Source organism: Rissa tridactyla, chromosome 2 (genome assembly GCF_028500815.1).
Source record: "Rissa tridactyla isolate bRisTri1 chromosome 2, bRisTri1.patW.cur.20221130, whole genome shotgun sequence".
Lineage (NCBI taxonomy): Eukaryota > Metazoa > Chordata > Aves > Charadriiformes > Laridae > Rissa > Rissa tridactyla.
In genome coordinates, this window is record NC_071467.1 from 156,755,323 (window position 1) to 156,899,501 (window position 144,179).

General features: G+C 40.0%; 1 protein-coding gene across 3 annotated transcripts; it reads left to right on the forward strand.

Moving 5' to 3' along the window:
* Positions 1-34,583: 34,583 nt before the first annotated feature.
* On the forward strand, positions 34,584-100,539 carry VIPR2 (vasoactive intestinal peptide receptor 2). Of its 3 annotated transcripts, none has more exons than XM_054192328.1 (14): positions 34,584-34,680; positions 41,727-41,829; positions 52,926-53,033; positions 56,714-56,811; positions 74,921-75,018; positions 79,351-79,492; positions 81,035-81,052; positions 82,669-82,819; positions 83,742-83,802; positions 85,126-85,195; positions 90,543-90,634; positions 92,950-93,079; positions 93,166-93,207; positions 94,845-100,539. In XM_054192328.1, exons 2-14 carry the CDS (start codon positions 41,790-41,792, stop codon positions 95,016-95,018), a joined length of 1,224 nt encoding a protein of 407 aa, XP_054048303.1. In that variant the 5' UTR covers positions 34,584-34,680; positions 41,727-41,789; the 3' UTR covers positions 95,019-100,539. The 3 variants fall into 3 exon arrangements, with proteins under 3 accessions (XP_054048303.1, XP_054048301.1, XP_054048302.1); XM_054192326.1 differs by lacking the exon at positions 34,584-34,680 and adding an exon at positions 38,312-38,683; XM_054192327.1 differs by lacking the exons at positions 34,584-34,680; positions 81,035-81,052 and adding an exon at positions 38,313-38,683.
* The last annotated feature ends 43,640 nt before the right edge of the window (positions 100,540-144,179 follow it).

The window sequence follows — 144,179 nt, forward strand, 5'->3', positions numbered from 1 at the left end:
GCTGTGGTTTGGTGCATGGGCAAAAGACTAATTTGTATTACTGCCATTGTTGTAAATTGTTGTTGGAATCCCTTTGCTTCTCTGTCTTTTGTAGATGGGAAGTTCGCTCCCCTAAATGCAACAGAATGAGAAAACGAAAACATCCTCTGTCATGCAACAGAGAGTGAGGTCCCAGAACGTCGGTGCTGAGGTCTGTGTGTGGATATAGAGTCCAGTCCTCCTGCCATTGCAGAACTGCTCAGATTTACATCAGCATTCTCACTGGAGAAGATTTTGGAGCGGTTAGAAAATCTCTGACTTTTTTTTAACTAGTTTTGGTCAAATAGAGGGCAATATTTTCATTTTGCGTTGCCCTGAATGGAACTCTACTTCCTTTACTTGTCTGCTCCTCCTTGCTGTGTCTGACATTTGTGCTAATACTCCTCCTATGCAGACAAAAATTGTGTTGTTATCCAAAATACTGAGATTTCCGCACAGGCATTTTCATGTTTAAAAATAGAGGAATAGAGCACACTACTCTGCGAGCACTGTGAATGGGAATTGAGCACAATTAATGCCAGAACCCAAACCTACATAACAACTGCATAGACTTCTGGTATTCTTCTTATATGTTTGTGCAACTAAATTAAAGTCACTGGATGAACCCATTATTTTCATTAGCTCTGGAAGGGACTGTTTTTTTTTTCCTTATATTAAAATATTTTTGCTACAAAAATTGAGTTCTCAGATCCAAGATTTTCTGAATCATTTTCTGTTTTTCAGAAAAAAAGTAGGTTAAATCTTTGTAATCAGAAGTTATATGTGGTTTTGATATCAGTCGGAAAACTACCTAGAATGTGTGAAGTATTTTTGAAAATAAACAGTCTAGAATTCATCTCCCTTAGTTATCACCATTTGAAAGGCAGACATGATATCTACGCACTCTCCACCTCTGTGATGGGACAAAGGCACCTCTTGAAGGGAAACAGACATCCCAGGCAGTTGGGATGAATCGCTTCTTCCCAAGTGCCTGTTTTTATAAATTGCTGGTAGAAGGTGACCAGTAGTTTCACTCAAATACTCTGCTCTTAAGTGAAGTGAATCCCATTTAAGATTAATAAATTCAGAGAAATATTGGAGGGGAAATAAACCCAAACCAGACGTTCTGCAATGCAGGGCATTTGTGTGCCTTCCCACAAGTAAAATTACCCTTTGGATAATAAATGTGCCTATAAATATCAGGTAGCTATGGGAACTTTTAAAGATTGTATGTTGCTGGAAGGATAAATAGAGACTGGATGCCAGCAGCTAGCAGCTTTCTCTCAACAAAAACTTCTAAGTTGCTATTCACACATGAAACATTGTAGAGGACGACATTGAAGAATCAAATATAATAGAAACGGAAATTAACTGATATGCTTAACACACTGGATAAATTTCAGTAGTGAACAAAAAATAGAGCCCACCAGACCCTGGGAATTCCTGAAAGTTCTGTAATAAAGCTCATTTTCACCACATAGCAAATTATTGCAACCTTAAAAAGCAATTTAATTTTTACCTCAGGCTCAAATGGCCCTCTTCCCCCAGCCAGCCTGCTGGCTAGCCTTATTTTTTCACACCTTCTGGGATAAGTAAATATTCAGAAACTGAAGCTTTAGGGATACATCTAAAGATTTGGGAACTTTATAGTTAGATGCTTTAATGTTGAACTGCTAAAGCCTGGTCTCTGAACAGAGACCAACATGCTCATCCTCATAGTGCCCCTGAGGATGGATACCCAGCTCTTGCCACACTCACCGTACGGACCCCTCGAGCAAACCAAGAGTAAGCTCTGAGGTTATAGATGCCTTGCAGTGCTTCTCACAGGGCTGTACAGAGGCACTGATATATACCCAGGTTCTATAATCTGTAACCATTCTTTGAAGAGGTATGTATAGTTCTCTCTTCCTTTTTTTTTGCCCGAGTAAAACTTTTTTTTCCTCTCAAAACATAGGTACTTTCCCTACTTTTACACCTTTGTACCATAGAGCACACAGCCCCAAGTGAGACAAAGAAATTCAAGCATGAGGGGGGATCTTATCAACGCTTATAAATACTGCAAGGGTGGGTGTCAGGAGGATGGGGCCAGGCTCTTTTCAGTGGTGCCCGGGGACAGGACAAGAGGTAATGGGCACAAACTTGAACATAGGAGGTTCCACCTAAACATGAGGAGGAACTTCTTTACCCTGAGGGTGGCAGAGCCCTGGCACAGGCTGCCCAGGGAGGTGGTGGAGTCTCCGTCTCTGGAGACATTCAAAACCCGCCTGGACGCGTTCCTGTGCAACCTGCTCTGGGTGACCCTGCTCTGGCAGGGGGTTGGACCAGAGGATCTCCAGAGGTCCCTTCCAACCCTACCATTCTGTAATTCTGTGATTCAGCTGAACAGCTCTGCACCCATCTTTTAGGAAAATGCCCTCCCCACAAAGCTACGAACTGCTGGGGGGAGCAGGAGTTGCCACAAACTGCTCCAGCTGAATCTGTTCCAATGGGCAGAAAGGAGGTGATTAGGAAATCCTATATCCTTTTATTTGCTCAAATTATATACCTGGAAAAAACAAACTTTGGGGCTTAAGACAGCTTCGCCAAGGCTACCAAGACAGAAAAAAAAATAAAAGGGTAATCGCAGTAAGATTAAATTAAGCACACTTAGGTTTCACTTGTTTTGATACAGTTTAATAATCTTGGAACATCTTGCCTTTTTTGGTAACAAGAAACTTTTTTTCCCCAACTTGTCTCTTTTTCCACCTATATAACTTGTCTCATGGAAGACACCTACTTCTGCTTCCAAATCTTGTCTTCGATACTTCAATACGATCAAGGGAAAAGGAAGGCAAAGATATTTGAGCTACAAATTGCAGCTCCATAACCACAGGGGTGGTGTGTGTGGTCTGGCCCTGCCTGCAGGCGTGTGTAGGCATTAAAAGATACAGGCTGATAAGATATAGGTAGATAATATATTTTATATCAAAAGATATAGGCAAAAGATATCTGTATCTACACCTAAACTTGTATGTTACGTTACTATTTTGGAGTGCGGTGCACTTTGAATCCCATTAAACCAATCTTTAATAAATACTTTGTTAGTAGAAGACCGAGAAAATATCATCAGATGTCAATAAATACTTTGTTAGTAGAAGACTGAGAAAATATCATCAGATGTCAAGGAATTTCCTCAGTGATTACTTGTTGATATTGCTGTCACTGTCCTAACTTCGCCCAGTGTGTCTTAGAAGTCCTTATGCCAAGTGATCTTCTCTCTTTCCTTACCAGAAAACTTCTATATTTTTACAGAGGAAAGCAAAGATAACTAGCACTTTCCCTCCCTTTCCTTCGTGAGCATGAAGCTTATCAAGGGATCAGAGGAACTATTAAACGAAGACTATTGTCCCAGCGTTTGCGGTGTGTTACTGGCAGCTAAATGAGGGCAACAGGAATAACTGATAAACTCAGGAAAAAACCACTGCTTTGACACTCTACTCTCTCAAGGCATATATTCAAGACGATTACTTCTGTCCAAGAAGGATTACAATTTTCCCATCCACATTCCCCGATTCCTAAGAATTGCTCATTCTCTTGAGCAATAGTGAGAGCTATAGTGAGACATCTCAGGCCCTGAGGGCAAGCACTATGTTCAGTGAGACAATTTCTTTTTCCCCTCACTGTGATCTATGACATGAAAGCGCAATACCAAGTATACGGCTCTAAATTTTCAGTTACACAAAATCAATCTGCATACCTGCAGCCAAGAATCATCAAAGCAGCAGCACGAATGCACCATCGATTTCTGGTATCCAATATTTAACAGTTTTGCTGAGCAAGAGTGTAGTCTTCACTGACAGTTTAATAAAAGAAAAAAATATATACCAAATGTAAAACTCAAGTTGTTTTGGAGTAAAGTATGATTTTTTTACAGAGCGAATTGCCGTATCAAATTCATAAGCAACTTCAAAGCCTACCGAGGTAAATCCTCTTCAGGCACAAATGAAGAATGGGCAGCAGCAGCAAAAAAAGAAAATGTTCCCCTAAAAAGCCTGGGAAAACAAAGGTCCCTGATGATACCTTGAATATAAAGAATCCTAATAGGTACCTACTAAAATAAGCTTCCAATGTAATCTGGTCAATCACAACAATAATTTGTGCAAATGGGTTTGATTAATGGACAATTTATGCTCCATTTTCTTGAGCGAGTCCAGCAGGAGCTCATCCTCGACGGTCACTTGGTTCCTGTCACTCTTTTACCAACATGTTATCCCCACAAAATCATGAATATCAGTATGCCAATAACTATAAAGACTTTACAGTAAAGACGACTAGTTATATTTCTAGATAGTTACAGTCTACGCTTTGAACAGATGTTATTGGTGATCTTTGTCTTAGCTTACAGACTGAGGCTTTGGAGAGGTCTGCTCTCAAAGGTCTGCACAAATTAATTGTGTACAAGCACTGGAGTCTGCAATGAACTGCTGGTTTGTGGATTATGAGATTATGAGACCAAATATATGAATGGAGAAATTTTGTTTCAGTCCTGCCCCCTTTAAGTAATTCCTTATCCTAGATGTTTACTCCATGGTCTTCTGTGCCACAGATTGCTTCTGAGCCTGCCACTTCTGTCGGCAGGAACTCCCCTAACGCACAGCTGTGCCCTGTTCACGCAGTGTCACAAAATAAGAATATCCGTGACACCCAGAAAGGAGTGGGATAAATGCAACTGAAGATCAAAAGCGAGGGTGTTCTTTTTTTGATCACAATTTGTTAAAATGAGCTCTTGTCCACAAGTAGGAGGATGTGAGACTTCACCTGTTTTTCAAAACTCTGGAGTTGGTGATGAGTTTCCTTCCCAGCCTTTTGCTAGTTGTACACCCATAGCGACCATAGGTGTGACTATCCTGAGCTCTTCAGACTCTGCCTATGTCAGGCTTCAATGCAGTTTAAACTAATTTCTAATCGGAATACAACTGATGTATTTAAATATGAATCACTACATTTGGGCAGAACGAGCATGGAAATCAGTTCATTTACATTTTCCAGGCTGCGCAAAAGTCAGTTGACAAGAACACTATTTGTGCGGAGATTCTTGAATTAAATGAAAGTGTTAGTCAGCATGTTCCTTCACGTGGCATTCAAAAAGTTATTTCTTAGACTGTCTTCCAGCTGTTGTATAATATTCTGATTTCATTTATAATATGTGCAGTCACACAAATTCTGTTGACGTCAGTTGTAGTTCACTCCTTATAATTAGTGCATAATACTCCTCTTGTGTTTAACCCAGGGAAGTGGAGGAACCATTAATTTTTCTAAAATAATTAAGTTGTCATCAAAATATAATGAAGATAAGAAAATTAAACAAACTCTCTTATGAGTCTGAATGAAATTTAAACTCAAAAAAACAGACGACTATCTGCATCTGGGTTTTTTTCCAAAAGTAAATAACCTTATTTAACAAGCAGACAGTTCAGCTGCTGCCTTGACAAGTGTGTACATCTGTCACATTAAGAGCAACCCCCAAACACTTAAATAAATGAATAATTAAGGATATCATAAATCTCATGCCACCCATGCAATTATGTCACTTCAGTAACGTATCACTGCAGAAAACAATAGACGTGGAATGGATTCCTCTGGTGCAGAAGTAACAGAGTGCTGACATCCAGCTTAAAGCTACCTGTGTCCCCCATCAGCCCTTCTCCTGAGCCCGAGGTCCCTGAAATTCACATTGAAATTGATGGAAAAACTCCCAGTGATGCTAAAAAGCCTCAAAATAGTGCAGATCTCTTCACAGATGAAAGACATGATGTAGTTCATTATTCTTATTCATGCTTATTCTAAGCTTGAACTAGTAATTGTAGTGTCTCAAAACAAAAGTCTAGTGTGCTAGATTACTATTACCAGAAGAAATTAAATTAAGCCTGGAAAAAAGAAGGTTTGGAGGTAGTCAGTTAATTCTCAAGAAGGGCATCAGAAGCAGCATGGTCAATAGGTCCTTCATCATGCAAAAGCTTCCACTGGCCATTTGCAAAACTGCTTTGATAAAACTGTGCTTTAGGAAGAAATTTAGGTGCTAATGTCAAGATGAAACCACAGATGCGTCTTTTTATTCAAACGTGTTGGAGGACTGAAGAATATCTGTTTTGCCGATGAGAATTTGAAAAAGTTTTCTTCAAAATGTATTTCTTCCTCCAATTTAAAAAAGAGACTACTTTTCACTGTTGAAGACCAAATTTGTATCTTTTGGCATAACCAAAGGGATGGTCACATTTTGCAGATAACATCTCTGAGAGCTGCCAAACCTCGTAAGGACAGAAAATCCAATGACTAGAAGCATTATTTGTTTGACTGGCTTTGAAGAACTCAATGATCCATGAGCAGACAGAAACAAAAAACTCATTTGCGAGGCACAGCCTTGGGTATGTGGGGCTTTCCTGTGCACTTAGTTTCAGGCCCAGTTAGCCCAGCACATACAGCTGAGAAATGGCAGCCTATTTTCCAGCCTCTAAATAGGGAAAGACTTGGGACCTGATCCAAATCTCAGTGAAGTCAACAGGCATCTTTCCACAGACTCCAATGGACTTTGAACCGGGCTCTTTGTTCCGAAGACTGCTAGTAAGCAAAGCTGTGAGAAAGTATTACGAGCGGTTGCTCTACGGAGCCTCTTTAGGAAAAAAACTCGTCTGTGAGATGTGGCCATGCATATGTGAGCGTGCGGGTGTGTAAACAAATTACACACAAACAGGAAAAAAACATTTTCATAAGCAAATCGCTTTCCTTACATGACTCCCTCCTGTCCCAGCTATTTTTAACTGAAAGTACTATAAACAGAGCAGGACAGATATGTGTATCATTCAGACAAGGATTTCTCTTGGGTCAGCATAAGAGCAAACAGAATTAAGTCTCCTCTTGAGTGAGGTATGGGATATGTCTTTCTCTCCTCTTACACGCATGCAAAACTTTCCATGACCCCCTTGTTTTTGTTGCCATCTTTTCACAACTACTTGACATCACCCACCTTGGTCTTATATCCCCTCCCCACCTCCAAATGGCTGGTGACTTCAGGGCAATTATTAATGACTGAGAAGGAGAAAGAAAAAAAAAAAAAAGCAATGGGATTTTTCCATTAATTCTCAATGAATTTCCATTGAATCTGCCCATCTGTCCCTTCCAGGCTCCAACTTGCTCTCTTTGAGCTGTGTCTGCAATGGAAGAGCTTTGCAAATGATGCAGACTTAACCTTGTCCAGCCTATTTACTCTTTCTTTCCCTGTCAGGTTCCCTTAATTCTCATACAGTCTAATTAATTTTTGCTCAACATATTCATACTATGCAAAGGGACATTTTGAGGACTTTGCATTAACTTATCTCAGAAATTCATTTTACTATGCCATAAACAAAAAAATAAACATTATCCACACAAGCAATGTGTGAAGAGGGCAGGTTCCCAAATCTGCTGCTGAAAAAAACCAATGTCAACCTCCTTGTGTTTATCTTGCTGACCTAGTTGGTAGTTACAGTGTTAGCTGCAAATACATACGTTCTGAGTTGTAACCTAAATGAAGATTTTGTTTCAGCCTGCGTTTTGGCTGTAGGAAATAACACTCCACCAAGTATCTTGTAATTCGTCCTGAAATCCCCAATATTCATCAGCTTCACTGCTGTTTCCCATTCTACCCTTTGGTGGCAGAGCTACACACTGCTCCCGTAATGTTCATAGTCCATTCAGTTCTTCCTAATCACTTGTAGATACGTGATTGAAGGTGATGGGTATGACTACAATGCAGGCTCAATCTCAATGTGATAAATCAGTCTTTGTTAAGGTCTTCCATACCAGAGCTAATTCAGTCAAGGGTACCACACCACTATTGAATGGGCAGCAACGCCCTTGCTCAAAACTTGGGAGCAAAAGCTCATTTTTATATAATATTCAGGGATTTGGGTTGATTGTCTGGTTGGTGGGGGGCGGGGGGTTGGACTCTCCTTATACTCATGTCACTGCTCCAAATTTCTGTAACATAAGTTTTGTTTGTTCTTTAAGGGCACACCAGGGAAAAAGTTCTTTCTTCACAAAAAGAGAAACCTGGATCCAGCTAAAGTCAGTGGGGGTTCTGCCACTGAATTTACTGAGACCAGTGTTGCATCTCGAGGACTGCAGATATCTTAAAACCCTGCTGGATCTGTTCTTGTTCTGTCTGATCAGAAATTTCTTGTTAGGGAAAACATAGGAGCTGAAGCACTTATCCATACTGGATCCTCTTCAGTATCAATTCCCTTTTAGCTTCCAAGCAAGGCATGAAATATTTAAAATGAGCACTCTTCTCACCTTCTGGGGAGCCTCTCACCCATCTGTCTCAAAAGCCACTGTGCAGAAGATTGAAAAATGTCTTTCTTTTTTCACAGGTAGCTTTGCTTACAGCCTGAAAACCAAGGTTTACTTGTGTGGAACCGCAGTGCTGAGAATTTCCAAAGTGACTTCTGTTTTGGGGTAAGATTTTTGTTACATTGAGGCTGAAGAGATTATTCAACACTAAACCTTAGGTATGTAGCAGGTGTCTAAATCAGGAGCCCAAGTCCAATGTGTCATCGCTGATGGCTCTAGAAGAGGGTGCAATGCGCATACCCAAGCTAGAAATAAATCTTGATCTCCTAACAGCAATATTAAATACAGATTGTGTTCAGTAAACTACAAACTGTTGAAAAAGGTCAGGACTGAGAACCACCCAAAAGCCTGAATAGTTCTCGAAGCTATTCAAATCCCTTTTATCTGCTAAATTGGGTTGGACAGTCTTGTGAGAACTGTTTTTTTTTATGAGTTTTTTTTAGTTCTTTCTGCTTCTGGATAAGCTGTAAATAGCCTGAGAAAAGGCTTTCTCATAGTATTTCGGCTATTCCCATTCTAGTCCCAAGAGACCTGGGGCAGTGTGAAAACAAAGATGGAAAATAATATTTAGGATTGCCTAAAAGCTTGAAGTTGAAAGAGAGGCGCGTGATAAGAGGGTTGAGGAGAGAGGAGTAAGGTAGTTGATAAGGCCAATTTTTTGATCTGAGATGACTCTCCCAACACAAGAAGTTAGGATGACAGTTGACAAGACCATAAAAATGCAAGAACAGCTCTACTCAGACCAGATTTGTCTAACCTGGTATCTGACCAGCAGCAGATGCCAAGTTAAAAGTACGAGAACAGGACAAGCGTATATTCATTCTTCCCTGGGGCTGCTCCCAGCGGTTTGTGTTTTATGGCGTTCCTGAGCTGGCGGCGGCATTCCAGTGGCGAGCACTAATTATTCAGGAGACGGGCTACGCAGTCCCTTCCCACGGGCTGCAGGGAGATGGTAGTTCCTGCACATCTTCTTTCTACCTACAAATTCGCCACCCACCTACCAGCAGCTTTCCTCATAAAGCACAAAAACCCCCTGTTGCTCTGAGCTGATCTTTCCCTCTACAGCAGACAGTTCACAGGGTGTGAGCATCTTACCGGCAAAGAACATTGGGAGAAAATTTGTTTTATTTATACCAGCCTAGAAAACAATTCAAAACCACTGTGGGAAATGAGGGGAAGGGTAGAGGGAAAGATGGGACAAGAACCTCCCTCCCATTGACCGCTACTGTCAACAACAGCTAATTTCTCCCTCTATTCAGGTCCTCCCTTGTGTGAACAAAAGCAGAAGGAGAGCTCTGTCTCCCAGGAGACAGGCATCAACACAGAGAGGAAGCTATGGCAATTGGGAGGCAGAATTACCTGTCAGGAAAGTATTCAGTCAGGCACACGTGTGTGTGTGTTTCCTGCGAACACGCTGGCCCCATAGCATCCACCAGCACAGCTCGCCCCAGCCCTACAGCCATCGCTCGCCGCTCCCTGAGAGCAGAAGCACCAGCCTGAGGGCAGCAGAGCATCCCTAGGGCTGAGGGTGACGTGGAAAGTGGAAAATTGCATGGTGCATTGTGTTAACAGCAAAATCCCAAAGTCATAAAAAGCAATTACAGTCTTTTAAATCAGGATTAAGCCTCAAGAGGCAGAGAAGAAGGGAGGAGAGCGGTTGATCTTAATCCAAAGGTTTTATTAATGAAACGTGTTTATTAGTGTGTAATATATCTGCATATTATAACAGATTATTTTACAACTAAAACAGAAATCACAAAAAGTCCTGTCAGTAAAAACGAGGCAACATTTAACTCACTTGCGCTACAAGTGTACTTTCTATCCTGATATGTCAAGTGGTCCCCTTGTAGAGAATGGGGTGGGAAAGGACTCGCTTGGTTGCTGTGGATGAAAGAGAATATCTAGCCATAAGTGGTACGACTTCTATCCTTGCATAGCTGACTCAAGAAGGTAAGGTTAGCAGTATTAAGAAACAGAATAAACCCCATGGCATTTATAAAATCCCGCTCAGCAACACAGTGGGGTGTAGGAATATTCTCCTTACAGACAAATTGTCCTGCCTTTAACGGCTAGGCAGCCGGCCAGCAGGGATTACTAACCTCATTAATATCTCATCTTTAGTTCGAGCTTATAAATAGAGCTGCAATTATGCATGTACATGGTCTATGCAACTAAGTGTTCTTATCGCTGTTTCCCTCCTGTCCTCTTCTCCAGACTCTCCATTTATTTTATTTGTTTATTGTGTCTGAATTTAGACTGTTAGCTCTGCAGCTCAGAAACATTTGTTTGTACAGTTAGCATGATGAGGTGATCTTGTTCTGATGGGAGCTGTTGTTATACAAATATAATACAAATGCTGCTAATTTGTTAATGTAGTTAATCTCTCTGAAAAAAAATCCTTTTGCAGATATTTTCCTAACAAAGGAATAAGCACTTTGGTGAGCAGTATCTGGACTAGAGCACTGGAGATTCAGGCCAGAAGCTACAGCGGACCCTCACCTTTTCCTTCTGCCTTCTTAGATGATCGATGCTGAAATCTCATCTGTCCTTGTGACTGTCTCTCAGTTCCTTGTGATTGTGGACTAAAGGCAATTGCTCATTCCAGAAACAAGCTCTCTTTATGATCATTTCCCCTGCTGTTGTATGTTGGGGAACACAACAGTGATATAAATGTTTACTGTGAACACGATCCTTTTTGGTAGGTGTGCCAAAATTCAACAAACATTTGTGGAAAAATAATGCAGAAAGTTTTTTCCTTCTTTAATATGAAAAATTTAAACTAAATGTTTTCAGCTGACCATTAACAAAATGTTTCATTTGAATATCACAAATTGCCCTCAAGATGAGAGTGACTGTAAAACTGGGGGTAGGTCATTGCACTTGGGTAGAGCCCTTAGGTTGACTTCTTTGCTCTTATGTTCCCCAGCATGTTCTTGCCTGCTCTGTATTAAGTATAAAATACCAATAATGTCACTGAGACAAAGACTGACTTTATAGGATGGCTGTTCCCCTTCCTGAAGCAGTCATGCTTCAGTGACTTCATTTCTGCGATTAGTATTTCGTAGTTAGTGTCAGACTATCAACAAGGGAGTGATATGCTTGGAAAGTGGGAGTGGTGGATGCAGATCTCTTAGGGACAAAGGGGAATTTGATGTACGTTTGCCGTTCCTTGGGTAAAAGCCTAACTGCTGTATCAAAGGATACAACCTCTTCCAGCATTTTGTGGATCTAACTGATGACTTCTCTTTCACTGTTTTGATCAGGTTAGGTCTAAAATAAATAGAAAATATGTTATTAATAACTTTGTACAACATGCAATAAGTGTATAATAATGATAATTTTCACTAACAACTTTTCTCTGAATTCAGTCTGCAATTACAAGTGGTTTGGGGTTGTTCAAAATTATATTTTCTAGTTAATAAAAGGCTCATGGAAAAAGTCATCCAATGATAACGGTAGCTACAGACGAGCATAATTCTCCCTTAGCTAAGATGTTTTCACACTGTTGTTGGATTCTTCATGATTTCATGTTGTAGATGAAACATGATGATGACTGTGCCATAGAAAAGTAGTTATACAAACATCTTGTAGCTGTGATGTTACACAGGACAGTAAAACTCAGCTGCACTGATTTCTTTTATAGTATCACAGTGCAACCCTGAAATTTTGCAGAAGTTTCTTGATATAGTCCACATTAAAATTTCAGAGCATCTGAAAATGTTGTTTACTCTGTACCAAATGGCTGTCACAGTATGCAACTAATGAAAGAGCAACCAATAACCTCTAGCAGTCAGCAATCCTGCAAATCAGTTCTTTGGTTTTTTTAAAGAAGAATTACCATAGCCTGCAGTTGTGAAAATGAATCTTCAACAAAACCTTCTCATATTACTTCAGGATATCTATTTAATTGCCCTTTTGCCAGCCTTTCTTCTTCCTACGCCCCTTCTTTTGATTTCAGACAGGCTGCGTGAGCAAAATTTTAGGGCCAGCTAACAGATGTCTTCACATAAACCTTCACTTAGGGAAAAAAACCAAAACACACTGGCTGTGTCTGTACAAACAGCTTGGCCTGTTCTTGAACTCCAGAAAATGCTTTAAAATGATTTGCAGTCTTTCATAAAAGTCATTAGTTCATTCAAAACTTGAGTCCACCACTTGATCTCTCCTTTTTGGTATTACCAGGCCAATGATGAAGACCAAAGTCTTGGCTTGCTATTTGGACATAAAAAGCAGTCAGGATGCTGGCTCTCATGGGAAGAATCCACTTCTCACTGACATTGTGTACACATAGTCCTGCTCCTCTGTATCCTCCTCTTCTTTCATCCCTGATTGCACTCTCACTCCGAGACTCAGAACTTGGACAAGTAAGAGAAAGTGCTTGAAGTCCTGGTGGTTTGCACCTGGAGCTGGAGAAAGTGCTGCTCCATTGTGCTTATGAATAGCACAATTTCTTATTTGTTGCATCTGTGTTCTGCCACAACACTGCAGACACATTTTTTTTCTTCTGTATATGTTTACAAATATTCCATCAGCTTAAAAAAAAATAATCGAACCCATCCATCACACGTACATATGTTCTTGGGGTTAATGTAGATGTGGAAAGAGTAAAGGAAGTGGATTACTAACCATAGAATAACACTGGCCAGGCTGTTAGTCTTACAGTGAGTGGTGAGTTAGAAATGTATGGTTCCTTTATAACAACATGCCTGAAGTCAGTCATTTAAGGCTGTGGGTTTGTTGGCTTAACTACAGGTTAAAAAGCATTTTTACTTCCTCAAAGAAAATTTTAGGAATTAGCACAACAACCTTTATGGAAAAATTCCACGGTATTTAATTACAATTTTAAAAATGGAAGAGGAGGTTATATGAATTAAAAAGGTTTATAGAGCACATTTTAAATTATAGAATTTGAAAAGACTGAAATAGTTTGGCATAATTTCAATCTTTTACAAAATTAACTAGATAATCATATCTCTATTTAAGAGTTCTCTGGAAAGTTTAAAATAAGTTTAGAAAGATTATTATTCTCTGTTCATAAAGGATAGAAATACTCAGTATGGACTATTTTACTGACCAACAATGTTGTCTGTTTGGCAACCTCATTGAATTCATTGGCACTGGACACATTTAATGACACTCATTTGAAACTCAGAAATATCAGGTAGCGACTAAACCAGAACAGAGCGAAAACAAAGGAGAGCTCTCTGTGCAATAACTTTGAAACAGTAAAATTCCTGCTTTTTTAAAGACTTTAGTGATGTTTGTTTTCCAGATTTGATATAGAAAAACTTATTTTGCTGCCACTTAGAGTTGGGTTCACCTCTGTGGTCTTCAAAAGGCGTTGAACATGTTTAATCATTTATGAAATAAATTTATACATAACTGTAAAGTTCTTAACATCTAGAGTGCAATTTTTGTTTTGTTTTATTTTATTCTTCCTCAAAAAGCTACTTGCTGTTTCCAGTTCTCTGTAACTCACCAATTTCAAATTAAACAGAAGTATATAGAAAGTAGATAAAACTCACTCAATATTGTTTTGTGACACTCTAAGAAACAGTTCCAGAACTTTCTGTCATACACATCCTCATTATTAACTGATAATAAAAGGTGCAAATATACTGCAACTGAACTGGCTTGCTTGCTAAAAGCCCACCAGTGTCATGACGATAAGGCTAAAGTAGCATTAGAGCTCAGAGGGTGGTGATTAGGGGCACAGAGTCTAGTTGGAGGTCAGCGACAAGTGGTGTTCCCCAGGGGTCAGTACTGGGTCCAGTCCTCTTCAATATATTCATCAATGACCTGGCTGAGGGGGTAGAGTGCACCCTCAGCAAGTTCACCAATGACACGAAGCTGGGAGGCACAGCTGTGCCACACACACAGCTGTGTCACACCTGACACACCGGAAGGCTGTGCCATACAGAGAGACCTGGACAGGTCGGAGACCTGGGCAAAGAGGAACCTTATGAAATTCAATAAGGGCAAGTGTAGGGTGCAGCACCTGGGGAGGAGTAACCACATGCACCAGTACAGGTTGGGCGCTGACCTGCTGGAGAGCAGCTCAGCTGAAGGAGGCCTGGGAGTCCTGGTGGACAACAGGATGACCATGAGCCAGCAATGTGCCCTCGTGGCCAAAAAGGCCAATGGCATCCTGGGGTGCATCAAGAAGAGTGTGGCCAGCAGGTCGAGGGAGGTCATCCTCCCCCTCTACTCTGCCTTGGTGAGGCCACACCTGGAGTACTGTGTCCAGTTCTGGGCTCCCCGGCTCAAGAAGGACAGGGAACTGCTGGAGAGGGTGCAGCAAAGGGCTACAAGGATCATTAGGGGACTGGAACACCTCTCTTATGAGGAAAGGCTGAGGGATTTGGGTCTCTTTAGTCTGGAAAAAAGACGGCTGAGGGGGCACCTTATCAACACTTATAAATACTGCAAGGGTGGGTGTCAGGAGGATGGCGCCAGGCTCTTTTCAGTGGTGCCGGGGGACAGGACAAGAGGTAACGGGCACAAACTTGAGCACAGGAAGTTCCACCTAAACATGAGGAGGAACTTCTTTACCCTGAGGGTGGCAGAGCACTGGAACAGGCTGCCCAGGGAGGTAGTGGAGTCTCCAACTCTGGAGACATTCAAAACCTGCCTGGACGTGTTCCTGTGCAACCTGCTCTGGGTGACTCTGCTCTGGCAGGGGGTTGGACTAGATGATCTCCAGAGGTTCCTTCCAACCCTATGATTCTATGATTACCAAACATTTTTTCTATATAGCTATTCTGGCAGAAATTAATGTAGTCATAGTTGATTAATGTTGACCAACATTTTCCATTTAAGACTCTGTTTGAGGTTGCCTATAATGTTTATGGAATGGAACGGAATGGAACGGAATGGAATGGAATAGAATAGTTCAGCTCAAAGGGACCTACAATGATCATCCAGTCCGACTGCCTGACCACTTCAGGGCTGACCAAAAGTTAAAGCATGTTATTAAGGGTGTTAAACACTGACAGGCATGATGGGAGCCAGGGCAGGTGGCGGAGGGTGCTGCTTAGTAGCAGCTGCACTTTAAAAAATCATCCCGCTGAGAAATTAGGGGGCTCTGTGGTTTGGAGGAGTGTCCTGGCTTCATTCCTAAGTAAATCTTCCAAAATCAGGGTATATTACAACTTGCTAGTATTTAATCGCTAGGTAACTCTCCTGAGATTTTATTTGTAGGCAGTGTGCTGCAGTCCACGCCTGCACAGGCTGAGCTCCTCTTTCCTTGCAATTGCTCTTTTCTCTTGATGGTGCTAAAAACATTAAGAAGGTTTCGCTGTTCCCTCAATCTACCTATTGTACAGAAGAAAAAGTAATGGCATGGGAGAGAGGGGGAGAGAGAGTCTGCATGATGCACAGAATAAGGAAACAAAGGAAATGGAGGAAAACGTATTCAGGGCATAATACAAAAATAATGCATAGTTAGCAAAACCTGGAATCCTGAACACATGCCACAAGAGCATGCTGAAAGCCTTGACAAACACTTCAATGCTATTAAGAGGGTATCTACCTATAGGATTTATACTGATGGTATTTTGCCATTTTCACAAATTGAAATGGCGAACAAAATTAACTTAAGTAATATCATGGTTGAAAAATCAAGCTTTCAAAAGATGAGAAATACAAGATGGGCATAGGCAACGTGCACAGATGTTATGGTGAGGTCCAGGAGACTTACATCTCAGTGAAGAACCTCATAATGAACTCTAATTATTGCTGGACTAATGAATGGCCCCAACAGAGCTCACTCATCCTACCCAGAGTGACAGCTCACGGCAGCCACATGTACCCCTGTCCTCCCCTGGGGTTTTCACAAGCCCTTTTTGGCACTAGTGGCAGGGTGCTGTGGCTGGAGCCTCCAAGCAGGCAGAACCCACCCTGTAGTCAAGCACCTCCACGCTCAGGATGTGACTGTATGATCACCGTGCTGGCTATCCCCTCACCATTTTGTTCCTTATACTTATACGTTTCACTCCTTCTATTGTTTGCTTGATTTTCCCCCCTCCCTCTCCCACCCCTCCCTCCCTTCCTCTTCCCTCTCTCCTTCAGCTCCTCCTGTTCTCTATGCCTGCCTTCTGCCCTCCTGTTTCCATGGGTGTCTCTCCAGGTAACTGTGACGTGCAGGAAAATCATAATAGGAGCGATGTTTGCTTGGATACAAAATGCCTACATGCTCCTGTCATTCATGATGGTTTTCTTAAGCCCTCCTGTTTCCCAGAATTTACGTTACCAGTATGTGGCAAAGGGGCACAGCAATGCATGGCCTCCACTGCCCACCCAGAGCCATCTCCCTCCCACGCTGGTCGGGGAGCACGCTCCACACACTGTGGTGACTGCAGAGTGCTACAGACACAGACAAGAGGGGGTGGATCTCTGTCTTTTCTTTGAGTCTGGTCTCATCCCTTTTTTAACTCTCCACCTACAAACTTCTCTTACCGTGCTTCCCTTAAAATTATTATCACAGGTAGCTCTGTCATGAGACTTCTCAAGCTCACCATGCTACAGAGGGAAAGACACCCTCTTTATACGAAGTTTATGCTAGTTTCTTCTCCATTTCACTGCTTAAATTCTGATGAGACAACAAGGTCTATGACTCACTTAGGGACCCTTTGGTATATTTATCACAGGAACATTTTGGCTAAAAGACCTTCCCAGACTTTCCTTATGCCACCTCTGAAACCAGAGCCATGTGAGCTGAATGATGAGGACAATCAAGAATTTGAGTGTTTGCAAAAACCTGGTGGGCAAGGGTGCCAGCAGTGGAAAGGCTGATGCAGGCTGGAGGTGTGGGTGTGCTCTAGCTCGTTTGATATTTTTCTGTTTGGGAGTGGGTTGCCTTGTCTTTTTCTAGCTGGTCCAGTTTTACGGGAGGAAAGAATCCATTGTTTTGAGCGGAAGTCTGAACTACAAGGAAAGGGAGGCTTGAGCTAGGACTTCGTGGTTGTCCGTTTTATTGCCTTAGATAACAGAGGAAAGTGGCTTCCTGATAGCAACAAAACAACAATTAACATTTAAAGATGGTTATGAGGGCTTCTTTTCTACAGTCACCTGTGATTGAGGAGATTAGAAGTGTTCTGTCCTGGCTAGTGTAATAACGGTTTATCTCTCAGGTACCCCTCACATACATAAAAACCGATGGAAGGTTGCCTGACTGCTGTCACCAAGGGACCATGCGAGGTGCTGACATGTTTTGTTGGCTTTTGCCAACAAAGGCATGGAGGCTTCCTGCAAGAGGTGGCATCCAGTCCCTAGAGGATGATGCACATGGGTCATATCGGTAGGCCTGGCCTGAAGGCCTGGGATGTCAGAGGAATTCTCCCCGTGCTGTCCTTCGAAAGAGCTGAGGCCATGAATGAAAGGGCTTGTCACCCTCTTGCTAGTAGTCTGTAGGTGCAGGCAGGCCCTTGGAGGCACAGTGGAGATAAACAGTATCACAGAGGCTGAAGTTCCATCTGGCTTCCCTCTCTCTCTGCTACAAAATCCTGGTTGACCATGTCGAAGGCAGGAGGTGGCACCTGCTACGCCAGCCCACACGGCAGGTCACAGGGGGTGCAGTGAGAGAGGAGAGGGGTGAGTGCTGGAAAGCCCTTGCTGAGGAGTGCTGAAAGGTTGTGGGATAGACGCCTTTCTGGGAGCATCTGTCTGGTATTCAATATTCAATGTGGATTTAATTGGGCCTGTCTGAAGCACTCTCACCAAAGTTTCTTAAAATTGCAGTTTGTAAGCTGCTAGAAAGCACTGTATGAAGTCCTAAGCAATTAGGCTCCAGACGTTTCAGCTTGGAACACAAAATTAGGTAGTTAGCTTTTGACCTTCATCTCTAGGTCCCTACAAAGGGCTAATAATAATGTAGCACCTCATCTGGGTGCTGTGAGAATTAATCCATTACATCTGTGAAGTATCCAAATACTCTGAAACTGAGCACATCAGAACAGCTGTTGAGAAAACTGACAAATCTCTGTTCTGAGGAGGGTTTGGATAGCATGAATTAAGCAAGATCTCTAAGGTCACATACTGAATAAAAATAAAAGGAAATATTATATATCCATGCACTGGGGGGAATATATGATCATGTAATGAAGGTCTGAATTGTAACGCACACGTCAGAAGGCCGAAAGAAAATTACAGGCAACCTTAAGTCTTCCGTTCCGAAACTTTTGAATGCTTAGCTTTCTGGCTTTGGTGCGTCATTTCGTTTGACCTTTGTATCCTCTCCCCTCCTCTCCCCTCCTCTCCCCTCCCCTCCTCTCCCCTCCCCTCCCCTCCCCTCCCCTCCTCTCCTCTCCTCTCCTCTCCTCTCCTCTCCTCTCCTCTCCTCTCCTCTCCTCTCCTCTCTTTTCCTTTCTTTCTGTTGTGGGTTAACCCCAACAGGCAGCTCAGCCCCCCACAGCTGCTCACTCACTCGCCCACATGGGGGCTGGGGGGAGAGAATTAGAAGAGTAAAAGTGAGAAAACTCCCGGGTTCAGATAAAGACAGTTTAATAGGTAAAGCAAAGCTACACATACAAGCAAAGCAGAAGAAGGAATTCATTCCCTGCTTCCCATCGGCAGGCAGGTGTTCAGCCATCTCTAGGAAAGCAGGGCTCCATCACCAGTAACGTTGGCTTGGGAAGATGAACGCCCTAACTCCAAATGTCCTTCCTTCCTCCTCCTTCCCCCAGGTTTTATTGCTGAGCACGGCATCATATAGTACGGGATAGATATCCCTTTGGTCAGTTGGGGTCAGCTGTCCCGGCTGTGTCCTTCCCAATCCCTTGTGCCCCCCCAGCCTCCTCACTGGTGGGGCAGCGTGAGAAGCAGAGAAGGCCTTGACTCAGTGTAAGCACTGCGCAGCAATAGCTAAAACATCCCTGTGTTACCAACACTGTTTTGGTCACAATTCTAAAACACAGCACCATATGAGTTGCTATGAAGAAAATGAACTCTATCAGTACACTTTCTTTTTTCTTTCTTTCATTCTTTCTTTTCCTTTCTTTCTTTTTGATCTCCATCCTTCCTTTCTCCCATCTCTCTTTCCCTCTTTCTCATATAGTATTTTTGAATGTAGTACCTTTTGTGTTACCATGAAAGTGACTTCTACACATAAAACTAAGAACTTTTTAGAAGGTAAATACTTCCAAGCATCTCAAATTGACTGAATTTTTCCCAGCTTTTTAGAGCTTGGTAACATCCAGAAAAAAAATCAGGAGCCTCAGATGTTTTTGCTCTAACATGTGCTGAGCATGTGACTCATCTTTACCATGCACTGAGATCCAGCAGAACTTGGATCCAGGACTCAGAGAACAATAGACCAAAGTGACAGTTCAAGTTTATTCATTTATGTTTTGAAAAGGAATAAAATTCCTCAAACAACAAGAGAGATTTTGGGCCGCTGATCCCTATAGCTACACCAAGTGGCTTAGAAAATATTTAAAAACTATAGTTGCAACCAGCTGCACAGTGCTAATGGGCAGAGTGGTGAAAGAATTAGATAATACTGTAATACTGAGGTACAGGGTGGGATGGAAAATGAGCTTGTAGCTTGTTTCTGCTCTTTATAATGAATTCATTTGTGCAGTGTGATCTGTACGGTCACGTCTGCGTGGCCTGGGCAGCCAGGCAGGCACAGCGGGAGCTCCTCGTGCCCACTGGTGGGACAGGCCAGCAGGTACAGCCACAGGCTGCCTCTGGGCTCTGTGCCAGGTGGCCATGTGGGCAGCAGACTGAGCACACTTGGACATCGCCACTTCAGGAACTACTGCTTCTGAGCAGCCAAACTACAGCCCCAACCCCTGCCCTCAGTATTAACAGATATATGTAGAGAGTGTCTACTTGTTCTGTGATCTTGGAGAAGTCACTTCACTTCTTTTCGCCCGCAGTTTTTGAAAGTACGTGCTTGAATGGTGCCCAACAACATGGATCCTAGGGCTAGGGCTATCACAGGAGGTCTCTAGGTGCTATAGTAACACAACAACTTGCTATTAAGTGCAGAGCTCTGCTGAATCTTTCTGCAGATGTTTTGCAGCATTTGTAAAGAACTGCTAATGCTTACTAAATATTTAAGGCTTCCATGTCACAGCAAATGAATCACCTTACACCAAAAGAGCTGGTGAGAGCTCAGCAGTTCTGAAAATCTGATTGGTTTTATGTGGAAGACTAGCTCTTCTTGTCCTATCTTCTTCCCATGTATTTTTGTGAGCACTTTAAGAATATTAATGGTAGCACAATGATAACTAAAAACCAGGTTCATATGTTTTAAAACAAGACTGGACGGTTATTAATATAGACAGTCTGACTTCCTACACAGGTGACTAAAATGGTTAGTAGATGGTTATTAGCACTGGTCAGAAAATACTTTTTCCACTGACAAAGAAATTTGAGGGTGGGGGTAAGATTCCACTTGGAAAAGCCAACACAGAATTACTGGGGAAACGCACTTCACATACATTTTGCTTTCAGTCTTTTGCATAAGCCGGGTTACCTGGTTGAATTACAACTTCCAAGATGCACTGTGGTCTTTATTCTTCTCAAAAGAAGCATGGAATATCACTGGAGAAAAAACCAGAAATATCAATTGCAATGTAATACCTGTTTCTGGGTAGCAATATAACGATTATACCAAAGCCAAAATATTTTCCATGTGAATATTTATATTCAGAATTATGTGAAAAACAGAAGCATGGTAAAAATATAAAAGTGGATATAATAGATTATATTTTGCTAATACTACTTTTTCCTCAGTTAAAAACACCAAACAAATATCCTCTGTTTGAGGCCACAGAAGACCAACAGCCAGTTCTGCTTGAACATTGGAGCAATGTATTGTGTTCCAGGGAGTTCTTCTGCCTCTGAATAAGATATCAAGGAGAAAAGCTTGATGTTGATGCAGAATTTGGGAGATGGATGTTCGATCTCCTCCTTCAGCACAGACTTCCTATGTAACTGAACACGTTTGGGTCTCGGTTGCAGGAAAGACCCTGATAGTCTAATGCTGAGCCTTGCAGCGCCTAACTCCTCAGTTCCCCCTCTCCAAAGTAGAAGTCAATAACACAAAGATAAGTTCTAGATCTCTCCAGTGCACAAAGAGAGCACAAGCAGGATCATAACTGGCAACACATGAAGCAGGGGGATGCCTGGAATAGTTAACAGACTATAGTGAGCATATTTTGAATTCTACCTCATGCTAGGTCCTTGCTCAGGGCTGCAGAGAAGTGTTTCTCTTAAGATAAAAATAGTCCAGCTAGTTCTATCACCTGGTGTGCCAAAACTCTTTAATACAGCTGTTGTGCTCACTGCTATTGTTATCTCCAAGATCCAGATTTAGTTCCTTCCTCTGCTATATCTCTCGCATCTCTGGAAGTGCCCTAATTAGCAACTATCAGCTATTGTATGGCCTGGGAATTCTTTGTCGCCTTAGCGAAGCTCTACTGCTTTGCATAAAGGAGGGAGCCATGGGGTAAGAGACAAAGTCCCTAAATGTGAATCTGCCATGGCAGGCTAACAGCTGGGGGGAAGGAGCCCCACATTTCAGCCACTGCCCCAAGCACTCCTCATGCATCCCAGCTGAGAGCTGTTTAGGTAAAACACATAAGCAGCGTTCAGGCAAAATGCATTAAGCAGCATTTTGGGACTCAGGACTGTCTTTTGAAAATGCTAAGCTGCTGAATAAAAGAGGCAGCTTCCGCCTGTGCTTTAAAAGAAAGAGCAGCTGAAATGGATTCATTTATTGTTGGGTTTTTTTCAGGTTCCCAAACACAGAGACAACAGATGAAGGTATGTCTAATTCATGAATCTGGAATGGCTTTTGGGACAGTTAAGATGTGAGCTGCTAGGGGACCTTTGTGGAAGCAAAGCATTGTGCAGCAGGAAAGCTCATAATCAAGAAGGCAGAATCTGTGAGGTTTTGCAACAGTAAGTAATGGCCAAATCAGAGTTTTGGGGATCACAGTTTTTTACTTGCCCTCTATTTTCCACTCAACAGCTTTTTCCTTCTATTGTTTATTCTTTTGTCTTTTAACCTGGTTGTGTCTCAGTCTCTCCTCTATGAAAGCAGGGGGATGGGCCTATCTGAACTGTCAGCTGAGCTCTGAAAGCAAAGGTTATTCAGATTTTGAGTCATTATCATTAGGATCATACAGATAAGGTAGAAGCTTAAAATAAAGCTAAAGCTAAAGACGCGCTTTCTTAGAGCAGTATAAATCAATTCTCTCACTCAAAAAAGGTGATACCCAGAAAAGTATTTTTAGTTAATTCCATTTTTTCTTTATTTGCAGTGGACTTTTATATGTAGTATAGTATACTGAGGACAGAGTTTTTTGCATGCAAGTACAAACCCCCCAAAGCCATACCACCTTAGTTACATTGGAAAGATAGATGCTAAATTGCTAGAAATGTTATGTAAATATCTGAATCAAAAGGGGGAGAATTCCATCAGTCTATTAATCCCCGCATCGGAGAAGAATGCAGGCCTTGCTACAAAGAAGAGAATTCATGGAAGACAGAAATGTTATAAATGTTCTGACCATGGGAAAAATGTCAGTGGGAACTTTACCTTATTAGGCATTGATGAATGAGCTCCTCCCTCGAGATTCTTCTGCCATGTGAGTTCCTTGCACTAATGTTCTCACTAAAAGCTAAACACAAATCCTTAAAAAGTGTTCTCTTCCATTGGTCCTGCAATTACTTTCCTTCTGGTTGATCCCATTTAGATTTTAAAATTCTAGGAGCCTATACTTTTCTCTAGAATAAAAATTTTGTAGTTTGGAAAATCTGGTTGCCAGTTTCAGTAGCAAGTTTTTAAGCAATTGAATCAATTACATTAGATGCTTATGGAAAACTTCAGCTCTTCCTGTGGGATTTGCTCTGCTACGTAACACACCGTAAAAAACAATTTCTTCTCTCTATAGTATATGGTGTTTAATGAGGTTGCAACTAAGAAAAAAGCCATATCCCTTTTATTTTAATATGGGCAGACTAAAATCTATCTGGAAAGATTAGTAGAATAGTGACATATCCTAGATCAAAAGTGACATCCAAGACCAAATGCAGTGAAACTAGAGCTATTCGGAATAGAAGGGATTTTCTCTTGTGCTAACAAAAATGTTCTGGGTTTTCATGGCTCTTTATTATTTGCTACTTAACTGCAGGAACTGAACTAACCCTTTTAAAAAATATTCAGCATTCATCACATTTGAAAAAAGTTATTAACGGATAAGAATTGATATTTATGGGTCGGGTTTTTTTAAGTTACAGGAGGGAAAAAAAGAAAAAAGACAAACAAAACCCCCCAAACAATCTTCTACCCAAATCCCCATTTTTCACAAGTGGTAGGTAGCAGATACATACCAGCAGTGTGATCACAAAGGGCTCACAGCCATAAGAAACCAGATACATGTTTTTATAGACTACCTTTAAGAAAGGGCTTCAAATTTGCAGTCACGTATCTCCAGTAAACCCCTTCATCTTAAATCTTAGTACGGGAGTTCATGAGGGATGAGAAGCATCCTTACTTAAAAGGCTGAGACCTCAGTTGACACATGGGTACAGGCTATAACTGAACAGATGTTTCTCTCCATGTTCGGCAAATGAAAAGTATTATAAAGAAATGTGTGTATGACTATGAGTCTACAAGGAAAATTTCGGGGTAATACTCCAGAAATTGGAACTATGAAAACGATTTTTATTACTATTGTGAGGTCAGCTGATGTGAAATTGAAATAACCTTAATCAAAATTATGTTGACAAAGTATTTCAACAAGTTTATACCATCTTTTTCATCTAGCAATTTTAATCCAGCTTGTTTTCATACCTTTATGCATTTTGAGGCAGGAAGTGGTGGAAGATACTTTATTAACTGGGGTGGGAATTGGAGGATATCTTATATAGGGAGTTCATTCACATGTGCGCCTATACATTTACAATGAAGTAAAGAAATAAAAGGCAGTAAATGAGATATACTACAACCTCATTTTTGAAACTGCTAAAAGAAAGTTTACTTTTTGTTTAATTAGCAATTGGAATATACACAAAAGAGAAGAATTGCATATTTCCTGCCCTACTGGCTTGTTTGGGAATGCAGTAACTATATTTGTCCAGGCTTTCCTCAGTATTTTGAGCAGATGCCACAATTTAACCTTAAGGAAAATTTAAAAAGAGCATCTCTTCATTTTTTTGCAGCCTAGGAGACCAAATGATGCCTTCAGGCTCAGGAGGGAGGAATTCAGCCCCTGGCCCATGGACTAACCTCAGGAAAGCCATATCATCTCTCTGAGAAACCTCAGCTTTGCTGCTTGTTTGGGCTGGTTGGGGTCTTGGGAATGCCACGCACAGAGGTACGGCTTCAACATGAGAAATGACAAGTGCTCCCGCGCAGAACAAATTTTTTTCTGAGAGACAGGCTGAAGCCCAATTAGAGACTGTTATTACTTCATAATACTACAGATTAAAGGATATGGACAGGAAAAAGCAATGCACGAGTGTTTGAGAATCGACCAGAGAGACGTGGGACAAAGAGAACTGACGCAGCACGGTTTGAGTCAGGATGAGCAGGAACAACTAGAAGAACAAAGAGCTTTACAGAGCTCAGTACGTGGTATGAAAGCTTGCCTTTGATGTAATAGAAGAAGACGTTGCATTGGAGGTATTTAGAAATAAGAATGACTATCAAAACTTTGGCATTGCAGTAGTCAATGCATAGGTATATAGACTGTGGAGAGGTGAAGAAGAAAACCAAACAACTAAGAGGAGGATCACAGATCAAAGGAAAAGGCAATTGTCCAAGTACTGCTATCTTCTACTCTGGTAGGCACTCCCTACAGTGCTCAGTGTGTTCAGTACCAATTTGGAGGCACGTCTTAAACTTTCTTATGAGACATACTGCGCATAGAAGCCCAAAAGGGAACCTCAACTTTGTCATTTTATAGTCAAACTTATTTTTAGACAAATAAAATACTTTAAAGTTGTGCCGTTTTATATTAATTAAAGAGTTGAAGAACTATAGAGCAAATTGCTAAAATTAAACTTTTGCAAAATGCATTCTGTCATAACTTTATTGGAAGCAGGAGAGTGCAGATCAGGTAGAAAGGCATGAAAAACATCCAGTGGCTAATATTTCGTCCCATAATTAAGCATCGGTACCGAAGCCTTCAAACAGAGTATCTGGGCTATTTCACTTCATTTGGAATGAGGAATTGGGAACAAAGGCCTATGCTAGTATTCAGGAATGTATTTCATTTTCTTTGACCCGATACCTAATTATATGTTTTGAAATCTGGGGGATAAATTCTCCATCTTCTGTTTGTGGATGGAATTGGTTTATAGCTGTTTATCTGATTTGTTTGTAATTCAGTAGGAAGGATTTGGAAATTAGATTTATCTTTCAGAGAAAGTTATTATGAGGAATGAAGCAGTTTGGAACAGAAATAATAAACAAGGATATGTATTCATCTTAGCAATACTGACCTTGCAGGAAATTAATTTATATTTCTGTTTCTGGGTAATTCCAGAGAAAACTTTACTAAATAATACACAGCTTGTTACTGAAATACATTTTATAACCATAAATATTTGCAGTTAACTAAACAGTTTGAGCATTTGTATTGGGACCCAATCCAGCCTTGTGGTGTTAAGGCTGCTTAGTCTTCACCTAGCTGCACGTTTTTAGGATGGGATCCTAAAATCGTAGCCAAAGTCTAGAAAAACATTGACACATGCTTTTGGAAATAAGTCTTCCAGGACCATGAACAGAAGCTGGCAACTCTTCTCATCAGGACAGTCCACAAGTAGCAGGATTGAGCCCAGAGTTTTCTGAAATGCATTTTTCCTTTGTCCACTAGCAATTGGTGTTGGGGATTATAAAAATGTTTCCTTTTGAAATTTTCCTTTTAGCCATCCTTTGTCCAATATTTTTTAAACTTAGGCTCTGCCAGATTTTTCTTGATTAAAAAAAAAATAATTAACTGTGAGAAAGATCTGGACGGTCTTTAGAAATAATACAATCAAAGCTAGACATACTGTCATAATAAGGATTAAAAAAATTACTATTAAACAACATCCTATCACGTATCTTAACGTGGCCCTGACATACAGTGTTTCTACAGGAATTAGCACCATATCTGTACATGCCTAATAAGATTCAAGGAAGTAAATAGTCCTTTCTGTGTGCGCAGTTTTTTCCAAAACGCCCCATACCTACTTTGCTACAGTAGCCATACCAGCTCAAACTTATGAGCAACGTTAAAGTCTGTGAAGAAAAATGCCACATTTCCATACCAATATGGAAGGAATTGGTTCTTTCGATCAAGTTACTTACTGATCACTGTATAAAACTACATGTTCCCAAATAACCAATTGGTGTTGCAAAATCTGTTACTTCCCATTTATTGGGAACAACAACAAGCAGCTTTCCAAGGATGACATTCACAGACTATCCCAAATCATTGATGACATTCATGTGAGGATAGCTCCCCTTCAGGAGTCAATCTTTGTGGATGTGTATATGCACGCACCCTTGCTCTTGAGCCAGAGGCTTTTCAATCCTAACAGTATCTGCAAAAGACGTTCCTCTTTCGTGTGCTCTACACTTGAGCTGGGAGGAAACCTGTTTCTCCTAAGTATGTTTCCACCTGTAGCATTACGCCTCAAAGTATCATCCTTTTCTTCCTCATGTCCCTTTGCAAAACAGTACAGTGGTTTTCCTTTAGAGAGGTATATTGTCTTTTTTCTTTACATTCTGCCTACTTTTTGTTCCATCACTTCGTAATGTTCAGGCTATGTGAGGGGTTGTGTTAAATGGACATTCCTCGCTTTCGTTTGGCTTAGGAGAACATGATATACCACAGGAATATCTTTGGAACTAACTTTGTGCTTCCTCCTTCAGTTTGATTCTTCCCTTATGCATCCTTTCTGCAGCGTCATGTCTGCATCTCTCTTCCCATCAGCATTAACATAATCAATGCACTCAGCCCTTGGCAGAATGGCAAGACCTTTGTACTTCAGAGTAGCTACAAGAAAACAGAAAAACATACCATTCATTTTCAGAAACACAAAATTCTTTTCAGAAATAACAGAAAGGCTCTTAGTTTCAAATTCAGTTAGGTATGTAAGTGACCTCTATGAGCAATATATTCAACATGAAGCAGTAATGAAGTTGCGGTGGCTACTGCAGTCAAGATCACAGCTGCTGAGTGTTTTGAAACCCAGATATTGGTCAAATATCACACTCCCCAGGTAAGCTAGCATCATGGCTTGACAAGTGGGAGCTGGAAAATGACCTTAAGAAGCTGTTGAGGAAAAAAAAAAAAAAGAAATTACTACCATGTGCTACCCAGTGTCCAGCCAGTACAAGGTAGGTAGACAGCAGCACAGAAAGGACTGATGACAAAACAATAGACAGTGAGAACACAAGTAAATGCCACTTTGAATCTGAGCCCTGTAATTCATCACCATACTACAACCAAAATGCAAAGTTAGCAGCACAGGGTGATGACTAGCAGTTAAGAGACAGAACTGCAGCAAAGACTTACAGGATGTGTGAGTTGAGAGCTGTTTCAAGTAAATGAGTAACATCAACATGCAAGCTTAGTATTGCATGAAAGCTGGTGTTAGCATTTGATCTTACAATCTTTCATGTCTTCCTCTGCCACTATGGACTGAGATACTTCCAGTGAGTAGATGCAGTTAGTTCAAGCATAATGTAATTTGGAGCTCATTTACTTTAGAGCAGTCCATGCAATCAAAGCTCTGTGATGAAAGCTGTTTTTCAAGTAAAAAACATCAACGTTAAAGGTTTGTTACCAATTGGCATATGCAAATGCACTAAAAAAAAGGGGGAAAAAGTGGAATGACTAGGAAGAGAAAGTGTGCACTGTGTGTGCTCTTGCTATGCTTGATTTGGACAGAAGTTTAACATTTCGATCCACAGTAAAAAAAAAAAAAGAAAAAAGTAAACCTTAAAATCTCTGCAGACAGTTGCTCATAATCACCTTCTAGGACATTCTGAGCTTGTTCCTTTGTTTTGGGTTCTCATTTTAACTGCTTTGTGCCCTGTGTCATCGCTAACAACTGTGGAAGGAATATGTAAAATACCATCAAATTTGGAAAAATAGGACATTACATCCACTCCAGTCATTTTGCTCCAATGTAAATAAGGTGCAAGGCAATAAAGATGGAGCACCAGTGCATTTCCATAGCCTGACCTTAATATTAAATCCTATCACTGGTGAGTCAGTTTCTGTCTGGTATTTTGACATTTGCCTCTCACTAATCATTCTGCACAATTCCATTAAAAACAGTATATATTAAAGCAGGGAAATTACATCTCTTAGGATTAATTTCTAAGTTTCTAACCCAAAACAGCACCGTGACTAGGGAAAAGTTGATCTTGGCATCTCATTTCAGGACTCTTGGTTAGCTAATCACTGGTGTATTTAGTTAGTGCGTAGCATTCCTCAACATATGAGGTGCCCCAAACTTTGGCTGCTGTAAGATACTTAAAAAAGGAGACTGTGCCATCATTTCTCTGATGGTCATAAGCCCAGCCAGCTATCTGCTCACCTCCAAAAGAGCGGTGTGATTTACAGAAATTTTGAGCAGTATTTACATGGTGTCACAGCCAAGTGCTTGATTGTGTTCCCAGCTGAAGCCAATGGGACTGCTGTCATCAATCTCAAGGTGAACAGGGTTGGGACAGAAAAGCAGGACTAAGGCTAACAAGGCAATACTCAGTTTCTCTTGAGGATTCAATGATTCCGGTCTGATCTTCCTCAATATCCACTGCAGCTACACAATCCCAAGGACACTCAACACCTCTCTAGAATCGGAGCAAGAGATTTTGGAGTTAGATACTCAGGCCTTACTTAGCACTTGTTAAAGAATGATTCAGGAAATATGGGGCAAGATCCAACCCACAGACATACATTTTTCCAGCAAAATGTAAGCAGCTAGGGCCTACAAGCACTTCATTACATCTATTCAAAGCCATAGTTGGCAATCCCCATCTTTTGTGTAACACCACAGCAATAAATGCACTTTCCCAGGAAGTGGAAAATGTGGGTTTTGAGGGCTACGCAAGCCTGAGAGGGCTTGAACATACAACTCCTAGCTGTCCAGTCTACCAGGCTCTATGCTCAAAGATGTCCTTCACGTGTCCTCTTGAAGACAGGCCACTATGCAGCCACGAATCTGGCTGTCATTTTCTATCTATCTATTTCTAACAACTTTCAAAACAGTTAGCTCATCTCAACCAAAGAGAAAGTATCAAAGATGATATTTCCCTCCATACTTCATGAAAATGGATGAACAAACAGAAGAGACGCTTGTCTGCCACCACCACCAAGTGACAAAGAACAGCACATTCTCAGCCCTCCTCTGGTCCCAGAGTGCCTCTAGGTTGGTAATCGGAGCACACTCCTGCTCATTCACGATGATGGCCTTGATTCAGGTTGAACTAGGGAAGATGTGGAAATGATGTCCTCAGCAACCCTGAAGTTACGGTGCCACAAGTACTCATAGCTGCTTTCTCCTACTTTAATGCTGCTTTTTGGTTTTGGGGTGGGGTTTTTTTAGGGATTAATTCTTACCAACTGGGCCTTTGTTTTTCACAAAGCTTTCTGGATCCTGAACGGACAAAGGCATCTAATCTCTAGAGAAGGACAGAACACACATCTGCTCCTAATATTTCATTTTGCAGACAGATGCCTGCTCACCCAAATGCCCGTCTTTCTTCACCCACTAACATCGGCAGCCTGTGTCATGACTGCCCTGCTTTTCAGATTTTTTGTGTTTAACTTGGGCACCTGAAGTAGGTGGTATTGATTTTGTCTATGGAACATTCCTGTGGATTACAGGGGCTTGTTTTGTCAACATGTATTTCTTTTACCCTCCTGTTACGTGGGAAAATTCTTCATACAACGTTCACTAATCCATTCTTGATTAGAGTGTCATTCAGATCATATTACACTGGATGATTAGGTTTCACTTACTACCTTATGCTGTTGAATTTTTCTCTTAATGGAGACAGCCATTTTAGAGTGTTTAAGAGTGTGATTACAATAAAGATGAAGTTTCTCCTTTCATATCTCCTGGGTAAACTTGAGCTAAGCAATAGAAATCAAGACCCATATTGCTAACTACACTGAAATCTCATCTCTCTTCTTTCTAAAATTTTTGCTTGATGTATATCCCATCAGGCTGATGGTTATTCAGAGTTTTTGACAAAATGGTGTTCTGAATTTCTAAAGTATGCCAAGCTTCAGTCTTCTTTCTGAAGTGTCAAAAACAACAACCCTCCATGGTGTAAATAATATTCTATCCTAAAGATACAAGAACGTAACAATCAAAACAACCTCAAGCAGTAACTTACTCTGACTAAAAATTCACAGTATATTTACTTGGCTCTATGTCAAGATTTAAAATTATGCAAAATTAGCACTCAATCTTTTGACTATATTAATGCAATTTCTCCCCCTTTCCCTTTACCGAGACTAAGGGTGGCCTGGATTTGCCGTCTCTTTTTTAATCATCCTTTAGTACACGTCTATAATGTTTCATTTTGCCCTGTTTCTGGAGACGAGCTCAGTACAGGGTTGCTGATACAAATACTCCCAGGTTACCAAAAAATGAAGGTTCAGATCCAGCTTTTGCAAATTGGCCTAAAATCTGCTTTGTACCAAGAAAAGGTCCCACTGAGCAAAAAAATCTTCAGAAAGCAGATCCTGGTAGAGACTTTTTTTTCCCCTCTAGCAAAATTTATGGTTATTTTGAAAAGCCCCAAATGGAAAAATTTATCCAAATGCTAAATATTTGTATTTATGCCAAAAATAGTCATATTTTTGATGGAAAGTAGAAATTTTCCACAAAGGAAAATTTGTATAGAAAACTACTTTGTATAGAAAACTACTTTTTCTGTGTAAAAACAAAAAAAATCCAGCAATCAATTTTCTGTAGAACAGTGATTTTCATGGAAAAGTTTGGAGAGGGACTATTTACTACAAAGTAGGATGTGGGCTTGGAAAAGACCTCTAGAAAAGCCTGGTCTAATATTGGTGCACAGAGCTACATTATAGAATCCTAGAATGGTTCAGGTTGGAAGGGACCTTAAAGATCATCTAGTTCCAACCCCCTGCCATGGGCAAGGACACCTCCCACTAGACCAGGTTGCTCAAAGCCCCATCCAGCCTGGCCTTGGACACTTCCAAGGATGGGGCATCCACAACTTCTCTGGGCAGCCTGTTCCAGTGTCTCACCACCCTGACATTTAAGAATTTCTTCATAATATCCAACCTAAATCTCCCTTCTTTCAATTTAAAACTCTTACCTCTTGTTCTATCGCTACACTCCCTGATGAAGAGTCCCTCCCCAGCTTTCCTGTAAGACCCCTTTAGGTACTGGAAGGCTGCTGTAAGGTCTCCCCGGAGCCTTCTCTTCTCCAGGCTGAACATCCCCAGCTCACTCAGCCTGTCCTCACACACGAGGTGCTCCAGGCCCCTGGAGAGGGGGGCTCTACATGGCCCTGCTCTGAACCCACTTGAGCCATGTCTTTCTTATATTGGAGGCTCCAGAGCTGGACACAGAACTTCAGTCTCTTGAGAGTGGAGCAGAAGGAGAGAATCACTTCCCTTGACCTACCAGCCACGATTCTTTTGATGCAGCCCAGGATGAGATTGGCTTTGTGGGCTGCAAGCGCACATTGCTGGCTCATATTCAGTTCTTTATCTACCAATACCCCCAAGTCTTTCTCCTCAGGGCTACTCTCAGTCAACTCATTGGCTACCCTGTATCCATGTTTGGGATTGCCTTGACCCAGGTGCAGGACTATAAAATCCTCTTCACTGGCTGATCAAGTTCTATCTTGAAAAGCAATTCCTTTCTTTGCCCTCACTGTTAAAATATTTGTCCAGAACAGCCACCTGGAATCAGACTATGCAATTACTCTCACCTAGGTTAATTCACCTGTTATTCTGCCAGATTTTCTTTAGTTTACACAGTTCCTTTCCTGGTGACATATTTAATCTCAGCTTATATTTTATCAGGCTACCAAACCAAGCATTCTCTAATATCCTTAGGTCTTCATTTATTTGCCGTGCATCTTCTGGATTCATCTCTCTTGACTGCGGATTGCTAAATTTATATTCAACGCTCCAAATAAGACCTGACCAGCCCTTTGCGTGTTACCTAGCCTCATTACTTTTCTAACTCTACAGCAAGTATCTCTCCCATATGTCCTAAGATCACATTTATTTTTCACAGCCATGTCACATTAATACTCATATTTACCACACACTGACTTGTACACACAGGACTTCCTGCTATTGCCTTTTAGCTTATGGTGGAAACGTTTGTTGTTCGTTAGTACATGACCTTCCACTTCGCTTTATTAAATTTTCAACTTTTTTCTTGTGCTTGATTTTCAGTTGATCCAGTTCTCTAAGTTATCCAGATACTGCTTACTGTTGACAACACCTTGACTTCTTAGAAAATTTTGTTTTGTCAAAAATGAAAACAATTACTAAAAATAATAAAATAGGGCCCCAGCCTGATCTCTGAGGAACTTTACTGTTATTTCCCTTTATCCTCTTATTTACATATCAGCATTATTTGTCAGGTTCATTTAACCACCTTTTGGTCAAATAAAATATTCATTAAGCTCCACCATTTCAATTTTAACTAGCAAATTCTACAGCACTGTATCAAATACTTTACTGACAGCTGTCTAGAACAAATCTGATGTCTTTGTTGTGTAGGAAATATGTCTTAGTAAAGAAAAGTATTGGATTAAGCTGGTACTGACACCTCTTCATAAATACTACTTCTATTTTATTCTATTTTTCATTTGTCTACTCTTCTGCACTTACTCTTCTCTACCTTTCCACAGCCTTGCCTGTTAATTTTTCTTGTTCAGTTCATTTTTTCTGCAGTTTTTGAGTTTTGCCTCTAGAGTTTTGTGGCAAAGTCTATCCTTTACTTTAAATTGTACCAAGAAGAAATTATCATCATAATAACTAACCATTACAAAATCCCTAAAACTAATGGGGACAATTTTCCTCTCATTGTATCAGACTAAAAAAGACTACAAATTTTCAGAATAAAAAGATTTGATTTCTTCATGTCCAGTGAAAGACTCAAAAATCACTGATCAAACCTGGAGCTTTGTAGTAAATGATAGCTAAAATGACATTAGCCAAGTATTTTCCATTATGCCAGATACCCAAATTATTTATTTTATATTGATGCTGTAAATTTAAAAGATCAGATTCTACTTAATCTATACATGTGAATGTAACAGAATACCTATTAATTTAATGTCTTCAACAAGTATTAATGAAAGGACGTATCTAAAATGGAAATATGAAAAATTGGCCAAGAAATTGGAAAGGTTCATCACACTGAAGGCACTTCTCTCACTCTTTTGAAATTACAAGAGACCTGTGAGTCTTATAAATTTGAGGGAGAGAGGAAAAAATTGAATACTTTACACTAAGTATTACAGACTACACTCTGTGTCTTTGGTGAACGATGTCCCTGTGCCACATCCTGAGGGAAGACATCACAGTTACAGACATGTCCTTAATCAAGCCCTTTAAATGTCTGTGAATTCCGACCTTAACATACAAAAAAAAAAGTCTCTAAGTCTCTTTGTTTTTATAGAATTCCTTTGTGTTTCTAATCTGCAGAAACATATGTTTGAGTAGCCAAGCTACTTGCACATTGCAGAAAGACCACTCTGAAGAGTCCTTCACATCACTATGTTGTTGGTTAGGAATACGTGTTGTTCAGATGCATTTGGGATGATGATGTTGGTGAGCTGCGATGTTGCAGGCCACTGCAACAAAGCCATTTGTGGAGCAGTTTGAGCATCATCACTGGCAGATATGCTCTCCGCTACGGCATGAAGCTCCTCTTCATACCTAGAGATAGCAGGGCACTGTTGGGGATGCTGAAATGGAAGAGTGCAAAAGCTGAGGTGACACTTAAGGACAGCCTTTCCTTACAAAACTCCCTTTGCATGGTATTGCTTCTTTGTTTAAGAAAGAAGCACAGCGTTCAAGACATTATGTAAACAAAGATGACAGCAAAAGTTCGAAATAACTAGGACTTTTTGAACACCTGCTGGAGCTGCAGATAAAATACATTGATGAGTTTCTTTTGTGTATTCAGAGAATCTACATTTCACTTTCTCCTCTTACTGCAGCTACTACAACATTTGGTGCCGGAGGGTCAACTGCTGCAGAGTAGCAACACTGTGCTGCTTCTCACAGGATGGTGGTGTAGCCAGATGTCCCCTGGAGCCTGGCCAAGGTCTGAATTCCCATTGTCATGAGCAAGACACATGTCGTTTGCCCCACTCAGGCCTGGCACCTTCGTTGTTGTGCTTCCATCTGATCACTGAAAGAGGCTCAATAAATAAGATAATGTATGTCAGCAGTTACTGATGCTAAAATTTTGGGGACCTTTAATCTTGTCTGATATAAAAGGTCCAAATAGCACGTTCATTAAAGTCACAGTTCCTTTTTCTTGGAAACCCTCTCTAACATCTATTTCCATGGCTGATAAAACCTTCCTGTAAGTATTTGGATTGCAGAAAAAAAAAAGCCTAACAAAATGCAGGATGAAAGTAGAGAGTGCCTTGGGAGATTTAGGAATATCTGACGAACACCTACTGTCTTTGCTAAGTGTGAAGACTTAGGAAGAGCATCCCTTTTGTAATGAGACTTAGTACAGTGTTCTACATAAAGTGAAAGCAAAAAACCTCTCTGCAGTCTTGGAAGCAGGACTCAAAACGTGAAATAGCTTGAGTAGCTCAAGAGACAGTCACGCTTGAAAGAGACACGTTGTCCAAGATGGCCTGTACATGTCATTTGAGAGAAATCCGTATAAGTTTTTCATGCGGTTCAGGCATTTCTGGCAACTATACGCCATGCATTGTGTAAACAATAATTGTTTTATGACTGAACAAAAGAAAAACTCCTTTTAAACAATGAAAGCAATGTTTTTTTAGTCTTTATACATGACAAAAACATGACTTGTGGATAGAATACGAATTGTCAAAACATCTTGAATTCCACAAACAAATTAAATAAGGATCCAGCTCAACGGGGACTGATGTTATTGCTTCAGTATGGAAAGCTTCTTCCTCATGGGCCTGACCAAAATCACATCAGCTACTTATCGCTAACACTGTGTATCAGAGGACTCCGAAGAGACAGACGGCCAGACAGAAGGCACTTGTTACTTATACCTCTACTGGCATGTACCTTTCCTTGGTAGGCAGATTTTTCCAACAGCTGGAGTTGCAGCAAATGTTTTGGCTCCTGCACGTGCCATAGGAGCAGAGGACTAGCACTACCTTGGCACTGCTTGCCGCTAGGTCCATTACCTGGCCCTGAACTTTCCATTTCCACTTTTACTGCCCTCTCTGTAACACCCAGGCTCTGCTGATTCACAATATCTATTTCAATCAAACTGCATTTACTTTTCTACCACCTGTATTGTGAAGAAGGGATGAAATTTCCCCTCATGTTTGGACTCCATCCTTTTCCCCCATGTCTGTGCAGTCCTTCCTTCTGTACTCATGGATATCTCCCCAAAATCTCTCTCTTTGTTCTTTTCTTTGAATTTGACATTCATGGAAATGGCACCAAATCTACACTGACTGTCTAAATCTATATCACTCCTTTGTTCCTTCACATCCCTACGCATTCTTTGCTGCATAAGACTATCAGTCTCATTCATATCTATCTCTCTATATCAACTCTTTTAGTTCCATTCTCGTTCTTTTTTTTCCCTCTACGTCTGCTGTAACAGGGCACTGAACTGTACTGTGTTTTAGTGAAAAGAATTTGAACCATGTTTTCTGGGCTTCAACCATCAATAATTTGTATTCCCTTCAGGCAAAACAAAAGCACTTAGCTATATCTAAACAAAAATATTAGTATTTGATGCATTGATTTCATCTTGTATCTCTTTCATGTCAAAGAGTCACTGGGAACAGTGACAGAAGAAATGGTTGAGAAATAACTGTTGATTATTTATTTCTCCTTAAAATACTGATTCATTAAGGACAAAACATCACAAAAATCTGACTCTGGACAATCTTCTGATAGAACAAATACAAAACTTCTCTGCCAGTCGTGGGATATGTGGACTGCCTACTACCCAAGATACTAGTTTCTGTCATTCCACAGAAGGAAGAATGATGACAGTTCCCAAGACTGTTTCTACACAGAATGTTAACACTAATTTCTTAATTAGTTTCCCAGGCTACTCAGCTTCAACAGCCTAATGAATCATTTGCTCAAAGAATCAAACACTGGGTTTTGGTGTCTGGCAATTCTTGTGTCCTCGGCTGCTGGGGCAGTCTGGCTGTGGACAGTCTGCCTGGCAGCTCCTCTGCGAAGGGACCGCTGTTGGGTTTACTGCTGAAGCACCTAAAGAGCCTTGACAGGTCTCAGTTTCACTCATGAGAGCAACTGGATTTAAAGATTTCTTTCTTAGGGGGATGCAAGTCATCATAAAGTGCAAGAAATCACTTCTAAAGAGAGAGAAGAGAGAAAGAATTTTTCCAAAGCCTTGCAATAATGATAAGACATCAGATTCCTGTAGAATATAAGATTAGAGACATGGTTTTGAGATTGTTATTTTGCAAAGACCTAGAGCTCTCAGGAAATTGCTAAGAGCACCCCCAGCCTGCATGTGTGAATATCCAGGAGTCCGAAGAGGAACCCTGGACACTGGTCTCAGCAATCTAGGGGGGCTGCACTGTGCAATTCTCCATTTCCAAAAGGTTTGACAGGAGAGTCTGCCTGGGAATCTCAGAGCTAGTGGCGTAACCAGGTTCTTCCACAACCCAGCTCTTTTAGGAGTAGGTGCAATTTGGCATTTCGGTCCACCTGTCAGATAAAAATCAAAGTCAATCCAAAGGGGTACTATTTTCTGTTACAATGAAAATATGTTTTTCTTTCTACATTAATGTTTCCCTCTGCTCTCAGCATGCAGGTTATAATACTGCTCATTACAGTTTGTTGTATTTCTTTTTAATGATCTCACAGAGGTTATAATCGGGTCTTTCTTCTCAATATATTAGAAGAATTTTTGCAAATGCATTAAAAAATTTGAAAATTCTCTTCAGCTTTTTCCTAAAAGTGTCATTGTTTTTGCTTATAGCTTGTTATTTTGGGTGGCATAAGGCTATTTAGGGGAGTCTTATGTTGCCTGCTCAGTCCCTTTTAATGTATAGTACTTAAATTACCGCACAGTGTAAAGACAGTGTAAAGACAACGCTAGTTTATTCTCATTCTCAGCTAAAACCCAGCATATAAACTCTGCTTTTTCTATAACAAAGGTACGAGCTAACATAAATGTCACTTAATTACATATTTTATATGCCTTGTGAAGCAAAACCAAGATCCACGCCTGGTGTAAACTGCCAGGCAATAATATGGAGTTGCCTTAGACTGTTGGTCCTCCACTGAGACCTCAAAAAAACACCAGCTTGGGGGGAAGAAAGATTTTGTAATACTGTTGCTGATCTGCTCAGGGATAAGACTGACCTTGACAGGGATCCCTTCTCTTCCCCCACATCTGTGTGCGAGTTTTCGTGGCTTGAGGGGACCGTGCTCGGTTATCATCCTAATGGTTTCAGGGGCAAAAGGCATCCCAGTACTGACACCGGGACGCTGTCGGGACGGGCACCCGGACCCCTCTGCACGTGTGTGTGCGAGAACAGGGGACTCCCCCGCCACCCCGGGGCAGGCAGAGCAGGGTAAACGCCGTCCACAGCCCGGCAGGAGCCCGGGATGGCGGGGGAGCACCTGCGGGTGGCCGGGATGGGCGAGGGGGCGTCCCGGCTGAGGGGAACGACTCGCACCTCTTACGGGGGGGAGCGACGGCGGCAGGGAGAGGGAGGAGGAGAAAAGGCAGCCGAGGAGAGGGGCTGAGGAGAAACGGGAGGGAAGAGAGCCGGGGTCTAGAGGAGGAGCTGAGCGCAGAGAGGCGGCAGCGGGCCGGCTCTCAGTCGGGCCGGGAGCTGACGGCCGCCGGAGCGGGAGGCGGCCGGGGGCAGGTGCGGGAGGCGCCGAGAGCCGCAGGGCGGCGGCCGCCCGCGGGGCGGGGGGCTCGGCTGGGCGCCCCGGCAGCGGCCCCCGGGCCCTATGGTGCCGCGGCGGGACCCGGCTCCTCCTCGCCGCCTTCGGAAGGGGCCCGCGGAGCGGCGCGGGGCAGCGGAGCCCGCCGGCCCCCGCTCTCGGCGGGCATGAGGAACCTGCCGGTCCTCCTCCTCTCCCTCTGCTGGAGCCTGGGGCGGGTAAGTCACCCCGCGCTCACCCCCGGCCCCGGGGGGGGGGGGACCCCTCTGGCTTTTCCCGTTGCTGAGGTGACAGCGCGGGCCCCTCCACGGGCTGGCGGTTCCCTCACGGCTCCGCCGGAGCGGGCTCGGCGGTAGCCGTAGCAGGTGCGGAAACTCCGGGCCCGCGGCACTCACTTCGGGAGACAAGCGACTGCCGCCACTCGCCCTCACCGGGCATCCCCGGGCGGGGATCGGGCAGAGGAGGGGGCTCCTGCCCCCGCCGGGACCCCCAGCCCCTCTCCGCGCCGCCGCTGCTGGGCCGGGCTCCCCGGGGGGCGCCTCCCCGCATCCCCGGGCGCTCCTCGGGGGCCGGGACGGCTCCGCCCCGGCGGGGCAGCGCGGGCCCGGCCCGGTCCCAGACTCCGGCGGAGCCGGCGTCGGGCGAGTGAGTCCTTCCCCGCTATCTTGGCTTTCCCCAGCAGCCGGTGGCCACCGCTGGTTCGCCAAGAGTTTTCCGAGGGCACTGCCGTGGTACGGGCTGGAGGGTGGTTATCAGTCATCGTATGGGGAGAAACCCGCATGATTAATTCTCCTTTAATACGTGCAACCGGATAACAACGCACAAAGCATTCAGAATATTAAAGTCTTCAAATTTAAGGCGTCTGCTTTTAACATCTTTATATGTTTAAGTGTTTCTTCAGTTGTTTGTAAAAGTCTATAACGTTGCTGGAAACGTGATTTATGAAAAATAAAAAAGCTGCCCTCTAAATCTTTCCATTTTTTGTTACTGTAAATTTAAAATAACAGATCATTTCCACCAAAGGTCGGCAAACCGACTTGTGCTTGTCAGAAGAAATGTTTTTCCAAACTGCTGTTCTGGATGCCTTAAAGTTGTAAAGCCACTAAAACAGCAGAGAGACTCCTCAGCTGGATTTCCAGCTAACTGTCTGCCTTTACAATGCCCAGCACAGCGCACAGGGTTCTGTGGTCAGTGGTTACAAAGGATAACCCACCCTTGGTAAAGCGGAGGGAAAGATGGATGAACACCAGCCCTGAAAGGTGACGAGTGCCCTCAAAATCTGTTTTGGGGTTCTTGATGTGTTTTGGGACGTGGTCAGTGCCACACAGTCTTGAACCCTCTGTAGCTTGGCAAAGTACATCTGAATGAAACCAGGGTATTAGAACAAAGTATATTACAATTTGACATGTGTCCTGGGTTTGAAAAGTAATGTGTTACCTTTGGGTACTAACAAAGTTATGGTCTCAAAGTAACCTTGGCAATTAGATCACCGATACTGAGAAATCTGCACTTCTTTCCTAAGTATGAGAGAGAGAAGTCACTTACTCGGCAGGTTTCTTAATTCTTAATTGTAGTAGCTGCTTTCATTTACCCCTTTTTTAGTTAACATGTCCATTTATTGGAACCTACCTTTCCAAGACCCAGTAATTATAATACTTTTTGATGAGTAGGAGATCTACTCTCAGTTACCGAATGTTTGCAATTGGAAAAAAAAAATAATATTCAAAATCTGTTACATGAAATGAAAATGCAATTAAAAACATTATGTATACATGGGACTTTATTTTACATGGGAGTTATCTGGAAAGTAGATAATACATAACAAAGCACATACCTTCAATGTAAGGCTGAACTTTCTATTATAAGTTCTATAAATCCTAATTTATGTTAAGGATCTGTACAAATTCACTTTAAAAAGAAAAAAAAATCTTCCCTGGAAACCTATAATTTCAATAGTCAATATAGAGAAAAGATGGGGAAAAGGAATTAAGGTTCTGATGTTGTAGATGGTGAAATGAGACATTTGGAGAAGAGACAGATTTTCGTGAGTTTTCATAACGGCTCCTGCTGTCATGCTTATGGATATTATGCTGTGTCTGTAAAAGCCGCACAAATGGCTTTTCCCCAAGGAGACTGCAGAACAACCAGGTTCTCAGTCCTAACTCCGGGTCCTAGGTTCTGGGTCCATGATCACAGCTTAATTAATTAAGTATTGCCGTTTAAAGAAATAGCATCTCATGAATCAGATACTATTACCAGATTTCTGCTATTAAACATCTAGAAAAAGTAAGAGAGAGAAAAGGGGAGAGAAGCTTGGAGAGACCACCCTTTTCTTGATACTACGAGAGTTAGGATGACTGCAGTACAGCATAGTCACATTTTATTTCATTATGATGTTATTTTTTTTGAGCTAATCTCACTGTCCCTTCAGCTCTAGTGGTGTTTCCTAGTTTCTGTTGCTCACCTACTACAGTCGTTTTTCCCATGGAGTCTCGTATGGAATCTGCATGTTTTTCTATTAGGTTCTGTCTGCCTCTGTGAATCCAGCTGACTTCAGTACAACTTCCCGGTGTCTTGTCTCTCTCCCCAGTACTGCTAACTCCTTGTCTCTTCCCATGGACATAAATAACCGTTCCTGAAAACCAAGGAATTGGGGGCAGGGCTATAAATGGGTAAAGGCAACAGTGCTTTACTTTTTAAAGAAGTGGGTTTTTCTTCCTATGTAACGCTTGCATCAAATAATCATGCTCTGGGGCCTCCAGGAGGTAAAATATACATGGTGGAAAAGGGAAGAAAAGCAAAATTTACCATGTCAAAGAGAATGCACTTTGATTGGTTTTCATGTTCTGTGATTCGTATTAAACTTTCAGCTTCCTGACCTACTACGAAGGCAAAAAAAGCAAATGTGTTTGCTTTCCTGCTTCAGTTTAACTCAGTTTTTCTGGAGGAAAAAGTCTCATGAAACAATATTGGTGAATGCACTAGAAAGTTAAATATTTTCTTGTAGATGACAATTGGCCTTGAAATGCTACAAGAAGGAGCCAATGAATGCTCTAGTGGATTATTTTAACATTTTGTTTTGTAAAGTCAACGTGTGGGAAGCTAAAATGGGCAATGTCTGTGTCTGTAAAGCGCCTGCTGCATACTTGGGCAAAACCCGTGCCAGTTAAAGTTGTGCATTTCATTATTGGTAGTTGCATGCTTCATAAAGCCTTTTAATTTGTGTTTCAAGACCCTGTCCTGTTTTTTAATTCGACACAGGTGAATGGTGTGCATCCAGAATGCAGATTTCAGCTGGAGATTCACAAGGAGGAAACAAGGTGCATGGAACTTCTAAAGAATGTGAAGCCAGTGGACTACAAAGGTAAGAAAAGATAAGCTGTAACCTAGAGACAAATGGAGTACTCAAGATTTTTCTCCCTTTACCTTCTTTGCTCTTGTGGTTGCAGTTGCCCTATTTCTACTGTGCTTAACATTTTCAGGTATTTTAGAATTTATGCCGATTTTGTATTAAAGGTACAGCTGCAGCAAGCGTATTGTGAGAGGTGTGCCAGGCATTGGGTGGGACATTAGATGGGAGCAAATGCATTCTTGTGTTTCAAGCTGTTGCCTCGAGTATTTTCTGACTGTCAGAGAAGCTGCAGGCTGGCGATGACAGGACCAGCAGATAGAACAAGTCTGAGGAGAAGTTCAAAGCCTTGGATTCATGCACCTCTCTCTAGCTATGGCTGAAAGTAAAGAACTAGTGGCAGGAATGATCTCTGGGTTTCCCAGGCAGAAGATGTTCCAGATCTTCTGTTTTGGAAGACCAGATTCACCCCCAGAGTACCAGAGTCATGCAAAGGAAAAACTGGACAGTAGTGTTAGATTCAAAAAACAGATTCTCTCTGTTACTTTATTGTTTTTATTTTCTCTCTACGTAGAAAGATAAATATAGAGATATGGACAATTGTAATTTAATAGAAGAAAGAAGGAAGAGCAGATGTAGTTTATTATTTCTTTATTTTATTTTTTACTATATTTCCTTGCTACATTTTCACCTGAGTGAAAATTATGAATACGATTAAGACAAAATGACAAAATGACATTTTTCTTGTAAGTTGGAGCTGTTGATAAAGCCATTTGTTCAGCAAGCAAAATATGAAGGCAACAGATAAATCCACACAGCCAAAAGAAAAGCAAATCTGTAACATTAAAGTAGCTAGGGCAGAACTTGGTTAAAAGGTTTTGGCTTTTTAGGAAAGTTGGAAGTGTGTATTTATTAATTTTATTTTTTTAATGACAAAGGTATTAATGTTTTCTGATTAGTACCTTTTGTAAACCATATGCCAACACTTGTGAGTGGAAAGTGGTCTCAACTCACCTACTGGTGAGAAGGTAAAAGTGCTTCTTGGAGTGCTTTTTTTGCATATGTTACCTGCCCAGCACTCCTCTGGTAACATGTAAGTGTTGAAGGGAAGGATGGGCTTTCATTGAGACTTAGAAAAAAGGGAAAGAAATTTTAGATCTAAAGGCAATGGAACGTTTTTCAGTTCAAAACACAATTTTGATTTTTACAAAGTCATATCACATCTAAAACTAATCATTAAACTTCTGTTGTCAAATGATCTTTAAGTGGCTGGAAGTATTTAATTTCATATTAGTTCTACAAAGCCCTAAGCATCAGTGGTGTTCTGCCTTTTGATATGGTAGTCTAGGTATGTATCATCTCATCTAGGTATGCATCATCTCATCTCATCAAATATACCCCTTGGAATATTACAGCTCTTGCAGTGCAGTTGTTTTCCTTTGTCTGAACTAGGTGATACACAGTGTATTTGTTTTTTCATACTCAGTCTGCTTTGAATGCGCTCTGTAGATGATTATGGTACCTCAGGGACCTGCCATCTGCAGTGCCCTTTGAGCACAAACGTTGAGTCCCAGCTCATGATGCTTTCTCCACCTCTCTTATTGATTTAAATGTGTAACTCCCTCAGTGCTACTCTAATATAAATTTGTATACAACAAAATAATTAAAAGGTTCATCAACAGTTTGTATTTTACTATAATTTCTCCTTTTGATTAATCCAGATCAGTAATTAGAAAAACTATAATAACAGTGAATAATTTACATGGATATCTCTCCAAGCAAAGTCTTACTGGAATGATTAATCTACATTTAGATTTTTTTATTTATATGAGTGGTGAAGAGAGATGGCTGTTCCATAAATAATACTAGTGATAAGCCAGATGGAGAAATAATTACTAGCCCAGCTTAATGAATTAAATCTTGAATTAATAAATTCACTATTAGCTATTATACAGCTTTGAAAGTCAAGCTTTCTTCAAGATCCACTTCTGTGATCCAGATGCTGGGATGCTCCAAGGGTATCCTTGTGATGCACACCAGTTTTATTTTCAGTTCCCTAGGGGTAGAAAGAAGTTTTTTGTCAGTATTTCCTCACAGCCCCTTTTCACTGGAAGAGGGATGTCTCCTGAATGCTGTGGAAGAACTTCACGTCTTGGAAGGAGACAGTATGTTGATTCAACCCTGCAGGTAGTGATAAAACAGCAGTGGAAGGATTTATAAATTCAACTGAATGCCTGGCTGAAACTAAGGGAATATTCCGTTTTGTAGGAGACTGGAATAAAGACCCCATGGTAATGAACCCTTAAAAACTGTGTGTTTAATGTTATAGCAGAATTTATCCTATGTTTCATGTTATAGATACTTTTACCAAGAACCTGTTCAGAAGAGCCTCCGTTAAATATATGTATTTGCATTTCAAAAAATATCTGTTCTCTATGCATCCTTATTTTCCTAACAAACTCTCTGTATTCATACAAAGATGTAAGGAGTATTTTGAACGGAGACTTGCGGATTGTCACAGTGGTACTCTGACTGCTAATAAAGAAGAATTACTAATGAAAATTGGCAAGCTGGAACTAGACCAAGTCCTAGCTCCACACCTAAAACTTGTAGTACACTTGAAACATAATTCATGACAATAAATTCACAAAACCTATTTCACTTCTTGAACGGAAAGGACGGTTATACAGTGCTTATTCACACTTTTCTAACTTTAATATGTGCTACCTGCCTCCCAAAAGCTATAATAAAATCTAGTGAAGGTCCTGTCTAGAATTTGGAAATAAAGGTTCACTGAGATTTTCTACTGGAGGCTTGGGCCTCAATTGTCAAAAGCAGTGGGAATGTTTTCATTAAATTCTTGGGGACCTGAGAAGCCTTCACACCGCTATGTAACATGCTCCATAATTTGACTCGTATGCACAGCTACTGAATTTTGGAGGATCCAAATTGTATGGGACAGGCAGTTTCTCCTTTGACCTAGATGGCAATTATGTATGGAATACCTTATCTAATCATAGAATCATCTAGGTTAGAAGGGGCCTTTAAAATCATCGAATACAACCATTAACCCAACACTGCCAAACCCACCCACTAAACCATGTCCCTAAATACTTCTCATCTCCCATTTAGGGAGATGTAAAGGAAAGATTTAAAGGCAACTGTGGTTTGGGGTTTTTTTTACATAATAAAATGATGCTATATACATCTTACCTGAACTGCCTCATAACATGGGCTAAAGAATTTCACTGAGTAATTTTTGTAGTGTACCTAAAATCATTGACTTGGAAATCTAAGGACTTGCTTACTTCATGGCTTAATAAAACAATAGTGTGTTTTGCAAGGAAACACTGTATAAATACTATGTAAATACCCTTTGAAGGATAAGGATATATTAAAACCACAGGACCCAGTTTGTCTAAATTCTGCTCATTTGCCAACATCAAATTGTTAGATGGCTATCTGGACCTCCTGCTTTGCACTCTTTGGGGGATTTTCAGGCATTAGCCCATACTCTTCTATTAGTGGAGAGCATTACACTCCATTTAGGGAAGAAAGTCACGCTCCAAAGATCCGTGGCAGTGTCTTCCTCTCTGTAGTGCTCTCAATCAAATATGTTTATTTTATGAAGACTGTGTTAGCTTCCATCCACATTTGTTTTCGTCTTTCATCCTAAAATTTGACACCTGAGGTATGGATGCACCTTAGCTGGAAGCCTGAGAGAGAATTTTTTTTGCACTGTCATTTTTGGAGGGCAGATTAATGCTATTCTGAATAATTCATAATAGCTCCAGGTTTTGAGGTCCATATGGGAAAACACTAATTTATCTTTCACGCACTACCCATGGCTTGTCTTTTTAAAAAAACAGAAAGCTCCCAATAAAAGTGATTGAAAATACATAAAAAAAGGCCAACTGCAAATTTATGTCTTTGTTTGGTATTTAGAATTTTACCTTATAAAGTAATTGATTCATTTCCATTCACCTTTAAATGAAATGTGTAATCTTATGGTCGAAAACATTAAAACTCAGTCAGTAGACTTTATAACACGGTTCTACAATAAAAAGTTCTAAAAAGATTTTATCATGAAAAAATTAAGTCTGGTTTTGTTTTTTTTTAATTTTGGACTGAGTGGCTGTATAGTTAAATGGGTCTTTTGAGCTCTTGCTTTCCAAAATGTGTTTTTGTGAGACCCATATGCCAGACAACATTTTTAATTTTAGATATGGCATCTTAACTTTGAGAAAGGGATGTAGATGGAAAGAGAAATGGCTTTGGAAAGAATTTCATAAACCTCTCAAAGAGAGGCTTTATAATACAGCTAGTAATGGGAAATTAAAACAGAAAGGACTAACAAAATGATACTTTAATTCATAAATTTAAAGCAAGAGGGACCAATGTCACAATGTAGTCTAATCTCTGGAATTACACTGCTAGTAGAATTTCACTCAGTGATTTCAGCACTGAGCTTATAATATTGTGGATGAAACAGAACAGATCTTTCTAAAAGCTCTTCAGAACAGTGGGATGAAGATTCAAATGTTGGACCTGTGGCAAGTTGTCCAAGAGTTAGTTTACCCAGCTAACCTCTGCTGTTGAGGCTAGTTTTCCAGCAAGAAAGGTGCCTATTTTGCATTCTAAACCCACACATGCACACATATATATCTCTGTATTGTGCAAAAGAAGGACTGACTGTAAGTGTAACTAAGCTAACCTGATGATCACTCTCCCTCTACATCAGTAAATAGGGGACTTACACAAAGCCAGATGAGGCCTTTCTTTTACTATATGAAAATGAATCTCCTCAAGGTTCCCATTTTCCTTAATCCTCCCAATCACATCAAGGTCTTCCATCATTGTTTGTTTGTTTTTGCAGCTATTTTCTCTGTAAAACAGGCCCGTAGTTCAGACTGCAGTGTTGCTTAGAGTTATTTGAGGTAGCATTAACGGTAGAATTAAATGAAATAGTGGGATCATGGAACTTCCTTTCATGCAGCACCGGTAGCTCTTGGCAGGACAACTTTAGTTTTCTTTAATCTCTGTGCTGCTGCTTTTCTAGCTGTAGTACAGGCATGCTGCTACTTTTTGTTTCATACATTTTTTTATGAGGGGAGCTGGAGGGGCTGCTTTGAATGTTTGTCTATGTTGGCTTACATTAATTGAAATGTCATCATTAATGACACCACATAAAACTGATCATCCTTATGGTGTTGACAATGTCTGGGCTTTGTGGAAGCTGAACTTAATTATTTGAGGGCAGAAGAGAAGCAGAGCTGGCTCATTTTTTGAGGAGGCTGTGCGATAGGTGAGAAAGAACCTTGAATGGAAGGAGCTGCCTACTGAAAAATAACAAACATGAAATAAATGATGAAGACCAAGAAAATGTCCTGATCAGCCTCATTGAAAAATCTCGCATAATAAAGGTTACAAAGAGTGACAATAACAAACTTTTTCAGAAAGAAGAGAGGCAACATGTAGCCACAGATACATTCTACAATTTTGAAGGTCTGAAATTTCTACCCCCAAAAAAACATAAATAGGAATTCAGCACAAGACATTAATAGATGGCATTTGGAGCCCTGAAAAAGGAAACTGCACAGCCATAAGTGAATTTATGGTGGTTTTCAGAAGATTTTGAAAGAAATACTGCCCCACATAGTTTTGTGCTTGAGTCCTGGTCCTGATAAAGACAGCTGTGGCCATGGCATTCTACGCTCCACGACATCCAAAGTTCAAATACCACAAGGAAGAAATCTTGAATATCAAAGCACTAAAAAAGCTCCAGCTAATACAACAAATAGCACATGGGACATACTCCAAACTAACAGAAATATGTGATCCCAATACTTTACAGAGACTTTTAATATTTTTTGGTGGGGTTTATATGAACAAGAGATTGATATTTAATGGTATTTTATGAATTACGTACAGCATGTCTAAATTGGGGCAACACGAAGATAAAGGTACCTCTTACAGCTTTGACTGCACATCCATCAATATCTTTCCAACATAATAGAAAATGGTGTTCTTATGGTAAGATTAGCGTGCTGTCCAGTCATACAAAAATAAATGCTGTTGTATCCAAAGAACATTTTGAGTAATTGGAAAGCAGTATTTATTTCGTAGAAAATTTGGATGGGAATGTGTTTTCTTTTTCAGAAGGCTTTTCTTCCAAAGTTTTAGCTGCAACTTCCATATTTCCTTACAGTACTCTAAAATTTGTAAATTACATTAAAAAATAAAATTAGCTGTAGAGTTTTGATTCTGTAATGGGGAAACTGTTCTTCTGAAAGGAAATGAGACATTTCTTCTGAAGTGTTTCATTTAGCATAAAGCCAGTAATCTCCTAGAAATCTCAGTAACAGTATTTTTGCCATGCTTGGTAATAGGACTGGCTTTTGCAAATCTATAAACTGCAGACATTTAAGGTGAACATGAGTAAACTGTACTGTTTTCGTCATTCTGTTTAACTAGTTGAATCTGACGTATACTGTAGCCTTCCCAAACTCTACTTGCTGTGTATGAGTAGTTTTTGTTGACCAGTAGTTAAAAAAGTTTACATTCACATTTCCTCAGTATTTCTGTACCATTTCACAACAGTGCTTTAGTGCTATGTAAGGATATTGGAGCTGCTTCTTGACCCTTCGGCAATCAGTGTGCTCATTTTCAGAGGATCGCAGGCCCCAGCTCCTTGCGGAGGGGGATTGGGGGCCCCGGGGCAGGCAGGGCCTGTCAGGGCCTGTCCCACCCCAGCCAGGAAAGGTGGGGGACAGTGGGGACAGCCCTGGGCATCGGGCACCTCCCTGGGGACGGGGACAGCCGAGGACATTAGCCTGCAGGTGGGGGGTCAGGATCCAGCCTAGCACGGGGAAGCAGGGCCAGGTGCAGGCCTGGGATGGCCGGGCAGGGCCGCAGCGGCGGGTCGGGGCCCGGGCAGAGGCAGGCACAGGCACCGCTGCGGTGAAGCCCAAGTCAGCTGCACCCACAACATCAGTGAAGGCCCAGACCTGAGCTTAGAGGGGACCTGGGCAGGGACCATTAAGGCCTATTAGTGCACTCGCGGCCCTGACAAAAGTAGACAGCAAATAACACTAGCAAAGTAGCTTGGAGCAACAGTATTTTTGCTACTGTCTTACTCCTATTACCTCTTCAAGCAGTTCTGCTGTGTGTTTGCTTTGCCTCCAGTTTGCTAGTCTGCTATTTCTCTAGCACCTCCTTTTCCTTTCTTTCTTATTACTGGTGTGAAAATGCAGAAAGAATTTCAGTCCGTATATGTTCATAAATTCACATGCGGCCTAAATTACATGCTGCAGCATTCAGACCTACAGTCTAGAAAATATTGCCCATAAGAGGTGAGATTGCTTCTCCTTTGTCAAGTTAAGTATAAAAATCAAAATGTTTCCCTGTTTGAAAAATAAACCCTGGGCTAGCTGACAACTTTCTGGCTGATTTTCAAAGTACTCCTTCTTTGTTTCATGTATCATGCACGTCTAGACAGTTTAAAAAATGCTAAACCTCTCTTTGAATCGGCAATTTTTAAAATCCAAATGCAAAGTGCCACCTAGTGGTAAATATGTGGATAAAATGTATATATAAACAAAACTTGCCAGTGCAAACTCTGTGTTACACATTTTTATAGAGGAAGAAGCAGCTGTAGGTAAGCAAAGTTGTTGCCCAAAATGTGGATCTCAGATAGCAGGATGAGGATAGCAGGATTTCCACTTTTTAGTGGAAATGGGGATGAACTAACAAGGTCTGAAGTCGCACAAGATGCTAATTATTCTGTGTACTCCAGGGCTTGTTTATGCTGGCTCAGGCACTACATCCATCAAAGCCAAGAGTTGCATTTTGTCGCTATAGTCCTGAGTGCTGGCAGATAAAGAAAATAGTTTCTTTGTCTTTCTTGTATGTCACGTTGTTGGTGTTGTTTCTGGCTTAAAATCAATTGGGAAGGAAGCATGACCTGAATTGGCTGAAGTAAATATTCTTTTATTTTGCATAAGCTCTGGTGTTACATCGTAGAGATGTAGGACTTGATTTTAATCCAGTACTGCAACTCAGGAAGCACCTAAGCATGTTTAAGTTCCATTGGCTTCAAAGGGTACAAAGATGACTTGCTCAAATGTAAATCTCTTAAATTATATCTACATGGCCCAGTCAACATCACCTCGGAGATATCATTACTAATGCTAAAAGAAAAACCACAAATGCTGGAGGGAGTAGGAGGTAGTCAGGTAAAACAGAGCATAGATAAAACTCATGAGTTAATTCTTAAAGAAATGTATGAACCAGCTATAGGGGCAGATACACTAGAGAGGACAAACTCTGCATGATCATCAGGAAAAAAGGAATGATGCTGGAGTTCAAAGAGTATTACATTCTGAGTCAGTTGCCAGAAACATTCAAGTGGGTAGGACCAGAAACCTGAAAAGAGTGAATTGTCAATGGGAACAGGAACTTCTCAGCCAACTGTGGAATACAGATAAAAAGAATGCCACTCTCACAGTTCCAAGTCCTAACTAAATCTCCCTTACCCTAAGGTAAGGCTAAAAGAAGGAATCCTGCATGTTGGTCTAGGAGTCAAAGTTACTAAAGGAACCAAAACAATCAGTCCTCTTTAGGTATTTGGAGAACGTGACAAACTGAGGTTAGTCACACAGTATTAAGCAAATAAGGGTGGGATTGATTAAAGACGGGTACCTACATTCTAGATTCTGCAACTGAATTAACAACTTCAGACTGTCTTGAAAAGAAATAAACATTTTTTAGGATGAAATTATTCTGACTCATTTTGGGTGTTTGCTTTAGAAAGATATTAATTTAAACATGACCCAGCAGCGCACCCTTACGGAGATGAGGTTTAACCATATACTGTGCTACACTAGCAAAGTGGTAGATCAAGAGAAGCAATTGTCTGTCTCTATTTGGCTCTTTTGAGGCTCCATCTCAGCAGAGTTCTGTGTACAGTTTTGGGCTCCTTTGTACAGAAAAGCCATTAATTGTCTCATCAGAGAGTAAGGAGATGGCACTAGAATATGCAACATATAACAATTGACTGAAAGCTGGGTTTGTTCAGTTTGGGGAAGAGTGATATGGTTGCTGTCTTCATCTATCTAATGGGCTTATAAAGATGAAGCCAGACTCTTCTCAGATGTGAACAGAAAAAAATGCAAACAAAAAACACAAGAAGCAATGGAAGCAGCGTCCAGCAAGGGAAATCCTGATTAGATGCCTGACAAAATTCATCATGGAGGAAGTTGTGTGTGTGCAGGTTGCCCAAAGAGGTTGTGATAGATTGGATATTTGGAATCTCCAAATCTCTTTGGAGATTTTTGGCACTTGGATGGAAAAAACATTGAAGTGAGTATGTGTGAGTCCGTGAGGTAATGAACAATAATACAATGCAACAAATATTTGTTGCATACCTCTTTGGAGGTTGATACAGCACACACAGCAGTGGAGAGAAAGGCGTTACATTTTATCTACGCACAGAGATAAACTTTGTGAAGTGTTCCCACTCATAATCCCTTATTTTTGGCATCATCTTTCTGAATATAGAACAGATGCTGCATTTAGAGCTGTATAATCCTAAGAGGAGTGAAGAAAGACCCAGTCCCCATGCACAAGTGACTTCTCTGGAGAATACCATTTCCTTGGGAAACTGTATAAAGATGACTCTATGTAATTGGTGACAATGCAGAATTTAGTCCTTAATCCTCCTCTCATCTTCTTTTTTCATATTGAAACCCTATTCTTGGTACAGCGCAGAGTCTCCCTCCTGACTGTCACACTTAGTTGTCTTCCAAAGGAAAGCAAGACCCATAGGAATGCTCTGCCATTGACTATCCCTAATACCCTAAGGGGCAAATCCAACAGCCATTTCTGTAACACGCTCTTGGGATCCCTAGTTTACATGTACTTTGAAAGTAATTTAAACTTTGAAAGTAGGATGATAGAGACTTTAAGTCAGCACAAGCTGTTCAAGTTTAATTGCACTAAGATGGTTTAACACAAAGATTGAACTTTTTAATGTTCCTTTTCCAGCTTCATTTAACTCAGGTGGCTTCATTTTGGGCATGACGTCACTAGGACAGAGTAAATCCATAGTAAATTGCTAATACTATAAATATTCTGTAGAACAGTATTATACATGGATGCAAGTAGTTTCTGCTTGAAGTTTCATATTCTCTACTGAAGGGAACAAACTGTCCCTTATACTGGTAGAATAAAAGTTTTGTTTCTCTCTTTAGTATTAATTACAAATTTAAATTGTCGATTGTCCATTGCCTTATTTGAAGACATAAATGCCCAGAATTTTGCACATGATCTTTTTTTCCTCGGAGAGAACTTGAATCGAGATAAGTAACATTTCCTTACTTCTTTGTACTCGTAATTCTTCATAAGGCTTTTACATTCAGAAACCTTCATAACTCTTCACTCAGCATTATAGGTAGTCACCTTTAAACAAATAGAGCACTCTTGATCCAGGTGCCTGTGGCAGGCTATAGGAAGATTTATTCCTATTCCCAGGATACTGCTTTTGAGCCACATCTATAGAGACATCAGCATGGGCAAAACTGTAACTAGTAGTTACTGTCTACAAGTTGTTACTAGTACTACTATAAATCATGCCTAGAACATTTTATGACCGCCTTTCCTGAAATAAATATACAGAAGCATTCTTTGTTCAAATCTCTGTTATTTAATTTAGGAAAGATGATTTTGTTAGGCTATGCCCTTTTTTCCAAAAATTGTTCAGTCATGGTGCGCTGCCATTGTATTTGTGATGCTGAGTTGAATGAACTACTTTTACTTTTTTTAATATTTTCTTAGCTTTTCTTAGCATGATCCTGTCAAAATTACATAGTTTTAATGAGACATTTTGCAAACAATGTATTAATTGACCTAAAAATAAGCTGGTTGATTAACAGACTTTTATGATTCCCTTAACATTTTCATATAAAATACCATCTTTGCAACTGTCTTGGAGGAGTCCAATCTTTCTTGAACTACTTATCAAAAGCTTCTGCCAAGTCTTTATAAGATAAGTACAGAAGGGTGATTTGGACCAGACTGAGCTTTGAAGTCTGTTACTGCTGGTTTTGTTTCAGGATGTGTTGGAGTTTGGGATAACATCACCTGTTGGCGTCCTGCAAAGATTGGAGAGACTGTCACTGTCCCTTGTCCGAAAGTATTTAGCCTTTTTTCTGGCAAACCAGGTATTTCATTTTAAGATGTCTTTTTGCTGGCTTCTCTTTGGTATTTTGTAACATAATATGATAAAAATGGGAGGGGGGGTGTTGCAGTTTAAGGTTTTTATTTTCTTTTTAAAGAGTTAATAGATTCTTAACAGAGCTGTTCCTGGTACATCATGAAAACACCAAATAATTGTCTTTGTGATCCATATGGTGTTCTTTGAGTCAGATACTAAATATATATTCTGATATAGTGACACTCATCAAGGCTGAAGACGTTGCTCTTTTTGACCTATTTATGTTAATTATTAAGGCAGCTGAACCTGACCGACATTTTTAACAGTTGCCAGCAGGTCACATGCAGGTTATTCCTTCTGTGCTTAGGAGGGGAGCTCTTGCCTTCCTGAGAATAATGAGCCAACATTAATACATAATACCTCAGTATTATCACTATTGCAATTTAAGGTAGTTATTATGAAACCTTTTATTCTGCTTTTTAACGGAACTTGAAAAGAGCTCATCAGTGTCTCAGACTGCTGAAACATTTAACTGTTTTAAGTCTACTGTCTTTTGCACCATCTTCTTAATATATCATACTGTGGTTTAATTTTGTGCTTTGGCTTGTTAGCGGGGTTTTAAAAACAGAGGATGCACAGATAGCATTTCACATATGTATCTCAAAATGCAGCAGGAAAAATCTTACCGCCGTTGCTCGGGTGAGAAATCTTTGTCATGAAGAGCTGGTGAAAGATGCAAAACATCACAGTGATTTAATTCTGCTTTTGATGTCTCTGTGGAGGGTTTTTTAACAATATTACTTTTAACACAGAGGCTAACTTGGGGTATGACTAAAATACCTTTATTCTAAAAACTCTTGTTCCAGTCTTGTTCCAGTAAAAAACAGATAACTTAAACAATCTACAGATGAGCAAAGGTTTTCATTCCTAGAGCTGGTGAATCTTGATTAGTTTATCATGGACAGTCTAAACAGTTTATAAAGGGGAAAGTATGTGTAATCTTCACTAAATCTTGTGAAATCTATGAAAGTATTCATATGACTCAAACAAAGATATTAAGGTGTTGTCATGAGACAAGACAAACTAATAAATATCAAAAATTCAAAATCTTAATTATATCACACTGCTTCTGTCTGTTTGCCAAAAGCTAGAGCATGCACTCTCTCTCCGGAGTTTGAATGTTTGATATTTAACAACTGTTATATTACAATAACATTTTAATTTTCCTATAAAACAACTGCAATAAATATTTAAGTCTGAAACCTTCACAATGCATTACAACTCCATCTCACTTGGGCATAGTATCATCAAGACTGAAAGATCACTTCCTTTTTATAGCTTGCTATAATTTTCCCATATACAGCTTTTTTCATAGCTACCTGTTTACGTCTTGCTTGTGGAACTAACAGGTACCTGTTCAATTAAGAGCATTTTTTAAATCTTGTCTTTCTATAATTTCTTCCTTCATGTGTAAGACAGCAAACATCTTGCATGGTTGATTCTGTTAAGATCTAAGTGTCTCAGCACCTTTGAAATTTGATTATGGTCAGGAATACATTATTTATTTAATTCACAGACAGCACATTTCAAATTCACTTGATTCTTATTGCAGGAAATTATAAAAATATTTTAAACAAGAAATCTAATGCTTTTAATTTAGCCAGATTTCTGAGGTGTATGTTTCATTATTTTCAGGGCTTAAGAGGAATTAAAATTCTACTACAAGGTGATCTAGACTACCTTATTTTTTATGGAAGTATTCCAAATCATAAGTAGGCTTTTAAATACCATCATTTCTTTAAAAGATTTCTTAATTTAAATTGTGAATTAAAAAAATTAGTTGTCTTCTCATCTTTAAAACTTTTGGAGAACTGGCTCTTAATTTCTTCTGTGATGGTCAAAGTTCTAGTTTAAGCATACATCATAATTCCCTATTGAGCATGAGTAACTTTATCTTAAAAGACTTTTTACTGTAAAAGCAATCATATTATCCTGTAATGTTTCTTCTGTATTGTACATGACAATGTAAGTATATGACTATCATAAAGTTATTCTGTGAATTTTTTATTGCAATGTATGTGTCAAGTTATAGGTTTTAAATGAGGTTGCCATCTGAAATATTTAATTGCATGGAATGATGGTTTAGAAATAAACAATGTCTTTCCTAACTGTCTTTAAGTTAGAAGGTCTTACAGTACTTACAGTAGAAAATACTTCAGCGTCTTGAGTACACAGAGTTTAAACCACACCAGTCTTTTTCTTGCAAAGCTGGCTTTGACGTACTTTGTGGTTCTGTTAACACATTCCTCTGCTCAGCCTACTCTGAAGTGGTGACTCTTCAGAGTTTATAAATAGGTTACGTTTTCTTTAAAAAATGCCATGTCTGTGCCAAATGGCAGAAGCGGCTCTGTTGTTTGGGGAGACACTGTGGTTTGAGGTCAAAGCCTTGTTATAAACTAGAAGGATTTAGTTGTTGGTTGGTCAACCATTTGTAGGGTATTTACAACTTTCCGCTGAACACTTTATACAAAGAAGAAATTCCAGTAACCAATCAGCAAGATAAAAATCATAAAAGCTTTAGTTTGGAGTGTATATAAACATGTTTGGTTATTCTTGGCCAAAGTTGATCTGTGACAGATAAATTTGTTCTTGCGTGGTGAAAACCAGGCATCTTTAAGTCGGTTAAAGACCAGTGGTCAACTCCAAACCAAAGCAATATGTTGTCACAGATTTGAAGTACCATGGATATAAACATTGCTGTAAGAAAGCTTGCTTATAGAAGTTGCTTATGATTTAACATTGTAAGAGTAAGTTATAATAATTTTAATGACTATTCTGACATCAGACTCTTCAGTTTTCTCCTATTGAAGCAGTTCCATATTGCATGAACATTAGTTCATATTAATTAGATTAAGGAGTAGAATCATGGGTTACCCCCATGTCATCTGCATAACTTCATCTGGGAGAAGAGTCAACTTCTTTGCTCAGTTCCAACCAAAAAATCCTTTCTGAAATTAATGGGTGTTCAAAATTCCTTTCCAACCATACTCGCACATCTCCTGTACATTCCTTGTACTACATTGTTTCAGCGATTGGTTCAAAGAGTGATATTCAGCATGCATATTTATTTCCTTGTTCTTCAACCAATCACATAATTTGGCCTTTAAAGTGCATTACCAACTCTACCAATATTTGCTGTAGCAGTAATTCATCACCATAATATCTAAGAGCTTTTATAGCTCTTCAGTAGATCATTTGGTATTATATTCTCAGAAAATCTTAAATAGAAAGTTAGATCAACTTCCACTTAAATTACTTTTCTATCAAATTACTTTACCTACAAATTATACCCTTTATAGAATGACCTGAAAGAATCCCTCCGGAGTAATTCAGATAAAACAGCAAAATATTTCAGGCTTTTGCAGATGTAACAGAAAAGCAGAAGCCTGCCATCGCAGCTTGGAATTACTTTTGTTTTTCTTTAGTGCAAAGGCAATTCAGAGCAAGAGTAAAAGCCAAAGTAATATGAACGAAAAGCACATGAAAGGAAAAGTCTAGGTTGCTTTAACAGGAGTACTAGAAAATACAGCATGTTAATGGGGAATATAAAGTTAAATTGTTTAAAGATTCATTGATGAAGAGACTTTTCAGTCTTTCTTATTTAAATTCTCAAATTTTGCTTTACAGGAAATATTAGCAAAAATTGTACGAGTAATGGATGGTCAGATATTTTTCCTGACATCTTAAGTACTTGTGGATATAATGACTATGAGGATGATTATAAGGTAGGAAAAATACTTTTTCTCTTCATTTAGATGCTGGTGTTCCATACGGCTATCAGACATATTCTGTTTCTAAAAAATTCCCATTTTACTCTATCAGAATTAATGGAAATCTGTAGTAATTTTTGGTAGCATTGTTGCCATATGGTTGGATTGCAGATGTCATGTAAGATAAAATCAGAAATGTAGAATTCAGTAACTTTGGAACTCAAGGCTACCAACAGTTGGTAATTGCAGTAATACATCTGTATTTCTAATATTGGAGTGTTAATGGGCTTATGCACAGTATGTTTTTCATTGTGTTATTTCTAGTAGCTTCTATTATAACAAATCCTAATACTGTAATAATCTGTTAATAATACATGTACCACTTGACTGCCGGTATGTGTTTAAGTAAAATAGAATGTATTTAGGTCATTGGAATTATCGCAAGTTTATATTGGACTTTAAATTGCATTAGCAGTTAGAAGTGGTTCAAAAAGCTATCAAGATAACTGGAAAAAAGAATATGCTCACTTTGCAGATCATATTTCTTGTTCTTCTTGTTAAGGGAAGTACTATTTCCATCATGTTGCATCTGTTGTCTATCTGTTTTTCTGATGAGGCTAACAGAGCAAGATTTTGTTTACAAGGATGAGCTCATAGTGTCAGTAAAGCTCTTGTTATCATGAACAGGTGAAGTCCTCTCATGAATAAAGATACTTGGCTGGTTGGGTTTTTCTGGATTTTGGTATGTGTGGAATAGCTCTAGGAGACCTGTTCCGTCTGGTTTGCAGAGATGTGCTGGCATTCTAGCTAAGACATGCAGTTCTTGCCATCGCTCTGTATTTAAAAGCCCAGCCATTACTGTATTTGAAAATAGAATCATAGAAACATTATGGTTGGAAGAGACCAACTGTTAACCTAGCACTGACGAGTTGCTACTGAACCATGTCCCTCAGCACTACATCTACACATCTTTTAAATACCTCCAAAGAAAATGGGTAGAGTATGTTGTTTTTCCAACTTTTCTGAAGATACATTCTAAAACATTGGTATCTTCTGACAGCTTGGGGACACACATGCATTACAATGGCTAGAACAGCCATTTTGAAACACTGTCATTCAAACTAGACATTGTCATGTGGAGTGAAAATGGGTCAAGACTTAAAGATTCAAATTAGTAAAAGATAACATTTCAAGTAGTGAGAAGTACTTAATTAGCAGATGAACCAGTATAATAGAAAAGCTGTTCTTGTTTGACGTATTCATTAGTAATTTGAAGGAGAAGAATGAAATGCAAGTTGACTATACTTGCAGGAATGAACCTACTGAAGCTGGACATAGGAAATCGTAGCAACATTTACAAAAGCCTGGAAAAGAGCAAATAATAAACCAGTGTGGATAAAAATCAGAAGGGAGATGTGGGAAGTACGTACTGAAAAAATGATTAACAAAAGTACAATGATTAACAAAAGTACAATAGATAGATAGTGTGGAGCATGGATTCATGGACTCTGGTGGGGTACAGACCAAAGACCTTTATTGCAACAATCTGACAGGTTTTATAGCTATACACACTCTCCATGCGCAAGTTGTGTCCTGCTGATAGGTTGAAGGTTGACTGCCACGTGCTTCTCTACTTCTTCCTATTGGTTTCTGCTGTCTGTTCACGAGGAGCAACAGCTTCATTCTCACATCCTGTTTCTTGCTGATTCTTACTTGTTTTTCTGTTCTCTCAAGCCCTCTCTCAAAGACGCAGCTTTATCTCATCAAGGTTGAACAGACCTATGCTGCTCTCTATTCCCACAAGATAGAATATCATACGTATCTAATATACATAATATACAGAATAAATGGATGTTGCAAGGAGGGAAAGGGGAAATGCAAGCACTGATTGCATTTCAAGCAATGTGGCTCGAGGGCCCTGTCTTTTTTTCTGAAGTACCAGTCATTGCTCAAGCAGTATTCTTTGCCTGAAGATCATAAACCGGTTATTTCAGTGGGCCAAGACAGTAATTCTTTTCTAACCTTAAAGTCAAAAAGTGGATGCAGTAGTGCTGGCTTGTCAGAAGATAAGCTGTTCCCTTGCAAATATTATATATTTTGTAGTTAAAGAAAGGATAAAAATTATCAAATGAAATCTGAAAAGGGAAACAGCAAAACATATGTTTAAATCCCTCTCTTCATGGGAGATGATATAAAAAATGCAAGTATCATTCGGTTGTGAGAATTCAGGAGGCATTTAAGACATCAGCTAACTGTTACACAGAAAGATGTTTTCTTGAATTTGGGTCTTAGCGCTCAGTGGTACCACCTCAAAACAAAAGATCTTTGCTCAACATAAATCAGTATAGTTCATTTTTATTTGACCTGGAATTTCAACAAAAAGAACTAAAAATTAAATCCTAAGTGTTTGGATACAAAATATTTTGGACACAAAAATATCATGCAACAATATGCTTTGCGGGTGATGTGTGAGTTTGCCCTCAAAGTTACAGTAACTAAGGACATCATATCTTAGGGAAGGTGGCAAAATATTTTTATGATAAGTTTTAAATTTTCTTCGGTATGCCGTCTCCGAAGACGATGTTAAAGGATTAGGTAGAAACTGTCTCTGGTGTCAGTTTGGTGCCTGTATCTTCACTGCTGAATGAATTTCCATTAGAGATCTAATTAAATATTTATTCCTTTTTTTTAATTGTCTTTTCAGATACGGACTTGTATCTTTACTTCAAAAGGGACTTATTTCTATACTTTTTTTTTCTTTATATATATGCATACAAACAGACATATATATATATATCTCCAGATACGCGTCTATTTTGGGCAGTTTTGAGTATTCTAGAGAAGGTTCAAATGATAGAAATTAGTGAGCAATATTCAACAGGCAATTTATTAATAGGTACCAAATTTTTATGCTGAAAACGCACTGAAATGAGAAAGCTTATTTAAAAATACTATAAGCATGTCATCTGCTATTTCTCTGCCAAGTTGGCTGATACTGTTCAGGGTATGAAAGAGCTTGTCTGCTTCTACAGTTTGCATTGATTTTACTTAGAGTTAAAATGTTCAATTTTTATACCATGTCAAATGGTGTATTAGCAGGTTCTATAAAAATAAACTATTTGCTTAACATTTTGAAATTAACTATAAGTTCCTGATACAGCACCCTTAAATAGAATGTTTTATTTTGTTTTAGATCTTCTGTTAGTATTCTTTAGTGCTCCTGTCTGTATTTGTAGGCAACCAATTTGACAAGTATAACAGTGCCTGAACAAACTATCTGTATGTTTTTATCACATCAAATTGTAGATCTAAACCTTTATTATATACTTCCAATCTCTTTCCTGTAAGTAAACTAGTTACTGCTAACCTTCAAGATTTAGATTCATCAAATAAGTGTCTTTTTTTTCCCTTTAATATTTCTGTTGAGGTTGTGGCAGCACAATAGGAAAATGAATGGCTTGATTTGACCATGCTGGAAACATGCGTCAAGGTGTGTTAACCCAGTCCAAGCCTCACCACAATCTTTCCTTTCATGGGGACATATTTTGACATCTTCTGTCTAGACGGAACAAGCTAGAGATGTGTCCTAGCTGTCCTCAGAGGGTATTAAACTCTCTGTCAGCATTATTAATATACAGCAAGATGGTTGGTGAATATAAAGGACTGAAATGTGTCCACTTTACTTAAAATAATGACTGGGTCAGTTAAGACAGTATTGTCTAATCTTAGTGTGAATTGGCCAGAGGTTTATTAGATAACACAAAAAACGACATACAAGTTATAGGCTATGGGATTTGAATGCATAGGCTCAGACAAAGACAAATTTGCGGAAAGATCCTCAGGGCTGTGGCGATACTGGTGCAGCTTGTGCATAAGTAGAAGCATTATCTATGGAAGAAGTATTCCCCTATTTGTCCAGTTCCCTGAAGCATTGACTCTTCGGCTGCTGTCAGATATAACATCCTGGGTGTGCTCCCCACTGCCCGATACAGATACACGACCCAAGGCAAGGGGAGTGAAGGCAGTGAGGTCAGGACTGACACAACCAAACGCTGTCCTAAATGCCTGTAGCTACCTTTAGAAAACAAATGCATTACTACAGTCTGTGAAGTGGATCATTGCAGTGGACTAATGAATTGTTTGTATTGAGTCTAAATTGAATCCTTCCCTCTCAAAAAAATGTAATGCAGGCCAGCCATCTACCCATGCTTTCTATATTTATTTATACCCATGCTATATTTATTTACATTACATTCTGCATTTTTCATTTCTTAATGATGTTACTATTATTAAGAGATACTTAAGGCAATACTGGTCTCAACTTTTTTGGGTGATGTTTAGGTTTAAGGTGAACTGAAGGAGAAACCTGTCGGAAAAGGGATATCATTAATTACTTGCATAAAGATTATTAAATACCCAAAGGAATACCAATTTTATTACATATATCTTTAGTGAGTTCTAGTTCGCTCTACACCATTTAAATAAGTGTAGAAGTGCCTGATAAGAAAAAAGTAAATTATCCACAACATGTAATCCATCTCTTTATCTCAGTTTATATGTTAAGGATGACATCTGGTCAATAGTAAAACTCCTTTGGACAAAGAATCAAGCCCCAAACTTTCTTCAGAGCATCTTGTCCTTCAGCACTGAATTACCCTCTCACCCCTAGAGGTCCTTCCAAACCAAGGCTGAGGTTGACTGGGTAACTGTCAACATTGCCTGGGAAGCTTCGTGCTATGTCTATTCTGTAAATAAACAGAAGACTTCTGTCTCCTGAACTTAATCAAAATAACATAAAACTAACTTCAAAAGAAACATTAGTAGAAAAAGGTGTCTGTTCCAAGAAAACAAAACACAAGTGTGCATAAGAACAGATTTTACAAATAGTGTATTGAAGATAACACTAATTACACAAACTCGTACTAATCCAATTTATTTTTATATTTGTGGGTTTTTGTACTCTTTTAAAACCTGCTAACATTAGGTAGACACACAAAAAAAGAGGAAATATTTTAGGATTAGGTCTTTATAGTCTAGAAAGCAGTTACAGATTCTGTAAATTTTTCCAGAAAATTGTTCTGAAAATCATAAGCCACTGATTTTTGCTGTGCCTACCTACCTAATGAGTTTAGTTTAGTGACTGTAATTTGACTATTTTCCTCAAAACTTTAAAAGTAAATTGTTGGATTTCAGATTTTGAATCAGTATTGCTCAGATAATCATGTGAATATTTTGCAGAGGCCAGCTGTTCTAAGTACTGCTGCAAAAGTACTATTTTTGTTAGACATGCAGAAAATTTCATGCCATTTCAATTTCTATTTCATAATGGCATTTCAGTTTCATATGCATGACTTGAATCTGTTTATTCTTTGAATACAGTTACAAAATCTAAATGGGTTTTGATATCTAGTCTGTGTTAAAATCCTTTAAAATTTTAATTTAGTTTTAAATTCTGTTTTGGTCAATCCATGCCTCCTTTGCACTCATTTTACTCCTGCCAATCTTCAAAAATTTTTATTAAGTTCAGAGGTTAAAGCTAAAGTTTATTTGAGAACTGGCTAATTATGGTTCACACAGAACAGTAAATAAGAAATACACGCCCATATATAAATAAGAGATATGCCCATCTTACATGAAAGAAATTGATTTTTATGTGCTATCACATTTGGTATTGCTTTACCTGTCTCTTTTGCTGCAATACAATATAAAGAGTTTGTTTCTAAATGGTACTATGTAAAATACAGAGTAGTGACAAATGCTTAATAGCTATAACTAAGTCAATATTAATCTAAAGTAATTTCCTGGTTTTCAACTACCACAACAAAATGCTTTGTCTTTATGGGGGTCATATGTATATTTAATAAACATATAATTTCAGAACATCATTTGCCAATTTTTTTGTTGAGTCACTAGGAGTTATAGAGGTCTTACAGGCAAATTAAGACACTTCTATTTACACTCATACAGGAAATTTAAGAAGCAGTATGATTGCATCCTCTTTGATGCTCAGTCTGATAAAGTGCTTCATGCTAATCATCTAAAATTTTTGCTTGTTTTTGAAATCGTAACACCTGGATTTAAATGATTATAATTTTTGATGTAATGGATTCAAAATGTAGTAGTGTTTACTTAGCTTCGCAATAGTTTGAGAAGCAGGGTTAATTTTTGATCAGGAGAAAATTTTAAAACATTTAAGATTTCTACTCATTATAATACTAGACCGGTAAAATGATCTGAAAGAAGGAAATGTACTCATATAGCCACAATCTCAGGTGTATAATAGAGAATAATTAAAAATCTGTGTTGTATGATAGAATAATTTCAGTTGTGTAATTATTTCTTATTTGCTTGTACTTAGTTTGAACAAAATGACCATGGTCAATATTAAGGTAATGTCAAAGTACTCTTGGCTGATCAGCTTCAATCCTGACTTATACCTCCGTGTAGGTATTTCATGTTCGTCCGTTTGGCAGATGAATGGCCAGCAGATAGATTCAGTCCTGCTGACACTGACAGCTATTGTGCTGGACTAAAAGTACACAGGATTCTTGGTTTGTTTTTAGTGTTGTAGGGGTCATGTGTGTGTACAGAATGCCAGAAACATTATTTTAAATAATGTGTTTTTTTTCTGGAGGAAGACAACCTCTGCTATTTTCCCTAGTGGGTAGAAGTGACGGGAGTAATTTTCCATCCAGGCTGCCTGACAGTTACTGTGAAGCTCAGAGTATGTAGCTAGAGGCTAAATTAAACGCAGAGTTACATCAGGGTGGCTGGACAACTGATGTTTTGTTAGAAAGCTCACGCGGGGTTTCACCTTTTTTTCCTTCATTTAAGAATTCTGAAATCAGATATGAGTCCAATTTCAAAATATTCAGTCAATGGAGTTTTTCTGAAATCAAATCTAGACAGATTTTTCAAGGTGGTATAGAATGATAAAAAAATGAAGTAAGTCCGGCTTTTTTGTTGGACGTCTTTCAATCAACTCAGTGCTGTTTGAACCACAGCTATTTTCTTTATGCTGGTGCAGAACACTCTCTTATTATATAGTCTAGTGGCTGAAAAATATTTAAAGTACTATTTTCAATTCTGTAATATCAACACCTCTCATGCAAGTTTGCTTATAGACAGCAACAATTTTGGTAAGTTCATGCAGTTGAATGCAATTTATGCATCTACATCCACAGTTGGAGTTATTAGACAATAGTCCAGCTCCCAACTTGAATAATGGGTTTTATGATGCCTTCAAAAATTGACAAGGTGAAGGACCTTTCGACTTTCACTTCTATGAACTTAGTGAATATATCTGGTATAGTGCCGTCTACTTCAGGAGGTGACACATGGCTTATATATAGAGGTCATAACTCTCGGGAGAATGTAAATATAATGGCTCCTGTATTTCTTGCCAGTGCTGTAGAATTGACCATTAGATACCCTCTCAAGGACTGCAAGTTGATAATAGCTGAAGCATGAGAGAACTGGAGTAAAGGATGTCTCTAGTGGGAATCCTTTATTGCCTTCAGGGGATTTCTGGACTATTCACTGTTCACCTTAGCAGGTGCTTTTACTACGGACTTTCGAAATTTACTCCTTACACATAAAAATAATCTCAGAAATGCTGTTAGGTAAATTTGTGTTGAATTCTGAGACTGCCTGCAAATCCATTTAAGCTGCTTTCCTTCTGTCTGAATGTTTATGAACAATTTTTTAAAATAACATCCTTTTTTTTTCTTCATATGTCATTCCTTTTGTCTGTTTATTTGATGCCTTTGCAAACTGACAGGCTCCAAAGTTGGTTAACTTGGCAGCATGATGGCAGATCATTGTCTAGCCAACCCAGTCAAGAGCAGACCCAAAAAGGAACAATTTGTCCACTTAACCATGAGCACCGAGGGGTTATGAATTAGATCTAAACTCTCTGGGACATTGTAAAGGCATTGTTACACACAGGTCAGTCAAGAACTTCATGCAGTATACTTTATTGGTAAAAACTGCAGATAGTATTTTATTCATAGGGAAGGAGTCCATCAGGCAAAAAATACCTTTTGATGATAATATTCTCTCTCCTTCTACCCATTTGAGTTTAGATTCACATCTCAGGAATTAGAGGGTACAAGTCAAAAATGCAAGTTATACGGTGAGGTATTAAGAGGAGACATAGCTCCAGGACATTGATTATAAGATTAAAAAATGTGTTAGAGAAATTACTTTTATCAAAACTTTTCCTTAAACAAATTCAACAGAGGAATGCTATTAAAAACCAACAAATTTAAAATTAACATATTGGTTTTCTTTTACATACTACAAAATCATTCTGGTCTAATGTCTTCTGCAAGATATCCTTTAAGAGAAAAGCACAGGATATTTGAACAAAATAATATCTGCAGTTTACAGCAGCCAGAATTGGAAGTATGCTCACTACGTGTTCTGTGCTCACTTTAGGTCTGATGAGAATGACAACTCCTTTTGACCAGTGTCTTGCTTTGAATGAATATAAATTACAGAAAAAAACAGAAGAAATTAATTAAAAAGACTAAGGCTCAAACTCTGGCTACCCAAAAACCTTAATCAGTTTAACTACGTGGTTTTGAAGTAAGCTTATTTGGCAAACATTCTATTTAATTTTATTTAAATTAGATTTACTTGAATTACCTTAATTTCTAACTGACTTATAAAGTATACATCATCTGCATGCTGTACGTACATATGGAAGCCCCTATCTATTGTGAAAATGGTGCAACACAAGATTAAACTCCACAATTTTTATATATTTCCATGGGGAAACAGTATTTAAAGCATAGCTTAGTCAGTAGCTTCTGACACCTGACCATTTAGTAAATTAGCCTTCAAAAACGCCTCCTCGCTCACTTCCATGCCATTTCTCTGTACGAAGCACTACTGGTTTCTTTTTCATTAGTCTTCAGCAACTTTGAGATACATGCTCATTATGTTACGCACCGGCATCACTAGAACGGTGTGCAGTTACCAGTAATAGTATGATGGCTGATAATGTAAGGATACATCACAAAACCGAGATTTTTGAACCGTAAGCAAAAAATACGTACTTTTGCATGACTAGAATTACAAGTCAGATGAATTCCATCTGACTAGATTGCACAATGTACTCATCTGCATTTAATCCAGACAGCCTATGCCTTCTCTACAGTCAAAGTAGATCTAGCCTTTGAAGCCTGGATGGAAATCATATCATCCTAATTTCTTTGAATTGCTACAACAAAGCACATGAATCATAATGTAGAAGAGTCTGTTCTTCTCCATTGACTCCCCCCATCTTGGGAGACAATGAGTAATTCTGTTGAGTTGCCTACCTTTTAGAAAGATTATATCCCACTGTTAAATGTATTAAGCTAAGTGAGTCTTACCTTGTTCATTTCACCTAGTCACCAGTAGTTATTTGAAAGGTTTTAAAAGAGTATGTTCTATTTTGTCATCATGATATTGTTACTGAGAAAACAGACCTGTGGTGTCAGAAATCCCACGGGAGCTGGACCTCAGTTGGAAAAATTCTGAATAAAAGTAAAAACAAATGCCAGACTTCAAATGTTGGCCTTCAAAAAAAGATGGGAAAAAAGAATAAAGGAAAAAATCTTAATGAAAATAAAAAACGAAGTTTTGTAATGCTTTTGCTGCCTGATGGAAAGCTGACCAAATCAGTGGAGAAACTCTTGGGACAGAGTCATGTTGTCTAACTTTAGACATTTGTCATATGCGTCTGCGCTAGTGTCTCTAGGTTCCATTCCTATTTGGTGAAGAAAAAGTAGGGGTTTTTACTTCACTATCCTTCTAAATTTTTTTAGATGCCTGTCTTAAGATGACATGAATAGCAGTCTGCCGCTTCTATTCATTGGTTATAAAGAGAATCTTGATACCTAGCTCAGATGGCTTCATCCCTGCAGAAATCAGGGGCTATTATTAGTGCATCTGTTTCTTTACTGTACTGTCCTGCACTTTATTCTAACTTGTTCTGAAGAAGTAAACAGGGACTTTGCATTCCTGGGCATGGAAAACATTTACAGGAAGGCAAAATTGCTTATCCTAAAATCAACTTTATAGAGATCTCAACAACAACGAAAAAAATCCACAAAAATGAAAAAAAATAGTTGAATTACATAAACCAGACAAATTTTAGTGTTGTTACCCAGTGTAATGGATTCCAAGAAAAGCGGAAGTAAAAGATATATTGAGTTCAAATTGTTCTTGACATGAAGCAGAGCATATAAGCAGAATCAAGACTTTCCCATGGGATCATAGGTCTGACTGCCATTTCCCAGTAATTATTTCTGTTCCAGAATCATTCCTATAAAAATCTTAATGTATGCCATCTGAAGACTATAGTGACCGTGGATCATTAGAGTCTGTAAATCAGGTGATTCTGTATTCTTAATTTATGAAAGTATAATAGGTGCTGTGTCTAGGACAGGAATGAGGAAAGGAAAAGAATGTAGGAGCGGTGCAATTCATTCCGAAATTAAGATGGGCAAAAATATGGAAAAAGTGAGCAAAGGCAATGCAGACTAAACAGAGATGTAAATTTGATATACTTGGCACCAAACAATTTACATACTTCCTAAACAAAAGCTTCCAAGGCAAGACAAAAATGAAGGAGAATATACAAGCACTGTCTAGATCTGGTATGCTTGGGTCTTTTAAAGCATTAATAACATCATAAAAATACAATACACAGATGAGGGAATTATATGATAACACAAGTGGTGATTGTTTTATAAGCAGTGAACTTGTTGAATCGCAAATAATTGCATCAGAAGAAGTGATCAGAACACAAGAGATTTGTTCTTACCCATTCAGTAGAAGCCGAATGTGAAACCATTCACCTTATGCATCAGGTTTTCTTATCTGGTGGGCAGTGACTCAGCTGTGTGCGTTCAGAACATCAGAACAGGTGCTGGAACAAATTTCTTGGGTCTCTCAATCATGTCTGTGTCAACACAGTCAACCACATCAAATTCATATACTTACCACATATTTTAAAACCTGGAAGGATGAAATCTAACTTGCAAATCAAAATTCCTGAAGTTAGATATTTACTTGAGTTGTATGTGTCTAATTATTAGTGTGTGGAAACAGGGCTTCATGTGGTAGCCCAAGCATAGGTATCTAATGCCATTCGACTTGTCACTGCCATTCCAGCAAAGAGGTCCTTCGTCACATCTGTCTTGGATACTAAGGTTAGCTTAGGAAGTGGGGGTTAGGTGAGGGGACAGTGAGGTGGATTGAGAACTGGCTGAATGGCAGAGCTCAGAGGGTTGTGATTGGCAGAGCTCAGAGGGTTGTGATTGGCAGCACAGAGTCCAGTTGGAGGTCCGTAGCTAGCGATGTTCCCCAGGGGTCAGTTCTGGGTCCGGTCTTGTTCAACGTATTCATCAATGACCTGGATGAGGGGACAGAGTGTACCCTCAGCAAGTGTGTTGATGGTGCAAAACTGGGAGAGGTGGCTGACACCCCAGAAGGCTGTGACACCATTCAGCAAGACCAGACAGGCTAGAGAGCTGGGCGGAGAGGAACCTAATGAAGTTCAACAAGGGCAAGTGTAGGGTCCTGCACCTAGGAAGGAATAACCACATGCACCAGCGTAGGTTAGGGGTTGGCCTGCTGGAAAGCAGCTTTGCAGAGAGGGACCTGGGAGTCCTGATGGTGTCGTGGTTTGAGCTAGGCTGGCCACTGAAATGAACAACAGATGCTCTCTTTACTTCTCTCCGCTTCGGAGAAGGATGAGAGAGAAAAGAGATTTGAGTTTAAAAAGAAACTAAAGTACTTTAATGAAAATATTACTGAAATAATAAAAAGAAAATAATGAAATATATACAATATATGCAAAACCGTACCGAGCTCCCAGGATGATGATCACATCACTAGCAGGCACTGGGAAAGTCACAGACTGGACTCAGCGATAGACAGGAACTGGATTCCGGATCTGGATTCAGGAATGCACAAATCAGGATCAAAGGGAGACGAACAGAGAGAGTCCTCCTCGGACACCATTCGTTGAAGAAAGAGGCTGACCCTGTGATCCCTCAGCTTTTATACTGAGCATGATGCAGATAGGATGGAATACCCTGTTGGTCAGTTCTGGGTCACCTGTCCTGTCCAATCCTCCTCACAGTTGCAACCACTCTACACTTTTCTGCTTACGGCCCTCCAGTGGGGCGTATAACAAAGTTAGCTGACCTTGGTTGTTATAGCAATACTATTCTTTGGCATAAATTATAAACAATCATGTCTTATCACTCTGTAAGTGGATACTGTCTGAAAAATATGCCGTTAATTTCAGAGAGTAGAGTTAGTTAGAAGAGGCTTAACTGAAAAGTAAAACTACAAAACAGAAACTTGGTTCTGTTTTACTTCAAACAAGAACACGTGGACAACGAGGTGACCATGAACCAGCAATGTGCCCTTGTGGCCAAGAAGGTCAATGGTCTCCTGGGGTGCATTAAAAAGAGCATGGTTGAGAGGGTTCATCCTCCCCCTCTACTCTGCCCTGGTGAGGCCACATGTTCAAGAAAAGACAAGGAACTACTGGAGAGAGTCCAGCAGAGGTCTACGAAGATTATCAAGAGACTGGAGCATCTCTCTTATGAGGAAAGGCTGAGAGACCTGGGTCTGTTTAGCCTGGAGAAGACTGAGAGGGATCTCATAAATGCTTGTAAATATATGAAGGGCAGGCGTCAAGAGGTTGGGACCAGACTCTTTTCAGTGGTGCCCAGCGACAGGACAGGAGGCAACAGGCACAAACTAGAACACAGGAAATTCCATCTGAACATAAGGAAAAACTTCTTGGAGGGTGCCAGAGCACTGGAACAGCCGGCCCAGAGGGGTTGTGGAGTCTCCTTCTCTAGAGACATTTAAAACCTACCTGGAGGCGTTCCTGTCCAGCCTGCTCTAGGTAAACCTGCTTTGGCAGAGGGGTTGGACTAGATGATCTCCAGAGGTCCCTTCCAAAACCTACCATTCTGTGATACCCTAAGTAGTACTGGATGACTACATTTAGGCAAATAGGTACAGTTTGTTCATTATGTCAGTGGAATTTGTGTTGACTAAATAGTCATGTCTACTTAAGGGTGCACTGAATGTCTTTCTTGACTGCATTTTTTCAGGTCTTGATTCTGTAATCATTCTCTCTGGCTGCGGAAGGAGGGGAGCTAGTATGTCTGTTGCTATGAAAGTCAGAAAAGTTGGGCAAACCTTTTGGTAATGTAAAATGTTGTAAGTGGGATCTTGGCAGATGAGAACAGATCTCTGTCCTCTCTTACTTGGTAATAAGTTGTCATCCATGATAGCCAGCAAAGCTGTTCTTACCTCATGTACTGATCTGAAATCAGCTGGTGCTAAATCTGGCATGTTCATTTCAGTGTAGTGAGTTTGTATCTTCACTTTATTTAGTCTGGCCAGCAAAAAAGGCAATTTGATGATGGAGTTTAATTGTTTAGATATTTTATAGCTAGAATTATGTTATTTTCTATTTGATTTTCCTTTATGTATTTGAAAGGAGAGAATGAATATCAATGAGTTGATGTATTCTACGTTGATGAGCAGAATGCACACTTTTGACTGATTGTGATTTAAGATATTTAGGACATTACATGTAAAGGTGCTGATACAGTTTAACTGAATCGTTATATGTGACACTAAGATGTGTAGCATGTTTGCATTTGTGTATGTTTTACAGCCTGGATTAGTCACGCAATAAAGACGTACTGCCATAGTACAGTCTTTGAAATCCACTCCCTTCAGTAGATGCAGAAACCCTTTGGATGAATTAATAGTAAAGGATGTTATGACTCATTTTTGAGAAACTAATGTTATATTTAGTTCCAGGTAGAAGCCAAGGACTTGAGTAATGAGTTCTCAAAAATGTCAAACATGTTCAAGAAAAACTACTTTGTATTGTTTAAAGGAAACATGCAAGTTGAAATTACTTCTTATGGTTGCCAGACTCTTTGATCTCTCATGTAAATATGGAATAAGTAGTCACTAGCAACAGAATAGTCAAAAATATGGATCAAAATTGCTAATGTAAGCTAAAAGTATTTTATTACTTTGCATATTTTTAAGGATCCCTGCATCAAAATAACAATGTTTCTAAACCTGTCAGCTTCTAATAATTCCTATGAATCATATGTGTGCAGAGTTCTTTATGTGATTTGCAGAAAAAGGGTTTCAAGGCTCTTGTGGGTTAACCCCAACAGGCAGCTCAGCCCCCCACAGCTGCTCACTCACTCGCCCACATGGGGGCTGGGGGGAGAGAATTAGAAGAGTAAAAGTGAGAAAACTCCCGGGTTCAGATAAAGACAGTTTAATAGGTAAAGGAAAGCTACACATACAAGCAAAGCAGAAGAAGGAATTCATTCCCTGCTTCCCATCGGCAGGCAGGTGTTCAGCCATCTCCAGGAAAGCAGGGCTCCATCACCAGTAACGTTGGCTTGGGAAGATGAACGCCCTAACTCCAAATGTCCTTCCTTCCTCCTCCTTCCCCCAGGTTTTATTGCTGAGCACGGCGTCATATAGTACGGGATAGATATCCCTTTGGTCAGTTGGGGTCAGCTGTCCGAGCTGTGTCCTTCCCAATCCCTTGTGCCCCCCCAGCCTCCTCACTGGTGGGGCAGCGTGAGAAGCAAAGAAGGCCTTGACTCAGTGTAAGCACTGTGCAGCAATAGCTAAAACATCCCTGTGTTATCAGCACTATTTCCAGTACAAATCCTACAAGGTGCTACAAGAAAATCAACTCTATCCCAGCCAAAACCAGTACAAAGGCCTAACCTAAAAGTCAACAGCGAGAAAGTCGGCACAAGAGAGTTTTTGAATGAAGCAAGGAGATGATGGGAGGAAGTTTGATGTCTAGCCAGAAGGAACTAATCTTAAATAAGAAGTATAGAGAACATGGTACTTAGAGAAAAGTATACAGTTGGGTCAGTTTAGTCATCTGTTTAACAGCAAATGCATGAGTTGTCATGTGTCAAACTTACACGCTTCTTATCTCAGAGTTATTTCTGCTCCTTAGGCAAACCTAAGACTGTCTTTGAAGCAGATCTTATAACCAACTCATAGCACACTTTGGCTGCTCAGCAGCAGAAAGGGACCTTACAGCTGCTTTAAGATTTTCTAGCACAACAGGAAACCTGAATAGGAGGGAAGAACCCATTTCTACTGGGCACTGGGAAGGGCCAGGACACAATTCACATCACAAGTCCTGGTTTAAATGTTTTCCTTTCAAGGCTATCAACAAATACAGATGTTAGGCTTTGTTAAGCTGCTTGGCAGTTCCCGGAATAAGAAGATCAGTGGTGTAAAGTTGTGTCTGTGTGCACCCTTATCAGATGCTTTCTGCATACCTGGGGACACTCCTGTCTCTGCTCTGCAGTAATGAAATGTTGAACATCTCTCTTACTATTAAAAGAATATCTCTGCTAATATTTTTTTTCCATGATAGTGAACAGGAAAATTTCCACTCAGTATTTAAACAATGTAGATTCATTGTCATTGCAACTTCTTTTGCAAGTGACATTTATCTCCCTCAAATTTACATGGTGGATGTTGAGTTTTTGATTTAGAGACTATTCAGGCTTCTATTTGTGCACTCAGCAGAAATCTGTTTTAGTGGTGTCTGCAAATGCCAACAAGTTGGTAACAAATAGAACATGTTGTGGAACTGCTGTGCATCATTTCTAAGCTTTACACTATATTGGCAACTCCTGATGTGCACAAGGTCAGCGACTAAAATTCATTTTCTAGTCCAGATTACTGATGAGGGGACATGAGGCTGCCAAATTGTTGAGTCATTATTGGAGCATCCTTTTTCCATCATTTTGCAGAGCAGGTCAGGTTGAATGAATGAAGGAGGGTGCCCAAAGTATTTGCAGTGTTTTTGGTGCCATGGGCTGTTGTTAATTGTGGCTGAGAAACTGTTTATCACTCTATTTCCAGAAAATTGCCTGGAGACTGGCTGATGCTCCTTTTGCTATGAGAGAAGCCAAATTAAAGAAGTGTAGGGGTGCTCTGCAGTGCTTGTCTGTAGGCACAGTTTTTAGAGCCGTCCAGAAATGAGCCAAACTGGGGACTGGACTATAATTCTGTCATTCTAGCAGGGAATTAAAGGACAGTTCTTCAGAACTGATTTTATGTGAATTTATGTTAGTTTTGAAAAAAATGTTCTTAGAATTCTATTTGAAAACACTTCTAGAAACATTGTTCGAGGAACATTGAACTACTTATAGTCTTATTTAGCAAACATAGGATTCATGTGGAAAACCAGGATCTTTTTGGGGCAAGCATTTGTACACTCTGGGTAGCCACACTTGAATTAGTCGCTGTGGGGCCTCTTCATTGTCTGTAGAAATACATCCAGTGAAGTCCATGTTGACTGCTTGCATAGATACAAGAAGTGCTTCCTAGAAGGCCCTGTGAAGAGACCCTATATTGCCTTAGATGTTTATATTTGCAGTGTAGGCACCTAACACTAGGTGAAATAGAGCCTACAGAGAATGCTTTATGCCCTTTATGCCCACAGAGAATCCCTAGGAATGCAGTGGGGCTCTGCAAATAGCCAGCAGACTCTATAGAGAGCAATAAAGTAATACTTTAGGGTTTATCCTTTTAACCGCCCAGGGACACCAACTTTAAAAAAAAAGGCAAACAATATTTATTCAGGATTTTGACCAAGGAACTTTCTTATGGTCATTCTAATGACACTGGAATCTTCATTAAGTCCATCTTTTCCTTCTTTATCTCTGCAGCAAATGAATATTATGTAAAGCAAACAGAACATTAAAACGTCAGGACTGTTGTCAAAAAGGTCATCACAATTTACTTCTCTAATTAAAAAAAGAGATTTCTGTTTCCTTTGACTCCTCGTATACCACTTCTAGCTCCTAGCAAGCATGACCGTTGCTATGAATACGCTTAAGGTCTATGGCAGTTATGTTTCCCTTATTTTCCCCCTTTAACTATATCTATGATAGCGCAGTTTCAAAATTCTTCATTTCATTTAACATTTCATTTAGTCTTTTCCATACCTGTATAATATTTGTTAAGTGAAAGTCCAACTAATTTCATCATGAATTGGGATTGCAGAAGTCACTTCTTCACTTGTCCTTTTAAATGCTATAAAAATAAATATATTAAATGACTTGCATTTTCCTTTGCTGTCTTAGTTTATTTTAAAGTATTGCTTCCTTGCTACTTTTTACAAACTACTTTTGAGAAGGTGAGTGCTATAGCCATGTGCACTAAATATTGAAATTCTGCTTGTTATACATAGCACATTCTACACTGCTATTAAAATCATTCATTTCATAACATAGCAAAAAAATTTACAATGTTAATATTTTATCTAGCTTCAGTGGAAAATACTGTCAGTCTAACGACTATTGTAGGCATAAATGAAGAAGCAGCTTAATTCTGAGAGTATTTAGCATTATTTTTCTTGATGTTGTCGTTCAAAATAGGGTTTAATGTAATATGTAACTGGTAAATTTACAGATAACAGCGGTTAATCAGCGAACCATGCACTTCAGTCTGTTTTTCTCTGTTGAAAAATTTCCTTTCCAAGTTTTAGCAAATAACTTTACTAAAGAGAGAAAGGATTGTTTGGGTCACAATTTAATAAAGATTTGAACATTTAGATTAGGAAATTAATGAGACTTAAACATGTCTTTAAAATTAAACATAAATGCATAACGAAGTACACTGGAGCAGAAGGACTGAGAGAGATTCTCTTTTTCAGAGATAATCCTATCTTTCAAACCGTGGCTCGTTCTTCCCAGTTTAATTGTGTTTATGGAAGTTGATGAATCTGATATTTTCTTTGACCTCATTGACATGGAATAATCAGCTGAAATCGTACCAGCTAAGTCTTATCTAAGTTTTGAGTTCCTGAGGCTGAATTTTCTACTGAGGTCAATTGGCTTGAGATGTCACATTGCAAAAATATGTTGGAATAAAGACACAATATTCTCATCATGTACTGTAGAGCAAAGAGTGAAAATAATGCTATTTATTTAGCCTTCAGAGCTATTTAATGGAAAATTATATTATTTCACGGTCAGTTTTACATCTCAGTAGGTGATTTCTGCATATATATTTTTCTGTGCAGGTCAACTTCTATGTAAGGGTGAAGGCAATTTATACTCTTGGACACAGCGTATCTCTGATTGCTCTTACAACAGGAAGTATAATTCTTTGCCTTTTCAGGTATGTATTTTTCATGAGTAAACATGAACAATGATAAGATTGTTTTAACTGTTATCTGATTGCTCAGATATTTAGAAAATGAGTTGGTTTTACACTTTTCTCCATTAAACAGCTGACAATAATGTAATGCTAACTTATTTTTTGCTAGCACCAGTCATACTAAAATATTTCAAAGCACTTTACAAATTTACAGACATTATAGCCCATGTAAGAAAAAACAATCATTTAGGAATGGGTTATACAAAGCATTTTCTATTTGATTATTAAAATTGGCACCTTGAATTGCTCTTGAAAATTAGTACGATGCCGGTCTCAGCACTGGACAAGTGGGCAGCCATATCTTGCAGAAGCTTCTGAGCGGTCTCCAGGGGTACTATAATCAAAGGTAATCATTCATTTCTCCAAGTGGGGTTGTAAAGGTATGGATAACTGGGCTGAAGGATAGTACTGGGTGTGCAATGTTTTTGTTAGGCAGTTAGGAACGGCAGTACTGTCTGTTGGTTTTGCCTAGTTTCTGGGAGTTTTCTGAGACTGAAAGCAACATCCAACTGGTAAAAGAAATTGCAAAATGGTATTATCAGAGTCATAGCTTTTCTCAGTCTCTCCACCTTCATGCCTTTACGTATCACTTCTACCTGTCTAATAGAATAGCCTTTATATTCTCCATTATAAACTTCACGCAACTTTTCTGTTCCCCTCTACACCAAGAAAAACATGAAAATGCATCTCTCAGATTTGGTAGAAAAGTACATATAGTACATAGAGGACAGCATGTTGTTTGTCAGAGCCTCATTCCTCTGATGAAATATTCCTATGGTGAGTTCTGTAAGCCTTTCAGTCTGCCGTCTAATTTTCTCAGTATTTAAATATTCAGAGGCTATTCAGAGCAGATATATAACCCATAATTATATTTTGTAATATCTTTGAAAAGAATTGAGTCACTCATGGTTATTTTCTTTCTACCAGCAAACGCTACAGGCAGATCGTGCATTTTCAAAACTGCTAAAACCTAATAACGCGTTTAAGACAGTGTGTTATAGACATCTGGATGTTGTCCATCACCAGAAGCCAGTTATAACAAACAGATCAAAAATTTCAGAAGTGTACTCAAAACCTTCAACTTCAGTTTAAATATCCAAGTTGAGAACTCCCCAGTCTCTCTGTTGAGTCAGTGGAAAGACACAGGCTTTTTTTCAGGGGGGAAACATTGGGTCTTCTAAGTCTCCCCCTAAAGAAGCCTGTTTCTCTGTTATCTACACGGAGTGTAGGGGCCTCCTAACATAGTAAGTTGAATTAGGAACCCAAATAAGTTGTAAAAATTCAGTATATAATTCAATATATATAGTTTCCCAAGCATGTAGCAAGCAGCCAGTTATTATGGAAGGATGCAGTTGAAGCAATTGTAAACTATCAATAATAGAAGTGAATGCAAATAGCTATGTGTGTATGTCTGTTTGTCTCTCAGGGCATCCCATATGTTATGGTAATTTTTAAGGAAAATAGGAATGTTTCTGTAAGTTTTAACTTTTCATTAGTCATCTACCACCGATCTAAGAAACATACTTATATATATACTGTTTATAAAGATCAGTCATTCACCACTGAAACACATTCACCTTTGCATGTAACCATCAAACTTTCACCTTGCTGTATTTAAAAAACAAGGACAAAGAAAAACTCTTATAAGTGAAGCTGTCTAAAGGAGATTTGGTAGTTAAATAGTGAGTCAAAAATCAGAAGCTACTAATGCTGCAGGGTTGTCAAAATCCTGACTTCATCCAGCAGGATTAGAATTTCAACTCTGGATATTAGTAACACAAGAGATTATTAAAATTGTGCATTGCTAAATTTGTATATTTATGCTTCAAATTATCCTGCGTTTGATCCTGAACATGTGCATTACTTTTAATGAAAGAAAGCGTGGAATAATGTGGAGTTTAATTTAATTGTAGGTAATGTGTTCATGATAAGGAAGTGGAAATTCTTTTTTTAAGTATTATGACTTGACTTCTGCAGTCCATTATATATTGTTACGTACTGTCTGGCAGAACAGATTCAGCCTCAGGGCTTTGCAGTTGTTCACAGTATCAGCTATAAGCACATGAAAGGCGGAACTGTTGGGTGGGGAGAGTTATTTCTGAAAGTTTCCATACAGTTGCAATATTCTTTTTTACATTTCTTCTAAAGAACTGGACTTGATTTTAATCTTTACAGAAGCATTATATGGGTTTCCATTATTAATATCTGTGGAGGACACATTTAGAAGCATTGTAAAAGGGAAGGATTTTATATCTGGCTAATCTTTTAATCTCAAAACAAAGACATAAAACATGAATATCTGTAAATACCTTGCCAGACTAAACTGACGGCATTTTTCAAGTTACTATGGTGCCACTCCCCACGTAATACTCTATGTACTTATTATAATTAAGCTAATTGGTTACTTTCTGGCATGGTGTTTTCCTGTTGTAGGTTGCCAATTTATCAGGCACATTCTTACTTCTGCAAACTTGATTTATAAACAGCAAAGCTAATAATTTTAATTTAGTCAAAAGAAGTTGCTTTACCCTTCTGAGAATGCAAGTTGCTATTTCTTCATTTTGAATGTCTAAGTTTTAATATGTTGTAAAATTTTAGAAAAGTTGAAATAAAAATGTTTGAAAATAAAATACTATTTTTCAGATATTTTAAAAAAGGTTGATTTATTACAACTCGGAGTGAAAATAAATTGTAGAACAGTATATTTCTACATAACTGATATTCTAGATCTTACTGTGCTTCATTTGGGGTTAGTCCTGTGTAGCAAAACCTTCAAAAAAAAAGTCAGTTTCTCTCATATGTGTTTCTTACCATGGAGAAAAATATGAATCTCTGTCATTTCTATAAGATGTGCTGTCATGTGCATCAGCTGGCTGCAACTGTTCCTCACATGGTATTTTTGTGTCATGAGGTAGTCATATCAAAGAAATAGGCATCATAGATTTTGTTTCATTGTTAAATAACAGTATTACTGTGTTGTTCTTAATCATCATACATATCCCAAATAAAAATACTTTCTAGCCCACTACCTCCAAAATGTTGGTTTGACAGCATTGTATATATCCAACATTTATTATTTCAGCTACTGAATGGGATGAAGAAGTAATAATCTAAACTAGATACTCAAGAAAAATATTTTCCTCCCATTTACAGCTTGCAAGTATCTCTGAATTCTATAGGAACATATGAGGCAGTCCAAAGTAATAGTGGTATTTCAGATTTTCTCAGAAGCTGTTTCAGCAAAGGAGAGCTTTCTAGCTTAGCATAGAGTTCTGCCTAGCCACAGAAATCACTGGATTTTTGACAACTGCTTTTAGTTCAGCCTGGTATTCTGTCCTTTGCCAAAGTGGGGGCTAGCAAGACGGATCTGTTATATATTTCCCTGCACTCACTGTAACTATGCTTGCTTTAGCAGTTTCAGAATCGATTATTTAGTGTTCTTCGGTAAAAATCAAAACGTGAAGACTACTTTGAGCTTCCACTGCACCTTCATTCTTTCATTGCTCATATTTGCTTAAATGTCCTGGCTGCTGGCTTATTTCCAGGTGCAGCTCAAGGTGCAGTTTGGTTTCTGGGGATTTGCTATAAAAAAGTTCTGTAAGATGGGAAGATCTTGAAGGGAATGTCTTTTAAGTGAAAAGCCCTCAACTTATAACTTGTTTCCCCTGGGCACTCACTCACTTACTTGGAATATTCATTTGTCATTTGTTTGTCAGGCTTTCACATGGCTGCTGGACTAAGGAAGAGAAGTTTTACATCTCACTGGATAGAAAGAATGGGCGATCTAATGCTTTGAATGCATTTTTTAGTTGTTCCTCCATACACTCACATCATAGCATGAAAAGCCATTATATAGCAAAATGCAGCAGTTAAATAAATAAAAAAAAAAATGAAAATAATAGGTGAGAGCATGTCAGAAATACATCCAGGATATTCAAAGTTTTATTTGCAAGAAAAACACTGGGATGAGCGCACATGCAGAAGGATGTAATAATCTATGCTTATTGTCAGTTTATGTTGTCGGAGAAACACCTCTGGGATCTTTTGGTCTGTTATACTTACTGAAAAGGAGTAAGAAATACTTTATTTGTGTATTTTGGACAGCCTATAATGGTGATGAGAATGATGATGATGACAAAAGAAAACAAGGCAGCACTGACAATATGGTAGAGGAGGAGGGTAGGCTTTTACCCAAGGTTCATATTACTAAGAGATGACTGGAGAGTAATAAAAGTCTGTTCAAGAGCTTTCTGTCTTGAAATCTAAAACGTCTGTTTTTAAATCTCTTCTTAGAAAACTTCATTGTACTCGGAACTACATCCATCTGAACCTGTTCCTCTCTTTCATTCTAAGAGCAATCTCTGTTTTAGTCAAGGATGATATTCTCTATTCCAGCTCCAACACAGCTCACTGTCCAGAGGATCAAACCTCATGGGTAATAAACCTCATTTGCTATGTGGTATAATACTGTTGTGTCACTAAATTTTCCTCTCTGATCCTCTTAAATATTTAGGAATACCAAGCTGTCAGTGAATACAATTCTGCAGAGAATAAAATGACTAGCAAAATGGTCTATTAGAATTAGCCAGAGAAAGAAGGTTGAAGCAGAAGTAAGAGAAGTTAATGTTGTTTTGCATGGCCATGAAGGGACAACATGTCATCTGCCAAAACAAATCATGACCAGCTATAGCTCAGAATAAATATGGCCACTGCATTAATCAGCTGGGAGAGTTTAAGACAAACAGGAGTGCCATTAGCTAGGAATGGTTGAAGGCAGCTCATCTGGAAATGTTCCAGCAGCTGTATCAGGGGTCCAGGAATTGGACAGGTGTCAATGGAGGGAGTGCAATGAGTCAGGGAATTAAATATTTGCAGGAGTTGTCTTTATTAACTCCTCTGTACTTTCTGGCTATGACTATCTGCATTCTTGGCAAGCTAATAAGTTTACTGCATTTTCATGCACAGGGGTTAAAAAAATCTCAAGCCTTGCTGTTAGAAGACTGACCACTATATGATATTCCCCATTCTCTGCCTCCGTTGTTTCAGCAAAAGTGCTGCAAAGGAACCCTTCAAATATTGCTAAATACCTTCTGCATTTAATTTACTACAGTTTAAGCTTGTGAGAAAAAATGGAAGGAAGATATTTTTATATCGATGAAGCCATATCATCCCAAAGCATAAAGTTCTTAGCAGTGACTGTCAAGCTGTATGTATGAATTCATAATCTGGGATATTTCTAATGAAGACAAATGGGCTCTGAGTTAGTAGACCCAAAGCAGACGAGTTAGTAGGCAGGCTGTGAGGGGTAATCAAAAGTTCTGAGGTCCTTGAAAGATGAGTCAATGGACTCTCAGAATACTACTTGATTTCTGTGATTTCTTTTCAGTTATTTTTGGCTGCAAAGCCTTGTACTTTGAATATGTCCAGTTTTCTGGGCTGTTGAGTAATTTCTGTTGCATTATGTGTGGGATGATCTGACACCAGCTTGGCAAGGCTGCTTTCTCTTGCGTTGGCTGGATAATACCTTTCTTCCATAACAGAATGTGGGGTTTGCCTCTTTTGTCACGTGTGTGATGTTCCACAGTTCTGCTGCATGCACAGATGTCTAAAAGCACACAATTCAAAATGCAATGTAATTAGGTCCTGGATCTGAATGACATAGAGCCATAATTTTGGCTAACTCTTTACTGACAGATACCTCCGTTGGTCAGCATCTGGAAATACACCTGATACAGGATTAGCTGCAGGAGGAAGAGGAAATATTTTGATGTGGGATTCTAGTATGTAAATTGAGAATATAATACAAAGGAGTATTGGAATTTAAAAGAGATTACAAAAATTTTAGACTTTGCCTGCTAATCTGGTTGCAAGTAGTCATAAGCATAATAGCAAATTTCAGCTTGCATTTTGAAATGTTTAATTTTCTCCATGTTAACTTTTCTGGCCCATTACTGGTCTGCATTGGATATCCCTTCAGTGGAAACAAAGTCCAGAGGTAAGATTAGCCTCACCAAACAAGACGACTGAACTAAGCTGTTTCTCTGGGCTACAGTCTTTCTCACTGGACAGTTTATCTCATCTGCTTTAAGACTCTCTCTGGACATGCCTGCCTCTCTTCATGAGCTGTATAAGGAGCTAGTTGGCTAGTAGGTGGCTAGCGTTCACTGGAAACCTTGCTTGTAGGCAGCTAAAATTAGGTGAAATGAATTCAAACCTTTGGGCTCTTACTTAGTTGTCTATATAGGCGTGTACACAGGCATAAATACAGGCATGTATGTTACTTGGGATGCACTGAGCTATCAGACACCACAAGGGGCTGATGGATACAAAGCAGTGTCTCTATGAGGCCTGTGCCATTCTGGCTTAGCAGCTGGTGACTGGGGTCCCTGAGGGCATCTCACTTCATAACAGACACCTATGTTTAGACAGAGGAATAAATCGCTAAATGAGTAAGTTACCTACTTTACTCATTCCTCAGTATTTGGTGTACTTGGAATTTTAACAGAAATAGTGGTGGTATGAAAGGTATTTAAAATGGGGAAGGGAGTAAAGCAGCAGAAACTAGAAGTTTTATTTAGTCCATTTTGTTTAGTCTGTCATATTCACCATATCATCACATTTCTCATCTCAGTCTCAGCAGAAACATTTTTCTGTTCAATTCTCACATCCCAGATTCCTCCTGGGAAGTACCAAAGTAGCAGCAGCCAGCACTGTGGAACATCAGCAGTACAGACATCTGAAAATTAAATCTGAAGAGCATCACGCAGACTATAAGTGTGTTGGGACTTCATTTTATAATACATGCTCATGTGGTTTGTTAATTAAAAAGCACCGAACCATTTTCTAAAGGGAAAACATAATTTTTAAAAGTCCCATCAACTTTTTCTTCTGACTCTATTTAGAATATTCATCATGTAAAGTTATATTTTTCACTCAGTTTCCCATTTAGCCTTGACAAATTAATAAAGTAGTTTCGTTATTAATTTTCACTACGTTAGGAAGCCAGCTGGGATTTTAATATATTTATTAGCCACCTAGTAGCTGATTATTTATTCTAATAGCCATTCATTAACTAACTATTGCAAAGTGCAATTTAATTGCATTTCATTAACTATTGCATTTATTGATAATCACCACCTTTTACAATATTTATGCTATGAAGTTTTCAAAATTTCTGAACAAATTTGCTGAGAGACATATAAATATTTTTTTAATAATTAATTTTCTTTTTATATAAACTCTAACATTTACAATGTCTCAATTTGCTTGAATTAAGAAAAAAAATTTCCACTGGACCTGGGTTACTAGTATTACATGGAGAGCTAGGACCTATAGTTTAGGTGGAGTTTAAACCTGCAGTTTAGTAGGTGGGTGCTTTTTTTTTTTTTTTTGTGTGTGTGTGGCGCGTGTTGGGTTTTTTTTTGTGTGTGTTTTTTTTCTGTTTCTTTTTTTTTTATGTGGTTGGACTCGATGATCTCAGAGGTCCCTTCCAACCACTAAGATTCTGTGATTCTGTGATTCTGTGATTCTGTGATTCTATAGGATATATTAATAACAGAATAATACAGCATCTTTCCTGCAACAACTTTGACCCCTATTCTCATATTTCAGGTGGGCTGCAAGGCTATTTTGGTGTTTTTTCAGTATGGTGTTATGGCAAACTTTTACTGGCTCTTAGTTGAAGGACTTTACCTGCACATCCTCCTTGTGCTAATATTCTCCCCAAACAGACACTTCACAATCTACCTGCTGATTGGATGGGGTAAGAATTTAAGCATCGTCCAGTAACGTTCTTTCTTGTGTCTGTATGTATGAGATTCAATATTGCATAGCGAGGTAGTCATGCCGTTTCTATTGGATGACTCCTCAGACTCACTAGTTCCTCAGCTCAGCTCCAGCACAGTTTACAGCTGCTGTGCCGTGGGAGAGAGCGGGCACAACACTGCTGAAGCATAACTGCTAGCTTGCTCTGCGGCGTGGCTCTGACCTGTGCCAATGTGCACAATGCCCAGGGGTTGTTCAGGATATAGCGCTGCCACCACAAAACAGATGATTCAGTCTGTCCTAATTTGGGAGGAAAAAGAAAGTTTAGCTGCACAGCCACAGGCTATGCTATGCTATTTGCCTTTTTGAAAAGCCCAATAATATTGTCCCTCTGGTTTTAAATACATGTATTCCTTTAATTTCCAGAAAGCGCAATGATATTTCTACAGAGCACTTTAAAGCTTCCAGTAATAGGTGGTCATAAAACATTTAGGTATTGCTGGGAAATGGGAATAAACCAGCGTGTGGGAATAGTTCCTTATAAAATGATTTACACTTTGGTTTTATAGTGTAGTCCTTGGAAGTGAATTGGGAGTGCATAACTTGTATCTGTCTCCCTGTAGGTCACTCTGACAACTTGAAAGAAACCTATGAAAGGCATGTTCTTTGTGTATTAGTCATTTTGGCTGCGTTTTTGTAAGAAATGAACCCACTTCCCTGCAGTCTTTGTTTGTAATACATTGCTTAACATCACATAGCTCATCAGATGGGCCTCTCCCTCCATTCACTAAGGTGTTTGCTATATGCTGTATATTTGGGGAATAATTAGTTACTAGCAGGCTGAAATTTCTTTTTTTTTTTTTTTTTTTGTGGACTTATATTCTTGTGATCATCCTCTAAATCTCTTTGGGATTTTTCAGGAATTCCTACCATATTCATTATTACATGGACAGTGACACGGATCATTTTAGAGGACACGGGGTAAGTGTGTGGAGAGAAAGCTTAAAGCCTCCGGCTGTGCCCGTACAATCCTTGCCTTGGGTATGGTGGTGTTCACACAAAGGTAGTTTGCTGTTCTGAAGGGGAAGAGCACAGAACTGAAATTTCAGAGGTGGCAATAAAGGGACAGGTGTTTGAAAGTTCTTCAACAGGTTCTTTATGTTTGCTGTTTATGTGAAAAACTCTAAGGGCAGGAGAGATCAGAGATAGGTTATGACTAACGTTACCCCTTGAGACCCACATAGAGAGCTATCTGCTTTGGAAGTCAAAATAATATTTAACGTAGCAGTGGGGGTCCTTGGGTCAGTGCAGTAAGATGCTGGGCATTCTAATTTGCTAACTAGCAACTGAAAAGATTGAAATCTGGGTAACTTTGGATATATCTAAATTACATTCCCAGAAGTGGAGCAATGTGATGTAAATGTATGTAAGATGGATGTAGTCACGTAAAACTATGACTAACTAGAGCTAGACACAGCTCCTGGCAAGGGAAGGGGAACAGAGAGGACTATTTTGTAGGAAGATCAGACTTGCTGCTGTTGCTGGTCCCAAGGAATGGGAGAGCATTCCTAGCTAGTGGGACAAACAGTTTTCGCACTTTTTTTTCAACCTGACTAATATTTTTCAAACGATTCTCTAATTAAACTGGAGAATCACATCCTGCATACCTAATTTCTAAGTTTTCTTTGCAAGACCTCTAACATGTAAACTGAAGGCTAACTCCTTTTTTGTCTTTATCGTCACAGAGGAACTCTGAAGGGTACTGCCCTTGCTTAAGATTAATCTTTCAGAGTGCTTATTCTCAGAGTATTTGTACTAAAAGTGCCTACAGTGAAAATTAAACTTTCAGTTTTTCAGACAAAGTTTCAGGTTGAGTGTCACATTTTCCTAAACCAGTTCCAGCCTTCTGTAACCTAAATATCCCAAAAGGAAATTATGTCATTTCAGTTGTGTCTGTCAGTGGCTTTAGATCTTCCTGCTACCCAGAGGCTGATGTTAAGTGCTTATTGGAAAAGTGTCCTTACGCAAAGTGAAAATAAGCTTGGTTTCCCTAAAGGTCAATGTCCTTCATGATTTCAAATGGTACAGTCTAGTGTGCCTGATGTCTTAGCTGATTTGAAGATGTGTATTAAAACCAGGGAAATAAAATTAAAAGCAGAAAATATCGAATGCCAAATTCTAGGCTAGAACAGGCATTATTTTAGTGTGCTTTGACTTGTATATAAGAATTATACTTCTCCTCATAGGTCTTGCTTGCCAGATGATATTCATGTCAACATCATTTTCCTTTTTTTTTTTTTATAGTTGCTGGGATACAAATGAGCATGGTGGTCCCTGGTGGGTTATACGAATACCAATTCTAATTTCTATTATAGTAAGTAAACTTTGAAGCATGAATTATAGATCAGTTCAGCATTGTGCAGTGCGTATAACCATTATTCTTTACTGCTAGTTACAGATAGCCAAGAATTCTGTTTTAATGAAAAGAAATTACACTGTAGGAGAAACGTTAAACAGATGCCAAGGCCATTAAAATTCGTTGCCTTCAAAATTTATCTGCCTCCTATTAAATGAGCAGTTGCTTTTATTTGTATGTTGTTCTTTCTTTAGCATCTCTCCTGTTTATGAGCCTGGGGGAAGCAAAAATCTAATTATACTTTTCAATGAATTGCAGATTCGATTTTGCTTGTAAATAGCTAGCCCTGCAATTGAGAATCTGATATTATTGCAGCCATAAAAAAATATGGCTGCGTATATCTTTCTTTAATTGGTAGCCTACTGAAACAGATATTGAACATGAAGTACCTGCAAAAGAATACCATTTGAGGGTGTTTCATGGGGCTTTCCCTGTATCGAGCTCATTGGAATTACTGGAGAAGCATAATAAAATTCCTGTTCGTTGTGATGGTTGTGCAATTAATTTGGGCATAGTCTACTATGCTTATATGTCCATTTCCGAAAACAGTCACAGTGCAAATTTATACGTTTCAGATACACTTGCTTTACTTTTAACATTTTAGTCAGAAAAATTAGGCCATTATTAGGTTACACAATATTTCAAGAGTCCAGATTAACCCAGCGCTTACACTTGGGCTTGCCTTTCAATCTGTGCCTGCTGAAAATCATTTTGAGAGAACTTCCTATCATCATCAGACTGAATTCTGCAGTGTTTCAAGAGAAAGCAGAGTAGGCAATCAATGTGTGAAATGACATAAGGTAAGGACTCACACAAAAGATATTTTATGATATGAAGAAATGGGCATGCAACAGAACTGCAGCATGAAGAGAATATGTGAACCTCAAAGGAACTGGAGAATGAGGGATGGTCCAGAGTGAAGAAAATATGCTGCAAGATAAAAGCAAAACAAACCACCTGGTGTTTACAGAGAGATGAAATTCTGTTCTCTGGATATTCAATTTAAACAGCTATCTGGTAGACAGCTGAGACTTTATGTGCCAGAAAGCAGTACTTCTCCAAAGAAGTCTTAGACCTGGAAACGGAAGTTGTCCGAGTGCTCATTGGCAGACTTGAATCGCAGCTGGATCTTAGCAAAGACTGGGAAATGAGTTGTAGGTTAAGAAAATGGAGTACCAGTCAGTCAGCAAAAGTCCAGTGCATCATAAAGCGCGGATTGAAATCACTGTTTGAGGCAAAGGAAAAGTCATTCTCCTTTTTTTTTTAATCATTCTATTACTGATTTGATACAAAGGGATTGTAAGACATAGGGAAACATTTTGCAAATGACCTTTTTTGGCTTTGTGGGTGCATATGTTTAGGATCTGCTGTCTGCTTCCAGATATGTTTCTTCTCTTAAACAGCATGTTTTAGGGATGAGAGCAACTAAGTATGGCCACGCGATTCTGCAGTGTGCACTGTCTGAAGCCACTTACTTCTCCAATTAGATGATTCTTCAGCCGTTTGTTCAACTACATTTTGCATTTGGGAAGTTAAGCTGTGAAAGGAGAATTCAGAAGTACAGGTAGTTATAAAAGCAGTGATACTCACCCTTTTCTGCTAGATCAGTAACATATCTTGTTGGAGCACCGACCTACAACCAGCGCGTTCATTGTGGCAACTAGGCTGCTATGCAAACTTACTGCTGTGGAAAGTAGAGCGTACATTCGTAGAGCAAGAGTAGCTAATGAAGTGTCATGTAAAATTGATGTCTGAATAATACTACCTTAATGAGGAAATAATTTTCAATATGCATACACTGTGATAAGCTCAACATTTCCTCTTACCTTCTAGAAAAAATAAAATTCAAAGATTTAGATCTTCGAATAATGAGTTCAGTGCTGCCTGCCATTCAACAATGAAAATAGATCACTGCAAGTTCCTTGGGTAGGTGTTGTGAGAGTCATGATGTTTCTCAGTAGAAGTCTCAATAGAAGAATAGAAGTATTTCCATCATACTCACGCAGAGCCTTCAGTCGGTTCTCGAGAATGTAGGACAACTGGAAAACTTATAGAGAATGGATACAACAATGATCATCAGTAACAAATGGCTTCAGTAGTAGGAAGGACATTTGTGTTAGTAGTCAATGGGGTGAATACAGGAAATCTCTGAAAGAACCTGAATTTCAGAAAAATAAAGGAGAGCAGAACACCTGAGCTGAGAACTCTCATCAGCTGTCCTATGTAGTGGCATGAAGGAAAGCCCAGGGTATGGCTGATATTTAAAACCTTTAGAAGGAGGAAGAAGAGTAAAGAAAAGAAGAATAGAATCGAGCCTGATTGTGAGGGTGATATGACTATACTTTTGAAAGGAGGAAATTAAGCAAAGGTTTTAAGGAACAATGGTTTAACTGCATTAGATTGATGAGGAAGTCCACTCAGTCTTCATACCATATTCATCCTCTTCCATTGATTTCTGTGTTATCTCCAAACATTTTTGCTGCTTAGAAGATTGTATTTTCTGTAAGTTTACTATTCAACAGTAAATAGTATTGTGAGAGCAAGTTCTGATGTCACTTCTCAAAGTGGGAATGGCTTCAGTTAATTCAGTGTGTGTCAGAAACCTTCTCTGGCATCTACTCCTGCCAATTTTGGCTTGAGAAAAGTTATTTGGCAGGCTTCCACACTTCATGCTGTACACATTTCAGAGTTGTTTAATTGGGGATGACTATTCCAAGCAGTTAATTTGGTGTACCACCCATATTCCCCATTTGGCAAATGCCTCCATAGCTGCCTTCTCCATACATCCATTTGCATAAACTGCTCTTACTTGGGAAGGAGTGGAGTTCAGGTGGAAACAGTACTTCTGTCACATCAAAGTAATCAAAGTTTATTTAGTTACCTCACATAGCAGCTAGTGTAAGGGACTAAATAGCAAGAAAGAAGCAACATGAAGACAGCGTAAATGATACACGCTCAGGCAATGTGTTTAGACTCAAAAACTTACTTTTGGAAGAAGTCAACCAGCAGAAAAGGGTATCAGCAGCATCTTGCCATTCCTCCCCTGAAGAGGCATCATTTGTCATCACTCTCTTGCAGTTTCTCTGTTATTAGATATTCATTCGACATTATACATATTCTATTCTATTTAAAGTCATTATTCTGAAAAGATTTTATGGGACTGAAAAGGAACAATACTAAAAGTAAAATTCCAGGGCATTGCTTGTTTCATATTTTATTGAAACATACTATTGTAAATCTGATATATACTTTAAAAGATTTTTAAAAATGATCAATTCAATAATAATCTAACAGAAATTCATTTGCTCCACTGTAGTTTGTCAATGGCAGTTGCCACCTTTAGATCTTAATATGCAGTTTCTGCTGGTTGAATTTACAAGCTCATTAATACCAAGAACTCTTACAAACGCCAAAGAATATAAGTTTTTCATTAATCCAAGATTGTGTTTACAGACAGAAAGAGATATGTTTGAAAACAGACTTAAAAGTAATATGTGAATATCAGTCAAGAATGGGAGTCACCTGAGTGCAGTTTTGCAGATGATTTGGTGCCTCAGAAACCAAATGGACGACAGTTTGTTCTGTTGCAGTAGAAACTCAGATGTCTGTGAAGAAACAGGAGTTATTCTGCCCATCCCTTTGCAAATATAGAATAAAGATTTCTTCTCCTATTTTGTGACTAACAACAAAATGGAAGCTCTCTCCTTATTCAGTAATACTACCTCCAGTGCATATGGCAAACTAAATGTATATCCCTTGGTCTGTACGCTCTGATGTGGTAAGTCTGTAGGTACAACCAGCAAGAATACTGGCTTCTGCCTGTTACTTTTATAGGAGACTTGCATCAAGGAAAACTTCAAATTCATCATCTGCTTGTAAAATGTATATTTACTTCAGTAAAGGCCTATATTTTCTAACATTTATTTTTTATTCTTCTTTATTCAAAAATATTAGATTTAGTTTTCCATATTTTTTATTTAAACACTGTCAGTTCCTGTCACTTCCCGTCACTTGTCATTTCAAACAAAATATTAAATACAGAGGGACAGGTAGTTGTTATGATCATTGTTTATTTATAAACATCACTGATTGTACTGATTGGGTATTTCAGAGAAGACATGAAAATTCATTGAACTTGAAAAGCCTGCAGCCAAATTGTTAAGACTGGAAAAAGAAGAGTTATGGCTACAGACCAAGGCAGAGACTGAAGGTTTATAGCAGTGAGGCGGGCGCTGTCTGGTTGGGTACCCAGCCTCCTGATTTTGGGCTTTCGGATGGCATTAGTTAAAAACAATCAAATTCTTATTTTCACAGTAATAGAAATTTTTTCTCTAGGTTGATTTTTTCTAAAATGTGTGCTTTTGATGCAGCTGTTTATGTAGCTTTAGATGTAGCTTTCAGCTGACATTGTTGCTGTGAAGGTGTGGATTCAAAGTGTTCCCTCACTTCAGTACAGGCATGCCATATTTAAAGTGCAGTTTTCTTGACTGCACCAAACAATCCAGCACCATAACAGCTGGTGAACACAAGGTGCCAAAAGCCAAGGATGAAGAAATAACGGGTGTGAGCTTTAGGATCTACTGAGTTTTATACTTCAGTTTTCTAGATTGATCAGGGTCTGACATAACTTTTTTTATGCAAGTGCCTCCATTTCCTTTCTGTGGAATAAGGTAATACTACTGTTCTGTCTCAGAGGGCTGTTACGAGAATAAAATGTTAGACTGCAAGGATTCAGTTGCTTTAGTGATTATGTCTGCATCAATACACAGTCAGAGAGATACTTGTGAGAGGCCCTTTCTGTGCTTGATGGGAGTGGACAGATCACCTGTGCCACAGTCTTCTCTTCCCCCAATTCAGACAGAAAATATTAAAAGTCAAGGTGAGAGGTAAGAGAGGGTCAAAACTGTGTATAGGACTCACATTTTCCTTTGGGCTTCCAGTCATGAATCATTACGACAATTTGGGACAATGCTTGATTGAGCCAAATCACATCGAGTGTTCCATACTGCTAGGAAACCTGTCTTCAGCTGAAATTTTGGAAGGAGGGTACTGCTAACAACTGGAGATTTCAAAGGCTTTTGCCAGCCAGCTAGAACTGGTGGCCATGCAGATGTGCACTGGACATAACAAACCTAGAGAGGCAGAAAACAGACAATAAGTTTGACAGTGTAGGGCCTGATGTGTTCTGGCAGGAGGTACACAACACCCACTGCTGAGTTGTTTTGTCTGACTTGATAAGCATTTCCGTGTGCTGCGTATTGAGGGGAGAAGTCAGAAATCACCATTATATATGGTTTCTTTGCAGGTGAATTTTATACTTTTCATTAGTATTATAAGAATCTTACTGCAGAAGTTACGATCTCCAGATGTTGGAGGAAATGACCAGTCACAGTACAAGTGAGTCATATTTTTAGATATTACATACAGAACTAAAATAATCTCTGTAAGATTTCCTCTGCTGAAACCTGCTACCAACAATTGCTGTGATACTGTAATTACATTTCATTCAGAAGTACTTTTAGGTGTGGTTTAATGAAAATCTTATCACTATGCCAAAATAGAGACGAATGTTTGTTTTTTTTGTCAAACACTAAATTAAATAGAAAATGTGCACTTTCATAAATACCAACAAGCTATTCTTGAATTTGAGTTTAATCCATGAATGAATATGTTGATAAAAAAAATATGTAGTGTCTTTCTTTTAATGTATCAATATTTAATTTCAGCATAACAAAAGTTTCAAGATCAAAACACTTTGCTTCAACCTCCTTAAATTTTTTATTTTTCATTTCTAAAATACTTTTTGATATAATATTTACATATATTTTAAGAGATGTAAAGAAGTTATGTTGTTCTCAACAAGTAAAAAATGAAATACAATGTTTTATGTTGATTTAAAATAGCATGTTTATTTTTCTAGAGGAAAACAAATATTTCTGATTTAGATCAACTTAATTTCTGTTTAGACTTTCTTTTTTTGTGTTTTGGTTCGAACATCAAATCCTGACGTCCATTGTTTCCACAGCTTTAGAATCAAGGAATGTTGGGGGGAAATTTAAATACATCGCTAAATGCATGCATTTCTAAAATACAGAGAAGAATAAGGCTATTTTGTCTATCCCTTTCTTTCACTAAAATCTAAGTGCAGTATAGAGAAAGTAACATCAGCTAGACAAAAATTGTTAAAACATGAATGAAATGAAAGTGAAATATGAATGTAAAATGAATACTACTCATGCAAGTCACCATTTTTCTTCCCTTCCTCTGTCCCACGTGCTTGTACCCGGTGCCATCTTTTTTGTTGCTCATTTTTCTTTTGTAGTGGGTAAGGTTGAGTTGAAATAAAATCAGTTTTCCGTCTCCCTTGGGAAACCAGGAAATTTGCTGCCATCATCATCTCCTCCAGTTCTAAATGAATTTCTTCTGCCAAGGAAATCCTATTTGTCCTGCTTACTGGTATCACCTTTAGATGTGAATGTTTTACTATTCTTGAGAAACTTTGCTGTCAGAACTGATTATTTCCACGTAAACAAATGCAGCCTCTGGGACATTATGAACAAAGGAAGGCCGGGAAGACTGACACAGAAAAAATAAAACTGCTTGAAATACCTTGACTTTTCCGTTAAAATAGGTGAATTCACAACAGCATCCTTTCATTGTTGAATCAAGTTATATTCATCAAGACAGTGATGAATTATGGGACTCGAGGTTACAACTTCTTGAATTTTATCTGATATCAGACCTTCATAATCATGCATGACTGGTCCTGTATAATGTAAATAAAAAACTGATGTTATTAGAGTGAAATAAGTGAAAGATAAAGGGTAATTAGCAATTCATCATTTCAATGGTTTCACAGGCAGTTTGTCAGAGCTGCTGTGCTTAGTAATTTAAAGTTCTCCTTCCTTAACTTCAGTAGTGTCTTGTGCTAATCTGTATTATGTAATTGATGACATTAAAATTTAGTTGATGGTATATGCTTAATACCATTGGTATAGTTATGAGATTTTAGTATTTGGGGGTAAGTCTGAAATTGCTCATGAAAACCACACAGTTAGGATTATTCTCTTATGTGCAATGAACAGCCTAACCATACGGTTCTACATTTAAAGGAAAATAACATCAATTAAGTTCAAGAGAGAGATTTTACCTTCCATACAAAACGATCTGTCAGTATGCCTTTGCAGGAAGGCATTATTCCTTTCCACTCTGAACCCTTTGTGCCAGGTAAAAAATACCTTGAGAGATCCGATGGCAGCTCGTGACCCTTTGTTGAATGTGGTCCTGTGGAATAATGCAGTAAAACTCCACCCCAAAAAAATGTGCCATGAAACCAGGCTGGGAACTGGATTTGTGTCAAAGATACACAGCGGAGGGCAGGTCCTACACCCTGCTGGTGTCCAGAGGGCAACTGAAAAAGGGTCTTTTGGTTTAGCGAGGCCCTGAAGCGTTTTGCCAGCTTTTGGAAGAGTGCAAGATCAGCAAGCTGAAGCATAACATGGAATTGCATACATTGATTTATGAGGTTACTATGTGGCTAATCTCATAGAAAGCCTGAAAGGAAAACAATTTGCAATAAATGACTCTTACTAAGACTGTTTATAAATCTGAAGTTGTACGAGGTTTTTGTAAATGACATTGCATCAGGTTCTTATCTTAGTAAAACAAGAGATTATCCTTAAACTCGAGCTTTTTCTCTTTTATTTACCCAGGAGACTTGCAAAATCCACGTTGTTGCTCATTCCGTTGTTTGGAGTTCACTACACAGTGTTTGCTCTATTTCCTGACCGGAGTTCCAATAATTATAAAATAATCTTTGAGTTGTGTTTGGGATCTTTTCAGGTAAATTTTAAATTTTTTATTCAAAAAGAGTTTTATTGACCTAGGTTGGCGCTGCCTACTAATTAAGGAATATTGTCTCTTTCCAGGGGTTGATTGTTGCAGTCCTGTATTGTTTTTTGAACAGTGAAGTAAGTCGCACCTTAATGGTAAACGTAAATGTATAAGTGCCCCTATAATTCTACTCTGATACATGAAGCTGTTTTAGAAGATGTTTGCATTCCTATTTATAGAATATATATGTGGCAGTTTCTGTGCAGCAGGAGAAATTAATGTATTTGGGTAAAGAGTTAAGAGTTGTTTGAAATCTAATTCCTTGCAAACTGAGGTGTTAGTTAAGTGTGTCTTCCATTATTCAACGTGATCTAATTCTAGCTCTGTTACAAGCAATGTAGATCGTGCAAGTCAGGTGCAACAAGTCTAAAAATTTATCCAAAACTTGAAATACCATTTAGTAAGTATTTAGGGGTAATCTTCTGACAGAGTCTAACCCCCAGAACAGCAGCAGATTTTCAGAAGTGCTCAGCGTGTAGCAGCTTTCCTAACCTCAACTGAGGAAGATGCAAGGAATTCCTTTTGATGTCAACCGCTTTTTAAGGTAGAATATATATTAAACAACATGCAGAGTCTGACAGGAGGAATCTGTCTGAAGAAGACACCTGCTTGCAGAGGGAATTGATATTCAGGTCTCCTGAGTGCTATTCTGGTCTTCGGTATTCATGAGATGCCTGATTTTGGGCTAATCATTTGATTCTATGTTTTAAGTACGTGTGATTAATAGCTGGATACCAAAAGCTAATGTTGCAGCACAAGTGATACAAACTGATTTTGAAAGTGGCCTTGGGGCATCTGCTCACAGACAGTGTAGACACAGTCTTCGCCTCAGTTTTTTTAATCTTTGTAAAAACTGATTTGATACTCCAGAGAGAAGGGATGCCATGCCAGCTTGTGGTGTGGGCCCATGCGAACCTCATGAAGTTCAAAAAGGCCAAGTGCAAGGTCCTGCATGTGGGTCAGGGCATCCCCCAATATCAGTACAAACTGGGGGATGAATGGATTGTGAACAGTCCGGCAGAGATGCACTTGGGGATACTAGGGGATGAAAAATCGGCCGTAAACCATCAATGTGTGCTTGCAGCTGAGAAAGTCAGTCATATCCTTCATGAGAAAAAGTACGGCCAGCAGGTCGAGAGAGGTGATTGTCCTCAGTACAAGAATGACATGGACCTGTTAGAGTGAGTCCAAAGGAGGGCCATAGAAATTATCAGAAGGTTGGAATACTCTCCTGTGCAGAGAGGCTGAGAAAGTTGGGTTTGTTCAGCCTAAAGAAGAGAAGGCTTTTGGGAGACCTTATTGTGGCCTTTCAGTATAAAAAGGGGGGATTATAAGGAAGATGGAGAAAGACTTTTCAGCAGGGCCTGTAGTGACAGCACAAGGGGTAACAGTTTTAAACTGAAATAGGGTAGAATTAGATTGTGTGTAAGGAAGATGTTTTTTCTATGAGGGTGGTGAGACACTGGAACAGGTTGCCCAGTGAAGCTGCAGATGCTCCATCACTGGAAGTGTTCAAAATCAGGTTGGATGGGGCTTTGAGCAATGTGAAAGGTGTCCCTGCCCATGGCAGGGGGTTGGACTACATGATCTTTAAATGTCCCTACGAACCCAAACCATTCCTAGAGGTCCCCATTTGACAACCAATAAGCGTGGAAAACTTCCTCACGTAAAATAACATTTTCAGCTCATCTTGTGCATTTTCTTTTTAACACAGGTACAAGGGGAACTGAAAAGAAAATGGCGGAGTTTGTGCTGGAAGCAGACAGCAGGCAGAGATTACAGACTCCACAGCTCTTCGATTTCTCGAAATGGATCAGAAAGCATTTCTCACCTCCACCGGAATTCAAGGGCTCAGTCATTTGTGCAGACAGAGACCACCATGATATAAATCAGATACATCCCCCAAAACATGAAAAACTGTGGGATATATATCATTCATTATACAGCTTGACGTGATATTTTATAAAATGTACAGTTTAGTGCTTTGCTTTTCTACATGTTGGTATTTGGGAAATTGGTTTGTGCAGCCAACCAGTTAATAACAGACACCTGCCTCGTGGATGATTTCTGGTTTTTTTGTAAATGGTATTCCTATTAATTCTGATGTTCTCTTGCAGTTTACCAGCCGTAACTATTCAAAAACTCATTTGCTATAATGGTCCCTTCACCCTCCAACATGTCTACAAGATAGATGTATGGTATCCTGTTTTGGTACATGTTGAAAAGTTAAGACGGAAAGCAAAAAAATTTCTTACACTTTATTTATACTTAAGGAAACATTTATTTCCTTGAGGATTAGGAAATTCTTTCCTAATTATGGAAAACAAAATAAAGAAATGTAAGACTATAATGAACCATGCTGGGAGTTTAGTGTGCTAATCCAGGAAATCATTAACATTATACAGAGGGGGAAAAAGGTAATACTTCTTGGCTAATTGTATACATTTCAGAGATTTCTTTCTACGGAGTTTAATTCCAATTCTGTTTTTCCTTTCAAAAGTGCCTGGGTTTATGTTTAGGTTGAGAAAGTAGGGCTACCTTTGCAGTCTGTACAGAAAAGGTTACTGTAATAGTTTTGATGAAAACATCATCATTTTCCAATAGTGCTATTGCAATCACCAGTTTCTTCTGTTTAAAATCAGAGATATTTGTTGATTTTTTATTAAACAACTTTCTGAAGAGGTACTTTATTGCTAGAGCAGTCTGGCATAGGATTAACAGCCTTGGATAGCCTGTTACCCATTGAAAATATAATTTTTATGTAATATTTTCACTGAAATATGTCTCTAGAACTACATACTTGGCAGCTAAAACAGGGAATATTGCAATAAAGTTACAACTCCCATTTAAGGGATGATGTGAAGTCTTTTAGCTTAATTCTATTCTGTATCAATCTGAGCTGATTCAAAATTTAGTCCTGACCATGACTCCAGCAAAAAAAATTAGACAGAATCCTTAAAAATTACCATAAAAGGCATAAATAGAAGGAATTCTAAACAACACCAAGCCTCCTATGTAGCCACTTTGTAAAAAAAAAGGCAGAGAACTGACAGATTCTTATAAACATACACAGAACATTTGCACTCTTTAAAAGAAATAAACCCAGTGATGTTTACTTCTCATGTCATGTTTAACCATGTCCACTCTAAATAGCAAGTGGGAATAATATACATTTGCATGAGTACCTCTGAACCATAACAGCAATTGCCCTGATATTTCAGATCACGGATGTATGGAGCTAGCAGGATCCAAGGTCCATAATATTGCCAGGCGAAGGGAAGAACAGCAGCAAAGGCATGTCCTGGCAGGCGTACACGTGCGCTCTGGCAAACATCGCCACTACTGGCAGCATTGGCAGCTGTCAAGGTGTCCATACACCTCTCAGTCTGATTTAATTTAGCTGTTTATCAGTCGAACGCAATTTATTTTAATGGAATTACCCTGGAGTGACACAAAGTTATGTCAGACCAAAGACAGAAAAGGCTCCGTGGTTCACAGGAGTCAGGCAGAACAGGTAACTCTGAATGTTACATGACACCAGCCTTTACATATTAGGTATCATTTGAGTTAAGCAATAATCACGTGATGATTTTTTACTTTGCCAGATTTGGTTAAAGACGCTATTATCACCTCCAGTCGCTCAGAGTGTTCTCTGCTGTTGCTTGGTGAAGTAGCTGTGAGAATCTGGAGCAAAGCAGGCTGCCCAGTGACAGTCCCACGGGGTCTAAAGATATGCCCCTACTTAAACTAAACATATTCCCAAAAGGCTTTAGACTCAGAAACCACTGCTAAACTTTAGTATTTTTTCCTGGGTGTCTGAACAACCTTATCAACAAACTCTTAACTGAAAATATATGAAGATAGATTGGAGCTTTGGGGGCTGCTCCTATACCTAAATTAAATGGGTCTGTGCACTTCAGGCTTCTTCGTCTGAAGTGGCATTGGGACTGCTCGGCTCCCTGAGATGTGACACGCAGGATGTACTTTTTTCCCAACATTTCTAGGGTAGAAAGACACCCTTGAGAAGCATTGAACCATACTCATCTTTCTATTCAAAGGAGGTTTGTTGAGTGAGTTGGCACACAGACAGAGTGATCGAATAGAAATAGAGATTCCAAGCAATCAGTTCCATCGGTCTGTTCTGCATGGTGCATCACCAATTATACATGTTTATAATTCATTGTATCCTAGAGAAAACTGTCTTTGTTCTAATTAGGTGAGCATGGAGAAAATTTGCATTTTAATGATTTCTCGATTATAAGACAGAAAAGCCTAAATAAGAAAATACATTTTAAGTTGCAATGAAACAACATAGTTTCCTGTGACAGGGCACAGATGCATTTGAACTTGATTCTCCTTCTCCTGTAGGGAGTAATGCCGGCTGAGACAATGAAGTTGCACCAGGGGGAGAACATGGATGGTGTCACTAAGTTTGTAAAGGACTGTGCAGGCATGCAAAGAATGGCACACAAGGGAGGGAGGTGCTGCATATATTTTCCTTACGAACCAGTGAAAAGTGCAGTACTTTGTAGAACCTCACCCCTCTGTTAAAAATCATAGAATCTAAGTACAGAAAATATGTTTTCTGTGAGGCAGTTTAACTTCATAAGGCTTTGTGCAAGCATTTTAACATCAGTAAAGGCCCCTCTGAAAAGCCAGTAGCACATCATGTAAAGTTACTGAACAAGAACGGTAATACAACTCATTCTCATAATGTGGTTAATTGTTGTATTTTATTTTCTTTGGAGCTGCCAGGGCGGCACCGTTCATTCTGAGTGATTTTTACCAGCATTACCTGCTGATGATGCCTGAGGGACAGAGCGACAGATTACTCTCCAATTGCTAACCATGATCAAAATCTAAATATATAGCGAGCGTTGACTGCAGTTTTCCTCTGCAGAGGCAATTTCAGCTAGGTGCTCGATAGACTCGGGTGAAATTCATCTGCCCTTGTTTCCATATCTAAAAGCTGGATGTCTGTCTCTGAGCTAAAGACTCTTTTTAAGTGCCTTCCAAAGTCATCATAGAGAAATAGGCACTAGTTGAAGACGATGCATCCCAGGTTCAGCTGGGCATCTAAGGTGGGTTACCTGAATCACCGTTTTCTCTATGCTTACTATAAAATGAGCCCAGGGTACTTAGATTTCTCATGCTACATCTAAAATTAGGTAAGATGAACATCTCCAGAAGAGGCCATTCAGTTATCTGGCTAATATTACCCAGATGCTCCTTTTTAAGCCAAGTAACTTGGTTTGGTCAAAGTGATCCTCCAAAAAAATGTGCAGGATGATTCAAAAGTTCAGGCAATGGAGGATCCATCAGTTCATTTGGTAGGGTGTCCCTGCGGTTGACTGCCTTCCTTGGTAAAGCCAATAGCCTTATGTCCTGCTTTGATTTGCCTGGCTTCAGCTTTCAACAGTTGTTTCTTGTTTTGGGTTAAGTGTTTGGCTTTTTCTCTTTTGTAGAGGGGTCATACGCTTTAGACTACCAGAAGTTTTCTTTATGTGAAGTCTCTTGAAAATCACTCTAAGTCATGTCTTGATTTCCTCTCTGAGAAACTAAACATGTCAAATATTTCAAATTCTGACAGCGAGGCATTTTCTCACATATTTCCGCATTCTCTTCTGTGCCCTGTTCCAATCATAATAGCTTTGGCCAAGAGAAGCAAAGGAAGTATTTCGGTATCCCCTTCAGGAGTGACCGCACCATTGACCATTTCTCACTCCCACTTGCAGCTCACCTGGTCATGCCTTTGAAATCTTTTGACTTTACGTAGTCATTTTAACTGACCAGGAACCGGCAAGTGACGTGCAATGAGATTATTGCTGGCATGATTTTTGCCACATAAGCTAGTACCTTTACTTAATATGTTGGCCTTTTTAAAACATGGGTCAGGTGCATTAATGAGCTTTGCAAAATAACCTTGGGAATATGGAGAGCGTCCCTTTAGCCATCGAAAGTAGTGCTAGCTTTCATGAAGTTTTAAGAATTTGGCATGGATTTAAGTGCATGCTCCATGCAGGAGTGCACAAGAGCCCAGCAGATTGCAGGTGACCGGCATGGTGATGGATGCTGCAGGTACCCAGCTGAGGAACTACCCGGTTTATGCATACCTTGGAGCTGGACTGTAGTGACAATAACTAATTGGTGGCAAAAAGCATTACAAAAAGCCACCTACAGTCAAGCTGGAGGCAGCCTGCCGCACTCTGTAGCATCTACTTCATGTCCTGATGCATTCCCCTCTGCCTTTAACGTGATGAAGAGGAAAGCAACAGTACAGACCCTCAGCAAACCAGAGAATCCATCTGGGACGGCTTTATGAAATAAGTTGCCAGCTTTACGAACAAGCACATTACCAGGTGCACACGTCTCACACTCCATCTGTAAGGACTATGATGAGTCATTTGCATTATTTGTCTCCTGTTGACTGTGAATTTGTCCATTTCATTCAGAGTGATTGTGAATAAAGTCCAAATTCACTTTATACAGAATTTTTTCAGACACCTCTAAAGAGAAATCAAGCATTAAGTATGTCTTATAAGAAGGAAGAACCGGCAAGTAACCTGCAGAGAAAGCTGCTATTTATATAGGGGTTATTGTCTGAGCAATTACAGTCTGTGCACAGGAAATACTTCCACTAACAAAAGTACCTTCACATTACCATGAGTGCCTATATAAGCTGTGGGCTGTCAGTACTACCCTGACATAACCAAATAGCAGAAGTTAGTATGCAGTGCTATTCTGCTGATGAAAAAAACAATATTAAAATAATAGTGATGTGTTCTAACACGTATGTTACGGGAGTACATCAGGATAACACTTAAAAGGAACATTCCTGGATATGGTTTAACCACTCTGTGTTAAAACTGGTTCTGCCCATGATAACAGTATGTAGTTATATCAAAGTCAGTAACATTTCCATTGTCAGCTAAAGCAGTGGCTGAAATGCCCCAACCCCCTTTATTTCCCAAAGCACTGTGGTAAGTTTATGATAACCTGCAGCTTTTCTTTTTTCCTGGCACGTAAGGATGAGTATTGGTTTGAAATTTTCTTTTGTCATCTTTATCAGTACCTTTTTATCTGTCAAGTATGGTAAAAATTAAAGATGATGTAAATGAATGTGATTATTTTTTACAAAATGTACAGATTATGATGTTGTATAGATTAATGTGTGTAAATAGATTTCCTTTTCATACTGTAATTCACTTTATGGTTCTTCTGGTTTTGCTCTTTTGTTCTTTCCTGTTTTCAGTTTTTAATGTCACCTACCTAACAGCCTTCTCTGAGATATGTTATATATAAAGCTGTGAACAAATAAGTGTTTACATCTTTATGCTATTAGTGATAATAGTAGTTAATAACACCATAATGGACTGAAGAGGAATCAGAGAATAAAAATTTTAAAGGTTTTGCACAGAATTTCTTTTATTTATGTGACTGATGAGATGCTCTCAAAAACCATATTTTCAAAACTGAAAATGGTCCTGCCTTGGCAGCGCAGGGTTCCTCAGCAGTGTAATTAAAATGGAATTGCATTGCATGGAAGACGAAAGGCCGAGGCTGCCCCTGCCATGGGAACGGGCACAAGAAAGAGACCCAGCCGGGCGAGACGGGCAGTGGTGCACTGCTGCTGGGGCCAGCGAGGGAGCTGAGCGCGTGGAGCAGGAGGTGGCACCTCGTGGGGCAGCGTACGTCCCCTGACAGCGGCACCCAGCAGGGACAAAGCGTTTTGCTGTCCCTCACCGACCAGGGAATGTGTCCCTTTCTGTCTTTGTCTATTGTTTCCACAGAAGCTACGGCACCAGGAGGGGTCTTCTGCCCCTTTGGGAGCCCTGAGCTCTCATCCTCTCCCTCCCTATGTATGTGCCTCTATGAGCTGCATATCAGCCTCAACCCTTTCACATTCACACGACTGCAGAGCACTTCAGTGTCCTCGCCCACAGTCACGTCCTCTCTATCCCATTGCTAATTGGGTGGCTCCACAGCCAGATCACCTCGACGTCTGCAGGTGAGCTGCTATAGAGCTGAGGGGCCTGAAGGTGCAGGAGAGCCATGGTGCAGGTGAGCAGGGGGGCTGGCAACTGGACCCAGTCCCATCAGTGCTGGCAGCAGCACCTGCAGGTTTCCGAGGCAAGTCTGAGTCCTGCCAAATGCAAAAGTCAATCCCTTCAAAAAATTCTGGATAATTTTAGTGCTATCAGTGCTGACAGACTGCTGCAGCTGGAGAAATGGATGTCCAAGCAAAAGTCAGCGTATTGGGGAGGGGAGAGAGCAAGGGAGCGGCTTAAAGAAGCGAACACTTCTCTTGCAACTTCTGCATGGCTATGCCTGGCAGCATCACCTACAGGAGTCTTTCCTTAGCTCTGTCCCAGTAACCACTGGCCTGCAGGGATGCTTGAATAGAGCACAAAGCTCCTGGTTTCCTCTGATTGCACCAAGGACCTTCTAACTGGGACGTCCGAAAAGGTACAGGAGATGAGCGCCTGGGGGAATGACCTAGATGAGGGGACAGAGTGTATCCTCAGCAAGTTTGCTGATGATAACAAGCTGGGAGGGGTGGCCGACACTCCAGAGGGCCGTGCTGCCATCCAGCGTGACCTGGACAGGCTGGAGAGCTGGGCAGAGAAGAACCAAATGAGGTTCAACAAAAGCAAGTGTAGGGTCCTGCACCTGGGAAGGAAGAATGCCAAACACCAGTATATGTTAGGGGCGGACATGCTGGGTAGCAGCTCTGAGGAGAAGGACCTGGGGGTCCTGGTAGACAGCAAATTATCCATGAGCCAGCAGTGTGCCCTTGTCGCCAAGAAGGCCAATGGCATCCTGGGCTGCATAGGGAAGACTGTGGCCAGTAGGCCGAGGGAGGTCATTCTCCCCCTCTACTCTGCACTGGTGAGGCCACAACTGGAGTACTGTGTCCAGTTTTGCGCTCCCCAGTTCAAGAGGGACAGGGAACTACTGGAGAGAGTCCAGCGTAGGGCAACCAAGATGATTATGGGACTGGAGCACCTCCCTTATGAGGAAAGGCTGAAAGAGCTGGGACTCTTTAGCCTGGGGAAGAGAAGGTTGAGGGGGGACCTGATTAATGTTTACAAGTATCTAAAGGGTGGGTTTAAGGAGGACGGAGCCAGGCTCTTTTCAATGGTTCCCAGCGACAGGACGAGGGGCAATGGGCACAAGCTAGAACATAGGAAGTTCCGTTCAAATACATGGAAAAACTTCTTTACAGTGAGGGTGACAGAGCACTGGAACAGGCTGCCCAGGGAGGTTGTGGAGTCCCCTACTCTGGAGATTTTCAAGACCCGCGTGGATGCAGTCCTGAGGGATGTGCTTTAGGTAATCCTGCTCTAGCAGGGGAGTTGGACTAGATGATCTCTAGAGGTCCCTTCCAACTCTGAAGATTCCCTGATTCCGTGATTCCGTGAATGGAACAGTCAGAAAGACTGGCTGCCATCCCCTCCCCTCCTCACTGTGGGAGAGCTGAACCAGAGAACTACAGCAGACAGCAGAAGAACAGGTATTGCAAACTCTCTGTGTGTGTTTCTGTATGTGTGCGTGTAAATTTGGGTGTGGGCTGTAGGACGAGGTTGCTTTCATAGGACGTCTTGTTTTCCCCTGGCAGCGCACAAACCAAATCCCAATCTAGCTCCCAGCTCCGGTTCTGTTTGCTTGTAGCTGGGCAGAGGCCGGCCCTTAGGTGACAGAGTGACAGTCTAAAAGGAGACTGACACAGACCACGAGGAGGAACCGGGTGAGAGGCCTGCAAGCCCGTGTTGAGGAAAAGCAGCAAAGCCTGGGCCCGTGCGCGGGTTCCCTGCGGCACTGCGCTGCCAGCGGGGCCCGGGGAGGATGGTGCAGTGGGGACCCTGCGGCAGCACAGAGGTCGTTCCAGCTGGCAAAGGCAATTCCTTGGGCTGCACAATGCTATAGAGTTAACACAAAGTTCCAAATAATAGAATCATAGAATCATAGAATGGTTTGGGTCAGAAAGGACCTTAAAGATCATCTAGTTCCAACCCCCTGCCATGGGCAGGGACACCTCCCACTAGACCAGGCTGCTCAAAGCCCCATCCAGCCTGGCCTTGAACACCTCCAGGGATGGGGCATCCACAGCTTCCCTGGGCAACCTGTGCCAGTGTCTCACCACCCTCACAGTAAAGAATTTCTTCCCAATATCCAATCTAAATTTCCCCTCTTTCAGTTTAAAACCACCCCCCCTCATCCTATCGCTCCACTCCCTGATGAAGAGTCCCTCCCCATCTCTCCTGTAGGCCCCCTTTAGGTACTGGAAGGCTGCTATAAGGTCTCCCCGGAGCCTTCTCTTCTCCAGGCTGAACAACCCCAACTCTCTCAGCCTGTCCTCATAGGAGAGGTGCTCCATCCCTCTGATCATCTTCATGGCCCTCTGCTGGACCCATTCCAACAGGTCCATGTCCTTCCTGTGCTGAGGACTCCAAAGCTGGGCACAGTACTCCAGGTCAGAGAGAGAAAGTCAGATTGAGTAGCAGCACACCTTGTGTCTGTGCTAAAATACTGTGGTTCCCTTCCCTTGCCTGCTGGACCAGGAGCTCTAATGAAAATTGCTCTGCACCAGCTATCTGCTGCTGGTTTCCAGGAGGGAGACAGAAACCAACCCTTAGCTCCCAGCTCTACTCCGGTGAAACTAACCTAACAAATAATCTGAATTGACAGCCCCTGCAGTATCATAAACAAAACAGCTTGATTGCTTAATTGACTGCCTGATCACAGCCTTGCTTCTTTCCAACAAAACCAGTTCAATTGCCCTTTCCAGCTCCCTACAGAAGTGAGCTGCTCCTTTTACGAAATCACTCAGAGCTGGCAATACATGGGGTGTGCTGCATTATTTAAATTCTGGATGTCACCCTCAGAAATAAATACTGCGAGCTGAAACCCACAAATACTGCCAATATGCCCATGATTTATTCATGAATGGAGTTGGATATGAATGGAATGGGGTCCTAACACTATGTATTAGGGAAAGGGATATTAGTCAAATTAAGTAGCTTTGTTCCAGTTTCACCACCTGTGTTATCATCTTTAGATCTTTTTGCAGCCTCCCAGCGAGAAAACAGCTTTGAATCTGGCAAAAAACGTATGTGCTTTGAAAAGTATTCGTATAATGATGCAAAAGGTTTTATTAGAGCATTTTCAAAAGCACATGACAGAAATATGTAAATAAAAGTATAAAATGGGCAATATTGCAAAATTTCAAGAAGAAAATTTTCCATATTGGAAAAAGATGTATCATAAGGTGTTCCCTTGCAACAGCAAGAAAAAAAGAGGCAAATTTTTATAAGAGACAAATGGGCACAACAAGGCTTTCCAGCTTGCGTGACCACATGAAAATTCTGGCTTTTGGGTCCTCTCCATAAAGAGGGAGAAAAGCTGGAGAAAGCAAGAAGAAGTTGCTGCTTTGGGCAATCTTAAAACTTCATCTTAACATCATAGGTTAATTCTGCCTTAGTTGAAATCAGGATGAAAGCAACCAAGGAAGGCTTTTATTATTAAATACAGGCTACTGATATTTTGCAATTTTATCTGTTCTTGCAAATCTGTAAGGTTTATGAAACAGTAGAGTCTGAGAAATTTGATGTGTGATGAAGCTTTCCATTCCTCTGGGAGTGGAAATCCTGAAAAAAGCATTGCTACTTCACAGTGTTTTCATCTGCGTAAGCAGCCTGGAAACCGCTATCTTAAGGGCTGGGGAAGGGGAAGAAACATCTTCCAGTGATCAGCAACAGCAAGGAAATCTCTTGGTGTGCAGCAAAGCAGCGTGGGGAAACACAGAGAAATGCTTGAGCCCAGAGGCTAGAAACCAATAAGGAAAAATGTCTTCGTTCGGAAAATTCAGACTAATGCAAATATCGTATTATATAGCATAGAAACATTGCACCTAGAAAATGCTCAACAACGGTAGCCGAAAATAAAGTTACTCTTTAGAACAGACAGTCTACAGTGGGGTGGGGGTGGGGAAAAAAATCAGTCCTGGGGGAGTGTTATGGAATAGTTAAAATACAACACAGAGAGCTGAGCATTGCTTGTGTCCGGGTGTAAATCATGAACTCTTTGCGTTAGAAAGAAACCAAGCAGAGGTTGTTCAGTAACAAGGCTTAGATGTGTTTTTCCTGAAGCATTTAGTGTAGATGACTGTAAGATCACTGATTCGACCTTGTCTGCCACGCTGTACTATCTACGATACAGCAATGCATTCAGAAATGTTTCTACGTCGGTAAACAATCAAAAAAACCCTCTTGAAAACTGGCAGACACATACATGATACTCAGTTTATAGAAGACAGTTGCAGTCTTTATCATTGTTTTACACTGATTATTTCCCTTTGCAGGGACATCTCCTAGAATCCAGTTGAATGATTCTTGGAGTAAAATGGTATTTGAAGAAAATTTATGACACTCCGACACATAGAAAGTCAGCCCTCAGTTACAAGTGCATATAGTTGTCCATTCCTGGAACACTGATTTTATTTGTAGGCAAACCTCTGTTTTTCAGTCACTGATATCACTGCTGACTTGGAAAAAGTCACAAGTTCTAGATTTCTAACTTTTCCCCATCAAAGACATGACTTAAACAACAATTATCTCATTTGGATGGTGTGGGGCTTACTGCGGTTCCTTAAGTACTTTAAATACGCTGTACCATCTTTAGCCTGGAGAAGAGGAGGCTGAGGGGAGACCTTATTATGGCATACAAGTATCTAAAGGGTGGGTTGAAGGAGGATGGTGCCGGACTCTTTTCATTGGTTCCCAGTGACAGGATGAGGGGCAATGGGCACAAGTTAGAACATAGGAAGTTACGTTCAAATACACGGAAAAACTTCTTTACGGTGAGGGTGACAGAGCACTGGAACAGGCTGCCCAGGGAGGGTGTGGAGTCCCCTTCTCTGGAGACTTTCAAGACTCGCCTGGATGCAGTTCTGAGTGATGTGCTCTGGGCAATCCTGCTTTAGCAGGGGAGTTGGACTAGATGATCTCTAGAGGTCCCTTCCAACTCTGAAGATTCTGTGATTCTGTGATTCTCAAGTACAATCATTAATTGCACAGAAACTTCTGCACTAATTCAGTGTCCTGCGTCAGTGATTTACATCCTAATTTTTTCAGTGTCCAGTCATCACCTATGGGGTTTGTTAATTTGGTACTAAACCAGCATGTGATAAATCACAAATAATATTGCTGTGTGGGGAAGAAAAGATGAAAGAAACTATGTATGAGAAACAAGGCTGTAGGAAGAAGCAGGAATTACTGTAAATGTCATTTGGAATTACTCAGCTGTACAGGACTACTACTCTTATTATCCATCCAGAACATACAACAATTTTAAAAACAGGATTGCACTGAAGGCTAGAAGGAAAATCTTGTGGGTTCATCTCTCCACTTGTTAAATTCCCCATCTACATTACAACGGCTGACTTTTAAAGAATGGTAAGTGATACTGGGACCTAGATAGACTTGTGTGTTTACTTGTTTAATGTCAGCTGAAATTCAGTTAGAAGCTGGCTCTGAGTTATTCACCAAGAAAAGAAGAAACAAAATCTGGCCTAATGGCCCTCTGCATCTTGGCTGGTCATTCTTATGCCTCATGAACAGCACAGTGTGTCCTGTATCTCCAAAATCTGAAACTGTTTTTCATTTACTCAAGCTCTCTCCTTCCGCTGTAACATACTTATAAGCCTGGTAGAATCTATTCCAAGTACTGCTACACCAAATCTCTCAAGTTCTTTGTAATTAACTATGATAAAAGCCATCTTGATTTAGGTAACTCCCATGATATTCTCAAGCCATACATCAGATCCATAATTAACTGTCACCTCAGTACTTGAAACACCATGTCAGGAGTTAAAACAAACATTTGCAAGAAGATATCTGAAATAATAAACAGAAATCTTGAGCAACGATAGCGAGACTTTCTGATGTATGAGCCAGAGATCCCGCTGGAACCCACAACTGGGAGGTCATCCTGCACGTTTAGAGCTGTCTGAACTTCTGTCCAATGGCCTCAGCTGAGATTGCTGTCCCTTGAAATCATCTGCTGAAATAAGTCAACTAAAGCCTTCAAAAGAGCTCCCTTGGCCCTGGTGCAGCTGATCCAAGCCCTCCCCTTATGCTCTTCTAGTGGGGTGTCAATTTATGTCAACACCAAGATCACTAGGAAAGGGTTCCAGACCCCTCTGTGGGAGGCTCTGGTTGAATCTCCTTGGCTCTGCCCATGGCAGTATGGATGCTCGAGGTTCCTTCCTGCGGCACGTTGATGTGCTCTGGTCTTCCAGCTCTCTGCCTTGGCACTCGCCCTCTGAGCATCACGTTCCAGGCTCAGCTTCCCACCCTGAGGGGTCTCATGGCTGTCTTGTCTCAGCTGTAGCTCTGATCTTGTTTTCCTCTTGCCATAACAATTCTGAAAATGTATCCAGAGATGATAATAGGGTGCAGACCATTGCCAGCAAACGAGTAAGTTCTATATAAATTAAAGGGAAATATGTACAACACAGTACTGCAAAAGAAGAAACTACATCCTGGGGAAATGTAAAAGATGAGCTACAAACAGATGCTATAAGATGGGTAAGTATTAGTAAGGGACTCTCAAGATCATATATAATTTACATAATTGAAACCATGAAGCACAAGCAGGGGAAGAACAAGCACTGTTGCTCTACACTGTGTTTATGATCAGCAAAAGCCCAGAACAGCTCCTTAAGATCCGCTGACGCTTAAGGGCTTAAATATAGGTTTAAAGCTCGAAATGTAGTCAGCTAGATATTGGAATGGGTCTGAGAGAATGTTCCTTTGTAGGAAACGGGCACATATTCCTGGCTGGTACCATACTGTCACTTGTACACCCCCAGCAGATACAGTAGAGCAGTAGTTGAAAATTTGAATATTTAAAGCAACAAAACTTTATGGTAAACAGATATCCAGATGCTTTTTGTTTTTTCTTCATCGCAGAAGCTAAACTAAAACATATTGCAAGACTTATTTTAGAGCAGCAATTGTTTTCCTGCAAAGAACTACTCTGATACCAGGACATCGGTGGATCCCAGTTGAGGAAGGTCTGTACATGAAGCACAGGTCCTTCACCAGCCTTTCGTCTTCCCTGATGGGATTTCTGCTCTGGGAGGGTGTTTTAGTCCCTGTTGCTGAGGGACATAAAGAACAGACTGAATGAATATGTCAGGAATAGCAGACATAGTTGAGGTTGGGATAGGCAATAGGTTACCTTGCGGGAATTTGACTATGTCTGAAATGTATGGCTTTACAAAGGTAGATGGCAAAACGTAGGCTGTATTAATAAAGACACAAAATGTTAACTAGATCACAAGTAGAAAACTGAAGGGCAAATTAATGAGTCATTATCAAAAATTGGCATTCTGCTTAGGTGGTTTTGAGCTATACTTTGATGGTTAGCAGCCTGCTGGCTACTGGGATTGTACCACTAGTGAATCGTTTGCAACTAAACAGGTACAAAGTGGACACTAGTGAAAGAGTGAAAGCCAAAATTATTGTGTTTTGGTTTGAGAGAACAGAAGAATAAAGCTGTGTAGGGTCCAGAAAAAAATCTCTGATATAGTGGAAATACTTCAAGCCATAAGAAGCTCTGGAGAATTTTATTTTTCCATTACTGATTTTGGCTTTGGCAATCACAGCAAACATAATCCATCAGCTGGCATAGTTAATACCACAGTGTTTAAGTTTGGTAATGAGCCCAAGAATCATGATTTATATTAAATGCCTCCCAAATGTATTACCTTTTTTGCTTATTGGTGTAAAAATGCTTTCTCGGTCTGGTGGTATGAGAGGCTTTTGCCTTTTTTATCTTAGCAGATGAATCAGTGTTTCTTAATTCTGTTCTTTACTCTGAAAAGTTTTTATTCTGTCATATGTAGAGAGTCAAAAAATGGGCTTCATGTCACCTAAAATACGTAAAATTTCTATTTAGGAGGACAGGAATGTAGACCATCAGGTGACAGGTAGATTTTTACCTGAATACCTGAACTTTTCAAAATGCATAACTTACCGTGAACTGGAGAAAAACTGCTCAGGTTTTATATGCAGTGCACAATTATGAAAATTTAGCTTCTAGTTTAGCTTCATACATATACAATGGAAAGTTTTTTGGAAGACCATTCAGAGCTCCCCATGAAAATGGTCCCCAAGTAGTGATTGACTCAAATGGGATCTTCAGCAAAGCCCTTGACTTCCTATCACAACCCTTTTTCCACCCACCTTGTACTACATGTGGACCCCCAAACTGAGCTTCTCTTCGCCCTTCTTCCTAAGGTATAATCTCGTTTCCTCCAAGTAAGATCCTAGCTTTAACCCCATTTATTCCCCAACTTCACATTCTTTACCTGTACATTTTTCTTTTAATTTATCATTTTGAGTTAATCTGATTTTTAAAAGTGTATTAAAACAGTTGACTGCAAGTTAGTTGTGAAGGTCAGAAGCCACTTTCCGCCCTATGAGCCAACCAAATACTTCAGTATCCAGATTGTCCAAAGAAATCACTATTTTTATAACCTGATGACACATTGCATGAGGAAAGTTAAAACCACTCAAAAACATTGCCAAACGCTAAGATGAATAATTACAACTTAGAGGAAATAAACTACTCAGCCCAGACATTTGGAGAACATATATAGAAGTACAGTTGCACTATTTGTGGATCAGTATATGAATAGGTAATTGGAAGAACTTTTCTAGGCTAGGGCTGAAAGCAGGGTACAAGAGAGGGAGAAGATGAATTTAGACTAAAAGTCTCTTTACAGTACTCACATTTTCTTCCAAAGTATCCACGTCACCAGCAGTTTCTGTTCATCCAGGCTCAATGGAGCCATGTCAGCCTGAATCTACAGCTGAAACAAGTGACTGAAATAGCATTAATAGAGAGTTTTATGATAGCAATTGACAACAAATCAAAACCTAATGATTTTTGTCATTCATTTAGATGTTTAAACTCTCAGATTTGGAAAAGTTTATAACTTTTTTATTACTTTTCCTATTTCTTTCCAAAGCTTTGGGTGTATTAATGCACTTAAGACCCCATAGTCTTATGAGAATGTAGGAAGTATAAGTGCATGGGTCTACACCCCTGATGGTTTAAACTCATACCCTATTGCACCCTCTAAGCCATATAAGCAGGAATCTAAAAGTGGAATTTTCCTTAGATGCCATGAGGGTTTTTCAAAACCTCGGTCCTCTGGTGATTACAAACAACTTTCTAGCTTCCAGCCTCAGTTTATGTGATGCCGGTCAATATTTGACTTTTGTATGGATATTTGCGTAGGTAGCAGGGCCATAAACCCCTCCTTCTGCTAACATTTGTGCATCCAAGAACAGTTGTTACTCAGCATTAATCCTTTCAAATAAAACCCTCCCCCTCCTCATTAGGTTGTTTCAAAGCATTGCTATAAATTCAATATTTCACTGCAGTGAAGGTAGAGAAGGTTGTAAATATCTTCCTACTGAATGTCATGGGAGTGGGACAATAAAACGAGTGATCACTCGGTTTAAATTAAGATTCAGATTTCATAAACATTTGAAAAAATGGGAAAACCTCAACATATCGATAGTAGAACCCCATCAGACTGGTGGTGAGAGGGAAATGTGTGCCTGAGGGGCAGCAGCACTTGCTGAGCCCACGGCGGGGACGTGGGTCTCACCGCTGCGGCCCCTCAGTGCAGCTCTCCCCTGGGGCAGGACAGGACATATCCCAGAGGCAGGATCAGCGCTCGGGATGGATTTTTGGCTTTGCATTCAGCCAAAAAGCGGGTTTATAAATAGAACACTTAACTGAGATGTTTAAAGTTAGAAATGAACTGGGGCTAAATGACAAAACCCCAATATTGCCTGTGTCTTCCAAGCTGGAGTCAGCTCCTATTTGGGGCACCAGGACGTAACCAGAGCTACACCCCGAGTCTGGTACATGCTGGACTTTTAAAGGATTTTAAAAAAAACTTATTAAAGATATTAATTCCATATGTTACAAGTCAAAATGGTACTTTCAAGTGTCTAAATTGATAAATTACTGTCCTAATCCAAGAAACAGGATGTTATGGTCTTTATAGGCAAAATGGAAATGATTCTTTAAAGATGTTGTGTATTTGAGGGAAACAGTATTTTCCTTCATGTTTTTATTGTTGAGTAATAAGGTCAAGTAAAGTGTTTTTTAAAACAGGCCATATGGTTTGAGTACTTATCTGAATAACAGAAGCTAGAACCTGCAGGAATGATTAAATTGCCCAATGCATCACCTGGCTAAGAAACAATCGTCCTCTACAGCACCATTTTCTGTATTACTCAAATTATATTTTAATTTTCAAGTTGCTTCTCATGAATACAGCTCTGTATAACAAAATGTCCCCTAGTAGTCAGGATCCATTATTAATTATATTGTTATAAACTTGCTTACTGATTCCCTCATTATTTGCAGACTATTTTTTCACATCCTACAGAGACAGGCTGCCAAACCCCAAGGCACTAATTAAGAGCAGGTGAAGAATGTAAGCAGGAAACCAGGGATAAGCAGTGGCTGAGGGCTATGGATAAATAAAGCCTTTCTGAACAGAGAATTTCACAGTTTCACAGGACTGTGTTGGGAAGTAGTCTCAATTACAAAGGTACCAGCTCAGAAATACAGAAGGGCTTCAACATAAAGTGCAGCTCTTTGTTTTGATTTCTTTTGTCTTCCAAATCCAATATTCGTATTTAATTGAATATCCTAGGGCACTGAATATATTCTGTAGGATAGGACTAGAAAAATATTTATTTTTCCTATGGGAAAAAAGCTACAACTAGATTTATACAGCATATACTTATTAAATGGTTTGATACAACAGCTCAACCTAAATTGAATGTCAGCTATCTCACAATATATATCCCAGCCTATGTTGTTAGAGAAAGATAATAAAATACAGTCAATTATAATGAATAGAATTTAATTAATAGAAAGCATTTTATTTTATTCAGTTGGACATATAGGGCCTGAGAGAGCTGGGGTTGTTCAGCCTGGAGAAGAGAAGGCTCCAGGGAGACCTTATAGTGGCCTTCCGGTACCTAAAGGGGGCCTACAGAAGAGATGGGGAGGGACTCTTCATCAGGGAGTGGAGCAATGGGTTGGGGCGTAATGGTTTTGAACTGAAAGAGGGGAGATTTAGATTGGATATTGGGAAGAAATTCTTTACTGTGAGGGTGGTGAGACACTGGAACAGGTTGCCCAGGGAAGTTGTGGATGCCCCATCCCTGGAAGTGTCCAAGGCCAGGCTGGATGGGGCTTTGAGCAGCTTGGTCTAGTGGGAGGTGTCCCTGCCCATGGCAGGGGGTTGGACCTAGATGATCTCCAAGGTCCCTTCCAACTGAAACCATTCTGTGATTCTATGATTCTGTGATACCTTGGCAAAGGCACAATTCTGTCTGTGTGCATATCTATCCCACAAAAAAACAACCCTGAAAAATACGATTATTTTTAGCTTATAGCAATTCCCAGCTCTGTTTCACCACGCTGTCTGGCAAATAGGTAATTTGGCACACTGAGAGTTGGTGGAGGTAAAGAAATGGGGGTGGGAAAAGGGGGTCAGAGGCTCCTTAAACCAGAAAGAAAGACTTGTCACTCTGTGCCCATGTGTGGGGATAGTATAAAATCCTACCTGTGCCCCTTCAGAGGAGCTTTAAGTTGAGTTTTCTTAGAACCGGAGCAATTGGTAAAGTATGAATGTAGGGAAATTTTAGTAGTTTCAAAAGAAAGAACTGAAGAATGAATGATGAAGAGAGAAATCAAAGAAAATTAATTTTATCAGTGAAAGATAAGATTATACTAATATTTCATGTTAAAAATCTGCAGTGCATGAATAATTTAGACTCCTACCAAGAAACACAATAAGTTCCAGGTGTAGACACCCTGCTATGCACAGTGATGAAATATAATTTATATTAATCTTTTGCAGCTCTATATTGTCTCAAACAAGTGTGTCAAAGTGCTTGAAAAATACCAGTTAATAAATTCTCCCAGGTTACCAGCTTGATAGCACTAATCATGTTTTTCCTAGGAGGAGAACTGAATATTTCAGGTATGCTTAGGTCATACGGGAAGCCTGTGGCAGACCAAGATATAATCCAGACCTTCTGAATCCCAGCCCTGCTATTTAGCTATGAATTCAGCTTTCCTTAGACTTGACTTGTTTTGAGTCACATCTGAAATAGCCTCCCTCTCCGCGCCCCCCTCCCCCCCAAAAAAAAGTTTTAATTCAAAAAAAGATTAAGGGCATGATTTCGGGGGTGGATTTAGGAACTTTTGGTGAAAATATGCATGGAGACAAGCCTCAAATTTACCAGCTGAACGGCTGGCTTGACACCGATAAGGAAGAGAGAACACAGAAACTTCAAGAACAGACATTTTGAAAGTTTTAAATTGGCATGTTGCAGGGTTGCACGTAAACTGTACTAAGACGAAGCACGCTGTCATTAACACTGCCTATTCCCTTTCCGGGTGACAACAAGGTCAAATCAGCCATTTGTCTGCCAGTTTTCTCCTTTTCAAGAAATATGTGCAAGTTTATTAAAACCTTTGTAGACTGCCCTGGGCTATTCTTCTCAAACAATTCTGGAGGAGACAGTCTGTGCAATGTGATTTTCTCGAGACCTGAAAATTCTTACTCTCCATTCCCTCCTTACGTGCTGTCAGAGTATCAGCATGATGGAGTCTCTCAAATCCTACGTTATTCAGAGCTTTGGGAAAAAAACTAAGACCATAACATTGCAATGTATCCTGCAGTCCAGGATGCAGCCATCCCAGAATCCCCCCTATATTAGGTTTCTTCATCTTCTATTTTATCTTACTTATTTTTTCAAATGTTAATTGGTCTAGATTATTTTCCACTAAAGCTTGATTTTTTGTTTTAAAACCTCACAAATGTTTTGTATTTTATAACGAACTACTTAGAATTAAAAGTTCTATGCAGATGCATCCCAAATCCTGGCTGACTCCTAGTCCCATCCTGCTCTTTTAGCACCTTTTAAAGTGAAAATTAATCTTTCCTGAGCATAGGTTACTACAGCTGTATAAAGTGTCCCACGTGGAAACCCGCATTTTCTCAAATCACTTCATATTTCTACAGGAAATACCTTGCCAAAGACCTTCTGGGACTGCAAGTTCTTCCTCAGAGTAGCAACAGCAGTTCACAGTCAGTGACGTGACTAATACACCAGTCTTTTATTCTCTCATTCGTTCTCACAGAAACATAGAAATGTGGCTGGAAAAGATCTCTGGATCCATGGTCCAGTCCTCATCTCGGAGGGAAACTGTTGGCACCCTGGGTGATGACAGCTTTAGCTGTGTCTAGCCAAGCTTTGGAATCTCCAAGGATGGCACTTTGGTTTATAGCCAAAGCTTATAGTAGCAGCCCTTTTTACTCAATGGGTTTCCATCTCACGTTTTGTTTAATCCCATTTCTAACATTTTGATCTTCAACTGCCATGTAACTGTATTTTCTTTACACAACAAATCCCTCTATAAGGATGACTTTTCTTGACTTTGCGTCACCAGCAGGTTTCATCAGTAAATTCCTACACGACTGGACCAAGGCCTTGTGAATTTAATTTGTGATTACTGTTAAATAAGATTAGTCTCAAGACTGATTCCTGAGCAATTCCTCTGATATTCCTCTCCACTCTAAATAGGATTGCCTGCCATTTCAGCTTTTTTTCTACACTGCTTATACTAATCCCTGTCTTCTCTGCCTAACTCACATTTTTAGACAGTCACATACCCGATGTTTTGCATGAATTCAAGTACATATAGCACGCTCTTTACCTAAGAGATCAGCTGTTACCGAAAAGGATATTGGATTTTCTAGCACAGTTAGCTGTGGCAAATTCATATTTTATTTCCTCACATTTTTTATTTATTCCATTCCTTCAGTTACTTTTTCCTTAAAAAAAACCCAAAAAGGTGTCACACTACTCTTGTAGCTGACTGTCTGATGTCCTTTCCTTCCAAATATATACTTACTACGCCTGTTATTCTCTGGACATGCAATACAAGTTTGGTGCTTTGGACTATAGACTTTTTGCTAGAGGACTTACAGTTTTGTGTGCCAAGTAGTGATATGAATTTGTAGCTGGCATTTGCAATGCCAAGTGACACCCTGACCACGGGCTGACTCCTGTGCTGATGAATTAACTAAATCAATTTAATGCAGTTATTCAAATCTGTTTCTCCGAAACATGTATGGCTACATGCTGGTAACTATTTAAATGACTGGAAATGCATTTGTGGTTTTTTCCTATCCAGCAAGGGGCCATTTTTTAAGTCTCTAGCTCCAAATTCTTGCTTATAGAAACCAGTGGAGATGTCCCTGAACTGTGTACTATTGCAAACGAGGACAGAGTGGGTTTCCCAGTTCCCATGCAGCTATGGCAATGGGAGCATTTTGCTGGCATACTTGAAGCATGGCAATACTTTTGACCCTGTGAGCTGCACATCAGGTATTTCATGTGGTCAAGAGCCAAGAGTAACATTCCACATACGCTAGATAACTAAAAAGAAGGGGATCTCAAAAATAATGTGAATGGGTGAGATAACAGCTTCCATGGCTTCCCCTATTTCCATCCAGTTTGAGGCTTTTCAAGGTCCTATGACAACACCATGGGTAGTCCACTGGCTGCGGCTGGCTCGTTTCCACCCAAAAGCCACTTGGTTTGTCTACCAGCCCTCCTGTCAGTCCCGTGGGGCTTTCCTGGCATGCAAGAACACCTAAATGATTTGCTGGCCGAGTGCAGCTTCAGAACAGTCATCGTCATTTTTGAAAGTTCAGGTTACCTGTCTCCAAAAGGAGCAAAGTCAAAGGCACGTATAACTGGAAGCATGCCTGGAAGGATGCGCCTAGCACAATTCTCCACGACCGTGCGGCCTTGCAAGGCAGAGTGGGGAAAATTGCAGGACATGACACCATCAGCTAGTGGCTGAGCTCATCAAGGTACCCTTTGTGCATCTCCCAGAACCTCCTTTGCCTTTCTGGTCTCAGTGCCTTTACTTTGCTGGTCACAGCTGACCGTCCCAGTCGTGCTGGACTGGAAGCACAGTGCAGAGGACTTCGCGAGCTGGCTGTGAAAGGGATGTGTTCCGGCCTGAGGAAAGCAGGAGTTCATCATTAAAGACTTAAAGAGCTCATAAAGAACAACAATGGAAGTAGAATAGCTTGGAAACTCATGAGCTTTTTGAAATGGATGGAGCCATGTTACCCAGCATCTGAAATACATTTAAATCACTATAAATATTGTGGATCAATGATCACTAAGCTGCATACGGGAAGGAAACTAGTGATATAAAAAGTAATGAAAAAAGCCAGATCTGAACATTAGTAATTTTCTTCATAAAAAGCAAGTTTCCATGACTCACTCATATACTATCAATTACATGTGTTTAGAAGCTGAATTTTAAGATTAAAATAGTCAACTAAATTTAACTGTGCCATTATCTTTATGTTCTTGCAGAAATGTTTTGCCCTGGCAATTGCAGAGAACAGCAAAGTGATTGTGAGCATAGGTTATGATAACACCCGCCCATAAACTGCATTTACTGCTTACATAAATGGTGGATAAAGTTGCGGGTTTTTTCCATTCTTCTAAGCATGCGCCTGCCAAGGTGACGCTGTTTAATTCACTTCTCCAAAGAGCTTTATTTTTACAGATGCATTTTTAGTCCTTTCATAAAGATGTTATTTATGTGCAATGTGAACTGAACTTCCTAACGTCCTGGACTGCGACGCTAGAGCCATACCGGCTCATGTTAGGCAGGAGGAGTTTCAGTTCTTCAGTCCTGGTTTGTGTTCACCTGGGAATGACTTCTTTGAGGATAAGAACATAAATGCCGTACTGTATCAATTCCGAGATAAGACCAGGTGATTAGTCTTTCTCTGGCAGGAATTTGTGGTGGATGCAGGGGGGAAAGCGATGGGAAGAAAATTACAGATAAAATTATTCTTTCCTGCGTGTGTTCTCCCAGTTTGCAGCTTATAGAAGTCTGGGAATATTTTGAGTCGAAGTTGCATCCAGCAACTGCTTACTGCTTAATACTCCCCGTTAGACTTGTCCTCCATGAATTGGACTGAACATAATTATATCTTTTTGACAGACACAGCATCCTCAAAGTCTGAGTGCTACAATTTCACTATGCATTGTCTGAAAAAGTAATATTTTTATTTTAACACTGTAACCTAATTATTTAATTTTTTATCGCTTAAGTTTTATATTTTGAGAAGTTGTGAATAACGCTTCCCTTGTTGCCCCATTCGTGAGTTGTTCTAGGGTACCGCTCTGCAGTCATCGCTCTTCGAAACCAGGAAGTGCCAGGATATTGTCCCAGTTTTGGCTGGGATAGAGTTGATTTTCTTCATAGCAGCCCATAGGGTTCTGTTTTGAATTTGTGGCCAAAAGAGTGTCGATAACACCGGGCTGTTTTAGCTATTGCTGAGCAGTGATTACACAGCGCCAAGGCCTTCTCTGCTTCTCACGCTGCCCCACCAGCGAGGAGGCTGGGGGGGCACAAGAGGCTGGGAGGGGACACAGCCGGGACAGCTGACCCCAACTGACCAAAGGGATATCCCGTACCATATGACACCATCCATAATATATTCATTTTTTTCTTTTCAGAATTCCCTACCTTGAAAGCCTTACAGCACAGAAGTCCAATGGATTTACATGAAATATTTGAGCAAAAAAGGATTGCTGAACATGAATCTGAATCCTTCTATTAGTAGAATATTCTTTTCTGTAACATTTGATCTCTTTTTTCATTGTATAGCATAGCAGAAGTATTTTGAATTGATTGTAAAGTAATTTATAATCAGTGGAAAACAGAAGATAAAAAGCTGAATTTAATATCCATTTCTTTTCACATCCATCTCCTGAGGAGAGTCTCACTTCTTTTCTCGCATGATTTTGCCCTGTCTTAGGAAATACTGCTATTAGAATCAAGTAAAATCAATACAGCCTTCAATTAGAATAATTTGATTCCTAAGGAAATGGGAAAAGAAGAAAAACCCAGTAACTAAAAACAGTTACTTCAGCTACAGATACTTGGCATCGCTGTATTTGGAGAGCTTGTAACAGGATGCCTCTTCCTTCAACGGAAATGATTTTATCTACATGAACATAAAGAAGAAACTCTAATTCTCAAATACTAACTATAACTCCTTTTTATTAACAGTCATCATCAGAAATGGTTGAGAGGAATTTGGGTAAAAGCAGCTCATTCTTATTAGTTTATAATAGATTATCAGAACAGTTTATAGAATGGGAAATATGAACAGATGAACAATCTCACGGAACTGATGGTAATTGAATTGTGTGAATTAAAATAATATAATGAACTTTTCTAGAGAGACACAGATTAAATGGTTGTTAGGTGTTTTAAACCTATCAGAAATCCCTCTATTTTTCCCTTTACAAATACTTAGTTACTGATAACAGGTAATAAGGTAAGGCTATGTCTTATGTTCAGGCACATCTGAGAGCCCAAAGCGAGCCTTCCCAAGCTCGGTTTAACTGAATGACAGGATCAGCTTGAAAAATATTATGGTGCAGGAGTGTCTGTGGTTGCTTCTCCTCTCTGCCAAGTTCTGATGCGTCTTGAGCAACAGCTGCCTTTAGAGCCGCTGGACTACAAGAGCCAGCACTGATGTGGGTGAGGAGATACCTCCTTAATCACTGTTATGTTGACTAGCCAATATCCATCTTGCCAAGTCCTCTCAAAGTCTGATTTAATAATGAAAATAGTGGTTTTGCCCTTTCTGTTTCTCTCTTCACCCTTTCTTCCATACTACAGATTCTTTGCTTGCTCTTTGTTTTGTCCTATATCTAACATTGATTTGATGGTCATTCCAACGCACGCTTCCTGTAGCTACCCTGACTTTGGCTTTTCCATAATTGCAGTGCGCATACAATTATGATACTTCATAATTTCAGAATTTCTGAAAAGCACACCTGCAATGAGGGAAATGTCATTTTTCTGCAGGAGTATTAAAGGGGAGGAATACAGCCTTTAATTTCACCTTTTTACATAGTTGGCTTAACAGTTCATATAGTTTTATTCCAGGACACTCCAGTTATTTGTTGCTTATATTTAACTGTTTGTTGGGTATTTTGTCATTGAACCTACAACAATTCAAGTTTTAACAAGATGAGATTTTTAGTACCATACACTCAAGTGGCTTTAAATTCACTGACATAAAACATTCTATTTCTTCTTCTGTGCTTTTGCAATAAACATTTCTTTCAAACCGCAGATTTTAAGGAGATAATGTGTTATTTTCCTCTAGAATATTGCCCAGTCCAGGGATAAGAAGCATGGCACGCAGATCAGCCTTTCTCAGAGGAAGTGTGTCCCTGAAGGACCTTAACTTCGCACCACGCTGCTGCCGTGGAAGCGTTTTGTCATCTCGGAGATAAATGATTTGCTGCTGTCGATGAAGTGGGGTTGTAATTTTCCCCACACTAGATGATTTTATACTGCCTTCACCATTGTGATGAAAATCCTCAAAGCAACTATATACTGGCAGTGTTAATTTATCTTTTAGTCACTTGACTCTCTGAGGTACTTATTTTGCTCCTGTGGGGTTTAGTGGTGGTTGAGTTATTTGTGAAACAAATCTGAATGCTATACCGATGCCTTAAATAAAATGTGGTTATCTGGAATTCCTCCGGTGCTCTTAGTCTCTTTCATGTTTGACTCTTGAATAAAGCCTTTAAATCTTGAAAAATATCACTGAAAAACACTGTTTCTTCCCACTTGCCCCAGCCTCGGGCATCGGGCACCTCCCTGGGGATGGGGACAGCCAGGAGCCTCTCCCCCAGCCCAAGGACAGGGACACCCGCAGCCCCGGGGCAGTGGCAGCAAAACCCCTGACACGGGGCCGCTCTCAGAGCCATGACAGCCTCTTTTTTCTGGATTTAGTAAGGATTATTCTTGAACAATGTCAGGTAATAAATTTCCCTCTTAATATAAATTATTTGTAGCATTCTTTATTAAAGAACCACTCACAGTGTTCAAGGCCCGTTCCCACTTGCCCATTAATCACGTATTATGCACATAGCAAGAGTTCCCAGGCGTGGGTTTGCTTGATGAAGGTTTCCATCAAAATACAACATGTTTGTGAACGTGTTCTCAGCAGATGTTTATCTAAGAATATTAGCACGTGGTTACTCCAAAAGAAATCTATGAAATGCCTCATTTGCTAAGTACTTCGGTGAACTGAGTCAAGGCATAAACTGTCAGAGTAAATAAATCCATTCAGATAAATCCAAATCTGCCTGCTCTGACAGTTTTTAAACAAAGCCGGTATACGTGCAGCGTCTTGCAGTCTGCAGTTGTGCTTGTCGCGTGCCGTTTGTAGAGCAGGTAATTAAATTGCCTCGTGGATTGTCTCAAAATTTGCTCAATGAGTTTAAAACAAAGCTTTGTTTTATGATCGTTTCATATCTCAGCATTAATAAGATTATTGTGGGATCAAACACGCAGGGAAGAAAAATCGTGATTTTTTTAAAATAATTATTTCATCAGCTGTCCAAGAAAAACAAGTGGACTATGTGGATTAGTAATCTCACATTCAGTAGCTCATACTTAAGCCAATGCAGCCTCAGCAATAAAAGTCCCGGTAGAACACATCAGTTTGTGTGGACACGAGGGATAACCGATGGTGAAGATCTATGCAACACCAGCTGAGTTGCTGCCAGGTTGCTACAAAGCTATTTCTGTTCATTTAATGGCACAATATCCCTGGTTCAGTGTATTCAGTGAATTAGTATTGAATTAGTTCAAGCTAGAAGGAAGTGCCTCAGAAGCCAAGCAGCATTAGATAATTACCATTATGTGCTGACAGGATAATCTCTTTTTTTTAATAGACCTTGACTAAGCAAATCACTCATGTGCCTGCTTCCCTGGCAAAACATCTATATTCAATTAAGAATCCCATACACATGAAGCATGTGCCTGAGATACAGTATGATCAGTCATCACCTGTTTTTCAAGAGATTTAAATAGATTTTGGATCAAGTCCCAGATTGCAGTTGTCTTGTTCCTTACAACACTCTCTTAACCGATAAGAACCTGTAAAGGTCCTGAAATTTTATTTTATGAGAGCTACGCAACTCAACAGAGTGAAGAGAGGGCATACAGCACTCCATAAACTGAAGTATTAGTATGCTACTTCCTGGTCCTGCAAAATATTATTACATATTGCTAAAAGTATTATCTTCCATTGCTTCTATTTTCCAATTCTTTGTGCTCCTGTTTTGGCACTAAAAGCAACACTCAAGAACAGACTGAAGTGTTCTTTGGGCACAAACGTTTAGTGTACATGTCACTCAGCCTCAGATTTTTTCAAGTAGTCTAGAGAAGTCAGCTCACAGATATAATACAGGCTTTTGTGTGTGCTAGTGCACAGTTTACATATGGAAATAGTTGCTTGCATAGTTTATGTGACTGAGGGTTCAAGGCCTTTGAAAATGTCACCTTCATAGAGCCTAAAATGAAAGAAGAATTAGAGGGAGCTGCATAATGACACCAAGAGCTTTTCACTAATAGCAACTGTGGTGTTGTATTTCTACCACAGTCCAATAACAAATGCAAGAGCTATTTCCTTTGTTATCCTTCATGTGAGATACGTTGCTAACACAACACTGAGTGTATGCGAAACAAATCAAGTCATTTCACATGCACCAGTCATTTAAGTGTCCATTTATTTATTCTTGGTATGAAGTACAGCCCACATCCTTATGCTGCTGAACTCAATTGATTTCACTTGTCTGTTCGTCTCACTGCTTTTGTGTTTGAGATTTTTGACATGCACAGAAATGGATGTCTTTAGGCAAGATGCACCGTTTAGTGTTCTATAATGAAATAGCACTGACCTACATATGTGCCAGCAATAGCATAAGGGACACTATACAAAGAGCATCAGAAGTTCATTTCTTCCAGATTTTGTTTAATGAGTTATTAAAAACGTTTGATATATTGTTGGTAAAGGTTATAAGTATGTGAAACGTTTCTGTAGTCAGTGCTGGTCTTTTTTATGCACCGTGTGAGGCTGGCTGTCAGCTCTTAGTAACATCCGTACTAAAGGTTTTGGACGTCTTAGTCTGAAGTTTTATAATTTACAGGGAAAATGGACCTTTGACATTTGCTTCTGCAGAATGGACTATACCCTAACAAGGTGGGCAGTATGGTTTGATGCAATATAGCTATACTCAGTATTAAATGCCTTTCAGCTAATATGCTAACAAGCACTCCATGACGTCTTAGAACAGTGACAGAGATAAGAAACTTGTATCCATAGCAGCAATTCACAGTAACCAGTCTCTATTTCTACTTACTGCCTATTGTTAGGAAACGGCATAAAATGTCCTGCTCAACAGGGAGGAAAGAAGCTACTATCCCACTCACTGCTTTTGTTAATAGGAAAGTGGTGTGATTAATCATTAAGGAACAAAGTGGAATATATTTTGTGGGAACAATGATGCTATCAGTGAGAGCAACACAAAGGGCACCTACGCAAGTAGCAAATCCATGTTAAACAATGTTGGGGATTATGGCATTTCAGATAAAAATCAAGACCGAATTCCTAACAGTTTTCAAATCTGTGAATGTTTTTCATTTTTCTAGCTTCTGTGTAAGTGTCTTGAGGTACAAAGAACATCTTCTACCACCTCTGAAACCAAACCCTCAAAGAGTTTTTGTGATATTTATTCCCCCTTCGGAAGAGTGAATTTACCCTGCAAAGCAACAGTGTTCAAATGATCTTATTCAGCTTGACACTTTACGCAGCTGTTCAGTCCCAGAAGCATAATTCAATACCATACTGCTAATGTGTCTTTTGGGGTTGTCTTTTCATTGTTTCTTACAATTAGCTGGAGTGTTTTATGATTATTTCTGCAACGGCAGACCAAACACACAAAAACCACAGGCACTTAGAGAAGAAGCAGAAGATATGCCAAGACAGTAATTTTTAGTGCAAGAACCAAAGTTGTTATTTCAGTCCTCTGGGTTGGAATCATGATAGGCAAATGCTCCCTTGTTCTTTAACATAAACTGGAGGCTGAGATGTGAATCACCTCTGAAAAACTGCTTTCAAAAAGCCATCTAAAGAGAGAGAGAGGTGTCTTTTCTCATTCTCTGCAAGGGATTTTTCTTGTTTCCTTTTGCAAGGCACAACGACCAATAGAGAAAATAAGATGGAGACAGATGTTTTAGAAGTTAGCAGGGCTCCAGTCTGAGTCCCTCTGCTGCTCATGATTTTTGTACCAAAGACCACTGACTTAATTACATAGATTGGGTGTCACCTTACCCCAAGCCCCTTCTCCCAGAAAGACTACTCATCAACAAGCAGCACTTTGGTTCCTATTTGGTGACACTCCTTTTCCATTTCAGTCGAATGGCTTAGCTTCGCTAGGAGCTTCACTGCTACCTTTTATAATCTGGTATTCGTCTTTAAGCAAGAGAACAACACTTATATATGTGACTGAATTTTCTAAATAATTGTTTAATTAAAGTCAAGTCAGTGCTGTACTAAAGAGGTTCCCAATGTTGCGCACTTACACCTCCTTTTGTATTTGGCCAGGGACAGAAACGTCAGGAAGAATATGACTCTAGGACTGTCTCCTTTCTGTTGTCCTCGTGAAAACAGGAATACCTGGACCCATCTGTTTCTTCATGGGGCATTATAGATCTTCAATGAAATGCTGTGTTTATCAATATGCATTGGAATCATTGCCATCCTTCAATTTACTGGCTTCTTTTACACCACCACATAATGTCATTCCTTGAGCAATGACATCTGCAGTTGAATAGAACAAGTCACAAGGTTTAGAGCAGGTACTGGCCTGACACATTTTCTTCCTTTCTTAGAAACTTTTGCCTTTGGAGTCTCCAAAGTACGGGAAGACATTAAGGGTACCTATTCGCAATACTGATCTGGTGCATGCTTAAGAGACTAGTTTAAATTCTGTCAGGCTGGAAACTTGTCGTGTTATCTATCTGAGAAGATAGAGTAGTGTCAGTAAGTTTACAATGGAGCAAACGTATCTTAGTTGTAATATTCTCTGGGAAAGCACTTCAAAGAGCTAATTCCTGGAAGAAGAGCATGAAGTCACAGGCGATAAATCCAGCTAATGTTTATAAAATATGTAGAGTTTTGAAACTACCGAATACAACATGCTCACAGAAAATCAGACAGAAAGAAGACCTTTTGTTCTTGGGCTTACAGTTTGTTTGGCAGTCCAAATGAAATGTGGGGTGAGGGACACTCCCACTGCACCAAGGGCAGGAGGCAAACATTTCACTCGTGTAGCAGTGGGCTGTCCAGAGTCATGTCTAGGGTATAGAGCAACGAGAAGATGACGGAGATAATAATTGTTTTTTTGTGAGCCCCATAACACTTCTCACTGGTCCTGAGTAGTTCATTATGCACCAGGTCCTTTCTGAAGATGCAGATATTCCTAGACTTTTCCATTAATGAAGGTTCAGAGCAAAATTTTGCCCATTGTGTCCAGCTGAGGACTGGGAGGTCGCTCTTTGCCCATGTGCAATTGCAGACTGAGACATGGCAGGCCAAAAGGAGTGAGAGATCACCAAAAGGTGCTGCCCAATGAGCCAAGTCTTACTTCAGACCAGAGGAGTGACAGTTTTTTTCTCCATTTTACCCATTTTGTCCAAAATAGGCCTATACTGGATGTATGGGACCAAAACACACTGTGGCCATAACTGTAAGATACTGGCCATAGGAATGGTTTTCATTACAGCCTCTCATAGGGGTCTTCTTTCAGAAGGTCTTTTAGCTGTTGCTGACTCTGAGGCGGTCTAGGCAGTGCTCAGCTTTCAAAATCACTGTTTCATCATGCTGTTTTGGTAGTTTTTTGTGTTTGTTTGTTTGTTTGTTTGTTTAACTCTAATAATCTTTACTCTTCTTAATAACCTGAAAATAACAATTGAGTTTGGTGACTACCAGGCAAGCCATGTCTCCTGGTGAGACGCTGAGGCTTCTCAGCAACTTTGTTGATCTAGCCGTTTGGCAATAAGTCCGACACTGCGACCCTGGAGAGACATGAATATGTGATCAGATGCCAGTGGACGACTGGGACCCCAGAAAAAAAACTCATCCTTCCAGATACTTAAGCACCACTGGTGACAGGAAGACACTTTAGAGAAGACGGCAGCTGAGACATTGTTTACTAAATCACAAAAAAGTTCTGATGGAATGTTAAACTTGCCACGTAGCATCAATGACTGTGTTGCAGTGGACTCCAACCTGGACCACTCCAAACCCTGCCACCTCTTTTCCCCAGAACACCCAACAGACAACTCGTGTGCTCTACCTGAATCCAGATACCCCACGCTTAGCAAGGATGTTGTAGCACATACGCTATAGTGATGGGATAAAGTCCCTCAAGGCCATGCAAATTTATGTGCATTGAGGTAAAGTATCAATATCTCAAATATAATTTCCATAAACAGATACAGAAATACCAGCCTTTCAGCTCATGATGCAGAACGGTGTTCTACTTTTATTTATATATACGTATATATTACTGTATCTTCACAATACATACAAATACACTTCCTTTAACAATGGAAAAACACCACCTACAAGCAACCAATGGTTTCTTAATTCCTTTTGGTTTAGTAAAATATCTGTTTAAATAAATAGTAAAGCTTCTTGAGTCATAATTTCTTCCGGCTAAAAAAAAAAAAAAAAACAAGTTGCACCATAGTCTCTACTAATTACTGGCAATATTAATAAAATAATACAGCATCTTTAATAGAAGAAAAAAAATTGAACCTAATAATCAGTTGTAATTAAATAAAGGGCCACATAGGAAATTTTGTCCTGGAAATAGTTTTTACATAGAAAACAGATAGAGTAAGTCAAGAAATCAAATGAAAGAGAAACTCTACATAGCTCACAATTCAAGAGTGTTTTCTGCAGTAATCAGTGATAAATGTCTCTTCAGAGATATCTACCTCTGCAGGAGGGAAAAACATCTAATGAAATATATGCTGCTGTACAGAAAATTAACGAGTGACTGAATTCATTGAGTAGAGAATGTGCCATATATAAAAATAAATAAGCATGCATATACATCAACACCATGAGACTGGCATCAGCATATATATACAAGAAAACAAAGAGAATTTCTCAGTGATACCCACACTGAACTTTAAAAAAAAAAAAATCCCAGAAAGATGATTAGGAAATCTGTTCTAGTTCGAGAGAGTTCTGCCTTGTAATTTTTTTGTCTGAATTTGTCTTACTTAATTTGACTGTTTTTGTGAATAGATCAGAGAATCATGGAACCCCGAACCCTCTGAAAGAAACCTCAGGAAATCAGCTGACTTGCATTTTTTGTCCTCAAGGATCAGCTGTACCTAAGGCACTACTTCAGCATTGTTGTGGCATGAAGACTGAAGGACCTCTCCCGGCAAACGCTGCTAAACAATTTCTGATGGATATTGTCTCATCTGTACTAAAAATCTTCCATTAACAGAAATTCATACAGTCATTGGGCAACATGCGTAGCAGCCTTTTTATTCTGAAATGTTCAATATCTTTCAGGCCATTAATCCCCTGATAAATTGTTTTCCGCTATAATGGAGATAGGAGTTTACACTCAGAAACGACTATTTGCCATTAAATTACATTTAAGGAGTCCAGCGTACAGTTCATTTACACTGAATTTTTATAGAAATACCATGTGGCAACTGCCATAAAGGAGATGGAAACCCTTTGTTAAATCATGCCATAATGTGATCCCATAATATTTCCCTGGACATCATAGTTCTATTCGCTCTTTAAAATCTCAGTAGAAGAGGGGAAAAAAGGAACAAATGATATCATCTTAAATTTCTCACTGCTTAATTACTTTCACCGACATTTACATGGCAATACTTTTCATATATTTCAGTTTCCTAAATAGAGGACTGTTTGAGAAAATCACTTAAATAATCATTAGATCATTATTGCTATTCAAAGAGAAAGCATTTAAAATGTCATTGCACTGCTTATCCCATAAATAAAGCACTCAAAAACTGAGTACAGTTTTATGAGGGCCAAGAAGTATTTTGCAGTTAGGATGCTTTTCTGACAATGAAATATAAAAGGACGGCCCTATTACAGTCAGAGATACCCTCATGTTTTATAGGAATATGTTCTATATCACTGCCATAGCTTAACTATTCGCTAATTTAAACTAAACTAGTCAGTGCCTTCTTAAAGACTGCTCTCTGTTACACTTCACAGCTTGCTCTTGGATGTAACAATCACGCCATATATCTCCCAGAGCACTTGAAGAAATACTACTGCACTTCCTGTGCCGTCTTCCAGAGCATGCAGCTCTGTAGCGATGAGCTGAGGACATGTTTTGTCTTTTGCTTGCTTCACTTAATTTTGAGGATTTCCCTGCAGCCTTGGAGCTCAGCTACTCAGTGCTACCAACGCACCCTGCACCAAAGATGCTCTATGCATTTGCAGTCGCGGGCTCGTGTAGAGATTATATTTGCATTTCCCATTGATTACCAAGTCAACAGATTATGCTATGAAAAATTGCTCCATTGGGTAGTATTTACTATCATTTCAAGTAATATTAAATACTGATTTCTGCATTGTGCTCTTCCTCTGTTTTTCTGTCATACACTTATTTAAAGAGATGACACAAGAAATGATACTCATTCAGGGAGACGACAGCTTCCAACATTTTTTATGGCCATTTTCATGGGCTTTTCTTCATAGGAAGCAAAGAGAAATTTGTGTAGTTTGCCTACCAGAGAGAGCACAAAGACGCACCTGCATTGCTGGGGAGAGCAGAGTTGATTTCAGCTGGCTCTGTCTCCAACTGCTGGCTGCCCGCGATGCTGCCCCCTCTGACCCAGGGTCGGGGCTGGGGTTACCATGCTCCACGCTCAGGGTCACTCTCGGTTGGTCACTCTTGATGCTGAGCGTTTCCTCCCAGCTCTGAGTGCAGAAGGCCAAGCCCAACCTGACAAATAGCACGTGCAGAAGTGTCCTTGTGAGTGCCCTGGGCCTTGGACTAAAGCTGAACCTACGTGCATCTGCACCCTAATGGTGTAAATGATAGAGGACGTTGGGCTTTAGGCTGGGTCTGGACATACATTTAACCAATGGTGTAAGTATATGGGAGAGGGAGAGGAGCAGAGAGTCTGGTCTGAGTAAGTTTGAATGTGATGGCAACAAGATTACACAGAATCACAGAAGGGTAGGGGTTGGAAGGGACCTCTGGAGATCATCTAGTCCAACCCCCTGCCAGAGCAGGGTCACCCAGAGCAGGTTGCACAGGAACGCGTCCAGGCGGGTTTGGAATGTCTCCAGAGACGGAGACTCCACCACCTCTCTGGGCAGCCTGTGCCAGGGCTCTGCCACCCTCAAAGTGAAGAAGTTCCTCCTCATGTTGAGATGGAACTTCCTATGCTCAAGTTTGTGCCCATTACCTCTTGTCCTGTCCCCGGGCACCACTGAAAAGAGCCTGGCCCCATCCTCCTGACACCCACCCTTTCAGTATTTATAAGCATTGATAAGATCCCCTCTCAGTCTTCTTTTTTCCAGACTGAAAAGACCCAAGTCCCTCAGCTTTTCTTTGTAAGAGAGAAGTTCCAGTCCCCTAAGATTAGTTCAGTTTGGAATGAGAAAATACTAAAGAAATATTTTCCAGACATGGAGCTACCCTTATTTCCCTCATAAGTTTTAATTTTTTTTTCTCCTTCATCTACTGAGGTGATAATTACTCGGGACGGGCTATCAGAAATTGGGCACCGACTTTTTTTAGATAGCGCTCCTTTCTCAGGAACGTAGCTGCATCCATCCTAACAGCACACTCCAGTGTCATTAAGGACACCCGGCTCATCGAGAAATGACTGTTCTGCCTAGTAGCAAATCTTCCATTTCCTTTGTTATCCAGACAGCTTCTTTCCACTGCGGCCAAGGACTGTGTGTTCAGCCATGGACACACAGTGCAGGCCTGCAGGAAGGGGAAGATGCATAATTTATGCTGCAAGCCAGCACAGTGTCTCGCACACTTTAAAACAAGCACTTCCTATTTCATAACTTTGGCCAATTCCACAGCTGGAGAGGGCTTCTGTCCCATTGCACATAAGCCTCCTTTGCATATTTCAAAGTCTTAGTTCTACAGCAGAATTCCTTTACTTAAGGGGAAATGAAAATTTCCTTCACACTATCAGCAATCTCAAGCTAAATGTCTTTCTTGGCAGGCAGTTGCAGACAATAAGTGCTAGCCCAGCAAGGGAAGGATATACTTCTTGTTCCAGGTACAAATTGTAATAATCAGAGAAATTCTGGCCTCTTTTTAAACAGCAATTAATTTTTAGGAGGACAGAAGTGTTTGATTTTCCTTGTTGCTTTGTTACACCAGGTGTCACTTCAGCCCCGGCTGTGGTACGTGCAACCCTTCTTTGCTGCCCAGTGAAGATAGGACAGATGAGAGACTGATGACCCAGTGGAAGACATTCAGATATTAAAATGCAGACACGTTGCCTCTCAGTCTGCCTTTGCAAGGCTACAATACCTGAGTACTGCCAGTACTTAGGGCAGAAAATAAATCAGGATTAAATGGTAGCCAGCAGAACTGAAAGACTGGTCCTTTTTCCTCAGCAGGAGCCAAATAACACCACCCAAACTGATGCCATGGAAGTTTCTTGCTGGACAGGAACAGTAAGAAGAGAGTGAAAAAACAGGATCATTATTTTACGAATCATCTTTTAAATAATAATACATTAAGTGGTGCTGTATTACTGGCAGTGGGTCAGTCCATGACCAATTTGCTTTGCCCTGTACTCAGTGAGAATTGTGATAGGAATAGTTAATGGCACTTTGAAATAATTTTATTTTCAGTGCAAGTCATTCTACATTTTCATTCCCTATATACAGCTTGATTTATTTAATGGAGAGTTGTTGTAGTACAGCATTTTGCTCTGGACATTTCATTTAATGTTCTATACAAATGAGAAACTGTTTAGAGGAGAGAAATAAAATAACAACAGCTTTAAAAACCCTCAACCTCATAGAAAAAGTTGGGAGAATTATCTTTATGCATTCTGGAATAGAGAAGTGTCACAAAAACATGATAATAGTCTTCATATACATGCAAGGATTGTTACAGAGTAAGATAATCCACATTTTTCCATTTCCACCAATATGTAAACCAAAATGGAATCAAGTCCCTTTGCAGTCAGAGGAGTTTGGGTTAGGAAAGCATGTGTGCTATAGGAACTGATAAATCCTACAGTAGATCACCAAGGGAGATGAAAGAATCTCCGACATGCAAATATACATTAGGATTTATGTCTTGGATTATACACTATGTGTGCATGTCTTAGACATAGAGCTGATAAAGATGGGCTGGTCTTACAGATGCAGAACGGGGTAATTAAACAGCAGGCCCTTCACAGTCCTCCTTGCCATAATTTATTTGAATTTATAACAGGGAATGTCAGGACAGAATCCAGCCCACTCAGTAGTTAGCAAGGTACATAAATCATAATAAATATTCCATAGAAGATTTCTAGCTTTGACTCTCTACCGGTATCAGTATCTAGAGAGGTTCTAAGTGGCCAAGAAACCAGCTTGCTGGTTTTTTTTAAGCAATATAAAGACACGAAAAGGTTGTCTATGCTGGACCTTCCATAACATTTACTCTAATCTACTTACTCTAATTAGTGCTGAGGGAAAGGTCAAGAAGGGTAGGTTGCTTTTCCTAAGCTGAAGGGACCGACTCATCCCTTGGTTTCCCAGCTACCAACTTGGGACAGCAATGGGCATGTTGTGGAGTAGAAAACCCTGCCTTGAGTAACACCTTCTCTCTAAATCGTGCCAGGTTACCTCAGAAAGCTCAAATGGAAATCTTACCACCATTGAACTTGATGGGAATTTTTCCACTAGCTTCAGCAGAACCAATGTTTTCTTCTCACATCTGGATTGGATACCTTCCAGAATGGAGGATGTTTAGCTGTGAACTGTCTGCACTAACTTCATCACTTGTGGCTGTGGGAACACAACCTTGCTTTAAACCAAACGAATAATCTGAATCTCTGGAGTCTGTAAAAGCTCATCTGACCAGACAAGACAGCTGCAAAGTACTTTCACTGCTTGAGATAGGGAATGCTGGGCCCGTACGCCGTACCATCAGGTTCTTGTTTTGAACGTAGCCAAGCTGCCAACTTTTGTAGGCTGTGGCTGCATTTGGAATAACCTCAGAAAGTCAACAGGAGCTAAAAAGCCCTGGAGATCCTCCTTAGCTCCCTTACTGGCCCATAACACACTCACTAAAATTACACAGCAGGTCCATGCAGGTTGTTCTACTTCTCGCATCCCCTCTCGCTTCCTGGTACCTGCAGCTCTCCACTGTGGCATCACCCATGCCAGATGAGCCAGCCTGGATCTCATCCACCCCTATATACATCAAAGATCCGTCCACTAAAATAGTAATGTGATGTGCCACACCTACCACCACCACACGCTTGTCCTCCTTATATATGTGAACTAATGATTCATGCGTGAGGCAAAGGTACTTTCCTTTGTCAGATATAAATTTGTTTGGTCGATCCTCAATGCAAAACATGCTGCCTGGCATTAAGTACACCACTGGCCTTTAATTCTTCACCAGGCAGTCTTTTCAGGATTTCACGCATCATTTTCCTTTCTTACCAATTCCAGATGCCCCAGAGCTTGGAAACAAGTACGATTTCCAAAATATGCAGCTTAATCAAACTGCTTTTGAGACTGGAGAAATACCATGGCATTCACCTCACTGACTTTCTGACTTTCTTAAACCTTCCCAAGTCTCTGGCACCAGAAGACATGTATTCCTTTCGGCTGCATTCAGGCAGTCAGCAGTCTGTTGGATCCAGTAAGTCCTTACGAGATTTTCTTCTACAGTCCTCCCCAGAATGATATAAAAGTGAATATTTAAAAAGATTATTCCTTACTCTAAGACTCCCCACGATGCTGTGAGGTGCTCAGAAGGCACACTAAAGATGTGTTTCACTTCCAACATTCTCAGGAATATTTTACTGATTCATTTTCACATTTAAGCTTTCTATGGTCTACCTTTAAGCTTTCTATGGTCTATACCTATCCTAACCTGTATGCTGTTTGAGCTCTTGACTTCTGCCTAAACTTGTATGTCTGCATGCAGTGATGTAAACCTTAATCACTCTAAATTTCCATTTCCACTGTTTACCATCGTGCATTGAGACGTTCATAGCCATTGCATTATTCTCTTGAATAGGTTTCCTTAAAGTCTACCTCCATTGTGATTACTACAGGCATTTAACAAGCGTTATATAGATGAAGTCACCATATGTTATTTATAAATTGCTGTTCTAATAATTTGAGGTACAGATGTTGTTTATGAGGTATGAGATGCTATTTTTATAATTAAATATAATAAATCTTCAAAGGTCAGCTTGGCAAAATATTGTCTCGATGACGGAAATCACTAAAAAGAAATGCATGAAATTGCAAACCAAGTTAAGATAAAACTGTAAACAGCAGTTTGATGGATAAAAATAAACATCCAGGGCTCTAGTAGATATGCCAATGGTAGAACTAAGTCGCAGGAGCAGAAACTGAGCCAAGTTAATAGGACAGTATTGCTGCTGATGCCGGTTAGCAACAACAGATGTAAGAAACCTTGATAAAGGTATTTTGAAAATAGCCAGACACAATAGAATACTATACAAAGGATTTTTCAAAGTGGTTACTGCACTTCTGAATTATAAAAGAATGAAAAAAAAAGTCCTAAAGAAATATCTTGCAGGACACATATGAGTTATAAGGTCATCTTGAGTTATAAGTTAATCAAAAACTGAGAAGCCCAGATAAGATGCAAACCCACACAACAAAATTTAAGCTAGCCTTCCCGTCCCTTTGCAGTAAAAAGAAAAAAAAATAAAATTGAATCACTAAGAGGAAAAGTTATTGAGTTTGCACACCCCACTGTTTCATATTTCTCTGCTTGATCTTACTTCATTTTCCTCTGGGATGTCCTGTAATCATCAGAAACTGAGCTACTCCTGCTTGATGCTGCTCCATCTCCACAGAGCTGCTGAGCCAGCACTTGCTTTTTGCTTACCTTAACTGCAAAGTGAAATGAATTAGCTTAAACCACCTGACTTGTCTCAGCACCTTTGGGACAGTCCAAAAGTCAGTAAACAAACAGTTGCAGAAGCTGAAATTTGCTTTGCTGCTTGCAGCTGAGGATGTGATGTGAATAGCTCCTCTGGTGAAAGGACTGTCCACACGCTTTATGACTCCCCATACTTGTTTGAGAAGTGGTGCATGCTTAGGCTGTTTTTCATATGTGAGCTCCTTTGTTTTTAACCCAGAGTACTGCCCATCTACAAGAGGTGAGCTGTATTGTTTCTCCTAGAAACAGTCTCCACAAGCTGCCGCCATGGCTACCAACAGTAATATAATGAGAGGAAGCTTATCAAGAGACTTTAGCATGGGCAAAATTATACAGTTAACTGGTCTGTTCTGCCATGCTGAAACAGAACCAGTTTGGCACCGACATGGTGATCTCCTTGCTGTATAGGCTGGCTCACATTCAGGCTCCTGGCTGGCAGAGGTCAGACAGCTCGAGGCAGCTGGAGCTGGAGGCTGGAGCTTTCAGGGATTTCTCCTCTAGATGCATGGTGGGTATGACCAGTGACCAATGTACAAAAGCAGCTATATTCTCTTGAGAAGAATGATGTACCAAAGCCACCAGGCAGAGAATTGGAGGGCAGTTCTTGAACAGTGGAGAACAAGCAATGGTCCGGGCATGCACTGCAGCACATAGCTGCTTTCAAGTGAGTGCTTAAATCCACCCTTAGCCAACAAAGTTTAAGTTTACCAAGGGCTTGGTGAATCCTTACCTGGATTAGTGTCAAAGAGAGCCAACTGGCTTCTGAGGTCTCAGAAGGAGCTGGAGAAAAATGTGTTCTGCCTTCCTTCTACACAAACAAATTTCTGTGCACAATAATGCACTGCACTTTAAAAAAGCGTTTGAAGTGCTGCACAGAGCAATCCTAGCCAGGCATCGATTGTGACAACCCAATACTAATGTGCGGACATTCAGGATTTAGCTATTTTTCAAATTGTAACAATAATCAGTAATTGTTACCAACCACACCCGAAATGGTATTTATGCCCAGCTTGGCATTTTGACAGTGGACTTCATTGTGTGTATGAATGTGTGTGTTCTGTGCAAGCTGTGCACAGCACTGACAGCCACAGCAAACCACAGCAAGCTTAACTTCACTGCCTGACTCTGTGAGGATTTCACCCTTAATAGCTCGCGCTGAGCTTCTTCAGTTTTTCTTTCTCCTATAGTATCGCCATCCCCCAAAGGCAGCTGACGGGAATATGGACTTTGCTTGTGTATTTGAGCTATTTGTGTTTTGCCACAGGAGCACACAGCATCGCATGCCAGTTACCCACTCCTGGGGGCCTGGGAGCTGGAGGAAGAAGATGGAGAGGAGTTCAGACACCAGCAAGAAGCTGGAGCACCATACTGTGCTCTTCATAGAAAGTGTCAAAAGATATTTAAAATCATACTTCATTCCAGCTTCTGCTGCTGGGTGGTGAAAAGCACTGAGCTGAAAAGGAGCGGACTGACCTGTGAGTTATTTTTTGCAGAGGGAAAAATTTCAGCACTCAGCGGCCTATCATGTAGCACTTCTGCGCGACAGGTGAGTGCAGCAGAACCGTGGCCAAGAGGGGTGGTGATGACATGAGCAAAATCATTTCGTTTATGACTTAGTCTATCAGCAAGTACTGTTCCCAGAGAGACGAGCAAATGGCATGTTCGCAAATCGTGTACCTGCAAGCAGAAGTTACTCGCACCACTGAACCCCGCTTCCCCAAAGGGAAAAACATTTCTGAGTTTTAATAGACCTGAATTCGGAGCCACACGTGAGTAGCCTAGATGGCCAGGGTTGGGATGTGAGAAGTGAGATTAGCTGAGTTTAGCCGCCACACCGTGGAAGTGACCTCCATTCCTGTGCTCAGCTCCAGAGCAGCTCCCTCGTGACCCGTCACTAACTCTGATCCTGCCTCTCGCCATCTCTGTCCCTTGGGCAGAAGTTTCAGAGAAATAAATCAAATCACAGTCTCACTGATGCTGATGGAAATCTCTGGAATTGACTTCAAATTGTACCTACGGATTTCAGAGTCTTTCCAACATTACTTGCCATCACCTGGTTTACTGCATTTGTAGCAAAAGTGAAAATAAACCCCACCATTTTTGGCCATCTCTAAGAAATCTTGTGCCCAAATTGGTATGAATTTGGGGTGACTCCAACTTACTGTGAGCTTTGTGAAATAGAAGGTACGTTAACCTCAGTGCAGCAACCAAATGTTAGTCCTAATCTTTAGTTTCTCTCCATACTGATGTCCACTTAGTGAGTCTATTATCAGCTCCATCTTCCAGCCTGTTCAAAGCAGTTAAATAGCATTCTGGCACCTTAAGGCCACATCCCCATTCTTCTTTGTGTTATTTTGGCATTTTGGTTTCCATGAAGGTATTGAAAAATGAAATAAATGTAATTTTTATTAAAAGGTGTTCCATACTTACTAGAGTTTCACAAATGCAACCTGTCCTCTGGAGGGGGGACTCAGATTTTAGCCATTTGAGACAGAAGGCGATCAAGCTTTTGACAGTCAGCAGGGACATGTGAGAGGACGGTTTGTGCTGTCTTAAAAGAGGTGTTGAAGATCTCTCCTCCCTTCCTCACTCCACTTAAAAAAATAACTATTTTTCCGTTGTAAAGGTCTTTTTTGCGGTGCTTTGTTCCACCTCACAGCGGATTTGCTCCAAGTGGCACAGTTCCACCTACGAGCAAGTGAGTGTAACCAAGGGAACTGTGTGACTAGTATTACCAAGAAAGAGGCTATCTGCTGATAGATGAGGTTACATGACAGCAGTCGTCTTCTCTGTAGCTGCATTTTTTAAAGGAAGAGATTTATAGAACTAATAAAACAACGCTGAAAATTTTATTGTGTATATATGAATTTACTTCAGTCTTTTGCAAAACCTAGGAAAGCTGTGAGCTGATTTTAGCCTTGCAAGCGGACAAGGTGAAAGAATAGCAGAACAGCCTTTTCCTGTGTGCACAAAGATGAGCTGCGGTCTCAGCACATAGCCATCCCTTGTTGGCCAGGAGCCTTGGGCTGCTTTCCTGATTGCTCACCCAAAATGAGCCCTTCACCTCCCCAAACCAACAGAGACACCAGACTCCTTGCAAGAATCATAAGCTAAAGAGGACAATTTTAGGCAATCCAAGTGTAACTGCTACTGCCTTTCACCCTCCAGACCCATCTGGAAATCCGCACGTAGCTGCTAATAATGCCTTTGCTGCGGGAAAAAGCCAGTGCTGGTGGAGTCACCGTCACTCAGGCACAATATTTGGTAGCCTGGCAGCAGTCCAGAACCCTCGCCTGGGACTCACACCTCACACGGAACGAGAACAAGGCAGTCCTCCAGCTTCCACCGGGCAGCATTTGCGTGAACGCATTCATTTTCAGCAGCCGCCATGAAGAGACTGGCTGCTTATTACCAATAAAACACATAAATAAAAAACTGCTAGAGCGTTTCAATCTCAAAAACATTTGAAATAGCATTTTTCAAACAGCTAAAATTCTCCTCCTAAGTCCTGACCCCTTCCTGTTCTATCCTAGATGGCAGACTATGGTATGCCAGATGGTTTGCTCTATTTAATTATTTGGAGGAGCAGTGCATTACAAAATGCATGCATTTTAAAGTGAACAGCAATTTTCCAAAAACCAAAATATCAGTAACATATATGTTAGAAGATTATCATTCATTTGAGAATACTACCACTTGTGCATGCATTTCTTTCCTTATTTGTAGTGATGTCTTCAGACACAGCCCATATAACAGGCATTAATCTCTGGCATACAGTCTCTCCCCTCTGGTTATGACGCTCAGAGGACAGTCCTGTACACCTCAGTCTTTGACATATAAGTAGAAAAGGCTGGCGCAGGGATGATGTGGGTAAAGGAGGGAAGATCTCAAAATTCAGCCCTCCGAAGTGATACTATAAATCAAATGCTATTTTTTTCATATTTTAGCACTGCTTGGGTTTGCAGGAGGGCGAGGGATGCATGGTGTGTCCCCCCCAAGCTTTAGGCCAAAGTGACTGCAGCCGCTGGTGTTGAGTTGATGCCAGTGGACACCATCATCACTGCGATTCCCTCTTTTAGCAAACCTACAGCTATAAACTCCTTCTCTCAAAAGCCAGACAGCTTTCACCCTGAGATGGGTGCAGCCAAGACATGCCACAGCAGCATTTTAGGTGCAAAAGTAAGTTTAATTAAAAGCGTTGAAAGTGACACTTGAAGAGAAACCAGAGGGAGTGCGTTGCATGGGTCCAGTAGAAAATACTGATAGGTGACTGTTGGTACCTTGACAGGTCCACACACCTCTCGTGATCTTCTAAGCACCAGTAGCACTTTTAAAATGGCACAAAACTCACTAAAATGCTTTTGAAACTCCTACCTGCTTTCACCTACCCACCTCTTGTGCTTACCCATGCTCAAAGAAAATGCTCAAAGAGAACTGTCCCTCTCCAATTTATCACAATTTTTTTCAGTCCCAAGGTCATTAAATGAAAGCTAGTTGTCCTAAATATTGGATCGTGAACCTCTTCTGCCGGCTGTGTTGCCAGCTGCTGCTCCACAGTGGCACTCGGTGCTCCTGCTCAGGCAGAAATAGATGGCAATAATCCAACCAAAGTCCCTGCAGGAGGCACCGCAGGAGCTGGCACCCATCCTCTCCCAGAGCAGGGCTCCTCTGCCAGCAGGCACCGCGGTGGCCCCAGCGTCCTCCTCCCCTTTGAAACACCTCCATTCTCCAGCGTTTGAAAACCACATAATAAACACTAACATGTAAGTACTGCCAACCAGCTTCCTTCTGCCTCAAGATCAGCCTGCATAGTACTGAAAATATTTTGAAGTCATTTCACCATAACAGCATGTTTAATTACTTCAGCCATTTTGATGTGTCGGTTTCAGCACAATTAATTGCTCGCCATTATTCCAGTTATTCACGACGGCGTTACAATTTTTGCAGAGAAAAGGTTCTCAATCACAATTCATTAGGTGGGCAAGTGCAATCAAAGAGCAGCTGTCATCAGAAAAAATGAAGCACAAAGAGTGCCTGGCTGGGAATGCAAATGAAGCCAGCTGCACGTATGAGATACAGGCGCCGTCATATCAGACCATGAAATAGCCTCTCTCCACCTGCGTGTGCTGCCTCTCCCGCAGTCCTCCACCCGCAGGGGCCGGCAGGAGGATGACACCCGCGCGAGGCGTTTTCCTGCACGCGGCTCTTCCCCTGTGCTCTCCAATGATTGAGGTGTTGCTGGCCCCAGAAGCAGAGGACAGGTTTGCTGTCAGAGCAGATACAGGACAAAAGCATCCTTTAGCAATCTTGAAGATAAAAGCAGATCACAAGAGTACCAGGATAAGCCAGACCTGATGCATTGAATCGATGATGCCCCCTCCTTTGCCGGACTCTCCCTCCTGACACTGCCCACGTGTGTGCAGGGAAGCAGAGCCCTTCAGCTTCCTCTGGGCTGCCTCCTTCTGTCCCTTCTTGTTTCCTTTCCAAGCACTTGCTGGGCACAGCCTCTGTCTCCTACACCTTTGCAGTAGTTGAGCCCGAGAAACCGCCCTCCACCCGTGAGGACTCACTTATGCACCATGGTATGCACTTGTCACAAAATCCCAGCTTTCCCCACACTGCGTACTTAAAATTCATCTTTCCAGGCACCTTAATAGCTGGGACATACAAGCACAAACTATTTTTATGAAGGATTGTTAATTAGGCTTTTTTTACTCTTGATGTCACAAGAAATGAGTTGGATCCAAGCACACACCCTTGTGCCAGTTTTGATTTTAATTTCTTTAGTGCCTGTCAGGACTCAGGTTTTCCTGTGAAGTTTCACGTTCCCCCCCATTGACCTTATGTTTTGTACTGGAATATTTATCTTCCTCAACTCATGTCAGCTTTCTTTGACTGCTCCTGTAAGTGTCCATCTCCTCATAAAGACTATGCATTTGCTTTTTCAATATGGCTTTTCCCCTGCCTGACAGATAGAAAGCTGAAGTGACGACCTCAGTTTGGCTGTTCTCTTTGTCCAGATAAACCTGGACGATGAAATGAAAATGAAATGAAAATGCCTGTGACTGTCTCTTGTCCCTAAAAATCCTGCACGGATACAGAAGAAAGGATGGCAAGGGAATTGGGGTCTAGTTAATGCAAGGGGTATTTCCCCCCCCTCCTCAGAAAGGGCAGTACACCGCAAAGCCTCACACCCTTTCCAGCAGCACAGACAAACAGACGAAGCTCACGTGGTCCATCATCCGAGGATGCCCAGGTGGGTAATGTAATACCAGCGGGTACTTCTATGCAGACTGAGAGGAAGAAGGTCACCAAGACCTGCGGTACTGATAAACCATTGGATTGTGGCATTTCATTATATTTTCACAGCTATCCCAATGCTTTTGATCTTTTATTAGCATTTTAATAAAGGGAAATGATGCAAACACAGGCAAATGCACAGGTGTTAGGCAGGACTTTTTTATCTGCATTTTTTTAATAGAACTAGCCCTTAATCCTGATGATATCTCTGTGATATCCATAACGTACGTATCTCCTGAGGCTGTAAGACTGAGCTGGTAACAGCCAGTCTTTTGCATGAGGTACCTGTTGCTTACTGTTTCCATCCCAGATGGAAGTATTACAGCGGGAGCTTTCCTGTGGCAGAGCAGCAGCCCATGACAGCCTTCACTCAGCGCTGCTGGGCATTATTTAGGAGAAAATGAACAGGATTATATTGTGAACTCAGAACAAAAGTCATGTTTGAGCTCTGTTCCATGACCCAGATGCAAAAGGCTACCACCATTGCTACCCCATAGCTAAAGTTTCAGGCATGAGGCGCAGCTAAATCATAGCAGATCTGAGGTGGGACATACATAGCTCTCACTCCAGAGCCAAGCGCTCGTGAGCTTGTGTGGATGCCAAAAAGTGAGATACCTGTAACCTAAGGGCAAAGCAAAAAGCTACAGAAGGCCCTAAAATCTCAGCAGAGACCACGTGATATCAAACCCTGGGGGGGGTGAAGGTGGGACTCAGATTCAAGTCTTTTTTGTCCTAACATTTAGTAGGGCTGGCTCTGTCTCTGGTTCCTAATTCATTGCAAGTAAATGTGTCATATTTAAAACTCAGAGAAATGAAATATTGTGTGTGCTTTGTACCGCAAAAAAGCTCCCAGTTTCTGCTCCAACCTCTCTGCTTTCCAAGCTACACGAGGATTGCACTCCATCATTCATCCTGCTATCGTCACCGCTTATTTCAAGATAAACAGTCACTTTTGTGAACGGCACAGTCCTTATCTTCGTTATTTTTCTAACCACTGCCAACTGAATGTATTGGACAGACAGTGCTAGCATTTGTGGTACTATCATTCTTCTCTTAAGCTTTTTCTCAGCACTCTCAGCATAAATCTTTGTAGCCAATGCTTTAGACTGAGCTTTTAGACTGCTGGAGAACTCAAGGTTTTGCAAACATTGCCTCTGCCAGAGGTTACTTTATTTTTAGGAACTGATTCTCTTTAAGAATACAAATGTACTTTACCACCTAATTTCAGGCAGATGTGAGCATCCACCACCCTCTTCTTACTGGAATAAAGGGTGTTGTATTAACCTGTGTCTTGTAGTAATTGCTAATGTCTCCGTGGCTGGCATGTATTATTAGTTACATTTAACCAGTGCTCAGAAGATTACGAGATGCTGTGTTTGGGGATGAGAAAGTGGCAGAAAACTGCAAATCTCAAAGAATTATTTGGCATCAACACTCTAATATTTAGAAAATGCTGGGGTTTACTAGTAATTCATAGTGACACATGGATATGTTATCTTTACAGTTGGGGATTGAAAAATACTGATCACTTGTTATGGAATTCAGCAGAAGGCTGAAAGCACCAGCTTTTCATCGGGGTGAAGAAAAACAGAAATTGCCCATGTGCCGTTTGCAAATCACAATGGCAAGTTCAGAAAGGGCTTGCTTTATTTCTCCCATTTTATATTGTCAGAAAGTATTTACCTCACAAATGTTGCATCATCCAAATTCTCAGGAACACTTTTCCTTTTTTTGGACAACTTTATTTATTCATCTATATATTTTTATTGAGGTCAAAGTAACGAGAATTGAAAAAAACAAGATCCGAAATAGTGAGAGGATAGATGATTGTCATTGTGGCTGTATGGAAGAAGAGGACAGACCATATCTTAGGGGGTTGCTGGCCTCCTTTAGACAGACTGATTGTGAGGATGCTTGGAGGATGCTGTGGAAAGACAGCCACCACCAGGTTTGGTGATGATAGACAACGTGCTGGTGCAGGGAGGTGGCCAAGGGAGTGAAAGGTAGGAAGAAGCCAAAAAAGGAGGCAAAACTATGAGTGTGAACAAAGAAAACTGCCGTCCAGTTGAAAGAATAACAGATACGAGCCCCCAGTGATACGCTGAGGAACTAGACGGGAGAGCTGAATCCTGCCAAGCCCAGCACCCAGCCCCTCTGAGGGCTCACGTCCTTTCAAGGCCACCAACAATCATAGGTCCTGACCTGCCAGTGCCTCGCGCCTTCTCTCAGCCCTTGCATTCATGCAGAACTAGAGGAAGGGAGACTGGTAGAAATGCATCTTTATTTTCTACTTATTTTCTAGATATTTTGTTCTTATTTCCCACAGGTGCGATACTTAAATTTCTGGTGTACATCGTTGCAGCAGCATAGCGGTATTGCTCTAACACCTGTGCTCAGTTACTTTCACAGGCTCACATCTGGATGGTCATCGTGGAAAACTGGATTCAGTGAGCAGGGATGACTGCACTGTTCTGTATAAAATCTTTTAAGACAGCTGTTTCCATGGTGTTTAAGCGTTAAGTACAGTGAGATTCCAGCAGCTCCGTGCAAGGCTGCTGGGCAGTCACTGCAGTTAGGGCTTGAAAACATATAAGGACTTTCATTCAGATGATGCTCAAAATTTTATAAGGCAAATGAAAAACAAATGCTAGTAAATCCCTGATGTTTTTACGCGTGATCCAGCACTACAGTCTGTTTAGTCTATGTATATATCAAGAGACATTTCACTAAACTCCAAAACTCTCTGTGGGCAACTTTTTACATTTGGATATATCTGCCTATCCTTGAAGCAACCTGCATAAAATATTTCCCCTTTCTTTCCTTCCTTCTGTTGATGATTTTATTCTATGTTAGAAGCATATTTTAACAAAATGTTAAGTAATGTTATTGCTACTGTTGCAGATTGATACATGTGCTATAATGCAAACAGCCTGTGGAACAATCACTGTGCTTTTGACTACATTTTAAAGTCATCACAGTGATTGTTAAGCAGGCCATTATGGATGTTCAAGTTTTTAAAATGTATTGATTTAAATTATGTATGTTAATGGACCTATCAACATTACAAATGTAGTTTGCAGCAAACTACTTATGATATATGAATGATAAGCCATAAATAATAACTATGGCTGTAAATTAAATTACTTGATTATGCTGCAAAGACGCACTCTAATTTGGAACAGAAGATTACTTTGAAGTGAGTTCAGCAGCTGATAATGCTTTTAGAGTACCAGAGCTTTATGAGCCATAGCCTTCTTTAAGTCAGACATCAAACTTACTTTCTGACAGATTTTGCCCACTGACCTGGTTTGTTGAGTATTGCTATGCCCTGAATGCAATGGATGTGACAGACTGACAAAATTTGTTAACCAAAATATGGAAGTGCTTTACATCAAAAACATGAATGCTTTTCTGATAGTCAGTGAACAACCTTGGGTTGGGTATCAGCGAGAGCTAAGCTCTTAGAAGGGTCTTTTAATTTTGAGAGACAAAAGAGATCCATGGTCTCTAAAGGATTACAGATACCTCGGAATTTTTGAATATGCACAAAAAAATAATGGTATTATCAAAAAACAACAAACCCCATAGCATAATTTAATATGAGGCTCTGAAATACAAGCTGAGCAGAAATGCAATGCGTAAGCATTGCTCCCATCATGTCTTACATTGCTAGTATAGTAGATTAGATTCTGGATGAATTTCAATAGATAGAATAACCGAAAATAACTTACCAAACATGGACTTCTGTACCCAAAAGCTGCTTTGATAGTTTGCATGTACCTAAATGGAAAGGGATGAGGTGGTGGGAAAGTACTGGAGATGTTGTGTTCAAGGAGCAGTGAGCCTTTTCTCTATATCCCAAGTGAAGTGCTGCACCTGCCTTAAAATCAGAAGGTAAAAGCCTCTGGTTGTTAAGGCACGTGGTAAGTGCTCAAGACTTACCTAGAGCTCAGGGCAGCGGTGGCACTGCTGAATATCTATAAGGAGACTCCTTCTCAAACCTTCTTGGCCCTAAGGACTCCCTAGATAGTTGGTGGGACATGTAGATCCCTTGGGGATTGTTACACAGTGTGAGAGTGGAGTTTAATTTTTGAGCTTCTCCTTTAGAATCACCGTTAACACACACAAAGCAAGAGCAAAACAGCAATGACTCATCTGGGCTGGATGAGCAATCAGATTTCTCATTACAAAGTAACAACAAAGAGACACTAATAAAAAAATATTAAAAAATCCCACTTTCAGTCTAAAGAACTGTGGGTACTTCTAGTTGTTTGGTGCATTTATTTTTTTTTCTAATCCAGTATCTCTAAATGTCCCAGCTATGGCAACTGAGGTTTGGAGTCCACCTCTTCCTTCTGAATTCTTCCAGTAGATTTGAAGGCAATTATTGGGTACTTCGGGTGTGGGCTGTTTTTTTGCCTCCATTAATAAATGTAAATGCTGGAAGATGGTGTGATCATGCATGACAAGATGCTGAAGTTCAACAGTGGCTCAAGTAAATGGGACTTGTTTGTTTGATCTCT

Excerpts from the sequence above, each read along its gene's own strand:
- VIPR2 (XM_054192326.1), top strand. The coding sequence starts at position 38,633 with ATGAGGAACCTGCCGGTCCTCCTCCTCTCCCTCTGCTGGAGCCTGGGG. Across the intron at positions 85,196-90,542 it reads CAATTCTAATTTCTATTATA|GTGAATTTTATACTTTTCAT; the intron begins GTAAGTAAACTT and ends GTTTCTTTGCAG. Across the intron at positions 93,208-94,844 it reads ATTGTTTTTTGAACAGTGAA|GTACAAGGGGAACTGAAAAG; the intron begins GTAAGTCGCACC and ends TTTTTAACACAG.